The 118,497-nt window shown below is 40.1% G+C and overlaps 4 protein-coding genes across 4 annotated transcripts; all 4 read left to right on the top strand.

Moving 5' to 3' along the window:
- Positions 1-43,286: 43,286 nt before the first annotated feature.
- LOC124133877 (protein ANTAGONIST OF LIKE HETEROCHROMATIN PROTEIN 1-like) lies at positions 43,287-45,442 on the top strand. The gene is made up of 3 exons (XM_048396619.1): positions 43,287-43,402; positions 44,228-44,453; positions 45,332-45,442. The coding sequence occupies exons 1-3, from the start codon at positions 43,287-43,289 to the stop codon at positions 45,440-45,442; spliced, it is 453 nt and encodes a 150-aa protein (XP_048252576.1).
- An 8,109-nt stretch (positions 45,443-53,551) lies between these two features.
- Positions 53,552-59,592, top strand: LOC125380928. The gene is made up of 2 exons (XM_048396688.1): positions 53,552-53,713; positions 59,171-59,592. The coding sequence occupies exons 1-2, from the start codon at positions 53,569-53,571 to the stop codon at positions 59,377-59,379; spliced, it is 354 nt and encodes a 117-aa protein (XP_048252645.1). The 5' UTR covers positions 53,552-53,568; the 3' UTR covers positions 59,380-59,592.
- A 10,272-nt stretch (positions 59,593-69,864) lies between these two features.
- LOC124133895 lies at positions 69,865-76,830 on the top strand. The gene is made up of 3 exons (XM_046498481.2): positions 69,865-70,251; positions 73,514-73,684; positions 76,211-76,830. The coding sequence occupies exons 1-3, from the start codon at positions 69,942-69,944 to the stop codon at positions 76,420-76,422; spliced, it is 693 nt and encodes a 230-aa protein (XP_046354437.2). The 5' UTR covers positions 69,865-69,941; the 3' UTR covers positions 76,423-76,830.
- A 2,056-nt stretch (positions 76,831-78,886) lies between these two features.
- LOC124133850 (acid-sensing ion channel 1-like) lies at positions 78,887-96,945 on the top strand. Its single transcript, XM_046498433.2, has 8 exons — positions 78,887-79,100; positions 84,485-85,031; positions 88,610-88,711; positions 91,380-91,557; positions 92,148-92,207; positions 92,594-92,684; positions 93,968-94,074; positions 95,179-96,945. The coding sequence occupies exons 1-8, from the start codon at positions 78,973-78,975 to the stop codon at positions 95,382-95,384; spliced, it is 1,419 nt and encodes a 472-aa protein (XP_046354389.2). The 5' UTR covers positions 78,887-78,972; the 3' UTR covers positions 95,385-96,945.
- Positions 96,946-118,497: the final 21,552 nt, after the last annotated feature.

Here is a 118,497-nt window from a genome sequence, read left to right as displayed (position 1 = left end):
TAAGTACCAGACAAAATTGATTACCCTGAATAAAAATTCATTCACACGTTAAAAATGACATGCACAGGAAGACATGTATTTTTAGAAATTGTCATTGGGACTGGGGTGGGTGGGTCCTGAGAAAGACCCGGGTACCCACAGGACTCCCGGACCGGGGTTAGTCACATGATATATTGTTCAAATACAATAACAATAAACTCCTTTGTTACGTTACAAGTCTCTAAAGGTCGCATTTCTTCTGACTATGCATGCATTCCTTCTGACTTATATGTTTGCATGATGAGATTGGTTTATGATCCTAAATTGTTTTTCCCAGGGCGCTGGTTAAACAATTCACTTCTTTGATAGGCATTTAGAAGTTGGAGTACTAAGTAAGGATAAGAATTTATGGATGAACAACTTCTTTATTACAATTAAGAGCGACGTTTCGGCGTAGGTTCTAACACCGTTATCAAGTGATCACTTGCTTGACAACGGTGTTAGAACCTACACCAAAACGTCGCTCTTAATTGGAAATAAAGAAGTTGTTCATCCATAAATTCTTATCCTTACTTAAACAATTCACAATCAGTAATTTTGTACCCAATCTTAAGACCTACAGCGGGTACCTGGGTACAGCCGGTTAAAAGGGGGTCGGGTACCTGGGTGAGGTCGGATAAAAGGGGGTCGGGTACCTGGGTAAGGTCAGGTAATAGGGGGTCGGGTACCTGGGTAAGGTCAGGTAATAGGGGGTCGGGTACCTGGGTACGATCGGTTAAAAGGGGGTCGGGTACCTGGGTAAGGTCAGGTAATAGGGGTCAGGTACCTGGGTACGATCGGTTAAAAGGGGGTCGGGTACCTGGGTAAGGTCAGGTAATAGGGGGTGGGGTACCTGGGTAAGGTCAGGTAATAGGGGGTCGGGTACCTGGCTGAGGTCGGGTAAAGGGGGTTGAGTACCTGGCTGAGGTCAGGTAAAGGTGGTCGGGTACCTAGGTAACGTCGGGTAAAAGGGGTGGGGTACCTGGGTAAGGTCGGGTAAAGGGGGTGGGTACCTGGGTAAGGTCGGGTAAAGGGGGTCGGGTACCTGGGTAAGGTCGGGTAAAGGGGGTGGGTACCCGGGTGAGGTCGGGTAAAGGGGGTTGGGTACCTGGGTAATAAGAGCTGTGGGGGCAAATGGCTAAGCATGTACTCAGTTAATCCAGTCACATAGATTTTGGACTGCTTCTCAAATCAGATAGAACAATGTATTTCCACCTAAACTAAACTGTGAGTGATGAATCTGAGCCTCGATGTCTGATATCTTGTCTTCCTGCCTGACCCCTTGATGCCTTACACCTCACAGAGTGACACAACCATTCCGCAGTTACCATGGTTACAGGACATGAAGATCCACCCAGATGACACCAAGAAAAATTGTCAGAGCTGTGAATTTATTCTTTTGGGGGGGATAAAAATGGAAGAATTTCATCTCCGAACTTTCTACACCTTGTTTTAAACTTATAAAACAGCGGCTTCTCTTTGCCATTTAAAGATTATGAAATTGGCTCTTACTTGAAAAATCGTGGTACGGTTCCTGACACGTGATGTAGTTCTTAGAATTACGTAATTATTGGTTCATAAGATCTAACTCGGAATGTTAGAATCTTCCGTTTCCACTGATGAAATTTAACAAGAGACCAGGAGACGGTCTTCTTCATGATACTTTAATGTTGATAGTTTGGGGTTAAAGTCTTAGCATGGTGGGTGGGAAGAGGTATGTTGTTGAAGTTGTTTTTGTATGAAAAAAAAGGTTGTTTGGATTCAAATGTACTGTCTCTTCCTCAGGTGTAGAAGGAGATTTCAAAGTTAATGTGTGGAAAATATTTCTATGTCTGCCATTTTTATTAGGTATATTTTTCTTTGGTTACCATGGTAACAGCATGTAAACAAGAAGATATTTTGTGATACAAATACACCTTAACTGCTGTACGACGTGACAATCTCAAACTTCAAATGGAAACAGGGGCGAAAGGAAGAGATGACACAATTCAGTGAATTTTCTTTTCTCTCGTTCTTTTGGTATTGTGGAAAATGTGGTTGCTTTATCAAAACTGTTTAATACCTCTTGTCAAAATCTTAAGAAAACTAATGACATAATATACCGCATTCGACGTAATAAGCGCCCAGGACGCTCTCAAAATTAGAAATGGGGGCTCTTATTAGAATATTATTTTAGTGAAAAAAACAGTTAAAAGATAAATTTCGTGGTTTATGCTGACAGCCTGAAATGTTTATGTACGACAGATATATTTTTCCAGAATTTAATTGCCCATAATTAAGGGTGCATATAACACATGAGTGTGTATTATATGCGAATGAATAAGTCTTGTGTACATTGATCAATCGGAAGGGGTGCTAATTAGGATTGTTCACTAGCCAATATATTAGCAAATATCGCCGTGGGCGCTTATTACATCGAATATGGTAAGTCTGCACTCAGGTGACCTGCGAAGCTTACTGATTACGTTTTGTTTTCATTGTATGTGCATCAATGTCTTCAACGTAGAGGTGCCACTATACGCCTACCTCATGTATTGAAACTGCGATACTGAAATCAAGATACGGTTCTATCACAGTATTCCATTTGCACTGTTTTTGCGTATGAATCCTCACAGTCCATCTTGCGTAGCTGACAAGAGGTGGTTGCTGTCAACCCAATCTCATTAAAATCCGATCTTAGTTCTCGCTATCGCTAAACAAAGATCTGAGGACATCCCATTACGGGTCACGTCAGAATGACTTTTCATCCAACCAATCAAAGCATCGCTTCCCAGGTCATGAAAGTGACAGTCAGAATGTGTTTTTTCATCATGCAACCTCGAAAACGTTAACACGGGGTATTCTGAATGACAGTTACGGCCCGTACCACTGATTCCGTCAAAATTATCGTTTATCTCTCGCTTCCGTGGGTCAAACATTTGAACGGAGGACGCGTTGCACAGTACATGGGGAGTACTTTCATACAATTTCAACCATATATTAGACATTCCGGATGTTCATTTGTTCAGTTTTCAAAATTTCAATCGAGAACTGTGCCAACATATTTCAAGCGTATTCTGAAATGGAAGTCGCCAGATTGAAACGAGTACCGTAAAGCTCGAGAAAGCTGCTTTCTAATTGGCTGATGTTTGTCATTTCAGTGGTTGGTCAAAGGTCGCGAAAGGTCGTTCTGACGTGACCCGTAATGGGATGTCCTCAGATCTTTGTTTAGCGGCAGCGAGAACTCATCCTTTAATGAGATTGCTATCAACCAGTTTCTGTTAAATTCACTTGGTTAATTTAGACTTTGAATATTATGCAATCGTATTATGCATTTAGTTTCGTGCCAGGCTGCAAGGTAACCCAGCACAAGTTTGTTCAGGCTGGCTATTGTAAAACTTTGTAAATATTACTTTTTGAAAATCGATACAGAATTAAAAGATGACTCAATACATGGGTCGATGTAACGTGTATCATATTGTCAAGTGGTGAATTGTGACACCTCTGCTTAATAATGTGTTTGAAAGAAACATGTGGCCAAGTGGTTAGTGTGTTTGCCTGTCCTGCTTAATTCTCCTCATTTAACCCGGTAATGCATGTTCTTGGTGACCACTGGCATCAATGTATCTTAAACTTTGTTGCCAGAAGATACTGACTAATTTACTCCAAAATTTAGATTTTCTTAAAGTACAATATATGTGTCTTACACCTGTTTAAATACAGTCTGTAACTTGTTATTCCAAAGGGATTTTTTTTTTTTTTATTGCAACTCAGGATAAGATTGAAATTTATTTCATTATTTTCCATTTGGACATTTGTCAAATTGTTTCAAGAATAGTTTCAGGTTCATTCAAATATCCTTGGATTTAGTGTGGTGATGTTTTCTAGGCAACACCAAGGACGGAGTATGGTTAGGTCTCTTAGTTGGTCCAATTGAAATCTGAAATTTTATTGTTATGGAAAACCCGGAAAAAAACGGTTTTGAAAAAACATCAGACCATATGGCGAACAACTAGTCATTCTTGTGTTTGCAAGGTTTTTATTTGACATGATGAATGACATGAGCAAGTACATGACCTTTACCCCCTAAGAGAGTAAGTGTTGGTCCAAGACTTGCTCATGTTCAAGTACTAGAAAAACGCATCCTGAAGACCTCTTGCCATAAGAGCAACACATGCAAGTGTTGAGAGTCTGATTCTCCCTAAGGTGCACTTGTCATGCCTTGTCTTTTTCGCAGTATTTAATCTCAGAGAGGGTGTCTAGCTTTGGGAAGTGTGTTTGGTTGGTTTTTGCTTACAAAATAATGCGAATCGCATTACATTCACCTAAAGGCACTTAACCATAGACTCTTGAATCTAGTGGCTAAAACTTGTTTGCTGCATCATTTTCAGTAGAGCTTAGTGTTGCTGAGCTTGCTAGACTGAACAATATTTTACTAGACTCAGGCTTCAGACAAAGGACTGAAGCCGCAGGCTGTAAGGGCGTGGCATATAATTTTTCTCGATTGTAAATCAAGAGGATCTTTCCTTCTGGTTTTCATTCAGTGGTGATAGTGCAATGAGACTTGTAGAAGTAGTTTTGTAATAAAGGTTGGCCAATTTTCTGTTTCGCCAGGAAATATTCTGATGTTGGAACAGAGTTTGCCGGTTTTTAAAGTCACAATTTTATTGTTGCAATTCATTGTGTATATGTACATAATCTCTAGTTTCTGTTGTACATAGTTTGGTGTGTGGAACGCATGTCTGTGTATGGTCTGTTTATATGTCAAGATTGATCCGATAAACAGGATACACGTTATGGTTTTATTTTCAATTATAATGGCTGTAGATAATAGTTATCTGCATATCACGGGACAAGGTGGATGTAGACCAAATAGAGAAATGTAGTCTGATATTTTCATTATGAATCTGTTGTGTAAATTGATAGCAAACTACACGAGACTTAAAATCCCATTTCACCTCACCTGATAGAGAACTAAAGGGTATTGAGATATTATCCGAGGACAGACAAACTATGTTAGCACAGACTGGAAAAGTGCTAGGATTGTTTTTAGTCGCTGTGTGAAGCAAGGCCAATTCATGCTTTGTACTGAGCCCATTTGTTAATGTTACCGAATATATAATACCGTATTTACCATATAAGGAGACCTGTTCCAATAAGCGCCCCTTGCCCAACTTGTGCACCAATTGGTATGTATAGTATTTGTGAGCGCCCCCTACTATTAAAGTGTACACAGTTCAGTGTAGAAGGGGAATATTCTTTCCATATATACCATTGTATCAAAAAGGTTTTAGTTTCATCGACACTTGAACTAAGGTTGTTCACTGAAAACAAATGTGACCTGTGTGTATGGTTTTCGTAAGTGCATCCCTTCATCAATTTTGTATATGCCCAGGGTGCGTTTTACAGCGAATGTGGTAAGCAACACCAAAAATGAAATGGTTGTTTTACATGAAAATATCTTGAGAGTGGGAACATTGAGTATTTTTCCTTTCCAAGACTACTTTTGTTCATCCTTCCTTTTGACATTTGTTTCCCAAATCTGTAATGTAACTGATATCGTCTTTTGCCACAGAGTTGAACATTTATCTCTATTACTTAAAAATACACTTATTTTTAAGTTTTTTTATAATGTGAGAAAAGAATTTGGAATCGTCAGTTTATAACAGTGGTTGATCTTTGATCTGCAATGGTTGCTGTCTGTTGTGGACTGTAGTTGGAGTGAGGATGTGTTTTCAAGAATTGAGATGGGAGTTGCAGAGGTTTTGTCTTTGAATATTTATGCAATTTATATCAAAATACCATCTCTTCTAATCAAATAGGGGGCGGTGGGGTAGCCTTGTGGTTAAAGCGTTCCCTTGTCACGCCAAAGACCCGTGTTCGATTCCTGACATGGGTACAATGTGTGAAGCCCATTTCTTGTGTCCCCCGTTGTGTTATTGCTGGAATATTTCTAAAAGCGGCGTAAAACTATACTCACTCACTCACTCTCAAAAGATTAGAGCACAGGTTGTCCAGGCATCTAATTCACTTCCATTAACTGTGCAGAGCTGCTTCCATTGAGCATGGGGAAACTTATGATTGTGGATTCGAATCTCTGTTGACCTTGATTGTTTCCAGGTTTGTCAGCACCATACCCGTATTCGTGGGTTTCACCAAAGTGGTAAAAGTCTAAGACCTGTATCTCTTCGGGCTTTCCTCCCACATCAAGCTGACACGCTGCAGTATAACTGAAATACTGGTTAAAGAGGCACGAAACCAAACTCATTCACTCACACACCCTGAAAAGGTAATTTATTATTTTTTTCATTAAGCGTAACTTGATGAACTCTGGAAGACGGATGGGAATTCTATTTGTGAACCATGTAAGTGGTTCCGAGAATCAGGTGGTCACTCCTTAGTGTCTAGAGATTTTCAGGTTCTGCCTGTTTCAGTGATGCATTTCTTCATGAAGGTCAAAGAAGTATGCAGGTATTAATGAGAATCAGTTACTTTTAATGTTCAAAGTTATGCTTGCATGTATATTGTGCTAGATTATATATTTATACAGAAGCTATCCAGAATACTCAGTTGAGGGTAAACTGCAATTTCTATTTCTCTCAGAAACTGACACCAGAACACTTATAGCACCTTTCAAGTAATGCTCTTAGTGCTATGATTATCCTACGATGATCCGATGATGATCCTATGATGATCCTATGATGATCCGAGGATGATCCTAGCGCCCTCAGTTTAACATGGACTTGGTGGAGTTCTCTTGTGCTAAGTGGTCTTGGCGCTACCAATTCTGTAAGCCAATGTTAAACTAGTCGAGTCTTGACACTATGATTAGGTCTTGGACTTTGTTATAGATTTATATGGACCTATTTAATCCCTATTTTTTTATAATTATTTGCTTTTTGTAGATTCTGTTTCCATGGTAGCAACAGGACTGCATTTGTTTGAAAAATTATTGCCTGTTAAGAAAGTTTTTTTTTTTGTAGAAGTAGTTTGTCGAATAATCAATTTGCCAAATGGAATAAAGCTTTCTAGGATTCTAGCACTAGGACTGTGTAAGTCAATGTTAGTTTATGGGAGGTGAAGCACAGTGTGATCAAAGGTCCTTGGTCTTAAAACAACAAAAAGTATATGGACCCTTCTTCTTTTGAACAATTATTGAGGCTATTGATAACAAACAGTGGAACTGTACAACCAATCAGAAATAAGTTCGGGTCTTTTCTGTAGAAATTGTAATTTTTTCAAATCAGTTCAAATTGAATCTGACCAAAATTATTTTGAGTCTACACACCCAAAGCGATATCCTTGTATCAGCTAATCTTACAAGACTAAATATATTTTTCTAGACTTTGGCTTCAGAGGTTCTGTTTAAAGCAGTGTTAACCCAAACTTACGTATTCACTACAAGTATCGGTTAACGTGCCAACTAAGCTCACTACCCAATCCCTGAAGCGATCTTAGCGCTAATATGATCGTAACACCATACATTAACATTGACCTACAGCAGTCGTAATGCTGTTAAGATCTATTTGTGGAATGAGGTTGGGATCCCTTAGACAATACAATATTAAAAACATTGTCCAAAGAGTAGCCTGTACATACATAGTGTCACAGTGTCATTAATCTCCAATATTTATGTTATAAAGAGCAACAAGTTTCTTGTATTAGTAGGGGCACGGGTGGCCCAGTCGTCTAAGGCGCCGCGATTCGCTGTGCAGAGTTGCGTCCCTTGGGCACGCAAGAAACCTATGATTGTGGGTTCGAATCCCGGTTTGCCCCCAATTATGTTTCTAGGTTTGTCAGCACCGTACCCGTGCTCGTGGGTTTCACTGAAGTGGTAAACATCTGAGACCTGCATCACTTCCGGCTTTCCTCCCACATTAAACTGACACGCCGCGATATAACTGGAATACTGTTAAAAGCGGCATTAAACCCAACTCACTCACTCTTGTATTAGTTGTGGCCAGCAGGGTGCAGAAAGTGTCGTTGAAAGTATTGAGTCTGACAAAATGGCAGTCACTTGTTAAGAGAGTACAACAGTTTAACCAGAAATAGAATGAGTGCTGGCACATCCGCCAATTGGTGTGAAAATCACAAATGTGGAAGAGCATTGCCAAATCTGTGATTATAGGTTATTATCAATACATGACCGAAGATGCTGTCTTTTGTGTTATTGATTCAGTATTTGAACGAACCATTAATAACAAATTCATTACAGAGTGTTTCAAAAGTCTTCATTACTTGTGAAATGCATATTGTTCAGACGGCTAGTTTATATATTCTAGGAAAGTAATGTTTGGGAAAAGGTTGTTATGTTCTTAAGAGTTAATATGTGTACCTGCCATGATGGGGCGGTCGGGTAGCCTAGTGGTTAAAGCGTTCGCTCGTCACGCCGAAGACCCGGGTTTGATTCCCGACATGGGTACAATGTGTGAAGCCCATTTCTGGTATCCCCCACCGTGATATTGCTGGAATATTGCTAAAAGCGGCGTAAAACCATACTCACTCACTCACTCACCTGCTATGATAGGCCCGTGTTTCCTCTAATAAGCACCAGTCTCTAATTAATAGGTGCCTCCAATTAGCACTGATTAGGAAGCAGCAAGCAACACAATAAGCACTGTGTCTCTAAGTGCCAAGTTTGTCAGATTTAAATTACTTCTCCCTGGAATAAATAAAGGTTAAGAAATGAAAGATCTCAATTTATTTGACTCTCTCTTATGCAACACCCTTGTTGGAATGTTTAGCACAGGGTTTGGAGCCTTGTTCAAAGAATAAGTACCAGGACTTTGATTAGAGGAAATTATGTAACTGAATCTTAACGGTGTTACCCCCAACTCACCCTTGTGGGAGGGTACACAGATATGTAGTACTTGTGTCTGGTGAGTGTGCTACATACGGGATGAGTTACTGACTTGAGGTACTGGCTGACGGTAATGTTTTTCTTGATTGTCCATCAGTTGCTTTCATGATTTAGATTGGCTCCTGTCTAGGATCCAGTAGAATGCCTTGCTTCCTGGAATGTGTTGGTTATTACAATGTGTCTGTCTGTCCTTGGTACAACAGACTGGCATGGTACTACTGTACCACAGGGCTGAGCGGCCACCCACGCTGGGGTGGACTCAAACAGGGTTTGTAACTAATCCTGAAGAATAAATCATATATTGATACATCTGTCTTGTGTGTTCTGTCCAGGAAGTTCATGGATTAAGTTTCATGCCGAGTGAGCAGTCATCATGTTGTTACAGAGGCAGGGCTCCAGATAAACGGTGAACATGTTCTTGTGAAAATACACAAAATAAACCACAGTCACCCAATAACTTTTTAGCAAAACCTCAAAAGTATAACACAGTGCTGTCCGTCCGTCACGTTTCGTTTACCGGGCAGAACTCGAATACCATGAGAGATATCTTAACCAAACTTGACACATAGATAGGGATTTAAAAAAAAAATAATTTCGCGTTTCCATAGCAACAACTTTGACAGACTGAAAATGGTGGTAGTACTTGTTTCCGGAGCTGATCTTGAAACCATACACTATTTCTTGCCTTGCACACAACCTGACATGACATATTGGAGGGGGGTATTAGTGTGTTATGCTTGTTTACTGATAAAATGCATGCATCACATACATGAACTCAACTGCTGTGAATAATGCTCAAAAGTGGCATGTATTATTGGGCTATGTATTAAACTCAAGAGATACTATGGTTTACAGTGTCATACAAGGTCACGGTCAACTGCATGAGGTAATTCCTGCAATAATGGGCTGGTTGGTTGGTTTGTTGTTTAACGCGGAACTCAGCAATATTCCAGCTATATGACTGCGGTTTGTAAATAATCGAGTTTGGACCAGACAATCCAGTGATTAATATCATGAGCATCGATCCAAGCAATTGGGATACAATGACATACATCAACCAAGTCAGCAAGCCTGACCACCCGATCCCGTTAGTCGCCTTTTACGACAAGCATAGTCGCCTTTTACGGCAAGCATGGGTTGCTGAAGACCTATTCTACCCTGAAATCTTCACGGGTCTGCAATATTGGGAGAGGGTGGATGTGAACCTCATTTTTAACACACCTGACTGAAAGTCAAGGAAGCTGATGTCATGGCCTGCTTGTTTGGAGGCAGCTTTGACATCTGTAAACATATCAGAACCCACTGGACCAATGAAGCTGAAACAGCACATCTTGTTCCGACCAATGATGACACTCCAATATGTGTTCGAATCCGATTTTAAATATTGCTGTAAAAATGAAATTGTAAAGAAATTTGGTACACATGTAGTAACTAGTAGGGCTCAAAATGTATGTTCTGTTTTTCATGATATTTTAGATTTTGACCATTTGACCTCTGCACTTATAATAAAAACTGCCTTTACTCCTCCAATTTTGTTGACAATGATATGAAAGCAGACCCATGGTTTATCCTTCATAACGTAGGGAACTCATTATGCCACATTGAAATGTCATGTCAAGGTCATCCTCCAGGTCATGGGACCCGTGAAGATTCCGGGGTAGAAGAGGTCTTCAGCAACCCATACTTGTCGTAAGAGGCGACTATGATCGGGCGGTCAGGTTCGCTGACTTGGTTGATGCATGTCGTCGATTCCAATTGCGTGGATCGATGCTCATGATGTTAATCACTGGATTGTTGGTCCAGACTCGATTATTTACAGACCGCCGTCATATAGCTGGAATATTGCTGAGTGCGGCGTTAAACAACAAACCAACCTACCAACCAATCGCTGACTTGGTTGATGCATGTCATCGATCATAATTGCGTGGATCGATGCTCATGATGTCAATCACTGGATTGTCTAGTCCAGACTCGATTATTTACAGACCGCCGTCATATAGCTGGAATATTGCTGAGTGCGGCGTAAAAGAACAAACCAACTAACCAACCTCCCGGTCATGGCCTGAAACCGACTTTGTTTACTCCAAAACTCGAGTAGGATTTATTGTAGCTCATTGAAACTTGGTACATGCCATCATGGCTCACTGTACCTGTATGAACGTGGTCGGGGCCTATACCTTCTTCATGAAAACATGAATTTACAAAGTTGTCACCGTTTATTAGTAATGTCCTGGAAACGAACTCTACCAAATTGTTGTCGCTATCACATTGCTGTCATTTTGCTACAGTGTTTGCTACTGTTTGCCTTGCATTTTGCCTACACCCAAGGTATTTCTTTATTTCTACATTAGTTATTTTGTCTTTTTGTTTCTTTTATGATTTATTTAGCCTAGTAGATCTAATGTTTAATCTTCCAGAACATACTGCCGGCTACTGCCACCAAATATGTCCATTTGTCATTTTGTTCATTTAATCTGTTACTAACACAAAGCCATATTAACACATATACTATTGATTCGGACACTTACGTGTACAGTAAAAAAACATATTTTAATCACATTCTTCTAACATCATGAGTATAGCTTTATCAATCCATTCCTATAAGCTACCCATCTCTTTCTCTCCTTCCACCTTCTGTCACTCTCTACATCTCCTTCTCTCCCTCCCTGTCAGCGTCCTACTGGGAGATACATGACCATCCCTGAGCCTCTGACAGAGCTGCCCGCCCCTCCCAACTCATCTAAACCTCGACGATGACGACAACCCGACCCAGTCCCCAGTTCGAGTCTTCCTGTCACGTGTGTCTGGATTCTTGAGGAGAGTGTTCCGTGTCAAGATGGACGCTTAGAGGGACATCTTGCTATCTCTTGGACGTTGTGTCATATTATATTTCAATACATATAATCATAAATACAAAATGTTTGGCGACTTTTTGCATTTTTGGACCTTTCAGAGGTTTTTATATTTTTTGGTCCATTCGCACAATCTGTGCTTTAGGATTTTTTAAAAAGATGTACGCTGTTTCTTTTACACGTTTGAAAACGTGTTTCTTTTAGTAACGCATTTGGGCTTTTCGGACAATATTTAACTTCAGTTTTTACTTAAATCGATACTAATCAGTATTAACTATTAAAGTCTTTCTTGGCTTTCTAGCTCCTTTTGTTTTTGTGTTATACAAATACGACTTTAGTTTCTTATCAGACTTCTTGAACAACAGGGAGCACGGGTGGTCCCATCGTCTAAGGTGCCGCGATTCGCTGTGCAGAGTTGGGCACGCCAGGAACCTATGATTGTGGGTTCGAATCCCGGTTCACCCCGATTATGTTTCTAGGTATGTCAACACCATACCCGTGCTCGTGGGTTTCACCGAAGTGGTAAACGTCTGAGACCTGCATCACTCCGGGCTTTCCTCCTACATTAAGCTGACACGCCGTGATATAACGTTAAACCCAACTCACTCACTCTTGAACAACATGTGCAGGCATAACATGTATAATGTTTATACTATCATCTATGCTTCATGTAGCCTCAGGGGCGGTCGGGAGGCCTAGTGGTTAAAGCGTTCGCTCGTCACGCCGAAGACGCGGGTTCGATTCCCGACATGGGTACAGTGTGTGAACCCCATTTCTGGTGTCCCCCGCCGTGATATTGCTGGAATATTGCTAAAAGCGGCGTAAAACCATACTCACTCACTCACTCATGTAGCCTCATTACAACGGAGCCAGTGATGGATTCTAACGTTTCATCTCTTAACACAAATACAGAAAAAGATGTACTTGCACATATCAATCTTATATCCTTCTTCATAGACTTACAAATACTTACAACAGTTGTAGCGCTAAGATCAATTTGTGTTCCCAGTCCCTGGAGCCTCTACCAAACTCCTCTATATAACGGAGATCAGTTTGAAGTCGTATGACTCGAATTCACTCCCAGAATAGTTCTGTCCTAGTACCGATGACTATGTTTTGATAAAACTCGTACAGAAATGAGAAGAATGATTTAGAGACCATCCATACGGAGCCTCCTGTTCACATCTTCCCGAGGCAAGTGAGTTAACTGACTATAAAAGTCCAGTTTCCACCCTTGCCGAACTAGGCTGGTATTATGGAGTTACATTTTGGCTGGACTAACGAGTGTATGCATAGTCCAATCAAAATCGCGCACCGAAATCGAAATCCGGTTGGTAAACTGTCATGCAGATTTCGGTCAATTACAGGATTTGCACCGCCAACTCGTTGTCAGCAGATATTTTCCAAATCTTTTCATGTTTTTAATCAAGGTGCTCACGTGAATTGATGCATTTCGCGATGTAAGACCCGTTTTATCACAATATAGATCTTGATTATCGATCAGATCGTCCTGACTGGGCGCCACCATTTTGTGTGAAGCAAACGCAAGTGATACGAGAAGTGGAATCTCATTGGTCCATAGGAGAGGTTTAGAGGGGACATAACTGGTAATAGCCACTGGTGGCGCTACGATCGAGCCAGTAATTCCAGCCTAGTTCAGCAAGGATGGAAACTGGACTTTTAAAGTCAGTTAACTCTCTTGCCTCGGGAAGATGTCTGTTCATGGTACAAGACCAAGTGAGTGAGTTAGTTTTAACGCTGCTTTGAACAGTATTTCAGTCATATCCCGGCGTGTCCACAAATTGTGAGGGGAAAGTCCAAAGTGACGCAGGCCGTAGATGTTTACCATTTCGGTAAGCCCACGACCACGGGCATGGAGGTGACAGTACAAGGGACAAAATCAAGGTAAATTCAAAATTTGGACCAACGGTCATCAGGTCCAGGCACGGGTTAACATCCCTCTGGCCACCAGTTCTCCTGGCATTGCAGATATAAATTGACAGTAATCCTGTGGTCCTTGCCAAACTGCCCAATAATTTTAAGGGTTTTGCTATATGTTATATCATTATATAGACAAGTGGATTAATATGTTATTTTCTATCACTGCATAGCTGAACAGGAATATGCCAGAGATGTTGGTCCGGTGTCCTTAATTGCACTTGATGCTCTTTCAGAAATATTCAACCTATATCAGTACGGTGGATACTGATATATCCACCGATTTTGTAGTCTCTCTTTAAATATGCACAAGTGTGTGAGTGAGTTAATTCTCATCACCACTATTCCAGCTGTGTCAAAGCAGCCTTAAAAACTCGATATTGGACCAGGGAAACCAGTGTCTGACTGCATGAGCAACGCCCCATGACGTCGGAGCACGGTAGAGCGTGGCAGTTGACGTCTACCCAGCATTCTCCAAGTGGGTTTGTCACTCGGGTTCTATTTCCACACGATTCCATTTGAGTCGCCCCAAGTAGGTCGCAGAACTTTATCAAAACCTCCAAACATAAACACCAAACATCATATACAAAATCGCAATGAACTAACTTTCAATGCGATGTGCACATTCATGCACCGCGCCATTAACATGTCAGTAGCTGTATCCATCAAAAGCTACCCTAAATTGATGAACGTGACAATGGCGCTGGTCCATTTATGTAATATTGCCACAGTTTTGTTCAGAGAGATCATCCGCGTCAATAAAGGGACTGTTTTTAATCACTTAAATAAAGATATCTAAAGCATATCCTAGAGGTCACTTCCCTCGAGTGACAATAATTCATAAACACATGCTTATGGAATTGTGCAATGGACTTTGCTTTATATGTGATTTCTTATGATTATTTTTCTTTTGTCCACAGGTACAAGGTCGAAAGCTCTCCACTTGCAAGAGATGTATCACCGAGTAGCCATCATCAAGAGAATCTACCCAGCTGATTTGTATGGCGCCTGTCATGAACATGTACCAGAAAAATGTTGTAATAAAATCATACTGTGAAAGCTGAACTTTTGTGTGTTTCTATGTACCTCAGTTCAAAATGCGTTGGTGTAATTATCACTTGTATGAGTGAGTGAATTGGATCTAACCCGCTTTTGAAAGTGAGTCCGTTTGTCAGCATTATGTGGGAGGACATCCTTACGTGATGCAGTCATTGGCACTTACGGGTAGGGCACTGACACACCAAGAATCAATCGGGGGCGAATTTGGGATTCAGGCACCCCCAGGTTCACTGAGTGAGTGAGTGAGTGAGTGAGTTGGGTTTAACGCCGCTTTTAACAGTATTCCAGTTATATCACGGCGTGTCAGCTTATCGTGGGAGGAAAGCCCGAAGTGATGCAGGTCTCAGACGTTTACCACTTCGGTGAAACCCACGAGCACGGGTATGGTGCTGACAAACCTAGAAACATAATCGGGGCGAACAGGGATTCGAACCCACAACCCAGGTTCGCTGAGACATCTGGACGTGTTGTATCCTCATCCATAGAGGACACCCAACAATCGTTTCCGCCCCTTTGCCATGCTTTATACACGATGGAACAGTAGTGGTGTTGTAAGGTACCATTCTGTAACTGATGTTTCAGAACAGAACACGCTTGAGAGAAGGTGTAGGCAGATTGAGATGTAGGCAGACTGAGAAGTTACCAAATAGTTGAGTCTGGACCAGACAAACCAGTGATCGACATCGTGAGCATCGATCCACGCAATTGGGATACGATGACATGCAGTCAGCGATCCCGCGTTAGTCGCCTCTTACGACAAGCATAGTCGCCTTTTTGTTTGTTGTAGGCTTCATTATTTTAGAGGATGTAGCAAAATATAATGTTTTAATTATTGTGGACATTTTTTGTGGATAATTTTCCAACTGTGAGATATGGTTAAGATATTGCCGATGCGACGTTGTATTACAACTCAATCACATTGTTTTCAGATTATTAATTTTTTTTTAGGATTCGATGCATGGGGTTTCATTCGGAACAGACATAAATAGAAATTATCTTGGCATGATTAGTCAATACATGGGTATGGTAGCACGTTCATAATGTATGTTAGAACAACGAAACTTAATTTTTTATTCTGTGTGTCGTACAAAAAAGAAAATCAGTCACGTGATCGTATAAGACGGAAGGTCTGTGGTATTTACAGATTTTGTGTGTGTGAAATTTGCGACGCGTTCATAACACCTAACTTAAATGATACACACTGGTACAAATATAAAATGTAAAAGAAAGAACAGACAGATTCCCTTTTCTTATCTGTAATCGGTATGTGTCAAAAATCATCGCGGGAAACGACTAGTTGATAGAAGCGCCGGTATAATAATCGTCCGACACTTGAAGCAGCTGTAAAATTACTCAAACAGAATATTTGTTGTTTAACGCCGCACACAGCAATATTCCAGCTATATGACGGCGGTCTGTCAATAATCGAGTATGGACCAGACCATCCAGTGATTGAAAACATGAGCATCGATCCACGAAATTGGGATACGATGACATGCAGTCAGCGAGCTAGACCGCCCAATCCTGTTATTCACATTTTACAACAAGCATGGGTTGCTGAAGATCAAACGTAACCCGGATCTTCACAGGGTTACAGTACTTTACTAGTTGACGTATGGCAAAATTAGTAAAGAATTTCCTTTATTTTTGCGTATTCATGCGTCAACAAAGTCAGCGAGCCTGACCACCCGATCCCGTTTGTCACCTCTTTCGACAAGGATTGCTGAAGACCATTTCTAACCTTGATCTTCGCAGGTCACTAATGTAAGTTGGGTTTGTGTGTAAGTGAGTTGGATTTTAATACCGCTTTGAATAATATTCCAGTTATATCACAGCGTTTCAGCGGGAGGAAAGCCCAAAGTAATGCAGGTCTCGGACGTTTACCACTTTGGTGAAACCCACATGCGCGGGTATGGTGCTGACAAACCTACTAATTATATCGAGGCAAACCGGGATTCGAACCCACAATCATAGGTTTCTGGCGTGCCCCAGGGGTGAAACTCCTCAGACGATTGGGCAACCCGTGCCTCCTAGAGCCCAAAAATCGAACTATCAAATATAAGATGTAATACAAATTTACGACAGGTCACGTACTGCCCAGATTTATTTTAGGCTTTAATGTTTCTTTTTTATTGAAATAATGCCCCCCTAATGCTTGTTCATTTTTTTCTGGAGAGACACAATGCAAAAAACACTTTATAGTTTATTCATAATGTCAAAATATGTGTATTTTATATTTTTATTTATGACCCTCCCCTAGAGACTGTCAGATTTATTTATTCATTTATTTTTTGTGGGGTGGGGGGTGACCCGGCCCTGATTCCCAGATATAAATTATACCTTGATGCAAACCTGTTAGCACAGTGAATGATTTCGCTGTAAGCTGCTATAGAAAAGTGTGAATTTGACCAGGAATTAAACTGTGAAGTGCGCACAGTGTAACAGAATACACAAACTTCCTTCTTTCTTTCAATTGGAAATTAAGGTTAAATCACCTAGATTAAAATATATATCTATCTTAGGAAAAGTTAAATACTCTAAATAGAGACCAGCTTGCATCCTTCAACATCCGTCACACATACCTCCAGCAACTTTGGCCACAAGCTGGAATCTGCCTGTGACCCCTGAGGTCAAAGCCAGACAGTTCCATCTCATCACTGACACGACCTCCGTTCAATGGTTACCAGCAAGCACAGACCCTGTTCAGAGGGGAAGTGGTTTCTAGTCAGTCATAAGGGTGCCTCTAGATACTAGAAGCCCAGAGAATCCATGTAATGACCATAATGGAAGCACTGCTAATCCTCAACACTTGTCTCATCCTGATGTGGCAGAGATGGCCGACAGTCAAGTCACCTCTTGATTCCTTCAATTTGTGCAGAAAATACCAAGCCCTGGTCTACGTAGCAGTGACAATGTCAATGTCTGAATTTGGTTTCTTTGTAAATATCTATTTTACAATTATTGTTTGTAACATGGTGTTTTATATTTAAGGTTTAAAGGTAAAATAAGAAAAAAAATAATATATAAGTAATAAAAGGGTTGTTAAAGATATTGAAGGTTGGTGGCAGTATTCTAACGTTTGTTGTTTGAAGCGAATGTCAATTATATTGACATTTGGGTATGTTTATCTATTATCTCATATGAATTTAATTTATCTGAAAGGTTATGACGTCAGAGCTATGGCAAAGTTTATTGCTGGATCAAGAGTATTGTCTCATTCTTGAACCAGGATTAAACTTGTTGATCACCTGACCCTAGTTCTTAGCTTCTCATTGGCTAATTTCAAAACTAAGAAGTCCCCTTTGCACCAATCTAATCACCTCACAATCACATCACAGCGCATGAGGAAACAACAATGTGGCAATAGGATTAAACAGGCAATCCATGGTCATCTTGCGTGAGGCACCAGGTTTTATAACATGGATCAATTCCGCAAATAGGGCCATTTCCGAATTTCTGAATTTCTACGTTTCTTCATTTCTGAATGAAAACGATCACAACCCCACAGCGAGTCATGTTCAACCTTGGCGACTATAGCAGCTGTAACATTTGGAGCCCCCTGTGAGGAGTTATTCAGATAGACAGGATCTTCACCTGATGGTGACCGGAAGTTGATCTGATGGTGACCGGAAGTTGAGTTGTTTACATCCTGTGATCTGCCTTTCAGTGAGTTACAAGCCTTTGCCTTGTGACATATATATTTTGCCTACTTCAATCAGTGTGCTGTGATAATGCTACTTTGCTGAACACCATGAACACTGGATCAGTAGATTGTTTATACAATCAGGTGAACATTTTACAGCATTGAACTTTTCGTGTGCAGCAGGGATCCAGTCATCTTCCCGAGGCAAGGGCGTTAACTGACTATTAAAGTCCAGGTTCCTAGGCTGGTATTATGGAGTTGTATTTTAGCTGGCCGAACGAGTCTATGCATAGTCCAATCAAAATCTCGCAACGAAATCGAAATCCGGTTCGTAAACTGTCGTGCAGATTTCGGTCGATTGCAGGATTTGCAAAACATGTGCACCGCCAACTCATTGTCCACAGATATTTTCCAAACCTTTTCATGTTTTTAATGAAGGTGCTCACGTGAATTGATGCCTTTCGCGATGTAAGACCCGTTTTATCACACATAGATCTTGATTATCCCTCAGATCGTCATGATTGCGCGCCGCCATTTTGTTTGAAGTGCGATACGAGATACGAGAGGTGGACATGACGACGCGAGGAGAAGTCAGTTGGCACTGCTTGTCTTGTCTATATTCATTCATCCCATGTGACCTTTGGTCATTTACAAAAAGTAAAACGTTTCCAGAAAATACTGGTAATACTGCCTCAGCTTTTACAAAAGCCGATTATAAATCCTGGCTGGATTTGTTGAATGTCCTGATAAATTTGTTCTGTGATAATAATACTATTGTTCTGGGCCTTCCGTAATAATAGGGACGCACGTGTGGCCAAGGCGTCTGAGGCGCCGCAATGGGCGATCTTTTTGTTCCAAAGGGCAAAAACTCCCCTTTTGAAATGATATAAGCGACGGTCCACCTGTCGCTTCCGGTCTGGTTTTCGGATCTATGCACTGCGACAACTAGTAACATGTAGAGACGGAGCCAAGCTAAAGCGTTCTCCTGTTGCACCTTCATTGAAAAACAGTCGTTTACATCTGAATAGTTTTTAACTAGCATATATTTTGTAGTGATTATTAGTTTAGAATATCAACATTTGTTGAGTCTTCAACTAAAAGACGAGTTGTCACGATGAAAGATAGCTGGGCAGTCGTCATGAAAAACGGTATTTTCAACGTCAGAAAACGGCGAGGCATTCTGTCAGTCTGGACTAACATATCGCATCGATGAAACAATGCAAACTCATTTTATTTATCAGCCTTTGTGTTACTTCCCACGACAATTCCAAGCATTCAAACATTCAAATCTTAAATAGTTATCATACTACCATGGACTTCAATGTAATAAAATTGGAGATACGCCTATATTTGCAGCACACAGACATCTTTGACAGGTCTTTACCACTGATCTATTGTTAGTATACATCCGTGCCTTACAAATATTTGAAGAAGAAATATCAATCAGAATTAAACAACTGATTTTAAATGTTACTTTTATGTCAAAATTAAAGTTACATTTGACTTTTTAATTCTGACATTATTTTTTTAGAAAATAAATATGCCAAATGGAAATCTACCATGCGTCTATCAAGTTCCTCGGTTGCAATTAATATACATATCAGTCATTATACACTTTAAAATTAGAGATTTACCCACGTTTTTCTGCGCCTTACAAAATGTGTTCCCATTTTAAGTGGCAATCACAGGTGTTAATTCATTGATCCATCATATCTTACAGAATTCTGATACTCATGCTCTTAAAATAGTGGGGGGGGGGGGGGGGGGGGGGGGGCACGGCTGGCCCAGTCGTCTAAGGCGCCGCGATTCGCTGTGCAGAGTTGCGTAGCTTGGACACGCCAGAAACCTATGATTGTGGGTTCGAATCCCGGTTCGCCCCGATTATGTTTCTAGGTTTGTCAGCTCCATACCCGTGCTCGTGGGTTTCACCGAAGTGGTAAACGTCTGAGACCTGCATCACTGCGAGCTTTCCTCCCACATTAAGCTGACACGCCGCGATATAACTGGAATACTGTTAAAAGCGGCGTTAAACTAAACTCACTCACTCACTTAAAATACTGGTAAATTACAGTGCTTTGTCAAAACAAACAACAAATCATACTGACTACCCCATAAGACGTGTATGATACACAAATAGATGTATATCATAGTTGTATCTTTTTGTTTTAGTAAAAAATTTGTTATCATTATGTTGACAACCTGTACACTATACTGCTGTAGCTATGTATCCCGATTTTCAGTCAACAATGGTTCAAGACACCTGTATTATTAAGTCTATTTATTAGATATTATTATCTTATAGCAAATATGATTTTCGAAAGTTTATAATGAAATATTCTGATGACAAAAATGCAAATTTAACCCCACAATCATTCCATGTAGATGCATTTATTTATGTTATTTGTATTTGCATATAACAGATTATACTTATATATGTTACAGTCAGTGTCTATAATCAGGCAATATGTATTTTGAAAATTTTAGTCGATATGTATATTGACTGAATAGCTTGTCTTACATTTCAGTCAGTATACATATTACTGAAATGACTCCTTAATTTAATCAGTTTAATTTAGATCTATTTTTATCTTACGAAGATATAAGTAACTTATATAAGTAATTAAATATGTTCCAACAGTGAATTTATGGGTCCTTCAAACATGAAAGTATACCAGAGTCCTTTTAATGTTACTTATCTTGATTGACATAACATGCAGTTCTGTAACAGATAATGACTGCTAAAATCTGCATGTGTAATCTAATATTAATTCTAAGACGTTTGATACCAAATCCGACACACCTATAAGGGGTCGTTAGGGGATTACAACTGTTTGAAGGTGTCCAAATTGACGTCAGAGGCCTCTGTTAGGGTGCTACCGCACGTGCATGCGCGACACCATTGTGGTTATTTCTATACAGTTGGACAGCCAATGTAACCCTTTCAATGTTTCCAAAAGATTTGAAACGATTTGGTCACTGCAACGTGTTTCAAAAGACATGCACATCTACTTCTAAAACGGAAATTGGCGCGTTTCTCAAACACTCAAGGTAGAATCTTTTCAATTTGCTAACTTGGAAGTATTTTTGCTGGAGAGGTGAAAAACACATTTTTCTTAAATATTAAGCGATTTTAGTGCATGTTGACTTCTTGGAAAGCCCTTGAAATTCTAAGACGTTTGATACCAAATCCGACACACCTATAAGGGGTCGTTAGGGAATTACAACTGTTTGAAGGTGTCCAAATTGACGTCAGAGGCCTCTGTTAGGGTGGTACCGCAGGTGCTTGCGCGACACCATTGTTTTGTTTTTTTACACAGTTGGATAGCCAATGTAACCCTTTCAATGTTTCCAAAAGATTTGAAACGATTTGGTCACTGCAAAGTCTTTAAAAGACATGCACATCTATTCCTAAAACGAAAATTGGCGCGTTTCTCAAACACTCAAGGTAGAACCACGTCTTTTCCATTTGCTGGCTTGGAAGTCCTTTTGCTGGAGAGGTGAAAAAGACATTTTTCTCAAATATTAAGTGATTTTAGTGCATGATGGCTCGTTGGAGGTCGTTAGGGAAATACAACTGTTTGGAGGTGTCCAAATTGACGTCAGAGGCCTCTGTTAGGGTGCTACCGCACGTGCATGCGCGACACCATTGTGGTTATTTCTATACAGTTGGATAGCCAATGTAACCCTTTCAATGTTTCCAAAAGATTTGAAACGATTTGGTCACTGCAAAGTGTTTCAAAAGACATGCACATCTACTCCTAAAACGGAAATTGGCGCGTTTCTCAAACACTCAAGGTAGAATCTTTCAATTTGCTGACTTGAAAGTATTTTTGCTGGAGAGGTGAAAAACACATTTTTCTTAAATATTAAGCGATTTTAGTGCATGTTGACTTGTTGGAAAGCCCTTGACATTCTAAGACGTTTGATACCAAATCCGACACACCTATAAGGGGTCGTTAGGGAATTACAACTGTTTGAAGGTGTCCAAATTGACGTCAGAGGCCTCTGTTAGGGTGGTACCGCACGTGCATGTGCAACACCATTGTGGTTATTTTAACACAGTTGGATAGCCAATGTAACCCTTTCAATGTTTCCAAAAGATTTGAAAAGATTTGGTCACTGCAAAGTGTTTCAAAGACATGCACATTTACTCCTAAAACGGAAATTGGCGCGTTTCTCAAACACTCAAGGTAGAACCATGTATTTTCCATTTGCTGACTTAGAAGTCCTTTTGCTGGAGAGGTGAAAAGTATATATTTATAAATATTAAGCGATTTTAGTGCATGATGGCTCGTTGGAAAGCCCTTGAAATTGTAAGACGTTTGATACCAAATCCGACACACCTATAAGGGGTCGTTAGGGAAATACAACTGTTTGAAGGTGTCCAAATTGACGTCAGAGGCCTCTGTTAGGGTGCTACCGCACGTGCATGCGCGACACCATTGTGTTTTTGTTTTACACAGTTCGATAGCCAATGTAACCCTTTCAATGTTTCCAAAAGATTTGAAACGATTTGGTCACTGCAAAGTGTTTAAAAGACATGCACATCTATTCCTAAAACGAAAATTGGCGCGTTTCTCAAACACTCAAGGTAGAACGACGTCTTTTCCATTTGCTGGCTTGGAAGTCCTTTTGCTGGAGAGGTGAAAAAGACATTTTTCTCAAATATTAAGCGATTTTAGTGCATGATGGCTCGTTGGAAAGCCCTTGAAATTGTAAGACGTTTGATACCAAATCCGACACACCTATAAGGGGTCGTTAGGGAAATACAACCGTTTGAAGGTGTTCAAATTGACGTCAGAGGCCTCTGTTAGGGTGCTACCGCACGTGCATGCGCGACACCATTGTGGTTATTTTAACACAGTTGGATAGCCAATGTAACCCTTTCAATGTTTCCAAAAGATTTGAAACGATTTGGTCACTGCAAAGTGTTTCAAAGACATGCACATTTACTCCTAAAACGGAAATTGGCGCGTTTCTCAAACACTCAAGGTAGAACGATGTATTTTCCATTTGCTGACTTAGAAGTCCTTTTGCTGGAGAGGTGAAAAGTATATATTTATAAATATTTAGCGATTTTAGTGCATGATGGCACGTTGGAAAGCCCTTGAAATTGTAAGACGTTTGATACCAAATCCGACACACCTATAAGGGGTCGTTAGGGAAATACAACTGTTTGAAGGTGTCCAAATTGACGTCAGAGGCCTCTGTTAGGGTGCTACCGCACGTGCATGCGCGACACCATTGTGGTTATTTTAACACAGTTGGATAGCCAATGTAACCCTTTCAATGTTTCCAAAAGATTTGAAAAGATTTGGTCACTGCAAAGTGTTTCAAAAGACATGCACATTTACTCCTAAAACGGAAATTGGCGCGTTTCTCAAACACTCAAGGTAGAATCTTTTCAATTTGCTGACTTGGAAGTATTTTTGATGGAGAGGTGAAAAACACATTTTTCTTAAATATTAAGCGATTTTAGTGCATGTTGACTTGTTGGAAAGCCCTTGAAATTCTAAGACGTTTGATACCAAATCCGACACACCTTTAAGGGGTCGTTAGGGAAATACAACTGTTTGAAGGTGTCCAAATTGACGTCAGAGGCCTCTTTTTTGGTGCTACCGCACGTGCATGCGCGACACCATTGTGTTTTTGTTTTACACCGTTCGATAGCCAATGTAACCCGCAAAGTGTTTCAAAAGAAATGCACATTTACTCCTAAAACGGAAATTGACGCGTTTCTCAAACACTCAAGGTAGAACCACGTCTTTTCCATTTGCTGGCTTGGAAGTCCTTTTGCTGGAGAGGTGAAAAAGACATTTTTCTCAAATATTAAGCGATTTTAGTGCATGATGGCTCGTTGGAAAGCCCTTGAAATTGTAAGACGTTTGATACCAAATCCGACACACCTATAAGGGGTCGTTAGGGAAATACAACTGTTTGAAGGTGTCCAAATTGACGTCAGAGGCCTCTGTTAGGGTGGTACCGCAGGTGCTTGCGCGACACCATTGTTGTTGTTTTTTACACAGTTGGATAGCCAATGTAACCCTTTCATTGTTTCCAAAAGATTTGAAACGATTTGGTCACTGCAAAGTGTTTAAAAGACATGCACATCTATTCCTAAAACGAAAATTGGCGCGTTTCTCAAACACTCAAGGTAGAACGACGTCTTTTCCATTTGCTGGCTTGGAAGTCCTTTTGCTGGAGAGGTGAAAAAGACATTTTTCTCAAATATTAAGCGATTTTAGTGCATGATGGCTCGTTGGAAAGCCCTTGAAATTGTAAGACGTTTGATACCAAATCCGACACACCTATAAGGGGTCGTTAGGGAATTACAACTGTTTGAAGGTGTCCAAATTGACGTCAGAGGCCTCTGTTAGGGTGCTACCGCACGTGCATGCGCGACACCATTGTGGTTATTTCTATACAGTTGGATAGCCAATGTAACCCTTTCAATGTTTCCAAAAGATTTGAAACGATTTGGTCACTGCAAAGTGTTTCAAAAGACATGCACATCTACTCCTAAAACGGAAATTGGCGCGTTTCTCAAACACTCAAGGTAGAATCTTTTCAATTTGCTGACTTGAAAGTATTTTTGCTGGAGAGGTGAAAAACACATTTTTCTTAAATATTAAGCGATTTTAGTGCATGTTGACTTGTTGGAAAGCCCTTGACATTCTAAGACGTTTGATACCAAATCCGACACACCTATAAGTGGTCGTTAGGGAATTACAACTGTTTGAAGGTGTCCAAATTGACATCAGAGGTCTCTGTTAGGGTGCTACCGCACGTGCATGTGCAACACCATTGTGGTTATTTTAACACAGTTCAATAGCCAATGTAACCCTTTCAATGTTTCCAAAAGATTTGAAACGATTTGGTCACTGCAAAGTGATTAAAAGACATGCACATTTACTCCTAAAACGGAAATTGGCGCGTTTCTCAAACACTCAAGGTAGAACCATGTCTTTTCCATTTGCTGACTTAGAAGTCCTTTTGCTGGAGAGGTGAAAAATATATATTTATAAATATTAAGCAATTTTAGTGCATGACGGCTCGTTGGAAAGCCTTTGACATTCTAAGACGTTTGATACCAAATCCGACACACCTATAAGGGGTCGTTAGGGAAATACAACTGTTTGAAGGTGTCCAAATTGACGTCAGAGGCCTCTTTTTTGGTGCTACCGCACGTGAATGCGCGACACCATTGTGTTTTTGTTTTACACAGTTCGATAGCCAATGTAACCCTTTCAATGTTTCCAAAAGATTTGAAACGATTTGGTCACTGCAAAGTGTTTAAAAGACATGCACATCTATTCCTAAAACGAAAATTGGCGCGTTTCTCAAACACTCAAGGTAGAACGACGTCTTTTCCATTTGCTGGCTTGGAAGTCCTTTTGCTGGAGAGGTGAAAAAGACATTTTTCTCAAATATTAAGCGATTTTAGTGCATGATGGCTCGTTGGAAAGCCCTTGAAATTGTAAGACGTTTGATACCAAATCCGACACACCTATAAGGGGTCGTTAGGGAAATACAACCGTTTGAAGGTGTTCAAATTGACGTCAGAGGCCTCTGTTAGGGTGCTACCGCACGTGCATGCGCGACACCATTGTGGTTATTTTAACACAGTTGGATAGCCAATGTAACCCTTTCAATGTTTCCAAAAGATTTGAAACGATTTGGTCACTGCAAAGTGTTTCAAAGACATGCACATTTACTCCTAAAACGGAAATTGGCGCGTTTCTCAAACACTCAAGGTAGAACGATGTATTTTCCATTTGCTGACTTAGAAGTCCTTTTGCTGGAGAGGTGAAAAGTATATATTTATAAATATTTAGCGATTTTAGTGCATGATGGCACGTTGGAAAGCCCTTGAAATTGTAAGACGTTTGATACCAAATCCGACACACCTATAAGGGGTCGTTAGGGAAATACAACTGTTTGAAGGTGTCCAAATTGACGTCAGAGGCCTCTGTTAGGGTGCTACCGCACGTGCATGCGCGACACCATTGTGGTTATTTTAACACAGTTGGATAGCCAATGTAACCCTTTCAATGTTTCCAAAAGATTTGAAAAGATTTGGTCACTGCAAAGTGTTTCAAAAGACATGCACATTTACTCCTAAAACGGAAATTGGCGCGTTTCTCAAACACTCAAGGTAGAATCTTTTCAATTTGCTGACTTGGAAGTATTTTTGATGGAGAGGTGAAAAACACATTTTTCTTAAATATTAAGCGATTTTAGTGCATGTTGACTTGTTGGAAAGCCCTTGAAATTCTAAGACGTTTGATACCAAATCCGACACACCTTTAAGGGGTCGTTAGGGAAATACAACTGTTTGAAGGTGTCCAAATTGACGTCAGAGGCCTCTTTTTTGGTGCTACCGCACGTGCATGCGCGACACCATTGTGTTTTTGTTTTACACCGTTCGATAGCCAATGTAACCCGCAAAGTGTTTCAAAAGAAATGCACATTTACTCCTAAAACGGAAATTGACGCGTTTCTCAAACACTCAAGGTAGAACCACGTCTTTTCCATTTGCTGGCTTGGAAGTCCTTTTGCTGGAGAGGTGAAAAAGACATTTTTCTCAAATATTAAGCGATTTTAGTGCATGATGGCTCGTTGGAAAGCCCTTGAAATTGTAAGACGTTTGATACCAAATCCGACACACCTATAAGGGGTCGTTAGGGAATTACAACTGTTTGAAGGTGTCCAAATTGACGTCAGAGGCCTCTGTTAGGGTGGTACCGCAGGTGCTTGCGCGACACCATTGTTGTTGTTTTTTACACAGTTGGATAGCCAATGTAACCCTTTCATTGTTTCCAAAAGATTTGAAACGATTTGGTCACTGCAAAGTGTTTAAAAGACATGCACATCTATTCCTAAAACGAAAATTGGCGCGTTTCTCAAACACTCAAGGTAGAACGACGTCTTTTCCATTTGCTGGCTTGGAAGTCCTTTTGCTGGAGAGGTGAAAAAGACATTTTTCTCAAATATTAAGCGATTTTAGTGCATGATGGCTCGTTGGAAAGCCCTTGAAATTGTAAGACGTTTGATACCAAATCCGACACACCTATAAGGGGTCGTTAGGGAATTACAACTGTTTGAAGGTGTCCAAATTGACGTCAGAGGCCTCTGTTAGGGTGCTACCGCACGTGCATGCGCGACACCATTGTGGTTATTTCTATACAGTTGGATAGCCAATGTAACCCTTTCAATGTTTCCAAAAGATTTGAAACGATTTGGTCACTGCAAAGTGTTTCAAAAGACATGCACATCTACTCCTAAAACGGAAATTGGCGCGTTTCTCAAACACTCAAGGTAGAATCTTTTCAATTTGCTGACTTGAAAGTATTTTTGCTGGAGAGGTGAAAAACACATTTTTCTTAAATATTAAGCGATTTTAGTGCATGTTGACTTGTTGGAAAGCCCTTGACATTCTAAGACGTTTGATACCAAATCCGACACACCTATAAGTGGTCGTTAGGGAATTACAACTGTTTGAAGGTGTCCAAATTGACATCAGAGGTCTCTGTTAGGGTGCTACCGCACGTGCATGTGCAACACCATTGTGGTTATTTTAACACAGTTCAATAGCCAATGTAACCCTTTCAATGTTTCCAAAAGATTTGAAACGATTTGGTCACTGCAAAGTGATTAAAAGACATGCACATTTACTCCTAAAACGGAAATTGGCGCGTTTCTCAAACACTCAAGGTAGAACCATGTCTTTTCCATTTGCTGACTTAGAAGTCCTTTTGCTGGAGAGGTGAAAAATATATATTTATAAATATTAAGCAATTTTAGTGCATGACGGCTCGTTGGAAAGCCTTTGACATTCTAAGACGTTTGATACCAAATCCGACACACCTATAAGGGGTCGTTAGGGAAATACAACTGTTTGAAGGTGTCCAAATTGACGTCAGAGGCCTCTTTTTTGGTGCTACCGCACGTGAATGCGCGACACCATTGTGTTTTTGTTTTACACAGTTCGATAGCCAATGTAACCCTTTCAATGTTTCCAAAAGATTTGAAACGATTTGGTCACTGCAAAGTGTTTAAAAGACATGCACATTTATTCCTAAAACGAAAATTGGCGCGTTTCTCAAACACTCAAGGTAGAACGACGTCTTTTCCATTTGCTGGCTTGGAAGTCCTTTTGCTGGAGAGGTGAAAAAGACATTTTTCTCAAATATTAAGCGATTTTAGTGCATGATGGCTCGTTGGAAAGCCCTTGAAATTGTAAGACGTTTGATACCAAATCCGACACACCTATAAGGGGTCGTTAGGGAAATACAACTGTTTGAAGGTGTCCAAATTGACGTCAGAGGCCTTTGTTAGGGTGCTACCGCACGTGCATGCGCGACACCATTGTGGTTATTTCTATACAGTTGGACAGCCAATGTAACCCTTTCAATGTTTCCAAAAGATTTGAAACGATTTGGTCACTGCAAAGTGTTTCAAAAGACATGCACATCTACTCCTAAAACGGAAATTGGCGCGTTTCTCAAACACTCAAGGTAGACTCTTTTCAATTTGCTGACTTGAAAGTATTTTTGCTGGAGAGGTGAAAAACACATTTTTCTTAAATATTAAGCGATTTTAGTGCTTGTTGACTTGTTGGAAAGCCCCTGACATTCTAAGACGTTTGATACCAAATCCGACACACCTATAAGGGGTCGTTAGGGAAATACAACTGTTTGAAGGTGTCCAAATTGACGTCAGAGGCCTCTGTTAGGGTGGTACCGCACGTGCTTGCGCGACACCATTGTTGTTTTTTTTACACAGTTCAATAGCCAATGTAACCCTTTCAATGTTTCCAAAAGATTTGAAACGATTTGGTCACTGCAAAGTGTTTCAAACACATGCACATTTACTCCTAAAACGGAAATTGGCGCGTTTCTCAAACACTCAAGGTAAAACCATGTCTTTTCCATTTGCTGACTTGGAAGTCCTTTTGCTGGAGAGGTGAAAAGTATATATTTATAAATATTAAGCGATTTTAGTGCATGATGGCTCGTTGGAAAGCCCTTGAAATTCTAAGACGTTTGATACCAAATCCGACACACCTATAAGGGGTCGTTAGGGAAATACAACTGTTTGAAGGTGTCCAAATTGACGTCAGAGGCCTCTGTTAGGGTGCTACCGCACGTGCATGCGCGACACCATTGTGTTTTTGTTTTACACAGTTCGATAGCCAATGTAACCCTTTCAATGTTTCCAAAAGATTTGAAACGATTTGGTCACTGCAAAGTGTTTAAAAGACATGCACATCTATTCCTAAAACGAAAATTGGCGCGTTTCTCAAACACTCAAGGTAGAACGACGTCTTTTCCATTTGCTGGCTTGGAAGTCCTTTTGCTGGAGAGGTGAAAAAGACATTTTTCTCAAATATTAAGCGATTTTAGTGCATGATGGCTCGTTGGAAAGCCCTTGAAATTGTAAGACGTTTGATACCAAATCCGACACACCTATAAGGGGTCGTTAGGGAAATACAACTGTTTGAAGGTGTCCAAATTGACATCAGAGGCCTCTGTTAGGGTGCTACCGCACGTGCATGCGCGACACCATTGTGGTTATTTTAACACAGTTGAATAGCCAATGTAACCCTTTCAATGTTTCCAAAAGATTTGAAACGATTTGGTCACTGCAAAGTGTTTCAAAGACATGCACATTTACTCCTAAAACGGAAATTGGCGCGTTTCTCAAACACTCAAGGTAGAACCATGTCTTTTCCATTTGCTGACTTAGAAGTCCTTTTGCTGGAGAGGTGAAAAATATATATTTATAAATATTTAGCGATTTTAGTGCATGATGGCTCGTTGGAAAGCCCTTGAAATTGTAAGACGTTTGATACCAAATCCGACACACCTATAAGGGGTCGTTAGGGAAATACAACTGTTTGAAGGTGTCCAAATTGACGTCAGAGGCCTTTGTTAGGGTGCTACCGCACGTGCATGCGCGACACCATTGTGGTTATTTCTATACAGTTGGACAGCCAATGTAACCCTTTCAATGTTTCCAAAAGATTTGAAACGATTTGGTCACTGCAAAGTGTTTCAAAAGACATGCACATCTACTCCTAAAACGGAAATTGGCGCGTTTCTCAAACACTCAAGGTAGACTCTTTTCAATTTGCTGACTTGAAAGTATTTTTGCTGGAGAGGTGAAAAACACATTTTTCTTAAATATTAAGCGATTTTAGTGCATGTTGACTTGTTGGAAAGCCCCTGACATTCTAAGACGTTTGATACCAAATCCGACACACCTATAAGGGGTCGTTAGGGAAATACAACTGTTTGAAGGTGTCCAAATTGACATCAGAGGCCTCTGTTAGGGTGGTACCGCACGTGCTTGCGCGACACCATTGTTGTTTTTTTTACACAGTTCAATAGCCAATGTAACCCTTTCAATGTTTCCAAAAGATTTGAAACGATTTGGTCACTGCAAAGTGTTTCAAACACATGCACATTTACTCCTAAAACGGAAATTGGCGCGTTTCTCAAACACTCAAGGTAAAACCATGTCTTTTCCATTTGCTGACTTGGAAGTCCTTTTGCTGGAGAGGTGAAAAATATATATTTATAAATATTAAGCGATTTTAGTGCATGATGGCTCGTTGGAAAGCCCTTGACATTCTAAGACGTTTGATACCAAATCCGACACACCTATAAGGGGTCGTTAGGGAAATACAACTGTTTGAAGGTGTCCAAATTGACGTCAGAGGCCTCTGTTAGGGTGCTACCGCACGTGCATGCGCGACACCATTGTGTTTTTGTTTTACACAGTTCGATAGCCAATGTAACCCTTTCAATGTTTCCAAAAGATTTGAAACGATTTGGTCACTGCAAAGTGTTTAAAAGACATGCACATCTATTCCTAAAACGAAAATTGGCGCGTTTCTCAAACACTCAAGGTAGAACGACGTCTTTTCCATTTGCTGGCTTGGAAGTCCTTTTGCTGGAGAGGTGAAAAAGACATTTTTCTCAAATATTAAGCGATTTTAGTGCATGATGGCTCGTTGGAAAGCCCTTGAAATTGTAAGACGTTTGATACCAAATCCGACACACCTATAAGGGGTCGTTAGGGAAATACAACTGTTTGAAGGTGTCCAAATTGACATCAGAGGCCTCTGTTAGGGTGCTACCGCACGTGCATGCGCGACACCATTGTGGTTATTTTAACACAGTTGGATAGCCAATGTAACCCTTTCAATGTTTCCAAAAGATTTGAAACGATTTGGTCACTGCAAAGTGTTTCAAAGACATGCACATTTACTCCTAAAACGGAAATTGGCGCGTTTCTCAAACACTCAAGGTAGAACCATGTCTTTTCCATTTGCTGACTTAGAAGTCCTTTTGCTGGAGAGGTGAAAAATATATATTTATAAATATTAAGCGATTTTAGTGCATGATGGCTCGTTGGAAAGCCCTTGAAATTGTAAGACGTTTGATACCAAATCCGACACACCTATAAGGGGTCGTTAGGGAAATACAACTGTTTGAAGGTGTCCAAATTGACGTCAGAGGCCTCTGTTAGGGTGCTACCGCACGTGCATGCGCGACACCATTGTGGTTATTTTAACACAGTTGGATAGCCAATGTAACCCTTTCAATGTTTCCAAAAGATTTGAAAAGATTTGGTCACTGCAACGTGTTTCAAAAGACATGCACATTTACTCCTAAAACGGAAATTGGTGCGTTTCTCAAACACTCAAGGTAGAACCACGTCTTTTCCATTTGCTGGCTTGGAAGTCCTTTTGCTGGAGAGGTGAAAAAGACATTTTTCTTAAATATTAAGCGATTCTAGTGCATGATGGCTCGTTGGAAAGCCCTTGAAATTGTAAGACGTTTGATACCAAATCCGACACACCTATAAGGGGTCGTTAGGGAAATACAACTGTTTGAAGGTGTCCAAATTGACGTCAGAGGCCTCTGTTAGGGTGCTACCGCACGTGCATGCGCGACACCATTGTGTTTTTGTTTTACACAGTTCGATAGCCAATGTAACCCTTTCAATGTTTCCAAAAGATTTGAAACGATTTGGTCACTGCAAAGTGTTTAAAAGACATGCACATCTATTCCTAAAACGAAAATTGGCGCGTTTCTCAAACACTCAAGGTAGAACGACGTCTTTTCCATTTGCTGGCTTGGAAGTCCTTTTGCTGGAGAGGTGAAAAAAGACATTTTTCTCAAATATTAAGCGATTTTAGTGCATGATGGCTTGTTGGAAAGCCCTTGGAATTGTAAGACGTTTGATACCAAATCCGACACACCTATAAGGGGTCGTTAGGGAAATACAACCGTTTGAAGGTGTCCAAATTGACGTCAGAGGCCTCTGTTAGGGTGCTTCCGCACGTGCATGCGCGACACCATTGTGGTTATTTTAACACAGTTGGATAGCCAATGTAACCCTTTCAATGTTTCCAAAAGATTTGAAAAGATTTGGTCACTGCAAAGTGTTTCAAAAGACATGCACATTTACTCCTATAACGGAAATTGGCGCGTTTCTCAAACACTCAAGGTAGAATCTTTTCAATTTGCTGACTTGGAAGTATTTTTGCTGGAGAGGTGAAAAACACATTTTTCTTAAATATTAAGCGATTTTAGTGCATGTTGACTTGTTGGAAAGCCCTTGACATTCTAAGACGTTTGATACCAAATCCGACACACCTATAAGGGGTCGTTAGGGAAATACAACTGTTTGAAGGTGTCCAAATTGACGTCAGAGACCTCTGTTAGGGTGCTACCGCACGCGCATGTGCAACACCATTGTGGTTATTTTAACACAGTTCAATAGCCAATGTAACCCTTTCAATGTTTCCAAAAGACTTGAAACGATTTGGTCACTGCAAAGTGTTTCAAAGACATGCACATTTACTCCTAAAACGGAAATTGGCACGTTTCTCAAACACTCAAGGTAGAACCATGTATTTTCCATTTGCTGACTTAGAAGTCCTTTTGCTGGAGTGGTGAAAAATATATATTTATAAATATTTAGCGATTTTAGTGCATGATGGCTCGTTGGAAAGCCCTTGAAATTGTAAGACGTTTGATACCAAATCCGACACACCTATAAGGGGTCGTTAGGGAAATACAACTGTTTGAAGGTTTCCAAATAGACGTCAGAGGCCTCTGTTCGGGTGCTACCGCACGTGCATGCGCGACACCATTGTGGTTATTTCTATACAGTTGGACAGCCAATGTAACCCTTTCAATGTTTCTAAAAGATTTTAAAAGATTTGGTCACTGCAAAGTGTTTCAAAAGACATGCACATTTACTCCTAAAACGGAAATTGGCGCGTTTCTCAAACACTCAAGGTAGAACCATGTCTTTTCCATTTGCTGACTTGGAAGTCCTTTTGCTGGAGAGGTGAAAAATATATATTTATAAATATTAAGCAATTTTAGTGCATGGTGGCTCGTTGGAAAGCCCTTGAAATTCTAAGACGTTTGATACCAAATCCGACACACCTATAAGGGGTCGTTAGGGAAATACAACTGTTTGAAGGTGTCCAAATTGACGTCAGAGGCCTTTGTTAGGGTGCTACCGCACGTGCATGCGCGACACCATTGTGGTTATTTCTATACAGTTGGACAGCCAATGTAACCCTTTCAATGTTTCCAAAAGATTTGAAACGATTTGGTCACTGCAAAGTGTTTCAAAAGACATGCACATCTACTCCTAAAACGGAAATTGGCGCGTTTCTCAAACACTCAAGGTAGACTCTTTTCAATTTGCTGACTTGAAAGTATTTTTGCTGGAGAGGTGAAAAACACATTTTTCTTAAATATTAAGCGATTTTAGTGCTTGTTGACTTGTTGGAAAGCCCCTGACATTCTAAGACGTTTGATACCAAATCCGACACACCTATAAGGGGTCGTTAGGGAAATACAACTGTTTGAAGGTGTCCAAATTGACGTCAGAGGCCTCTGTTAGGGTGGTACCGCACGTGCTTGCGCGACACCATTGTTGTTTTTTTTACACAGTTCAATAGCCAATGTAACCCTTTCAATGTTTCCAAAAGATTTGAAACGATTTGGTCACTGCAAAGTGTTTCAAACACATGCACATTTACTCCTAAAACGGAAATTGGCGCGTTTCTCAAACACTCAAGGTAAAACCATGTCTTTTCCATTTGCTGACTTGGAAGTCCTTTTGCTGGAGAGGTGAAAAGTATATATTTATAAATATTAAGCGATTTTAGTGCATGATGGCTCGTTGGAAAGCCCTTGAAATTCTAAGACGTTTGATACCAAATCCGACACACCTATAAGGGGTCGTTAGGGAAATACAACTGTTTGAAGGTGTCCAAATTGACGTCAGAGGCCTCTGTTAGGGTGCTACCGCACGTGCATGCGCGACACCATTGTGTTTTTGTTTTACACAGTTCGATAGCCAATGTAACCCTTTCAATGTTTCCAAAAGATTTGAAACGATTTGGTCACTGCAAAGTGTTTAAAAGACATGCACATCTATTCCTAAAACGAAAATTGGCGCGTTTCTCAAACACTCAAGGTAGAACGACGTCTTTTCCATTTGCTGGCTTGGAAGTCCTTTTGCTGGAGAGGTGAAAAAGACATTTTTCTCAAATATTAAGCGATTTTAGTGCATGATGGCTCGTTGGAAAGCCCTTGAAATTGTAAGACGTTTGATACCAAATCCGACACACCTATAAGGGGTCGTTAGGGAAATACAACTGTTTGAAGGTGTCCAAATTGACATCAGAGGCCTCTGTTAGGGTGCTACCGCACGTGCATGCGCGACACCATTGTGGTTATTTTAACACAGTTGAATAGCCAATGTAACCCTTTCAATGTTTCCAAAAGATTTGAAACGATTTGGTCACTGCAAAGTGTTTCAAAGACATGCACATTTACTCCTAAAACGGAAATTGGCGCGTTTCTCAAACACTCAAGGTAGAACCATGTCTTTTCCATTTGCTGACTTAGAAGTCCTTTTGCTGGAGAGGTGAAAAATATATATTTATAAATATTTAGCGATTTTAGTGCATGATGGCTCGTTGGAAAGCCCTTGAAATTGTAAGACGTTTGATACCAAATCCGACACACCTATAAGGGGTCGTTAGGGAAATACAACTGTTTGAAGGTGTCCAAATTGACGTCAGAGGCCTTTGTTAGGGTGCTACCGCACGTGCATGCGCGACACCATTGTGGTTATTTCTATACAGTTGGACAGCCAATGTAACCCTTTCAATGTTTCCAAAAGATTTGAAACGATTTGGTCACTGCAAAGTGTTTCAAAAGACATGCACATCTACTCCTAAAACGGAAATTGGCGCGTTTCTCAAACACTCAAGGTAGACTCTTTTCAATTTGCTGACTTGAAAGTATTTTTGCTGGAGAGGTGAAAAACACATTTTTCTTAAATATTAAGCGATTTTAGTGCATGTTGACTTGTTGGAAAGCCCCTGACATTCTAAGACGTTTGATACCAAATCCGACACACCTATAAGGGGTCGTTAGGGAAATACAACTGTTTGAAGGTGTCCAAATTGACATCAGAGGCCTCTGTTAGGGTGGTACCGCACGTGCTTGCGCGACACCATTGTTGTTTTTTTTACACAGTTCAATAGCCAATGTAACCCTTTCAATGTTTCCAAAAGATTTGAAACGATTTGGTCACTGCAAAGTGTTTCAAACACATGCACATTTACTCCTAAAACGGAAATTGGCGCGTTTCTCAAACACTCAAGGTAAAACCATGTCTTTTCCATTTGCTGACTTGGAAGTCCTTTTGCTGGAGAGGTGAAAAATATATATTTATAAATATTAAGCGATTTTAGTGCATGATGGCTCGTTGGAAAGCCCTTGACATTCTAAGACGTTTGATACCAAATCCGACACACCTATAAGGGGTCGTTAGGGAAATACAACTGTTTGAAGGTGTCCAAATTGACGTCAGAGGCCTCTGTTAGGGTGCTACCGCACGTGCATGCGCGACACCATTGTGTTTTTGTTTTACACAGTTCGATAGCCAATGTAACCCTTTCAATGTTTCCAAAAGATTTGAAACGATTTGGTCACTGCAAAGTGTTTAAAAGACATGCACATCTATTCCTAAAACGAAAATTGGCGCGTTTCTCAAACACTCAAGGTAGAACGACGTCTTTTCCATTTGCTGGCTTGGAAGTCCTTTTGCTGGAGAGGTGAAAAAGACATTTTTCTCAAATATTAAGCGATTTTAGTGCATGATGGCTCGTTGGAAAGCCCTTGAAATTGTAAGACGTTTGATACCAAATCCGACACACCTATAAGGGGTCGTTAGGGAAATACAACTGTTTGAAGGTGTCCAAATTGACATCAGAGGCCTCTGTTAGGGTGCTACCGCACGTGCATGCGCGACACCATTGTGGTTATTTTAACACAGTTGGATAGCCAATGTAACCCTTTCAATGTTTCCAAAAGATTTGAAACGATTTGGTCACTGCAAAGTGTTTCAAAGACATGCACATTTACTCCTAAAACGGAAATTGGCGCGTTTCTCAAACACTCAAGGTAGAACCATGTCTTTTCCATTTGCTGACTTAGAAGTCATTTTGCTGGAGAGGTGAAAAATATATATTTATAAATATTAAGCGATTTTAGTGCATGATGGCTCGTTGGAAAGCCCTTGAAATTGTAAGACGTTTGATACCAAATCCGACACACCTATAAGGGGTCGTTAGGGAAATACAACTGTTTGAAGGTGTCCAAATTGACGTCAGAGGCCTCTGTTAGGGTGCTACCGCACGTGCATGCGCGACACCATTGTGGTTATTTTAACACAGTTGGATAGCCAATGTAACCCTTTCAATGTTTCCAAAAGATTTGAAAAGATTTGGTCACTGCAACGTGTTTCAAAAGACATGCACATTTACTCCTAAAACGGAAATTGGTGCGTTTCTCAAACACTCAAGGTAGAACCACGTCTTTTCCATTTGCTGGCTTGGAAGTCCTTTTGCTGGAGAGGTGAAAAAGACATTTTTCTTAAATATTAAGCGATTCTAGTGCATGATGGCTCGTTGGAAAGCCCTTGAAATTGTAAGACGTTTGATACCAAATCCGACACACCTATAAGGGGTCGTTAGGGAAATACAACTGTTTGAAGGTGTCCAAATTGACGTCAGAGGCCTCTGTTAGGGTGCTACCGCACGTGCATGCGCGACACCATTGTGTTTTTGTTTTACACAGTTCGATAGCCAATGTAACCCTTTCAATGTTTCCAAAAGATTTGAAACGATTTGGTCACTGCAAAGTGTTTAAAAGACATGCACATCTATTCCTAAAACGAAAATTGGCGCGTTTCTCAAACACTCAAGGTAGAACGACGTCTTTTCCATTTGCTGGCTTGGAAGTCCTTTTGCTGGAGAGGTGAAAAAAGACATTTTTCTCAAATATTAAGCGATTTTAGTGCATGATGGCTTGTTGGAAAGCCCTTGGAATTGTAAGACGTTTGATACCAAATCCGACACACCTATAAGGGGTCGTTAGGGAAATACAACCGTTTGAAGGTGTCCAAATTGACGTCAGAGGCCTCTGTTAGGGTGCTTCCGCACGTGCATGCGCGACACCATTGTGGTTATTTTAACACAGTTGGATAGCCAATGTAACCCTTTCAATGTTTCCAAAAGATTTGAAAAGATTTGGTCACTGCAAAGTGTTTCAAAAGACATGCACATTTACTCCTATAACGGAAATTGGCGCGTTTCTCAAACACTCAAGGTAGAATCTTTTCAATTTGCTGACTTGGAAGTATTTTTGCTGGAGAGGTGAAAAACACATTTTTCTTAAATATTAAGCGATTTTAGTGCATGTTGACTTGTTGGAAAGCCCTTGACATTCTAAGACGTTTGATACCAAATCCGACACACCTATAAGGGGTCGTTAGGGAAATACAACTGTTTGAAGGTGTCCAAATTGACGTCAGAGACCTCTGTTAGGGTGCTACCGCACGCGCATGTGCAACACCATTGTGGTTATTTTAACACAGTTCAATAGCCAATGTAACCCTTTCAATGTTTCCAAAAGACTTGAAACGATTTGGTCACTGCAAAGTGTTTCAAAGACATGCACATTTACTCCTAAAACGGAAATTGGCACGTTTCTCAAACACTCAAGGTAGAACCATGTATTTTCCATTTGCTGACTTAGAAGTCCTTTTGCTGGAGTGGTGAAAAATATATATTTATAAATATTTAGCGATTTTAGTGCATGATGGCTCGTTGGAAAGCCCTTGAAATTGTAAGACGTTTGATACCAAATCCGACACACCTATAAGGGGTCGTTAGGGAAATACAACTGTTTGAAGGTTTCCAAATAGACGTCAGAGGCCTCTGTTCGGGTGCTACCGCACGTGCATGCGCGACACCATTGTGGTTATTTCTATACAGTTGGACAGCCAATGTAACCCTTTCAATGTTTCTAAAAGATTTGAAAAGATTTGGTCACTGCAAAGTGTTTCAAAAGACATGCACATTTACTCCTAAAACGGAAATTGGCGCGTTTCTCAAACACTCAAGGTAGAACCATGTCTTTTCCATTTGCTGACTTGGAAGTCCTTTTGCTGGAGAGGTGAAAAATATATATTTATAAATATTAAGCAATTTTAGTGCATGGTGGCTCGTTGGAAAGCCCTTGAAATTCTAAGACGTTTGATACCAAATCCGACACACCTATAAGGGGTCGTTAGGGAAATACAACTGTTTGAAGGTGTCCAAATTGACATCAGAGGCCTCTGTTAGGGTGCTACCGCACGTGCATGCGCGACACCATTGTGGTTATTTTAACACAGTTGGATAGCCAATGTAACCCTTTCAATGTTTCCAAAAGATTTGAAAAGATTTGGTCACTGCAAAGTGTTTCAAAAGACATGCACATTTACTCCTAAAACGGAAATTGGCGCGTTTCTCAAACACTCAAGGTAGAATCTTTTTAATTTGCTGACTTGGAAGTATTTTTGCTGGAGAGGTGAAAAACACATTTTTCTTAAATATTAAGCGATTTTAGTGCATGTTGACTTGTTGGAAAGCCCTTGACATTCTAAGACGTTTGATACCAAATCCGACACACCTATAAGGGGTCGTTAGGGAAATACAACTGTTTGAAGGTGTCCAAATTGACGTCAGAGGCCTCTGTTTGGGTGCTACCGCACGCGCATGCGCGACACCATTGTGTTTTTGTTTTACACAGTTCGATAGCCAATGTAACCCTTTCAATGTTTCCAAAAGATTTGAAACGATTTGGTCACTGCAAAGTGTTTAAAAGACATGCACATCTATTCCTAAAACGAAAATTGGCGCGTTTCTCAAACACTCAAGGTAGAACGACGTCTTTTCCATTTGCTGGCTTGGAAGTCCTTTTGCTGGAGAGGTGAAAAAGACATTTTTCTCAAATATTAAGCGATTTTAGTGCATGATGGCTCGTTGGAAAGCCCTTGAAATTGTAAGACGTTTGATACCAAATCCGACACACCTATAAGGGGTCGTTAGGGAAATACAACTGTTTGAAGGTGTCCAAATTGACGTCAGAGGCCTCTGTTAGGGTGCTACCGCACGTGCATGCGCGACACCATTGTGGTTATTTCTATACAGTTGGACAGCCAATGTAACCCTTTCAATGTTTCCAAAAGATTTGAAACGATTTGGTCACAGCAAAGTGTTTAAAAAGACATGCACATTTACTCCTAAAACGAAAATTGGCGCGTTTCTCAAACACTCAAGGTAGAACCATATCTTTTCAATTTGCTTACTTGGAAGTATTTTTGCTGGAGAGGTGAAAAACACATTTTTCTTAGATATTAAGCGATTTTAGTGCATGATGGCTCGTTGGAAAGCCCTTGAAATTCTAAGACGTTTGATACCAAATCCGACACACCTATAAGGGGTTGTTAGGGAAATACAACTGTTTGAAGGTGTCCAAATTGACATCAGAGGCCTCTGTTAGGGTGCTACCGCACGTGCATGCGCGACACCATTGTGGTTATTTTTACACAGTTCAATAGCCAATGTAACCCTTTCAATGTTTCCAAAAGATCTGAAACGATTTGGTCACTGCAAAGTGTTTCAAAAGACATGCACATTTACTCCTAAAACGAAAATTGGCGCGTTTCTCAAACACTCAAGGTAGAACCATGTCTTTTCCATTTGCTGACTTGGAAGTCCTTTTGCTAGAGAGGTGAAAAATATATATTTATAAATATTAAGCGATTTTAGTGCATGATGGCTCGTTGGAAAGCCCTTGAAATTCTAAGACGTTTGATACCAAATCCGACACCCGACATGGGTACATGTGAAGCCCATTTCTGGTGTCTTCCATAGTGATATTGCCGGAATATTACCACAAGCGGCGTAAAACCATACTCACTCACTCACTCTTTGGTCGGGGACAGGCAGGATGTTGTGAGCTTGGACAGAGACCTCTACACTCGCAGCAGTGGCATCTGACTCCTTAGTACTGAAATTCAAGAATCAAAACAGATAGAGCCAGGGGGATTGGGGAAAGTTTCAAGGTGAATTGCTTGACACATTGTCTGTAAGCAGAGACCATATATATATATATTGTCTCTGCTGTAATATATAAAAATAATTAAAATTTACCACATAAATCTGCAAAGCTCATATTTCAATCTGTCAAAATATCCTGGCAATGTACTATTCTTACGTAATTTTCCTCTTCTTCCTTGCCTTGAAGGGGGTGCTTCCATCCACCAGAATTGGGTCAGGGAATTCATCAGTGGGCCCCGTCTCTTCATTCCCATGGTTACATGTGTAGTTCGCATGTCGATAGGCCAAAGCCTGTTGGGAATTTGTATGACTTGTAACTACGTTTCTATACCCATATTTAACAAAATGTTTACAAAATTAATAATATCTAAGAGATCGGACAACACTGTTGACAAATGTCCACTTAATTGTAGCGGAATTGAGATAATGGGACAAGTTCGATCTGCACTTACTGTGCAAATTCTAACCTTCGAACAGACGTAGGTTTCGAGGAAGATTGTGTTGACATTAAGCTGATCATGAGATCTGCCGAACGCCTTGATCCATCGCAAAGACTTTTCTCGCGACCGTTTTGGTTTGGTATATGAATCGAACAATACGCAACGGATATCTGGAGTAAGAGTTGCACAAACCGTGTGCCAGTGCTTCACCGGCATTGTCAGCCTGGTTCCCTGGGTACCAGACTGCGGCATTGTTGACCCCGGAAATAAGTCTGACAAATCTGCAACGAGCGCTCGGCCTTCTGAATGGCTCAAACTGACGCATGCGCCAATTTTGATTAACAGACTGGATCGGTCTATTGGCACCAATGACGACATATTGCAAGGGGCATGAGCCATGGTGTGTTTATTATAGAAATAGAACTCTCGGTAAATGTGAAAAAAAAGGAACCGATTTAATTAATAAAATAATATTAGATACTTGTGATATTTTCATTGTTTTGCCCCTGAAACCACCAGGTAAATACTTTTCATGATGAAAAAGTACGAGAAGAATAGGTTTACTTCGTTCGAACTTGCCCTTTAACATTCTAGCAATACCTGCCATTTTTCACAATATTCGTCACTCAAAAATTCGGTTGCATAAAATCAGCAGGCAACAAATAGAGAAAAGCGGGAAATTGGGCGTGGCTTATGTAACCCATAGTTGTATGACAGGTGACTTTCACTTTTGATAATAGTTTAACATTGAGACTTTTGAGCGAGTGAGTGAGTTAAAACTTTACGTCACATCGGCAATATTTCAGCCATATAGTGACGAGAACATTAATACAATTTAAACTTAGATGAATAAAATCCTGTCAACGACGGACAGTATAATAACTAGACTATCACAGTTTAGAAGAAAAACTAGTTGCGAACAATTAAAAGAATAACCTATGATTCGACAATACATTATAAAAACGGGCTATAGATCGTCAGCAACCAAAGTTAGGCCACCATACCGTGGGGACTTACGATACTTCTGCTACCTACACGGTTCCCCAGCAACATTTACACCATCGCTTCAGCTGCTGGTGATTGTAGTCAATTTTAGCCACCATTAAATATCAACAAATATTCTGCGATAAAAATGACTGTAGGTATAACAAACTGAATGATTGGGTCTTTAGATTCCCTCTCAGGAGGACAATAATTTTACGCTACTTCAACCCCCTTCGAGGGCACAGCCACAAACAATCTAGGCTAATAATAATACACTAAAACAATTTCGTAAAACAGTAACTGTGAACATCAAAATTTATCAATTAATTCTACTTCTCTTAAAAAAATTATTATTAAATGAGAACTTAGATTAAAAAGACCCATTATGGATGAAACTTTGAAATATTGATCCCTTGTAATTGCCAAATCAATACAGTCAAGCAGTATGTGCTTGACTGTGATTCTCTCATTACAAGGGATACAAAATGGAGGATCCTCACCTTTTAACAAATATTCATTTGTATATCTTGAATGGCCAATTCGACATTGTCGTCAAATGACCTCTTCAAATCTGGACTGACAACTCAAGTAGGTGTAACCGATAGTTGGCTTAATTTGATGTAATTTATTGATACCTACTTGGGTGTCCCACTTCTTTCGCATAATATCTCTGAAGTAACATCTGATCACAGGTTTATAATCACTGTGTGGTTGGTTGTTGGTTGGGTTGTTGTTTAACGCCGCAGCAATATTCCAGCTATATGACGGCGGTCTGTAAATAATCGAGTCTGGACCAGACAATCAGGTGATCAATATCATGAGCATCGATCCACGCAATTGGGATCGATGACATGCATCAACCAAGTCAGCGAGCCTGACCACCCGATCCCGTTAGTCACCTTTTACGGCAAGCATGGGTTGCTGTAGACCTATTCTACCCCGGAATCTTCACGGGTCTCGTTTGCTGAAGGAACTAGAAGGGGATTGTGATAAATTCCATGGATATTTCAGAATGGCGAAAGATATGTTCGATTACGTTTTTGAGAAAAATGAAGATGTCATCAAAAGACAAGACACACGACTCCGCAAGTCCATTTCACCTAGGGAGAGATTGGCAGTTACATTAAGGTCAGTAACGTTCATTTAGCGTTGGTTTAAAAAAGAACAAAATTCAAAATAATTGAATATAAACTTTAATTCTTAATATCACCCACTCTTCGGTGTATGGTACAAAATAAGATTTTAAAAATCTAAATAAAATACTATTTGTCAAATATTGTGAGCTATACTCTTTGTCAAATATTGTGAGCTATACTCTTTGTCAATTATTGTGAGCCATTCTGATTGTGAAATATTGTTACATATTCCATATTTGTGGATTTAAAATATCTAAATAAAATACTATTTGTCAAATAATGTGAGCTATACACTTTGTCAATTATTGTGAGCCATTCTGCTTGTGAAATATTGTTACATATTCCACATTTGTGGTTGGTATTCAAAAGTACCCTCTTGCTGTGGGTAGTATCTTTGATTGTGGACATATGAACCAAAAGTAGCTTCGTGGAACACCTGAGCAATTTTGATTTAGACCATGCTCTTGCTGGATTCTGAAAGTTGACTCAGTTGAGCAGCATATGACATCATAAATAGCTCGTCACTGTCGTGACCTTTGTTAAGGACACTGGTAAATATTTTATCCCGTTGTTCTTGCCTCTCCTGGTTTCTCTCACGGCTCTCCTTTAACATCGACACTATTTCAGATGACTCTTCATTGTTGGATTTTTGTTTCACTTGTTTCTTTTTGGGTGGTGCGGGTGAAGGAGAAACAGACCTTGATGAGCAGCTTGGGGAGGCAGACACAGACATGCTACGTTTCCTCCGCCTGAAATAGATAGAAATGATAGCTAATGCTTTTACATATCAAATGAAATATGTGCTTTTCATTTTCAGATATCTGGCCACAGGGGAATCTTTCACGTCTCTTTCCTACAACTATAGAATCGGAGCAACAACTATTGGTCTCATCGTGAAGGACGTCTGTGCTGCTATCAGGCAGACAATGCAGCCAGAGTTTATGAAGGTGCCATCAACATCTGATGATTGGAGAGAAGTAGCCAATGGGTTTAAGGAATCTTGGCAGTTCCCAAATTTCTGTGGAGCTGTCGATGGGAAACATGTAGTGATGAAAGCCCCAGCCAACTCGTGATCAGTGTTTTACAATTACAAAGGCACATTCTCCATCATCATCCTGGCTGCAGTTGATGCCAAGTACAGGTTCATCACAATTGATGTAGGATCATATGGTATGAACAATGATTCTGGTGTATTTCGCTCATCAAAATTTGGACAGGCACTCATAAGTGAATCTCTCTCGTTGCCGAGATGCGTGGATCGATGTTCATGATGTTAATCACTGGATTGTCTGGTCCAGACTCGATTATTTGAAGACCGCCGTCATATAGCTGGAATATATTGCTGGGTGCGGCGTTAAACAACAAACAAACGAACAAACAAACAAACACAAGACAGAGCACTCCCAGGAGCTGAGGAACTAGGAGAACTCCCCTACGTATTTATTGCTGATGAAGGTTTGCCCTTGCTGAAGAATCTCATGAGACCATATGGAGGTCGAGGAAGAACAGAAGAGGAGCGTATTTCTAACTATCGCCTCAGCCGTGCCAGGAGGATAGTCGAGAGCGCTTTTGGGATTCTGGCTACAAGATGGAGAGTGTTTCACACCCAAATAATGACGGAACCGAGCACAGCAAAGAAAATTGTAAAGGCAACGTGTGCTCTTCACAATTTCCTTCAAAGTGCTTATGGAACAACCAACGAAACACTCACGCCAGACCATGCACGAGATGGGTGTTCAACGCTAGCAGGGATGCCCAATTACACCAGACGAAACAGTAATGTTGCTGAACAAATCAGAGACACCTACAAGCATTACTTTAACAATCAAGGACAACTATCCTGGCAGACCGAACTTGTAAGGAAAGGCTTGTTTCCCACGAAAGATTAATGAACTTACATAAGTTTGACTTGTTCTTGCAGTGGGGATGTTTGTTCGTCGTCACTATGGAGATCATCTTGTTCCTGGACGTCAGCGTCTTCTTTGTCGCTTGGCATGTTGCTGTCAGTGCTGCAAAAGGAGGGGATTGTTGACTATGCTTATCTAATTTGCTTATCTAATTTGAAACAGTGATAGCTTTGTTTGACATGATTTTATTACTAGTAAAATAGTAAATAGCTTACCAATCATCCTCCATATAATCACCCAAGAACACAAGGGACTTAAACCAGGACCATGTTGGTTCCTTTATGTCTGCAGTGCCAGCACCACTTTTTCTGCTTTCTTTTAAGTCTGCAGTGCCAGCACCACTTTTTCTGCTTTCTTTTAATTCTTTTTTTTGCGCTTGTACGTGTCCTTTAAACTTCTCCAACGAGTTTGAGCTGAAACAAAGAAGAAAACATTTGTAATTTTTAGATAAAATATTGCATTTGAAGTTTATTATGCTGTATTTCTTTCTTACTTACCTTTAGAAGTGCTGACATTCAGAGAATTTGCCATTTACGTCCAAATATTATTGATGACATCAATGTCTCTTTAATCTTTCGACCTCTTGTCATACAGAGTTGGGTTTCTTTCGACGAGACTAATCAACTCGTCATTGTTGATGCCGGAACGTTTAGCTTCCTTTTTGCCTGCCACCCTGTGTGTTGATGCACAAAAACACAATAAAATACAGTAAAATCCATTAAATGTTTAAGATAAACATGCACAAGCGTGTGATTTGGTAGTTTACATTACATCATAAGAAAAACGTGTTGTTTTTTCATTGAGAAAAGTATAAAAATAACGGAGCAAATCACCTGTTTCATACAACACGAGCAGCCATGTGGTTGGAAAACCCCTTCCTTAAGTGCCAATTTATGACGTCATCCATGGATTTCCCTTGCGATTTGGAATGCGTTGCGTTAAAAATAGGAGCACCTCTTATCAAAATCGCATCGCATCGCAATCAATTTTAGCACGTGGTGTTTGACCTTAATGACAAAACCACTGCTTGCGTTTTTTCGATCGCATCGCACGACGCAACGCATTGAAATTCGGACGTAGTGTGCATCCCGCCTTAGTGTGCGCCGGGAAATTATGCCCGATTGTGTTTTGAATCATGTTCGTGGATTATATCCAAACATTCCTAATCGGGATTATATAGGACATAGGTGGTGGTTGTCCTCAAACCTATATCCAAGAACTATTGGACGATGTTGAACAGAAGGAATGCTCTGAGGAATCCTCGAGGTACCTTTTTTAAGACTGCTGTATTCGTTTGGACGAAACTGTTGATGATAATTCGGCCTAGTGTGCGCCGTGAAATTATGCTCGATTGTGTTTTGAACTGTGCATGTGCTCGTGGATTCAAATACATTGTATTCCGAATATGGATTATATGGAACATACGTGGTGATAAATAATTTAATATGCTAAATAAGTTGCAAGGTAAGACGTCTCCTGAAGTAAACATCGACTATTCATAACATGCATATTTCTTTTAACAAGCACTGTCTACATATTTAAAGTTCATCATTTTATTTGTAGAAATAGAATTACTTTATATTTTGTATCTGTGTAAACTGTTTTTGGCATGTCCAAAGATGATATATCTATGTATAAATATACTACATATTATCGACATTATGACTTTTATTTGTTTTATATAAGTTAATTTATAGTCGCTTTTACAATGACTAGACCTATCTTGTTTGTACTTTGGCGTATAAATGTTAAACATATATATCAAGCAAACTGTAATGAGGTTTCAGTAGCTAGATTTAGATATATTTTATTTGTCAATTGTTGTTGGGTCTGGCTCACAGGTGTTTCATGCGGATATGGCAATGTGTCAATGTAAATAAAAAAAGTTTCCATTTTGACATTTTCAACGAAACATTCTTCACAACATCCCTGCATAAAACAATCGTAAACTGTATATGGGTATGTGTTAATTGTGGTATTTTGGCAATTTCATTGCAAGTGATATCAGATCGTATGTAATAATTTTTTTATATCGTGTGACTTTTGTTACATTGACTGGTGAAGGGCAAATCTATCTGCCAAGATTTGGATGTGAATGTTGTCTCTTTCTATAGTTAATCAAGATTTTCGGTCACCGATAACCGTAGCAACGTCTGTCAAACAGTAAGATCTCTCAAAATACCGCGCTATTTGTAGTCCGGTTGGGACTTTTAGCGATCCATTTTTCCATAATTGTGGCATTTAGTGACCGTTAACATGAAACTTGGACTATATCAAAAACGAGATACCTTCATAAATGCATTGCGTATTTCAATGGGAAACTTTCATGACGTATTTTTATGAAGTGACGTTTCTTTTTCGGTTCAGTATGTTATCAATGTCAAGGTATTGAGTGACATTTTGAAGATAATAAGCTGAACGTTTAACACACAAAGATGATTGATGCTCACCTTTATCTTGAACAATCAAAATATCTTGAAACTTATCCTATTGAACATTGAACATATAACCTTTATTAATATACTTGATATCTTCATGCATGATCTCGAAATATTTACATTCACGTTAACATGGAAGTGACTGAGTGATGGTTATGACAAAGCAAACTGTTCACTATCTGCTGATGCCAAAGAAGTCCGGTCTGGTCGATAATGTAGCGTGGAAATGACAAACTTTAAATCGGGCCATTGCTATAGGTAAACGATGGGCATGCCAAGATAAACATACTTGTTTACTTTCCATTGCTGCCTTGGGTTTCATTTGCATATCGACAATGTCCCTCTGAAATTTGGATGGAGAAAGTTAAACATTTGTTTCACATCACTGTGCAATGATTAAAAACAAAATATATTGACGTGGCCTTACACTGTTGGAATAACGTCGTAGACATATATCAATCATTGGCGGACCGTCAGGGGCGTTTCCAAAAGCGCTACAAAGATGACCAGCACTGTGATGTCCCGGGGGGGGGGGGGGGGGGGGGGGGGGGGGTCGGGGGGTGCACAATTAAGATCAACTTATTGTCTTTGGTGGTAATTTATACAGAAATAAAGATTTTTTTCGAAATTAAAAGGGATACACCCCCCCAACCCCCCACCCCTCTGTATCCGCCTATGCCAGGTATATATACACCCTTCTTTCCTTCACTTTTATCAGTAGGCCTTTTCAGACGGCACCAATCACAAAACGTACGTTTCCTTTTCGACGTCCGGATCTCGAGGACAGACTTGTACAGAATTGGACTGATGTTCGTACTTGTCCAGACTCTGGGAATGCGCTGTTATTTGCTCTGCAAAAAGCGACTGCATGTCTGTATCCTTGAAACCGACGTCTGAAGAGTGTGTCATCAACCAGAGTTGGTTGGTTGGTTTGTTGTTTTACGCCGCACTAAGCAATATTGTAGCTATATGACGGCGCTCTGTGAAATATCGTGTCTGGACCAGACAATCCAGTGATTAATATGATGAGCATCGGGGATTGATGACATGGTTCAACCAAGTCAGCGAGCCTGATCACCCGATCCCGTTAGTCGCCATTAACGGCAAGCATGTGTTGCTGTAGACCTATTCTACCCCGGATCTTCAAGGATCCTTTGTATTAGTGAGTATGTTCACATACACTTTCTCTGAAAATACCTCTGGCCAGAATTATAATATGGTTGGGTCGATCTGAAAGTGTAATACAAAACAAATCAATTGTTGCTGTACTTTGTCTAAGCGCGCCTCAGCCAAACGAGTGTTCTGCCTTGGGTAGAATATATTTTTATAAATGCCTCATGACGAATTCTGTTCAGTCTTGAAAAACATCTGTTCATTGCCTAACAATGTTGTGCGAAAGAGACTGACAGTGAAGACATGTCATTAATCACATACAGACTGTTGTGTGCGTTTCCTTTAGTCCGAAAAAGATGCCCAACTCTGTGATTTTTTGCTATATATACACTCAACGTTTCTTTTCTTTTTTGTAAGTAGGTCTTTTCAGATTGCAACAATTATTAAACGTACATATTTTCCCCGGCGTCCGGATCTCGATGGCAGACTTGTACACAATTGACTGTTGTCCGTGCTTCGTCATGTGTGTGGGAATGCTCTGGCATTTGCTCTGCGAGATAGCGACTGTGTGTCTGTATTCTTTAAACCGATGTCTGATGTCACTGAGAAGATGGACAGGGACTCAGCCAGAGCACACTGTAGAGATGACAATGCAGGTTTGATTACCCTTGAGGGTGGGAAAAACATTGGTTAATTTCGGTACTTCATGGTTGCAAATTAAGTGCACATTCGAAAGAAATGTATTTAAGTACATTCTTTTGAATAAACTTCTTAGTAGATAATAGAGTTAGTGAATGTTGTTTTATGCAACAGTAAGAAATAGGTGAAATTGGGTTTAACGTCGCGTCCAAGATTATTGCACTTAATTAGCGACGTGCATGCACGTGTGTGTGGCTGCTTGTTCTAGTCCGGACTGATGCCGATTAATAGTGCTAGCTCACCGAGATACCATGCCGCAGTTTAACATGAATACACCACTCAGACACAGTATACTGCCTCCGAGCCTACCAGTCCTTGTTTTAGCCCTTTAATGACGAGCGCCAGAAAGGGTAACAAGAAGTACCATCTTTAAACGTCTTTTGGTATGACGCGGCCGGGGAACCTCGGACCTTCCGCTCTCCGGGCGGACGCTCTACCACTAGACCACGGAGGCGGTCCAGTAAGAAATAATACAGCGACAGCCTTGATCTCGGTACAATGTATTTCTAAAACATTGTTTTCCGGATGTTAATTTGAATATTTAATATGAATGGATGTTACTGCATGCTCAAAGAATCTGGAAATTTGTTAAACCATACAACTCCCCTTGAAACAGTCCATTTCGGATTACAAAAGGTTTCACTGTAAAATAAGCTGGCCTACAAATAAAATAACTGGACCAACCAAAGGAATGGTTGGTAAAATGAGTACAGAGAATGCCGTCGGGAAAAAACAAACATGACACACAGGCACGGGTGGTCCAGTCGTCTAAGGCGCCGCGATTCGCTGTGCAGACTTGTTTGTTTGTTTGTTTATTTATTTGTTGTTTAACGCCGCTCTCAGCAATATTCCAGCTATGTGACGGCGGTCTGTAAATAATCGAGACTGGACCAGACAATCCAGTGATTGACATCATGAGCTACGATCCACGCAATTGGGACCGATTACATGCATCAACCAAGTCAGCGAGCCTGACCACTCGACAAGCATAGTCGTCTTTTACAGCAAGCATGGGTTGCTGAAGACCTATTCTACCCCGGATCATCACGGGTCGTCTAACCTTGGATAGCCCGTCACAGTGACATTGATCGTATACACCGTATTAGTTCAAGGCCCCGTTCATGAATGACTACTAGTATTTGATTTTTAAGTTAACATTTGACTTTAGCAAAGTGTATTTACAAACATTCCCCATACTTAAAAAGGCGATATTCCTGATATTTCTAAACACGTGGCCACTTCCAAACAAAACACGATGACAGCAGTGTCTAAATATAAAAACCGCCAATTTTTGTTCAGTACGATGTAAACACTTCAGAGGAGGACGAACTGAGGCCACCACAACATGAACGATATATAATCGTTTATATGTTTTGCTTTCAAATCAGATACAAATTTATTTATAATTGGACTAGGTAAACATGTTTGATGAATGTTTGTTCTTTGTGTTAATAAGGACTATTTAAGATACTTTAGGCAAGAGATTGAGTGAGTGAGATTTTACGTATCGCTTTATAGTCTTTCAGTCTTTTCGGGGTGAGTTGTGCACCAAACTGACAGCAAAGTAACAAGATTTCTATTTAAGGACAAAAAGAAATAATAAACCAGGTTGTATCACACAGCTAGCAGCCAAACTTAGGCCGTGATACTGGGCACCCTGACTCCTCACGGTACCTCTGCTACCTGCACGGTCCCCGACAGGATCGGCACCATCCTGGAGATGACAAACAAGAAATATTCCCCAATTAACATTGTGGTAGATATAAACATATCCATTCCTTGTATGACGCTGCACTCCATCCTTGGCTCAATACTCCCTCTGTATAACAGCGGTCTGTAAATATTTCAATGTAAACCAGACAATTCATTGGTATTATGAACAAGGTGCCTGAACCCGCAATCATGGCTATCGTGGTAAGGTCATAATCAGAGCGGAGCTTCGATTCGAACCAACGTTCTTCAGTTCTGGAATGACTAATAGACTACAGCGAAGAGTATTAAGTCACATGTAACCCTCGTAACATAATGGAATAACTGTTTGTACTCTGTTGCTCAACTTATTAATTATCGGGTTATTCAGTCGCTTTATTCATGCAATGTTTTGACATATTCAACCAAGGTACTCCCCAGGAAGTGCAATGACAAACGATCAACAAACGATTGGAAAAGAAAACAGGGAGCTTTTAAATTCCTTTGTGGACATTTTAGAGGACATTGATCACAGGACATTATGGACGCCCAGCATGTTTTTCCTGTTGTCTATGTTATCTTAAAAAGATATTGAGTGACATCTCAAGACAATGCGTTGAAAAGTACCGAGAGGATTTTCGTTCAACATATCTGAAAAATTCAAAACTTCTTGAAGCTCAGTTTATTGGAATTTAACATATTACCTTCACATGTGTACATGATATCTTAATTTTTTAATACGTATATATACGGCAATTACGGCAAACATTATTGGACATATTTACATTCACTTTGGCTTGGAAGTGACCGAGTTATGGTTATAATAAAACAAGGATCAGTTAATTGATGATGTCAAGTAAGTATGGTATGATCGATAAAAGGAAGTTACTTATTTCTTGACTCCTTGTGTCATTGCTATTGTGAATGGTGGACATGCAAAGATAAACATCTGTGTTTAACTTCCGTTGTGGCATTGAATTTCTTTTGCACATCTACTACGTAGAGTCAGAAAAAGTTAAACATATGTTTCACATCATGTTTGTGTAATGTTTTCACAAATTCTTTTCAAGGTAAACAAACTTTTGTTGTGTGCACCCAGTAACAAATTCCGGTTTTAATATTAGGACCATGAATATCAAGATTATCCAGATGGATGCTAACACGTTTTCATAAATAAAGACCAAATCAAACCATTCATTTTTATGATGAAAAACAAAAATATTTTTACATGGCCCTACAATGTTTGACTAGGGAGACTGACGTCGTCGACATGTCTCAAACCACTGATAGACTGTCATAAGCGGTTCCTTTTATATTAGCTCTGCAATGATTTCCAGCTCTGTGATGTCCCGGTACATTTACACTCTTCTTTACTTCAGTTTTATCAGTGCGTCCTTCCAGACTGCACCAATCACTAAACGTACATTTCTTTTTCGAAATCCGGATCTCGATGGCAGACTTGTACACAATTGGACTGCTGTTCGTGCTTCGTCTAGGGTGTGGGAATGCGCTGGCATTTGCTCTGCAGATAGCGACTGCATGTCTGTAGCCTTTAAGCCGATGTCAGGAGAGTGTGTCATGTACCAGAGGATACTTTCAACCACGGATGCCTTTACCAACTTTGTGTCTGCAACTGTGTTTGGTACGTGCGTTTACCTTTTCCGCGAACACCTGGTCGCACCCACTCTTTTTTAAGTGATCCATTCATATAATTTTCACATCTGTCTTGCCTTTTACGCCCAATGGAATCTGTGGATAATCGATACTGGTTATACGATGGCGTTGACGTCAGATATGACTATGTCTAACTTCAATTACCAAAGTAAGACATGGCTCAGATTGCGGGGTCAGCAAGTTCGATTAACATGACTCAAATCCCAATTTGGCCTCGTGTTTTTTTCAAATCATATGATGTCTATTAAGCTTGCCGTTTCGACATACCATTGACCATGGAAAGCAAAGATGTGCTCTCTGAGATCGGGCACACATGTTTTTTACCAGGAATCGAACATGATCATTAATGAAAATATATGACGTCGACGCCAGTGACAAACTAGTCTCGGAAGCAACGAAGTAACTGAAGTGAGGGTTTACGCTAATGTCCTCGATGCTTTACGGCCCTTTTGAAAAGTGAAATTCATCCAGATATAACATAGGTCATTATAGAGAGAGCATAATACTCTTACTGAGATAATTGACCATCTCAAGTACAATAATCAAAATCGCTGTATCTCAATGTGTGCACAAATAGGTTACATGAAAATACACATGCTTGCACAATTCCAGGTGTCTGCCCCGTTGGATTCAGTGTTATGGGCAGGCGATGCATCAAAGTTGTCTCAGATAAATTGGACAGAGGCTCCGCCCGAGAACACTGTAGACATGATAATACAGATTTGATTACCCTTGAGAGTCAGGCAAAGACTGATGAATTTCGGGACTTTATGGAGGAGAATGGTAAGAAAACATTAAAACAAATTAACTAAAAACATACATGTCGACAAAATTGATGGTATGTTGTTTTGATGTTTTAATCCTTCAATTCTCTTCTGTTCTGTTCTGTTCTGTGATTTCATGCGCTCTCATTTTACCCCCTGGATGCCATCACGCATATGTCCCTCTTCATAAACATTGCTTCTTTGGACATTTTACTAAATCGCCATTCATTATTTTATTTTATACATGTTTTGAAATCTAAATATCAGATATTTACAGGAAGAATTCCATACCCAAAACAACATTATAGTGATCACGGATATATGTGATTTATTAAATCACCAGTGATCAATTAAATAATTACATTTGATGAGAAGACTACATGTAGTTCTCCTTTCATATATGGGCAGCATAATACAAATAACACTTACGCAATCTGGTGAAAGCTGGATCTGAGGACTAATTAAAGCCTCAGATAGGTCCGTCTATTTCTCTGTACCTATATTTCGTAAGTTGCATGATTTCACAATTTCCTATGATTTGTCATGAAACGAAAACTGTACCGTTTCTGTATTGATGCTTGTGCTGGAATACTTACTCGTGATCAAAACAATACAAAATGATATTGTCATGATCCATAGCAAGTTCGAGTTACAATTGCATAGTTTCTAGCATGGTGGAGTCATCCCCCTTTTTCTTTGTACGTGTATACGCCTCCCTATCGTCATTAGATGTCTCAGTGAAAACCCGATTTCCGTGAAGTTATTTTATGTATCGAATGTTTAGCATTATGCAAGGGCTTCCACATACGTTTGGTCTATCGTTATTGTCCAGGTAATCTAGGTCATCTTTTCACTCAACTTGGAACAAGTTGCAACATAATTTATTTAACCACCATTTCTACAAGATCCCAACAACAAAATACTAAAAGTCCTAAGCATTCCTAGTTTGGGAAATATGTCGAATTTGCATAATCCAAAATGACCAACAATTATCAATACATCTTCCATATTTGAGATGAGGTGAAATCTTTTGATGAAAAAAGTATGTTTTATTGTGAAATAGCCATACTGTGTTTCTATATTAATATTCACAATTATTGAACGTTGTCAACTATTGATAAATCTACAAAAAAATCAAGATGGTGGCCAATTTCAGGTTGGCCAACAAATGTGTGTTAAGATTGTTTAATCTTTTAAATCTAAAAGGTGTGCTAGGACTTATATGAATAATTATTACTTGGCACACAACCTCACGGAATTATAGTTAACACACTTAGATAAGAAACTCCACCAACAGAACCTCCTGGTGGCCAACGATTCCAAGGTGGCCGCCAAGAGATTGATTAGACATGGAATATCAATACACTGTTGTTCTCTGATGACATGTTTCAGTGATTTGAATTTCTACATTGGGGTGAACAGAACCAAAGAGGCATGTAGAATACTCAATCATTTGCATAAATCCAATATAACCACCAAATATCAATATTTATCTCTTAAATGACGTTTTGGCGACTTTTAAATCTCAATGTTAAATCTCAATTCATTTATTACCATGGCAATAAACACTAATACAAGTTTTGTTTTTATTCGTGTAAATACTAGTTAGAAAAAAGTATGGCTACATGAGGTCCTCTCAGAATTAACCCTAACCAGTTGTTTCACAAGAAGTCAATGAGTTATCTCCCTTGTAGTTTATCTGCTGAAATATAACCACCAAACACCAATACTTGAATATAAATCTGAAAAAAACTGTTTATTGGTACACCTTGCATCATTGCATTCCCCGCACACATAAGTGCAAGTGAGACCATATTTCCGTCAAGTGCACCTTCGTATGTTACAGTCTTTTTTGAAATTACAGCAGATGATGTCCGGGAGTGATGAAGGTGCTGCAGGATGTTTGTATTGTTAAGCACCATATAATCTATCATGTGCCATCCGCACTCAAATGGATTCATATTGAACCCTTACCACTCCATTATCTGGTAATAGACATGGGGGTTTGTGGTATCTTGCGGCTGCAGAGGATGGTGGCAGAATTTGTTGCTCTACAAGTGATAGATTCTTCGTCACCTTCCCAAAAAACCGTTTGTATCGTAAGCTATCCAGCCCCTCCTTCTAACATTCTCAATATAAAGACACTAGCGCATGTAAACCTACTTCAGTGATGACCAGTCATACCCAGTTTCTTCTGAAAATGTTAGCCTGATCACAGAACAAGGCATCATTCTTCAACGCTAGACACTTTCCAAGCCAAACAGACAAGGAGTGGTGTCACAGCCAACAATTGCATGTAAGAAGAGCACATCCTGCCGGATCCTGTTAATCCTTGAAGCTGGCTTGGGTTCCGGAGCCGGGAACATTTCCATTGTAACATGGTGAAGAAGGAGGATAAGCAAGTCTGTGTGAGAACTTCTTGTTTTGGATGGACTGTGCTGCACCCAGCTCTCTCCAGTTCGTCACCCAGACAGGCAATAAAGTGCTGTTTGTGTTTTGCTTTGTTCAAGTATTTTTCCTTCACCGATTGAATGACCGTTTCCCAGTGAAATAATCTTTCTCGCCAGAAAAGGCCCCTGTGTTGCATCTTTCGTTGATGGATCATTATTGTGGCCTTTAATGACAATGTCAGCAACAGCATATTTCTGCACAACATATAGATGGTATTAAGTTCAAATACGTGAAATAACCTAGAACCTCTTGGTCAGGGTAGCTGGTTATGCACTACTATCAAGAATGTACTGGACATTTCCAGGTTCTCGTTGTATTACTTCGATGGTTTTCCAGATAGCATCAGCAAGGGTTGCCTTACTGTCCTGCAGAGCAAAGAGGGTGATCCAAATAATGCTGGTGGGTGACTACAGAGTTCATACTTGAAAAGTGCTAGTAGATAGATCTTGTACTGTACTGGTGTGACAGTTTATTTTACAGGGCAAATGGTTATTTCATCGAAGAAGGAAGCATTTTTGTACAACGCAAAAAGCGCAAAAGCAGCACTTTATTGCTTCATGACAAACTGGATAGACCTGGGTGCAGTTCTGTACATACAAAACAGTCGAACATTAACTTGTGTCTTTGTATGGCGGATGTAAGGATGAAGGATTGGATAGCTTAAGGTACCATATTGTATTTTGTTAGAAGGTGACAAAGAATCTACCACACGCAGAGCCACAAACTCTGCCAACCTTTGTAGCCACAAGATACCACAACCCCGTGTATACTACCAGATACTTCAGTGGAAAGGGTTCAGTATGAATCCATTGGATTGAGAATGGCACATGATAGATGGATGTTCCTAACCAATACAGACAGATCACCCTGCAGCACCTTCAACACTCCTGGACATCATCTGCTGTAATACCAAATGCGACTGTAAAACAAGAAGAAGCACTTGCCAGAAATATTGTGTCATTTCAGTGTTGTGCTGATGATGACAAACCTGTTGAGACTTTCGAGTTATAATGACCCTGCAACATGTACATCTACAGCAGTCACCATGAAAATTTGGCCACTAATTCTTCACGTAAATATGTTCATAAATCACAAAATCATGTAACTGAATAAGCGGTGGATCAAACGTTTTCAGATTTATTTTCAAATATTGGTATTTGGTGGTCATATTGGACTTTCACAAATAAACTACAGTGACGATGACTCACCAGCTACTAGTGAAACAAATGGTTTTCGGTAAATTCTGTGAGGACCTCATGTGGTCATACTTGTTTTCCAACATGAATGAACACAAAACTTGTTATAATAAGTGGATACAGACAATAACAATCAATATTGATATTTAAACTCGCCAAATCATGTCATTTAAGAGATAAATATTGATATTTGGTGGTTATATTGGATTTATGCGAATAGTTGAGAATTCGATATGGATCCTTGGGGCTGTTTACCCCAATGTAGAAATTCAAGTCACTCTAACATGTCATCAGAGACCAACAGTGTATTGATCTTCCATGTCTAATCAATCTCTTGGCGGCCATCTTGGAAATTTTGGCCACCAGGGGGCTCTGTGGCGGAGTTTCTTATCTAAAAGTGTTAACTATTCTTCAGTGAGTTTGTGTGCCAAGTAATAATTATTCATATAAGTTCTAGCACACCGTTAAAGTTAAAAGATTCCAGTCTAAACTCACATAAAGGAAATTTGTCGATCATCTTGAAATTGGCGGCCATCTTGATTTTTTATTAATAGACGAAAACGTTCAGTAATTGTGAATATCTTTTTAGAAACACAATATGGCTATTTTCCAATAGACCACATGCCTTTTTCATCAAAAGATTTCACCTCATCTGAAATATGGAAGATATATTGATAATTGGTTGGTTGGTTGGTTGGTTTGTTGTTTAAAGCCGCACTCAGCAATATTCCAGCTATATGACGGCTGTCTGTAAAATAATCGAGTCTGAACCAGACAATCCAGTGATTGACATCATGGGCATACATGCAATTGGGATACGATGACATGCATCAACCAAGTCAGCAAGCCAGACCACCCGATCCCGTTAGTCGCCTTTTACGACAAGCATAGTCGCCTTTTACGGCGAGTATGGGTTGCTGAAGACTTATTCTACCCCGGAATCTTCACGGGTCATATTGATAATTGGTGGCCATTACGCAAATTAGACATATTAGATATATTTCCCAAACTAGGATTGCTCGGGACTTTAAGTATTTTGTTCTTGAGACCTTGTAGAAATTGGGGTGAAATATATTCTGTTGGAGTTTGTTCCAAGTAAAACCTTATTTTGACTTGGCTATTATGTTGTTCGGATATTAGATAGTATTTTGTCTGATTACAGTTTTCCTTTAACTGTCAAATTAAAACAAAAATCGATATCACAGTACATTTATCGCCGTCCAATTGAAAGTGGCAAAATTTGCTATTTGTTAACAAAAGACAAATTTATAATTCATGCCAATAACCGAGCCCAGACCAAGCAAAGCAATCGTGGATACAATTCGCATGTTAATAAACTTACAACACCAAAGCCAATTCAAACACGACTGGTTAACTTCATGTTAGATCAAGAACAATGTTCATTTTACGGTTGCAACTTTAGAAACACACATCCATTACATCACAATCAAATAGAATATCAGAAGCATGTACTTTGGGGTCCCAAATTATTTTTTGATCCACTCTATGGCTCTATATATCTGCATTTGAAAGAACAGATTCTATCTGACAGATTCTTACATTGTGTATTGACATTTAAACCATTTTAACATTTTTCTCTGTCTGATCTGCTTTTTTGGAATGAGAACTTACTTTTTCTAATGAGTAAAGAGTTGTTTACTTCCATTTTTATGAATCATGAAGCAGACTGGTTAGTCATCAAATTTTCATTTCTCACTATGCTCTTGTTTCAAGTCCTTCGTACACAAATTGACTTTTAATGGTCCTGTAAACCTTACTACTTTCTGCTTGGTTTGTTCTATAACTCTCACCTATTGTTATTATTCCAGGACATGCCAGTGTCAACTACTGGTGCGGAGCGTCACGAGTCACAGACGGATGGCAGTGGGTCAATGGAGTACCGATCTCATCCAACTCCTGGTGTCGCTACGAGGGAAACGGAACAAGATGTGGTGCTACCATCAACCCACCGAGCACCTGCTTAGACTACCGTAGTTGTAGTAGAACCATGAGCTTTGTGTGCGAACTTCAGTTTTGACTTTGAAGATGTTATGTCGAGAACAACTTGATGTTCGTCATACATACTGTCAGGTTACCAACTAGATATGTCAGTTAAGTTACTGTGAGTGAACATCTTTCAGTTTATTTGGTCAGGAAGAGTGCATGTCGCCTGATCTGTTGAAGCTGACATCTGGTTAATCTCATGAAATAGTCCGGATTAACAAATGTACTGGATTAAGGAGAATTAATGAAGCAGAATTTCGTAAGATCCTGAACTGAAATAAAGGTATCCTCAAACCCAACATATAACTACTTTATTATACTACGATATAATTATTTGAACATCCAAGTGGATTGCTTTTATTAAAAGGAAATGGTTTGTATTTTAAATAATTAATCTTCAAAATGACGATGTTTAAGTACATAACTGATATCCATGTTTCACAACAAGGGTAAACATCGAAAGAAAAAGTGACAAAACCCTTTCCATATTCAATAGAAATCTCTGCCAAAAGCAGAGTCGACCATATATCATGACCATGTGTTTATGAATCACTATCAAATAGTGATGATACCAGGTCTTCACGAGAAGATGAGCGTATCCTGTCCCAAGGGTTGCACCCGTAACAAATTAATCATATGCAAAAGCAAGACAATTGTTCAACTGAAACTTGCATGTTGTAACCTTGACAACTTCTGAGCAAGAGTCATAAGAGACACTCTTTGAAATCTTGGTAGAAAGAGCATGCTCGGTTGTATCTAAAAAACATGTGAAATGTAACAGACTGGAGCTGCTGGAATATTGTTCGACATGAAGGGAAAGTTGACTATTGAAACGTTGAAGTCATTCCTCCAATCATAAAGTCTTGTGGAGTGTGTTTTGACACTCTGAATCTTAATGCATAGATCTAAATATAAAACAGATGACGCGGTACAACTGAACTAAGGTGACCTGGATATATTCACATCCGCCACATGAACTTCATTTATACATATACATATAGCTTTTGAGTTTATCAGGTAAAATCATCTTTTATCATCCAAAACTGGCTTCCACAGGAGATATCGCTTGGATTAGATCAAGCGATATCTACACTGAAGATATCGCTGCAACGAAATTACATCACAATGCTTTGCAGACCGTTGTAACGTCACTGGTTACCATGATGTCACAATCAAATGACATCACTAATGGCTCTGAAGCTGTTAGCAGTACTCTTTACACTGAAGACACTGCTTATTACTGTCTACAAATTGAAAAAGTTGGAAGAATGATGTTGGATGATAAAGAAAATCTCACCCTCGTGTCTTTTGATATCAAATATATCAACACTCGTTGATAACAGTGGCAAAAATCCTCGGCAAGCCTCGGAATTTTTCCATTTCCATGGTGTTAAAACAAACTCAAACCCAAATTAAAAATGATGCAATAATTTCTGGCCCAGGCATGCCTAAAGCATGCCGAACGATCCACGCCATTGCAGTGTGATGGAATTCAATACACACAGTCTCACATTGTTACCAAACGTGAAACATTTTTCTTTCGATAAGTGCAGTTTTAGGCATAGAAATAGGATTACAAAAAGGCCATCCGAATGGCGCCAATGGCGTATGTCAGTGTTTGGGTAAGCGTTTTGGTAACCTAGAGTAAGTACATAACCGACCATAACTACCATACCGACAACCTGAAAGAGGTACTATTCTCAATTGTCTCGAGCCAAATTTAAAAAAACAAAAAACATGTGATGTAAGCCACCAGTAACCAAATCTAGGCCACCTCGCTGGGGATCATGGGAAGTTCCTGTGCCCCTGCTTCCTGCAAAATACTCCTGGAGGATTTACTTAATCATTTTAGCCACCGGTGGCTGTACACAATGTTAGCCAATATTAACAAATGTTCAGCAATAAGTTGGCTTAAACACTGGTTTATGATAGTAACATCGAATATGACAGGAAAGATGTGTCACACAGGGGGGAACCATTTTACGGACAGAGCATTCAATAAGTTTTGTTGATAAGAGCATCACACCAAAATTAAAAGCACCAATTAGTTATTCACAAACATATTTAAAATTTATGACACAGACCACTTTCTTTCAAGTAGCTTAGAATGAGATGCCGGCTCACAAAGGAAAACAGAGCTTTGAGATTTACTGTTTGATAATGTGAATCCCTTGTAATTGCAAAGTCACCACCTTCATCACTTTCATCCAAAGGGATACACTTAGGATGTTCGTCCCCATCTGTTTTAACCAGATATTCGTTGGTAAACCGACTCTGTTTTATACCGATTGTTGGTTTAAATTCGTAGAGTTTATTGATTCCTGCCTATATTGGTGGGATCATAATCAGAGCGGATCTTCGATTCGAAGCAACGTTCTCCAGTTCTGGAATGACTAATAGACTACAGCGAAGAGTGTTAAGTCACCTGTGACCCTCGTAGCATAAGGGAATAACTGTTTTCATTGAAAGGAGTACAAAATGTAATGTAATCTGTTGCTCAACTTATTAATTATCGGGTAATTCACGTGCCTTATTTAGGCAATGTTTTGACATATTCAACCAACAAATGATTGGAAATGAAAACAGGGAGCTTTTAAATTCTTTGCGGACATTCTATAGGACATTGATCGCAGGACATTATGGACGCCCAGAATGTTTTCCCTGTTGTCTATGTTATCTTAAAATGTCAAGATACTGAGTGAAATTTCAAGACAATGCGTTGAAAAGTACTGAGATATTTTTGGTTCAATATATCTGAAAAATTCAAAACGTCTAGAAGCTCAGTTTATTGGAATTTAACATATTACCTTCACATGTGTACATGATATCTTATATTTTCAATACGTATATATACGGCAATTACGGCAAGCATTATTTGACACTTTCGCTTGGAAGTGACCGAGTTATGGTTATAGTAAAAACACGGATCAGCTAATTGATGATGTCAAGTAAGTATGGTATGATTCATAAAAGGAAGTTACTTATTTCTTGACTCCTTGTGTCATTGCTATTGTTAATGGTGGACATGCAAAGGTAAACATCTATGTTTACTTCCGTTGCGGCATTAAATTTCATTTGCACATCTGCCACGTATCTCTGAATCTTGAGTCAGAGAAAGTTAAACATATGTTTCACATCATGTTTGTGTAATGTTTTCACAAATTCTTTTCAAGGTAAACAAACTTTTGTTGTGTGCATCCAGTAAAAGATTCCGGTTTTAATATTAGGACCATGACTATCAAGATTCTCCAGATGGATGCTAACACGTTTTCAGCCCACTGTAAAATATAGACCAAATCAAACCATTTATTTTTATGATGAAATATATTGAAATGACCCTACAATCTCTACAATGATTTCCAGCCCTGTGATGTCCCGGTACATTTAATCTCTACTTTACTTCAGTTTTATCGACCGCCTCCGTGGTCTTGTGGTAGAGCGTCCGCCCGGAGAGCGGAAGGTCCAGGGTTCGATCCCGGGCCGCGTCATACAAAAAGACGTTAAAAGATTGTACTTGTTGTTACCCTGTCTGGCGCTCGGCATTAAGGGGCTAAAACAAGGACTGGTCGGCTCGGAGTCAGTATACTGTGTCTGAGTGGGGTATTCATGTTAAACTGCGGCATGGTATCTCAGTGAGCTAGCACTATAAATCGGCATCAGTCCGGACTAGTACAAGCAGCCACACATACACGTGCATGCATGTCGCTATATAAGTGCAATAATCTTGGACGCGACGTTAAACCCAATTTCACCACCTTACTTCAGTTTTATCAGTGCGTCCTTTCAGACTGCACCAATCACTAAACGTACATTTCTTTTTTGAAATCCGGATCTGGATGCAGACTTTTACACAATTGGACTGCTGTTCGTGCTTCGTCAAGAGTGTGGGAATACGCTGGCATTCTTCTTCGCGAACACATGGAGGCACCCACTCATTTTAAGTGATCCAACGAGGTAACTGAAGTGAGGGTTTACGCTAATTTCCTCGATGCTTTACGGCCCTTTTGAAAAGTGAAATTCATCCTGATATAACATAGGTCATTATAGAGAGAGCATAATACTCTTACTGAGATAATTGACTATCTCAAGTACAATAATCAAAATCGCTGTATCTCAATGTGTGCACAAATATGTTACATGAAAATACACACGATTGCACAATTTCAGGTGTCTGCCCCGTTGCATACAGTGTTATGGGCAGGCGATGCATCAAAGTTGTCTCAGATAAATTGGACAGAGGCTCCGCCCGAGAACACTGTAGACATGATAATGCCGATTTGATTACCCTTGAGAGTCAGGCAAAGACAGATGAATTTCGGGACTTTATGGAGGAGAATGGTAAGAAAACATATAGAGCGCATTACAAAAAAAATTAATGAAATACATCCATGTCAATATAATATATGCTATGTTGTTTGGATGTTTTCATCCTTGTGGTCTTGTGAGTTTACCCCCTGGATGTCATCACACATATGTCCCTCTTCTTAAACATTGCCACTTTTAACATTTTACTAAATCACCTTTCACAGTGTTATATTGAAATCGAATATTTACTTGGAGAAATCCGTAACCAAAACAGCAATTAGTGATCAGGTATATATGTGATTAATCAAATCATCAGTGATAGTTCTGAAACGTCGACAGTAACTAGACTCGTTTAGCATGTTTTAAAAAAACACAAACGCCGAAATGTGAAACTTCCCGTCATATTGGATAGCGTTATAGTGTTAACTTAAAAAATCACCTTTGCGTGTGAAGGTTATTGAAGAGGTTATTGCATCGCTTATATTTCACATATTTCCCTCAATTACGCATTCATTTTAGTATAAAATGTCAATTTGCCTTTGTCACTCAAACAAATGGTCTAAATGAAATCAAGCGATATAAAGTATCTGTGAAAACAAACGCTGATCTCGGAAAACTCTACTTGTTGGATGGGTCTTCAGCAACCCATGCTTGCCTTAAAATGCGACTGTGCTTGTCGTAAGAGGCGACTAACGGGATCGGATGCATATGGTCAGGCTCGCTGACTTGGTTGATGCACGTCATCGATCCCAATTGCGTGGTTCAATGTGCATAATGTCAGTCACTGGATTGTCACTGGTCGAGACTCGATTATTATCAGACCGCTGTCATAGAGCTGGAATATTGCTGAAAGTGGCGTTAAACAATGTTTAAGAAGCAAAATTCAGATTTGACACGGTGTATCATTTTCTCCTAATTTGATACCCATTCGTCTATCCGTCTCAATGATTTGACACGGTGTATCATTTTCTCCTATTTTGATACCCATTCGTCTATCCGTCTCAATGATTTGACACGGTGTATCATTTTCTCCTAATTTGATACCCATTCGTCTATCCGTCTCAATGTTTTGAGGAAAAGCACGGGAAGAGTGACGTGGGATGCATTAGGGAATTCTAAAAACGAATTGCATTGATTTTACATGTCGAGATTCGTCATACTATGACCAATGTCGTCTTTCTTTTATGTCGCGAAAGACATAAAACAAGAACGAGTCAAACAAAAAGGTATCAAGTATTCTGTATGTCATTACATTTGACGAGATGACTAGTTCTCCATTGAAATATGACCAGCATAATTCAGATTGCACTGACACTATCAGGTCAATGCTTGAACTTAAGCCTTAAATATGCGGTCTAGTTCTCTATTAATATGATTTTACGACCATATCCTATTATTTTGTCATGATTACAAAAAAGTGTATGAAAATATTCCGTAACGATATTTGTGTTGAAACAGTTTGGTTTCTCATGATCATGAACAATACGATAATATATTGTCTTGATCCATAGCAAATTATGACTTACAAGAACCTAGTTTGAAGCAAAGCGGAGTTATGCTTCCCTTTTTGGGCCTGTCTGTGTGTACGTATCCTCTGTCGTCTTTAGATTAGATGTCATAGTGTAGACCCGTGAAGATCCTGGGTAGAATAGCTCTGACGCAACCCATGCTTACCATAAAAGGCGACTATATGCTTGTCGTAAGAGGCGACTAACGGGATCGGGTTGTCAGGTTCGCTGACTTGGCTGATGCATGTCATCGTATCCCAATTGCGTGGATTGATGCTCATGATGTCAGTCGTTGGATCATATGCCGTCATATAGGTGGAATATTGCTGAGTGCGGCGTTAAACAACAAACAAACAAAGATGTCAGAGTGAAAACTCAATTTCCGTGTTTAATTATAAGTTATTTTTAGTTTCAAATTAAAGAAATCTGGTCTCACAATACTTTTATTGGTGTACGATTAAAAGTGGCAAAATTTGCTTTTTCTTCCGCACAACACTTTGCGAGGCGATTTTTCAAACCAATGTTATATTTGCTAAAAATAACTTTTACACCTCAAAAATTTAAAATTCTACATCTCTGAGTCATATATTAGTGAGTGAGCTGGGTTTAACGCCGCTTTTAGCAGTATTCCAGTTAAATCGTGGCGTGTCAGCTTAATGTAGGAGGAAAGCCTGAAGTGATGAAGGCCTCTGACGTTAACCACTTCGGTGGTTATAGTTAGAGGTAGACGCAGTGCTGCGCGACCGCAATTAGCGCGCAAAGTTCACTTTTACTGCGTCAGAAAAATAACTCGGCGTCCAGGGGTTAATTTAGAACATCACATAATTTATTTAAGTAAAGTAAGGAAAGCACGGTAGCGTGCAAAGAACCGAGCGTGCAAAGAACCGAGCCCTGGCCAAGCAAAGCAATAGTGGATAATGAAAAAATGTTTAATTGCGGTTTTAAAATATAAACTAGATCATGAAAGAGATTGGTTCATCATAACATTTTCATTTCTCCTTTTGCTCTGGTTTAAATCAAGTTGATGTGTTGAGCGCAAATATACCTTTCACGGTCGCCCTAAAACTCAAATTCCATACGACAATAATTACTAATGAGCGACAAAACCATTTCCATAAGAAATATGTACCGCTACAACAAACAATCAGCCAGATTACTAGCCTTGCTCCAAGGCTGTACTGAAAGAGAAGTCCATCGATGTGTGGTAACTATATCCTAATTGGCAAATCTAGATATGTGGACAGTCTCTTTTAAGGAAATCTTGTTATTATTATTTACATAAACTTGAACATATGATTTTAACTAATAATTATTGTCTTCTTGTAGAAATGGATTGTTTCTGCATTATTAACATCCACGTAAATTTTAGGGGTAAGACATTAAGGCAACAAGTAGGCATCCCCATGGGCATGTGGTTCCCTTCTATCGGATCTGGGGCGGTCGGGTAGCCTAGTGGTTAAAGCGTTCGCTCGTCACGCCGAAAATCCGGGTTCGATTCCCGACATGGGTACAATGTGTGAAGCCCATTTCTGGTGTCCCCCGCCGTGATATTGCTGGAATATTGCTAAAAGCGGCGTAAAACCAAACTCACTCACTCACTATCGGATCTTTTCTTTATGCATATGAATCGGTATTTCTGCTCGGATTGGCAAAGTCAAAACTAGGTTATTTGGCCAATAAATTTAACTTAAACTTCAGGTATATCGACGATCTGATATCATTTAATAATAAAATAGTTGATTGCCGAATCATAAAATAACACCATGTCTCAAAAGAAATCATCTGATTCTTTAAAAACAAATAAACGTCATTTCGATTCAATATTATCTTATGAAGAAGCTTCATCTGTGATTGAAGATTCTTGGCCACAGTTCATTTTCATCGCATCTGTTGATGGCAATCCTTTAAGATTAAATCCTTTTGCTATCTCGAAAGGAATTGAAAATGTCCTGTGGAGAGGTAACCAATGTTACACGTCCTTGTTCTGTTTCCATCCTTGGCGAATATGCTCAATATGAGACAATAGTCTGTTATACAGCAGTTTGTTAACACCCAGGTTGTTGTTTTGGTGCATATGACACTGAATTCTAGAAGAGGTATTGTCAGAGACAGCGCTCTCTGCCTTTCTGACATGACAGAAGAAGAGATTGCTGCTGAATTGAAACATTATCCAAACCCATACTTATCTTTTCACGTTTTGTCTTGGGTGGACGCTGGTGTTCTTCTTCTTCTTCTTCGTCTTCTTCTCCTCTCCCTCCTCCAACGGGGTGGGCGCGTCAACCTTCATGGCATCCTCCCCCTTCCCCTCCTCCTGGGGTGATTGAAGTCGCTGACGTTTTGTCGGGGGATGGGTTGAGAGGGTTCCGTCCTGTTTTCTTTTGCCTAGACGTGCCGTTGTCCCCTTGGTTCTTCTTCTTCTTGGGTTTTTCAGCCAGAGTCGTCAACCAGACACACACATCGCTGAGCTGAGCGCGGTGGGGCCTTGAAACACTTTCTAGCGGCTGGGACCGTAACCTTCTTGTCTCCATGGACAGTGTTTGCATAACTCCTTTGTCGCTTGACCGATGCATCGTCCACATCCTAACTGCACCACGCACAAATTTGGGATGTGCTCCCCTGTGTCTTGCCTACATTCAAAATCATAGAAGACGTATTTGACGTTGTCTCGTCGGTTTTGGTTGTAGCATTCTTCCTCTTCCCCCTCCTCTTCATCGTGGGCTTCATGGAGGGGAGTCATGAAGCAGCGATGGTCTGGGGTCACGGGTTCTCGACACACTAAGCATGGACGTCCTACATCTGAGCACTCGTAGTGAGCCATGGGGGTCTCCAAGACGCGGACAAGCTGAAAACAGGTCGCGCACCTGTGAATCGATTGACAGCCGCTGGGTTTTCCCTCTGACGGTCACTGGAGATGTTGGGTGTAACAGTGTTGATTTGGGAACCATCGTTGACATGTCAAGCAAGGGATCCCGTGCTCTTCCTTGGGCCCGCAATAGCCAGAGTGGAGGCAGCGGTGGCAGCGGTATTGCTTGGTGCAGGGATGTTTTTCGGGATGTTCATAACGTTAGTCGCAGAGTTCGTAGTGATGGTTAGACGCATAAAAGGCTGGCATGGAAGTGATCGTAGTGGTGATCATGATGGAATAAATGCAGCACGGTGGCGTTAGGTGGAGCCTCATCACACTTGTACATCAGTCTCCGGTCCACCTCTTGACTAGACTTTCAGTTGATAGTTGATTTCGGCCAAGGCACCTTCCACGCATGCTAGGTCTTCCAGGCCCTGACTAATCGTATGAAGATCTTTGAATATCAAATCCTGTATGTAATCAGGAAAGGCTTTCATTCTAGCATCCAAATCTCCTGCAATAAACAAGTGTTTATTGGGATGGCCGGTAACTGTTGTGAGCAAGTATTCCCGTAACACTGACATACCATCAGTTTCACTTTTTATGTACTACTAGTATTGGAGAAAATATTCGGAGAAATGTTTTGAAATATACTTTGCTGTGCAACCCATGCTTGCTGTAAAAGGGTGACTATGCTTGTCGTAAAAGACGACTAACGGGATCGGTTGGTCAGGCTCGCAGACTTGGTTGATGCATGTCATCGATCCCAATTGCGTGGATCGATGCTCATGATGTCAATCACTAGATTGTCAGGTCAGACTCGATTATTTACAGACCGCCGTCATATAGCTTGACTATTGCTGAGTGCGGCGTTAAACAACAAACAAACAAACAAACAAATCCCAGTGATAAAACCCTAGTTCTATGGCTAAAGAACATTTGCCTTTGCAGCAGCTGCACTCTTCCACTCAATCCTGTTTCAAGACCTCAAAACCAATATCTACACACTTGACTGCTAATCAATTTTATATTTTTAACTTTTCTATGACTATTCTATTAATTTTAATGTAGGTCTGTGAGCATACATTCGTTGGTGAATATGGTCCATTTAACATAGACATGGACTGGATGTATGGAGCATAGCACAACCACTCCCGCCCTACACACACACCACCCCCCCCCCCCCACATCTTTAAAATTTATATAATCTGTCAAATCACTTCAGGCAATTCAGGTGTTCAAATTAATTATTGACAATGTGTATATTTTAGAATGCAAAGTTCATAGACAGTTCTATAAAAAATATAAGAGAAAACTTAACCAAACAAAAACAACACCATCCTCTTGAATAGCATTACGGTGCCGTTGTCTCTAGCAAATGTTGAGTGACATAGGTTGTTAATACTGCAACATTTCCATTTTGTGTGTGTCTTTATGGTGAATCCATCTGCTTCGTCATCAAGTCGGATACACGGTCCATTTCTCTAACGAAACTAGTGCACCGTCAACTTCTGAGAAGACCACAATCTGTAATTGAGGATATAATTAACCACTGCCATGGCTGTTGTTTGTCTAGCGTCCCTTCTTTCAAGTTTAATCAAAACCGCAATCAAAGGATAACTTATTATTGTACATTTAGTGAACAGATCAGGTCTGATGCCCTCAAACAAACATGTTTCTCCGTTGATTATGAAATATTGATTGTCAGGTTCATTAATGCCTTTGATTTGCAATTCCGAGCCCAGGTTGGTAGTCACGCGGCCGATCGGATGTCAACTTAGGGTGTTTATATGCTACATCATCTTTATACATTTCAATCAAAATTATTGATTAAAACGTTATTTCCGCCAGAAAACCCGTTCCTATAACTGTTGCACTGGCATTGTCCTTAGTTCGACATTTGCAAACAATTCCTTAAAAAGAAGCATTGCTTAAGAGATGACTTGGCAGCGGTTTATAGTTCTGTCAGTATTCTTGTGGGAATGGTCCCATGCCAAAAGTTCTGACGTTCAAATGGGGCATTGGAGCAGGAACAGACACATCAATCACCTGTATCATGACGTGTACAAGTTCCACAAGCTTGACCGACGTCTAAAGTGTGCAAACCAGTGTCTCACTACACGGTACTGTACGGGGTTCGCCTATGCTACAGGTATACAATCCTGTTACGTGTTTGTACACCGGGAATACGATGCCCTCGTCAATGGTAACAACTTCACCGGACTTCGGCATTATCGGAAACGCATAGGTAAGAAAACGCTGAGTCATGTTAAGGATGAATATTTGATGTTTGATAATGAAAATGCTGGATTATACTTTGTCCTCAGGTTTAACACTCACAAAAATCGATCAGTGCTGAATGTTCTTTAAAATAGTGTGTCATGGTTCCCCTAAATTGTTTAGCCCCACCTTTCAGATGCGACTAAATGGATTGGGTGGTCAGGCTCGCTGAATTGGTTAGTGATGAGAGGTGAAAATGTGCTTAACGTCGCGTCCAAGATTATTGCACTTATATAGTGACGTGCATGCACGTGTGTGTGTGTGTGTGTGTGTGTGTGTGTGTGTGTGTGTGTGTGTGTATGTGTTTGTGTGTGCGTGTGTGTTTGTACTAGTCCAGACTGATGCCCTTTTATAGTGCTAGCACACTGAGATTCCATGCCGCAGTTTAACACGAATACCCCACTCAGACACAGTATACTGACTCCGAGCCGACCAGTCCTTGTTTTAGCCCCTTAGTGCCGAGCGCCAGACAGGGTAACAACAAGTACCATCTTTTAACGTCTTTTGGTATGACGAGGCCGGGGAAAGAACCCCGGACCTTCCGCTATCCGAGCTGACGCTCTACAATTAGACCACGGAGGCGGTCGTATCCCAATTGTGTAGGTCGATGCTCATGATATCAATCACTGGATTGTCTCGTCCAGAATTGATTATTTACAGACCGGCGTCATATAGCTGGAATATTGCTGAGTGCGGCGTTAAACAAAACAACTAGAAAAAAATAATTTCTTTTGAGAAACGCTGACCGAAAAACTGTCTGGAACACAAATGTTTAGCTTTGACATCATATATTTATTTATATGAATTGACTTCAAAGGATTTGCTTCAGTGTATTCAAGCCAATACACTGAAGCATATGTAGGACATGCGATGCATCCTTTTAGGCAAGTAACTTTGTTCGAAATATGCCTATGTCTCACGCGGCTTGGGTTGTATTCTCCCCAGGAAGCTAAGAATGAAAATCGAGTGCACACTGACCCAAAAACCGAGGTAGTAATGTTGCGCTTTGGGCATGCTTTAGGGTGTTGATTGGCTCAGTACTAATACGAACATTATTACTTTTTATGTATCATCACCATCATCATCATCATCATCATCATCATCATGTTAGTATTATTATTGAAACGAACAAGGATGTATCGAACTAGTTTAACCCTCTTGGTGCCAGGGGACAATATATGGTCCCTCACTTTTCACACCCTCATAGTGCCACGGGACCATATGTTGTACCGTGAAAATGTCCCTTTTCAACTGTGAATTAAGATGTCAAACACTTAGTGCGCAAAATCAAAATTAAAACCATCATCAACCTAATAATCTAATCTTTAACATCGTGTAACTCATATTGTATACAGTGCTACGGATTGCGAAATACGGTGAGATTAGTAAAGTGGCTACCGCGCTTCTCGAACTTTTTCGGTCATGTTGAACTTAATGCGAATGACGGCGATTTGTTTATTATGCACCCATGTCACATACACGTTAATATTATAATACCCTGACTGCTCTACTATATATTTTCACATAGAATTCACGAAGGTAACGAATTCTCTACAACGAACTTACGATAAAAAACGTACAACTTTATGGATAACAACTTCTGGTTTATTGCATATAGCGACATGTCCGTGTTTATATACTTACACCATTATCGAGGACCCACTTGCACAAAGCGATCTTAGCGTTAAGATGATCGTAACGCCCATACTTTAACATAGGCTTACGATCGTTCTAGCGCTAAGGTCGCTTTGTGCAAGTACTGGAGTGTAACAACTATGTGAAGAGTGGTATATATGCATGATATGTTCTGATAAGCAGCAGATTAACATTGACAACAACAGGTAACGGATAATTGATAATTGGATGAAGCCAGTAACAGTAACAATAACAAATAGCAGACGGATAATCTTATAGATGATTCCTTTGAGGGGTTGCATGTTGGAGGGAGCGTTGCGGCCATTAGCGTGGAGGATGGAACTAAGGGATGGTGGGAGCTTGTGAAGACTGTATCGATACAAGTTTGGTGCTTACGTTATATGGCGTCAAAGTAACAAGATCCAAAACACTGTCTACAGGAAACCTACCCATTCTGATCACTACATTCACTTCAACACTCTAACCCAACCCCCTACCCCGTCACACACACACACACACACACACACACACACACACACACACACACACACACACACAAATACCAAAACAACAAGGTCTGACACCATCTCTCTGCACATTTACCAAAAGAGCCTAGAACACCTGCTCCAATAAGCTTGACCTTGAACTTAAACACGTGCAGCATGTGTTTTCGCCAATCTCAACCAATATCCCAACAAGTTCGTCGAGAGGACCATCTTAAAGTTGTACTTTTTGTTATTTACTCATCAACTTCTAGAATGCCAAAGAAACAGTTAATGAATTAACGGCTACAGCGAACTAAATTTTCTGTCCTTATATTCACTTGCATTTAGTCTATTTAAAGTGTAAATTCATGTTTCTTTACCATCACATCACGATGTGTGAGTTACCAATCTTTAAGTCAGTGATAATAACGTCGTATCATACATACTTATTAAATGGTTATGTGGAGTATTGTCAGAAATTATTTTTCTCTCTTCACAATATAATGAAATACGGAAGGCCTTTTGACGCCGCTTGTGTTATAACGAGGACACATATTAAGACAATCACCATCAATGACGATTTACATGTTATGTTTTAAGTAACTGAAACGATTTATCTCATCAATGACTTGAAGCAGAGAACGATTTTATAGCAATAATGCCTCTCATTGATATTACTCGGTGTTCGAAATAAAAATTTCTAAAAAAGTAGGGTCGATATAATTTTGAAGACATATTTTTTTTAATGATATCTTGTAAGAACTGACGGTCGGGTGAAATAGAAAAATGAAGTACAGTTTATCATATCAATAACAAATCATAAGTGTTACATGTACTTCACTCGATGTTTAATATGTTAATCACTGGCTCACCTGGTTCAGAATCGATTAATTAGAGACCGCCATCATATAGCTGAAATATTGCTGAGTACGGCGTTAAACAACAAACAAACAAATCCATCGCCACATAGACCAACTTTGATTTTTTTATTTTCGAAAAGACTCGACACGGTCAACAAATACTGTGTCTAAAATTTTAAATTTTATTTTACATTTGTGATATTACGGTCGTTAACGTAGTTAAACGTACACTTGGTGTGTATGTGCACAGTGAACTGCCCCCAGGACTACACGCTGTCGGAGGATGAGGAAGTGTGTCTCAAGGTGTACACCACCTCAACATCCCACGATCAGGCCAACTACCAGTGCTGGAGGGACGGCGGACACCTCTACCTCATGGACAGCGACTACAAGAAGGACACGCTCCAGAAGCACTTCACAAGTAAACGACTTTTCGTTTCATTGTACAGTAAACTACGGTTATAACGAACTCAAAGGGACTACTATTTTTAGTTCGTTATAACCGTAGTTCGTTATAAGCATATATACAGCATAACTACAGCAAATAGTCGGGGCTAAAAAGTAAGTTCGTTATATCCGTCAGTTCGTTATAAGCGTGTTCGTTATAACCGTAGTTTACTGTATATAATAATCCGATAACTTCTTTGAGAGGCATTTAGAAGTTGGAGTACTAAGTAAGAATAAGATATATGGATGAACAACTTCTTTGTTACAGTTAGGAGCGACGTTTCGGTGTAGGTTCACTTGCTTGATAACAATGTTAGAAACTCCACTGAAAAGTCGCTCCTAATTGTAATAAAGAAGTTGTAAATCCATATATGTTTTCCTTAGAAAATAATCCGAATATGAAACTTGAATGTTTTTCGTAATTTATGTGGCTGTGTTCTCACTACCATTTGGATTGGTGATGATGGCGACGACGACAGCGACAGCGACGACGACGGACTGCAATTATTTAGAGTCAAACAACAGCTTTCATAGAGACAAACATGCTTGTATTTATAAACAGGTAATGGGTCAGATAGTTTGGTATCAACACCGCTTTAAAACATATTTACGTTACATTACAGCGTGTCAGCTTGGTGTGGGAGGAAGTTCCAAAGTGATTCCGATCTTAAAAGTACTGTCGGAAATGCTAGAAAAATGCTTTTTCTGGCTTCATGTAATAAATACAAGTCATAGCGCTATGAAAACAGCATATATCAAAAGTAACGCAAATTGACCTAATGTAGCCTATCCTAACTGACATTGCGATTACCCTTAAAATGTACTTTTACAGGAAAAATGATGGTAAACTTAAACAATATTCGTGTGTTGTCATGCATGTATGAAACGGCCTATAACCTGAGGTAATTACCTAACATCTGTCCCGAGGTGGTGACCTCACACCGTCCCGTGCATTCTCACAGATGCAAATGTCACCTGAGTTGGGGGTGGTCTCAAAATATTTTCTGTTATTGTACTTAATTTACATGTGCGTTGATGGGGTAGCAATTTAGGATATGTACTGCATTATATTTGCTTGGAAACATGATGGAATGGTAAAAGCTTTACTAGTTTCTTATTCAGCCGAATTTACTCCATGATGGTCTGAAGTCGACCATGTCATATGTTCCTGTATACGCAGCCTTCGGACTACTCGTGGTTTGCGCGACATTTTCTGATTCCCGGACGTTATATAAACTGACGTTATTCATGACAATGACAATGGCACTGATGTTGTTTAAAATGGGCAGTAACTGACGTTCCAACCAGTCTATGAATACATCACCTTCTATCATTTCCTTATGAAAATAACAAGTTTTCCTTTTCGCCTCGAAAACTAGCACACATCCATCAATAAGCCCCAGATCACATGTTGTGGCGTGCAAAACAGTGATACAATTAACTTCACCTGATGGTACCATGGGCGCTTTGTAGTCAGTGGAATGATTCATCATGATCTGGAAGCCCTGACTGCGATGAATGGTGCGTAGACAATGTGACCTCATCGACAGGATGGAATATTTTCCCCTGAAAACGACTCGGTCATCGCCACGCGCGGTGTATTAAAATCGGCAATATTTAGTGCAGTCCGGGAAACAATTCTCGAAGTGAACTAAGATGTATGAGGATCCTGCAGTGATGTATGAGGGGGCGATAGGTAATCCTGATGCCATCACACTGTCTAACGACTTGGTGAGTAGCAGAATTACAGACATACAGATGTTCAACCTTATTCCAAGGGCTGGACCCGTGAAGATCCGGGGTAGAATAGGTCTTCAGCAACCCATGCTTGCCGTAAAAGGTGACTTTGCTTGTCGTAAGAGGCAACTGACGGGATCGGGTGGTCAGGCTCGCTGACTTGGTTGATACACGTCATTGTATCCCAATTGCGTGGATCAATGCTCATGATGTCAATCACTGGATTGTCTGGTACAGACTCGATTATTTACAGACCGCCGTCATATAGCTGGATTATTGCGGCGTTAAACAAAAAACAGACAAACAAACAAAACAAACTTAGAACAAAATGCGAATACATATGAGTGTAAATCAAACTTTGTTCAATGTATAACCGGTTTTATACTGGCAATGAAATAAACCAATCCCAACAACTTGCTGACAAACATCACAAAGGGATTTCAAGCATTTTACACTGTGTATATCGTACATTGCTACAGTTTAATGTTACCAGCACTGTCGTTTCATCTTTTCTTCTTCCTTGTTTTACTGAAATTATGTCTGCTACTGTTTAGCAAGGATTTATTGAGGGAAGGGTAGCAAACTGATTGAGGCATGAACTCGTCACGCCATGGGAACACGAATCCCCACATTAGTACAATGTGAGAAGTTATATTGTTACTGATATTCCTGAATTATTGTTCACAGCGTACAGCTCTACTCACTCGATTAACGATTCTTTTTGTATCTCTCATTAACACCATTAAAGTATTCCATTTTACAGATTCGATCTACGGAGATTACTTTCTCGGAGCTACACAGAAGGTGGTAAATGGCACAGCCAAGTTTCAGTGGGACAATGGGAGGGCGTTATTGTGGAGCCAAAGCGAAGCGTTCACCGCCAATGACGCCTGCATTGTCACCCGGCCAGCCTCCTTCCTGCTGAGGGCGTCGACATGCGACGTTCTGGCCATGTTTGTGTGTGAAATCTCCTGAATGTGGAACTAGGATGACGTCAATACATAAAGTGACGTGGTGGCGTCTAGGCATAGCTGCTGATGAAAAAAATGTTATATTACACTTGTGTGTTGTAATATTAATGGATAAATATCGGCATTATCTTAATTATTTTCAATTTGGTAAAAGCAGTTTGGTTAGGCTAAGGTTGCATATAGTAAATAATGGGGACACATAGAGTTCAGCACGGAATGTACACCGCATGTGTGGCTGCTTCGTCGCTGCTCCGCCTTTGGATTTCAATGGAGACAGAACCTCGATCTGGACCTCGGATCGTTCTTCACCACTCGTCCCTTTCCGTAACCTGCAAGAAGACTCGTCCCCCATTCGTCATCACTCGCCCCTTTCCGTAACCTGCAAGAAGACTCGTCCCCCATTCGTCACCACTCGCCCCTTTCCGTAACCTGCAAGAAGACTCGTCCCCCTATCGATGAATGATATGTGCGAAAATACGACAAACCAATCAGAATGCGCGTATGCTTTCAAGTTCTTCGTCAAAAAATCCCTCAGAAATAATTTTTGATTTTACATCTGAAAATATACCCAAGACACAGTTCAATGTGTTCAATCATACTGTATAGTTCCGCATATCCCGATGTGCTTTAAATTGTATTTGAAATATATATAATATAGCTGGAAATATATATGAACCATTACGCAACGAGTTGACAATTGTTTTAGGTATGCCCGTTTGCGCTAAGACGGAACCCGGTCGCAAAAATGACCATGAGAGGGGCACGAGTCGGCTTGTCCCGGAATAACACGAGTTGGTCACGAATGGACCTCGGATAAGTACAAAGAGTCCTCTACCTAACGGGTGTGACCCGAGCTCTGTTGATTGCGATCATGTTTCCGAAATATGATTTGAATTTTTGTGGTTGATATAGATTATTTAAAAGAAATTATAAACGCAAACAGTTACAACACCACACAAATGTAGTGAGTGAGTATGGTTTTACGCCGCGTTTAGCAATATTCCAGCAATATCACGACGGGGGACACCAGAAATGGGCTTCGCACATTGTACCCATGTCGGGAATCGAACCCGGGTCTCCGGCGTGACGAGCGAACGCTTTAACTACTTGGCTACCCGACCGCCCCCACACAAATGTAGCCTCAAGTGCGTTGATGATGGTCGTGGTATTCTTGTGTCCACGAATGTTTCGTGTACACTTATTTCACAACCGGTGTAAAATATTTATTTATCATCCAAAACTGGCTCCCACAGGAGATATCGCTTGAATGAGATCAAGCGATATCTACACTGTAGATATCGCTGCAATGAAATTACATCACAATGCTTTGAAGACCATTGTGACGTCACAGGTTACCATGACGTCACAATCAAATGACATCACTAATGGCTCTGCTACTGAAACTGTTAGAACTACTTTTTACACTGAAGACACTGCTAATTATTGTCTACAAATTGAAAAAGTTGGAAGAATGATGTTGGATGATAAATAAAATCTCACCCTCGTGTCTTTTGATATCAAATATATCAACACTCGTTGATAAAAGTGGCAAAAATCCTCGGCAAGCCTCGGAATTTTTCCACTTTTATCAACTCGTTTTGATATATTTGATATCAAAAGACACGAGGGTGAGATTCTCTATGTATACAACAGTTGTTCAAATACTTCTTGATCAGAAACCACTTAATTTACATTTTACACCTGTGACCAATTAATAGTCATGAACAAAAGAGTTCAAAGGTCTTGAATATTCATATGCAAGTATGGTACAGTAATGTACGAAGGACCTGGCCGGTAGTGAACAAGGATCTTCAATAGTGGTTAACAAGGATCGTGAAGAATAGTGAACAAGGACGAAAACAATAGCTTACATGGGTCCTGAACAATAGCTTACATGGGTCCTGAACAATTATAGTTTAGTATTGTTTTTTCCCCCTCAAATTTCAGGCCACACACACAAGCAAGCAAAGTACGCCATTTCAAATTAATTTGAGCCTCGTTAAAATACATTCGTCGCCATAATAGCACACTTGGCACGGATTGTCTCAATACAGACGAGTTAATTGCACAGACTAGTCACGTTAATTACTTATGTTAATTGCCATCAACATCTCCCTATGGTAATTACACATCACGTGCTTACATCAAGGCCCTAACTGTGTCGAGACAGTAGCGTCCCGTGTGAAATCAAGGATGTAATTATCTAACAGCAACGTTGGGATTCTTGCGCATTATTAACCTATGATATATTCCTAAATACTGTTTCGTGTCAAAGGGCGCTGATTCGTGAAATGTACGTACGTTACCCCGTTACACAGCAGATATGATAATGCTTGATGAGCTTGTGGCAACAAATTTAAATTCCTCATGGTCCGATATGTAAGAGTTTTTATCACAAGGCTTATGACAGGAAATCCTATTGATCTGTTATGGCATTTAATCATATGACATTTACATGTCGTTCTATCCATGAGTAACACAGACACTTTTCGTGTTGAATAATGTCATCGCAGATGAGTCCATCAGATACACGAGGCCTATCGTCAAAATCAAAATGGCCGCCAAGAAGCAAGGCGATGGGAAGAGCCACGTTGTTGGGCATGTTTTTAAGGATTATGCTCAGAGAGCTACAGTGCATGGAATCCCGCAAACTGTTGGAGCTACTAAGTACTGCGGGCAAAGGTGAGGGACTGATTTGGACATTCAGCATGGAGAACGTGTATATAATGTGCCATGTTGAAATTCATGATTATCAAAAGAGCTGCTATAATCTTAACAGCCATGAACGGGGTTAAATCTCATTATTGATTCTAGAATACACAACAGCAAGGCTTGTTTGTCCCGCGTGCAGAGGTTAGTTACTTTGATTTTGACATTCAGCTTACAAAGGAATATATATGTTCATGTCCATAGCCTGAGTACAGCAACTAAGAACTGTACTTTTACTTGTCGGAACGAGGTGAGGTGAAATGGGGTTAAACGTCGCGTCCAAGATTATTGCGCTTATATAGCGACGTGCATGTACATGTGTGTTTGTGTGGCTGCTTGTACTCGTCCGGACTGATGCCGATTTATAGTGCTAGCTCACTGAGATACCATGCCGCAGTTTAACATGAATACCCCACTCAGACACAGTAAACTGACTCCGAGCCGACCAGTCCTTGTATTAGCCCCTTAATGCCGAGCGCCAGACAGGGTAACAACAAGTACCATCTTTTAACGTCTTTTGGTATGACGCGGTCGGGGATCGAACCCCGGACCTTCCGCTCTCCGGGCGGACGCTCTACCGGTAGACCACGGAGGCGGTCTAGTCGGAACGAAGTAGCCAGAAGTATTATCTAATTCAATTCATGACACGCATGCATCATCGTCCTGCGAGCGGAGGTGAGGTCATCAGATTTGGACATTTAGTTTGAGATGGTCAGTAAGTGATTCTACCCGTTTTATAGCAAAAGTCCCGCAACACCAAGGCTAGGGTGAGTGAATGAGTGAGTTGGGTTTAACGCCGCTTCTAACAGTATTATATGTACAGTTATATCACGGCGTGTCAGCTTAATGTGAGAGGAAAGCCCGAAGAGATGCAGGTCTCAGACGTTTAACACTTCTGTGAAACCCACGAGCACGGGTATAGTGCTGACAAACCTAGAAACATAATCGGGGCGAACCGGGATTCGAACCCACAATCATAGGTTTCTGGCGTGCCCAAGGGACACAGCGAATCGCGGCGCCTTAGACGACTGGGCCACCCGTGCCCCCTCAAGGCTTGGGTTCACACATTGCACACATGGGGGAATCAAACCTGGGCCTTCGATGTGGTGAATACTTTAACCTCTTGCCTACCCCACCGCTAGGACATTTACTTAGAATAACCAAGACATTTGTATGGTTTAATCTGAACAATTATTTAAAAAATAAACGACGAGTGGGAGTTGTTCATCGTAAATAAAACACTGCAGGGAGAATAGAACATGATCGGCACAGCAAATTTTAATAATGATAGAAATAAATAGAATCCGACCTCGGAAATGTCGGACAAGTCCATTTTACGAACAGGTGGGCGAAGATTGGTATTTCCCGCATATCTCACAATACTCACGTCGATTATCTGTACCCTTTTCTCCTAATACCTATTGTCATATCTCTCCCACCTTTGGATGCAATTGTGAGGGCACTGCGTTTATCTGCGTTGCCGAGCTACGTCTATGGGGAACAACTTACCAGACACTTCCCTCTCGAAAATAACATCGTCCAATATATGGCGTCATCGAATCACCAGTTTCGAATCACCAGAAATTATGTTTTATCGTGAAATATACAATGCTTCTTTCTTCATTGTTCTTTGCGATTTATCGCGTAGCTATTTGTAATAAACTGTTGGATGAAATAAGGCCTAAATGTAGAGAGCGTATTAAGACACCCGTCGTACTAAGTTATCGGGACAGATGTGTTCACATCAGGACAGTCCGAGTGAAGAATGTGATCTTACATTTCAAGGTAAATACATACAATCTAACAACTCATTCCATGTTGTTTTTTATTTATTGATTATGATCACACATTATGGTATCTATTATTATTTCGTAGTCATGTTAATTTTGTCCAAACAATAACAGTGAGGCATTGCGTGAATACATGGTAAAATGGGGGAGTTGGGCGTATGCGAATACGTATGGGGGATTTTTCTAATTCCAATGACCATGTCTTATGGTGTGTCGCTTTTAGCAGCATTACATCCATATCATGGCGGGGAAAAAACAGTAATGATTTTTGAAGATCTTTGAGTCAAAAGAATCAACAAATCTTTATAGGACAAAATAGCCTTTATTCCAAGACACGTGAATACATTGATGTGATTGGAACAAGAGCATCTGTGGGTAATGGGCTTATTACCATTTACCCAATTACATGGAATCGAAGGCGTATTTCGCTATGACGCTATCGACATTATCTTCAAATGTTGTTGTATCGACAAACCTGCCAAAATGCTGCAGAAGTTATAATTCAAATTCACATTTTTGGGCGGTCGGGTAGTCTAGTGGTTAAAGCGTTCACTCGTCACGCAGAAGACCCGGGTTCGATTCCCGACATGGGTACAATGTGTGAAGCCCATTTCTGGTGTCCCCCGCCGTGATATTGCTGGAATATTGCTAAAAGCGGCGTAAAACCATGCTCACTTACTCACTCACTATAATTCAAATTGAAAGCAGGAAAGTTATTTCAATTTTAAAACAATAATATTGGAATATTTAGTTAAATTACCACCCAGGCAATACAAACAAGAGGTATTTACAATACAGATTACAGATTATAATGTTCACGTTGCAACACAAAAGAATTATTATTATTGATCTTGAGTCTCTGGTGAGGATACGAGGTGAGGTGAGGTGAGGTGAGGTGAGGTGAGGTGAGGTGAGGTGAAATGAGGTTTAACGTTGCGTCCAAGATTATTGAACTTATATAGCGACGTGCATGTGTGTGTGTGTGTGTGTGTGTGTGTGTGTGTGTGTGTGTGCTTGTTCTAGTCTGGACTAATGCAGCCCACTGAGATACCATTCCGCAGTTTAACATGAATACCCCACTCAGACACAGTATATTGACTCCGAGCCGAACAGTCCTTGTTTCAGCCCCTAAATGCCAAACGCGAGGCAGGGCAACAACAAGTTTCATCTTTTAACATCTTTGGTATGACGCGTCCGGAGATCGAAACCCTGACCTTCCGCTATCCGGGCGGACGCTCTACCACCAGACCACGGAGGCGGTCGTGAGGATACAAACTGATTCAAACTCAGTTTATGTCTGAATAGTTTTAGATGGAAGTTGACAGCACATTTATATCAACGACATATTAAACGAGGTATGCAGAGGGGTTAACTAACGCTTAGTCTCTGAAAGTTTGACAGACACAAACAACTCCATTTAAATTGAGAAGGGGCCCCAGTGAGAGGGAAGAACCTGGGAAAAATCTAGACTTACTTCATTTAGGGCTATAGTATTACACTAAGGGCTAGGGGAAGGGGAAATAATATGGTTCGGGGACTGTGAGACAGACTCGCAGAGGGGTCACCAGTGTCCAAGTTATCTAAACGTGGCAATACGCTGTGCCGAGTTCCGTCCCTTTGACGTTCAGAATCAGAAGATCGTTGGCGCGAATCACAGATTCGCCCTCATACTGAGTTTGGGGTTCGTCAGCACCGTGCCTATGCTCGGGGGTTTAATCTCCATGTATGTTTCCTTGCATACAATTATATGAAAAATGTTTTATAATATAATTCACAACAGTTTTTATTTCAATTCATCGCAGTTTGTGTTATAACAATATGTCACAGTTTATATTACAATTCACCGCAGTTATTACAATTTATCTTTACAATTTGTTTTACGGCGTTGTTACAATTTAGGTAGAAACAAATGTCCAGGACCTGCATTACTGTATTCAACCGATATCAAGCTGGTTCGCCGTGATATCACTGAAATACTGTTCAAACTGTTACCGATAAAAACCCAATCACCCACGCACACATACAGAGAGGGGAACTCTGCGTGCAGCACTTCAGTCTCGATGTAGAATAGGGCCCCGTGACTATCGAACCAGGCTATTAACATTAAAACCCAACAAGGCAGTCAAATGTACAACCCATCAAGGCAATTAAATGTACAACCCAACGAGGCAATTAAATGTACAATCCAACAAGGCAATTAAATGTACAATCCAACAAGGCAGTCAAATGTACAACCCATCAAGGCAATTAAATGTACAACCCAACGAGGCAATTAAATGTACAATCCAACAAGGCAATTAAATGTAAAATCCAACAAGGCAGTCAAAAGTACAACCCATCAAGGCAATTAAATGTACAACCCAACGAGGCAATTAAATGTACAATCCAACAAGGCAATTAAATGTACAATCCAACAAGTTAATTAAATGTACAATCAAACAAGGCAATTAAATGTACAATCAAACAAGGCAATTAAATGTACAATCCAACAAGGCAATTAAATGTACAATCCAACAAGGCAATTAAATGTATTATCCAACAAGGCAAATTAATGTTCAAACCAACAAGGCAGTTAAATGTACAATCCAACAAGGCAATTAAATGTACAATCTAACAAGGCAAGTAAATGTATTATCCAACAAGGCAATTAAATGTACAATCCAACAAGGCAATTCAATGTACAATCCAACAAGGCAATTAAATGTACAATCCAACAAGGCAATTAAATGTACAATCCAACAAGGCAATTAAATGTACAATCCAACAAGGCAATTAAATGTACAACCAAACAAGGCAATTAAATGTACAATCCAACAAGGCAATTAAATGTATTATCCAACAAGGCAATTAAATGTACAATCCAACAAGGCAATTAAATGTACAATCCAACAAGGCAATTAAATGTACAATCCAACAAGGCAAATTAATGTACAAACCAACAAGGCAGTTAAATTTACAATCCAACAAGGCAATTAAATGTACAACCCAACAAGGCAATTAAATGTACAATCCAACAAGGCAATTAAATGTATTATCCAACAAGGCAATTAAATGTACAATCCAACAAGGCAATTAAATGTACAATCCAACAAGGCAATTAAATGTACAATCCAACAAGGCAATTAAATGTACAAACCAACAAGGCAATTAAATGTACAATCCAACAAGGCAATTAAATGTACTGACATCTGACAACATGAGGACTATTACAGCTATATGATGGCGTCTGTAAATAATCGAGTCTGGACCAGACAATCCAGTGATTGACAACATGAGCATCGATTACAGAATTGGGATACGGCATGCATCAACAAAGTAAGCGAACCTGAGTACCCGATCCCGTTAGTCGTCTCTTACCACAAGCATCGGTTGCTAAATACTAATTTTATTCCGGAGATTTACGGGGTAGTTGACAGACTGGGTGGGTTTGGGGCCTCTTTAAACACAATTATAGCAGTTTCACGACGGGGGATACCACGAGTTGGCTGCACACATTCTACCCTAAAGACTAAGTGATGATGTCCTGTACGTTTTAAAAATTTATTCTATGTTATCTTTTGAATTCAGGTTCATTTGGTTGGTTCTGCTTCTGGGCCTGGCCATATCTCTGAGTATTGTCGTCAGTGTGCAAATGACAGACTACTACAGGTATCCCACTGTCATCAACATGGCGGAACATCCGTTCGAGGAGGCGGACTTCCCTGCCGTTACATTTTGCGACCCTCCTCCACTCAGTCCATTTTCCTTCTTAGACAACGACGACGACGACGACAACGACGCCGTCACGGTCTTCAACCTCTTGCGAACGGGACCACTTGCGGCACATGGATGTCTGCACATGCGTGGTTCAGATGAAGCGCAAAAGGGCCAATGTTTGCTAACTCACAGCCAGGACAACGTGCGGATGAAGCTGATAAAATGTGGTTGGAACAAGCTGCAGTCCAAAGGAGTATGCGATGAGCTTATCTTCCCCACCACAACCACTGAAGGATCGTGTTTAACCTTAAATTCGTCGCGAAACGGTTCCAGCAGCGTCGGACAGGCCTTGACGTTTCATGTAATCATCGAACTTACCAGTACTGTTTCCAGCATTGGCCAGAGGGATGGCATTCAGGTAACTAACTAACTAACTGCCTTGAGTGAGTGAGTATGGTTTTACGCCGCTTTTAGCAATATTCCAGCAATATCACGGCGGGGGACACCAGAAATGGGCTTCACACATTGTACCCATGTCGGGAATCGAACCCGGGTCTTCGGCGTGACGAGCGAACGCTTTAACCACTTGGCTACCCGACCGCCCCCTAACTGCCTTGAACATATACAGGGGACATCCGATAAACTGATGTTTTAAATCTAAATCATCTTAATATTTAAATAATTTAGCTGGGCATGCGACAGTGTAATAATAGTGATCATGGATATTTTAAATAAGGGTTCACCTTTTGAATTCTCTGTCTTTATCAGCCGGGGTCAAATGAATCTATCAGATAGCGGGATATTGATGATTTCGATACAAGGGGTATTATGTTTAGGCCATGTCTGTGGAACAATTAAACCCCAAGAATAATGTCGTACTCGTTAAACTCTTTGGGTTAAACATACGAGCACGGGTATTGTGCCGACAGACCAAGGATCATAGTCGAGGCGTTACGCGGACCCTGGCACTTGAAGGAGTGTTAGTCTACATAGGCCACTGAGCTGTCCGCACTGACTCGCCTCGCATCATGTTAGGTAGAAATCAATCTTAAGTAATATAAACATATATTGTTTTTTCAACTTTTCAAATATTTTAAGTTGGTACTTTCTCAACAACGAGCCATACACCGAAAACAATTGTAAAATGTTTAATGTTCAAACCAATTCAATTAACATCAGATCTTAGTGCTCGCTACCGTTACGGCAGAACGACCTTTCGCGATCTTTGACCGACCAATGAAATGACAAACAAGAAGTCGACTTTAGCCAATCCGAAAGCTAATGTTATAAACTGTCTTGAAATGTAATAACACTGCGGTAAAAGGTTATACTGTGGTGAATTGGAATAAAAACTGAGGTAAGGCAGTTTTCTCGAGCTTTACGGCGACTTCAATTCAAGACAACGCTTTGAGGTTTCGCGATTCAAAATTTAAAAATTCTGGAATGTCTAATAGACTGCCGAGATTGTATGGCAGTACTTCCATGAACTATGGAATGTCTCTTCCGTTTCAAATGTTTATCCCTTTGAGGCGCGAGATAGACGATGATTTTAACGGAATCAGTCGTACAGCCCGTGTAACTGTCGTTTGGAATACCCCGTGTGAACCTTTTCGAACTCGCATGGTTAGAAAACACATTCCGACGGTCACTTTCCCGATCTGGTAAGCGACACTCTGATTGGTCCGATGAAAGGTCTTTCTGACGTGGGATGTCCTCAGATCTTTGTTTAGAGGTACCGGGAACTAAGATCTGATTTTAATGAGATTGTGTTCAAACTACATTATCCACAACTTTGATAACACTTAGCTGGGTCTAAAGTTCAATTTCTTGAATTTTCTTAATTTAGAAACACGTTGAAAAGCACAAAACATCAATATACCTGATAACATCGCCCATGTTTATTGACAATCAGACCATCACTTGCAACCGTTAGACGACCTCGGGTCAACTCGGCTTGTTTCTCCATCTGACAAAGGGCCGATGGAGCTGATTTCCGACGGTGTATTGTTATAAGTACTAGTGTCGTGATCTATTGTAGTGCATGTTAAGCCATAGAGAGAGTGGGAGAGCGAATCTTCCCTTACACCGTAATAAACACAAGTCCAGTCATAAGAGAACGGCCTGTAAATACCCAATCTTTTGACTGGCATAATGTTGATAGCATATTACCAACCTCGTCGGGGGTCATATAAACTGCTATTTCTCGATTTTTTCCTAAATTCAATTTTGCAATAAACTGAATAGTCCTTTATTAATCCCGTGAAGATCCGGGGTAGAATAGGTCTTCAAAATCCCATTCTTGCCGTAAAAGGCGACTATGCTTGTTGTAAGAGGCGACTAATGGGATCGGGTGGTCAGGCTCGCTGACTTGGTTGATGCATGTCATCGATCCCAATTGCGTGGATCGATGCTCATGATATCAATCACTGGATTGTCTGGTCCAGACTCGATTATTTACAGACCGCCGACATATAGCTGGAATATTGCTGAGTGCGGCGTTAAACAACAAACCAACCAACCAACCAAGTCCTTAATTAAAAGATTTCAGAGACATTCCTCTTTACTGGACTGACTTAATATGTGGATTAGCTTAATAGCGTAATATCTCCACCATGAATCAGCTGGGTTATATCCAACTGACGAGTTGCCGATACATACTGTTATCACAATATCAGTCACATCCAGTGTGTTGACGTCGGCCATTATATGCATTAGAAGTGTGGCCACTTGTATACATAATGTATGTATGAATGTGATCGTTATGGTAATGCTGATTATTCCTTGATCACTCTTATTAAATACATATCATATGCCCTATAAGCTCAGCTGATGTATTTTCTATCGTCCATAAGTGTACTTTTCATAACTATCCTGTTTAGTTTTATCCGCGTTATCGTCTCTCAGTTGATTTGTTTTGATTTAAAATAATATTAACGTTTAAGGAGAATGCTATCTCTGACAAACGAATTCGCTTCAGACACAAAAATAGCCACAATCAAATGCTAAATAAAGACTTCAAGTTGTTTGGTTTTTTTTTCAACGACGGATGTCCGGGAGGGAATAGGTCATTCAGTACCCATGCTCGTCAGAATAAGTCATGCGCATAAATATATGCTTCAACTAAATACAATTCACAAACATGTTATATAGACTTTGCATAATTACTGTCAATATCTATGTCTATCATTAACACACACCCATAACATTCATTTTTACACTGGACACATTTTTCCCACAAACGGAACATTTAGTATGATAATTGTTTCGTTTTTCGTCCGGATAAGCTGGAATATAGCCAAAAATGGCGCAAAAACGGACTTACTCACTCACTTGTCCGGATAAAAGGGGGCACTATCGTAATAATTTAATTCTAAAGATCTAATAGAATTGTTTACTAGCGTGATGTTGACCATGAACAGCCTTTCTGAGGTGAGGTGAAATTGGGTTTAACGTCGCGTCCAAGATTATTGCACTTATATAGCGACGTGCATGCACGTGTATGTGTGTGTGTGGCTGCTTGTACTAGTCCGGACTGATGCCGATTTATAGTGCTAGCTCACTGAGATACCATGCCGCTGTTTAACATGAATACCCAACTCAGACACAGTATACTGACTCCGAGCCGACCCGTCCTTGTTTTAGCCCCTTAATGCCGAGCGCCAGACAGGGTAACAACAAGTACCATCTTTTAACGTCTTTTTGTATGACGCGGCCCGGGATCGAACCCTGGACCTTCCGATCTCCGGGCGGACGCTCTACCACAAGACCACGGAGGCGGTCACAGCCTTTCTGAAACTGTACACTGAGATTATATGAGATTGCAATGGACACTGATCTGTTGATCGGGCTAAAAATAGTTCTTATTTGTGGAACATGTTCTAATGTGATGTCTGCCTCTCGACATTGTAGTACTATGATATAATGAAAATGAACTGAAATGAACTGCTGATTCTTGGTAGAAAGGATAAACAGCATCATATTAATTATTATTTTTAGATTGCCCTTCATCCAAACAACGAATATCCCTTCCCTGACGTCAAGGAGGCACACTTTATTCCAGCGAACTCCAGTTGCATCGTGAAGTTTGAAAAAACTACGGTAAACTCATTCTTTTTTTAAGTGTATTGCAACATTGTATTGATTCCTGTTTAATGCCGCACGCAGCAATATTCCAGCTTTATGACGGCAATCGAGCGATTTACCGCACGCAGCAATATTCCGGCTTTATGACGGCGATTGAGCGATTTTCCGCACGCATCAATATTCAAGCTTTATGACGGCGATTGAGCGATTTACCACACGCAGCACTATTCCAGCTTTATGACGGCGATTGAGCGATTTGCCGTACGCAGCAATATTCCAGCTCTATGACGGCGATTGAGCGATTTGCCGCCCGCAGCAATATTCCAGCTTTACGACGGCGTCCTGTAAATGATCGAGTCTGGACCAGACAAGTCAGCAAGCCTGACCACCCGATCCCGTTAGTCGCCTTTTATTAGAGACCCAGCTTGTAATAGAGGAAATATCGATACGTTTTACAGTTCCTAGTGGTGATCAATCGGCAGCAATTTTTTTATGAATCGATATGTAGGCTATCGATGTATTCATGCGCGTTTTTTGTCTGAAAAGGCTTAATATATTTAAAATGGGTTTCTGTAGCAGAAAAGAAACCTCCTTTTAACGAATCAGAATCAGGATGTCTTCAGTGTCATGATAGAATATAGTTCAAAGGGATAGAATTATCTATCTGTAATATGATAATGTGCCGAACGACCGGCATTATCAATCACATTCGTCACCACTCGCCCCTTTCCCTAACCTACAAGAAGACTCTTCCCCCTATCGATGAATGTTATGTGCGAAAATACGACAAACCAATCAAAATGCGCGTATGCTTTCAAGTTCTTCGTCAAAAAATCCCTCAGAAATAATTTTCGATTTTACATATGTCTTGCATCTAAAAATATACCCAAGACACAGTTAAATGTGTTCAATCATACTGTATAATTCCGCCTATCCCGATGTGCTTTAAATTGCATTTAAAATATATGATATATGGGGAAATATATATGAACCATTAGGCAACGAGTTGACAATTGTTTTAGGTATGCCCGTTTGCCCTAAGACGGAACCCGGTCGCAAAAATGGCCATGAGAGGGGCACGAGTCGCTATTCGGCTTGTCCCGGAATAACACGAGTTGGTCACGAATGTATCACTCACGAACGTAAACAAACATGGCGTTTGACGTCCGGCACGGCTCTGACGACTCGTGTGATTGAGGGGGCGCTTCACGTGACAGCTGATGAAATACTGGTGGATGATGTTCTTCGTGTTGCAGTTGATGGTGGACCTCGGATAATGGCCCGAGAAATAGCGTTACCGTATACATGTTTGTATATGAAAAGGACTGAACACAGTTCAAGTTATGACAACCCATTGAGAACTCTACAGAGAATGTACGAGCCTTGATGTCGTTGAGCGGTTGAAGCGTTTGCTCACAATTGACACATTGAAGATCGTATTCCCCATACTATATCCGATAATTGTACTATTTGAAGCTCGCTGTTGGTGTCAACAGCCGTTATATAGCTCGGTTGTAGCTAAAAGAAGCATTAATAAGTCTGACTGCAATAAATTAAAAATATTGTTTACAGTGTATGCGTTCTGAGATATTACTATCTGAATGATATTTTTATGAGGGGGCACGGGTGGCCCAGTCGTCTAAGGCGCCGCAAGTTGCGTGCAGAGTTGCGTTCCTTCGGCACGCCAGAAACCTATTACTGTGGGTTCGAATCCCGGTTCGCCCCGATTATATTTCTAGGTTTGTCAGCACCATACCCGTGTTCGTGGGCAATCTTATTAAAATCAGACCTAATTTCTCGCTACCGCTAAACAAAGATCTGAGGACATCCCATTACAGGTCACGTCAGACTTTGGCGCAAACTTTGACCGACTAATAGAATGACCAATCAGAAGGCAGCTTTCTCGTGCTTTACGGCACTAATTTCAAATTGGCGACTACGCTTCGAAACATATTTTGACAAATTCTCGATTACAAATTTGAAACCTGAACAAATGAACATTCTAGAATGGCTTATCGATGTTCTAGATTGTATGGATTCAGTCGTTAACTATCGTTGGAAATACCCCGTGTTAAAGTTTTCAAGGTTGTATGATAAGAAATCACATTCCGACTGTTACTTTCATGATCTGGTAAGCGACGCTGTCATTGGTCGGATGAAAGGTCGTTCTGGCGTGACCCCTTATGGGATGTCTTCAGATCTTTGTTTAGCGGTAGCGAGAACTAAGGTCTGATTTTAATGAGATTGGTTCGTGGGTTTCACCGAACTGGTAAACGTCTGAGCCTGCTTCACTTCGGGCTTTCCTCCCACATTAAGCTGACACGCCATGATATAACTGGAATAATGTTAAAAGCGGCGTTATACCCAACTCACTCACTCACCATTTTTATGAAGGTTTGAGGGAAGGAGGTCGATGACGTACCTTTTTCTTCTTGAAGTTAAACTTGTAAATTTTCTGGAAAAGAGTCATCATAAGTTTTAAGAAGCCACACTGAGATTTATGACTTCTCTATTTCCAAAGATCTTAAGCCAATCCTAAATTTAGTACGTAGATAATTATAGACAGCGAATCTGAATGAATTATTGTTTTGTGTGATATCGTTGTTTCATTTTAACACGATTGTAATTTGATTTGGAGAAATAGATTGATTCCATCAATGAAATTATATATGCTCCTCTATAGAGACACTCCCTGGGACCGCCGTATAAGGACATGCTTGGGGGCAGGTGCTTGCCTGACCAGCAGGCTGACCAGTGGTCCATGTACCGGTACCCGCACTACAGCCAGAAGGCGTGCCAGCGAGAGTGTCTCGTCAACTACACGTCGGCCCAGTGTGGCTGCAGATTCTACTTGGATAGAGGTTTGTTTGTTTGTTTGTTTGTTTGTTTGTTTTACGCCGCACTCAGCAATATTTCAACTATATGACGGCGGTCTGTAAGTAATCGGGTGTGGGCCAGACAATCCAGTGATTTACATCATGAGCCTCGATCCAAGTAATTGGGATACGATGACATGCGTCAACCAAGTCAGCGAGCCTGACCACCCGATCTCGTTAGTCGCCTCTTAGGACAAGTACGGGTTGCTGAAGACCTATTCAAACCCAGATCTTCACGGGGCATTAACTATTCCGGTACTTTGGGGGGAGGACAGCGATTGTGCAGTTGAAATTTTGCATTCATTTTCAGTATCAGTATCGGAGTCATAGCTTCGGACAAAACGGTTGCTTACAGAATAGTAGCTGAACAATTAGGATCCGACTTTTCTACGGATAGACCACAAATGCACCAATCGCCAATGTTAATAGATGGACGTTGAAATTAGAGTTTGTCTTTGTTATCAATCAATCAGAAACGCTGATAATCCATCAACGTTCAGGACTACAAAGCATACATGGAACAAGCATGTGTTATGATAACTTGTGTATAATTGTCTCCTTGTCTAATAACGCAGGATGCGAGGATCTGTGCTCAGCTAGTCAGACATCGCACTGCTTGGAAAACAGCGGACAGGGTGAGTACTTAACTACAGTATCTTAGTACGATTCACGGGGCTTACTGTTATAACATATAAATTTACATGTTTTCTACAGCTTATCATGAAGTACAACCATTGACAATAAATACAAAATGTATGATGTAAATTTGTGAAATGAAAGTGGAAGGCCTGGATCTTTTTCCATATGGTGCAATGGGGGCGGTCGGATGGCCTAGTGGTTAAAGCGTTCGCTCTCCACGGGTTCAATTCCCGACATGGGTACAATGTGTGAAGCCCATTTCTGGTGTCCGCCGCCGTGATATTGCTGGGATATTGCTAAAAGCGGCGTAAAACCATACTCACTCACTCACTCACTCACATGGTTCGTTGATGTCTGTCCATATTGTCTATTGGTGTTTCAGATTTCTATGGTAACGAGAGCTCTCGGTGTGACTGTCCGTCACGGTGTACACGTGTGGAGTACGAGACATATGTATCGTGTGCCCCACTAACGTAATTAGCTTTTTATCATAATTTAACACACGAAAAGTGGTGTCTTTTTTAAAAGTGCTAATACCTTACATGTTTACTGATGTCTTTGACATAAAGTTAAGAATTTGTAAACGATATTCAATAGCTCTTGGAGCTTGCCAAGAGAAGATATCAAACTCTTGGTCCATGAACGTTGTCACAATGTAGACACGTGCTGCACGAAGCAATTCTACTCCCATGTGTTGTTTCAAACTGATTCATCACACGAATGTCGAGGTTCTGATATAACGAAGATGTGTAATAGTTCCGAAAGGACCTGGCAGTTATCACATTTCCGTGGAATTCCGTCGGGTCCGATGATGCGTTTGTTTGTTTGTTTGTTTGCTTGTTTGTCTGTTTATTGTTTAACGCTGCACTCAGCAATATTCCAGCTATATGACGGCGGTCTGTACATAATCGATCCTGGACCAAAAAATCCAGTGATTGACATCATGAGCATCGATCCACGCCGTTGGGATACGATGACATGCACGAACCATGTCAGCGAGCCTGACCACCCGATCCTCCCGATATCAGTAGCGTAGGGAATATGTAGCATAGGGACGACAAACAGTACAAGCTTAAAGGGCAAGTTCACACGGAAATTAACCTATTTTTCTTGTACTTTTTCCACATTAAAAGTGTTAACCTAGAAGTGTCATAGACAAAAATATAAAAATATCACAATTAATTAACATATTTTTCGCATTAAAACGATTTATATTTTTCACATTTACCAAGTGTTCTATTTCCACAACAAAAACACCATGGCTTATGCCCCTTGCAATATGACGTCATTGGTGCCAATTGATAAACATTATGACGTCATCATGCTTTGTTAGAGCCGCTTCACGTGGTGTAGGTCTAGGTGTGTGATTCTAGCGTCTCAGATGCCAGCCAGCATAGTGTTATGCTGAGTCACCACTGCGCCGGAGTGTGTCGTAGGCCATGTTGTTTTACCGCAAACTGGTACTTGATATCTTTTGCGTTGAGAATAGACAGGGACCCAGTTGAATTGGCACCAATTACGTCATAATCTAAGGGGGATAACTCAGGCCTGTTTAGCTCGAAAAACGAAGGCCTCATAACGGCATAGCATTTTCACACTATTGTGAGCTTCCTACTTTCACTGTGAAAAAAATGAGCGTATATTTTCAAACAGAGATACTAATTAATTCTAAAATTGCGTTTTGTTTAGAAAAAGAAAGAAAGTGATTTTTGCGTGTACACTTCCCCTTTAATGGTGTCAATATTACTATTAACAGTTCAATCCACGCCTCTGCTCCCATGGTGCATCTGACCTTCCTACAGTCGGGCCCGCTGAAGCTGGAGATCGAGCAGATACCTGTATACTCTGTGGAGACCATACTGGGTGAGAACCATCTTCGACACACAGGGGAATTGCTTTATGGTAGACATGTGGAGAACATTTCCAAATTTGGCGCATCAATGACAAAAATTATGTCCGATGCAATTCTCTATGTGACTTGTACCATATGTTCCCGAATCTTTTCAGTTGAACAATTGACTTGCCCGTGCATGTGTTTGTGACGATGGGACAGAGTGCGTTTACCTTTTCGCGAACACCTGGTATCATTACTATTTGATAGTGATTCGTAAAACACATGCTCATGATATAGTCGGAATCGTAGAATCGACTCTGCTTTATGCAGATATTTCTACTGGATATGGAAAGGGTTTTGTCGCTAATTTATCATACACGGCAATGTTAGGTGTTTCATAAAAAAAATGAAATATGGTTTCTTATAATTATCACCTAAAGCAATTAACATTTTTAATAGGATCTTTAACATGGTGAGTTGGGTTTAACGCCGCTATAACAGTACAAATGTTACACAACTGTGTGTCACTGTAAATCGGGCGGTCGGGTGGCCTAGTGGTTACAGCGTTCGCTCGTCACGCTGAAGACCCGGGTTCAATTTCCGACATGGGTACAATGTGTGAAGTCTATTTGTGGTGTCCCCCACTGTTATTGTGGGCGACCAAAAGTGACACGGGTGAGCGATTACCACTTATGGTGCTGGAAAGAATCATAAGCAGAGTTCCGTCCCTTAGGTTTGTCAGCACCATAGGCGAGGCGAACGCCAAAGACCTATATTACTTCAGTCTTTCCTCCCACATCAAGCTGACACGCCGTGACATAACTGGAATATGTCTTCAGCAACCCATGCTTGCCGTAGAAGGCGACTATGCTTGTCGTAAGAGGCGACTAACGGGATCGGGTGGTCAGGCTCGCTGATTTGGTTGATGCATGTCATCGTATCCCAATTGCGTAGATCGATGCTCATGATATCAATCACTGGATTGTCTGGTCCAGACTCTATTATTTACAGACCGCCGTCATATAGCTGAAATATTGCTGAGTGCGGCGTTAAACAAATCAAACAAACATAATATAATTGGGATAGTGTTCAAAGCGGCGTTAAACCACGCTCACACACATATCTATTTGCAGCAAACATCGGAGGCCAGATCGGGCTGTTCATGGGCTTTAGCATCGTCTCCATGGTAGAGATCCTGGAGGTCGTCATCATCATGGTGATGACCTTGATCACGCCCAAGGTCACACAAAAGGGAGGAAAGGAAGACGGAGAAGAGGAAATCTTAGGGGATGAAGAGAAGCCCGAAGCACATCCTGAATATGATGACCACAAAGTATGAATAGCACGTGGGTGATAAACATATGCTACAGTTGTCATGATGACGGTCAAATCAAGACTGTATACCTGTAAGAGGCTGTCAAGGAAAGAACGATGAACGACATCTACACACATGAATGTGTATTCATACGTCACTTAGACATATATAATCAGAGAGAAATATCTGTAGTTGACAAAACAGTATTTGCAACTGTTGCCATTGCCCTCAATGCAGCTCATTTGCTTGATAAAGCAAGGAAAACGATGGTTATATATTCGTTTTATGAACTAACTCTTTTATTATTCGCTATTTACCTTTGTAATAATTAACCTTGTGGGACAGGTCACGTGATGAAAGTATCCCTGGGTGCATTATAAGCATGTTAAAAACTGTCTTCATTCCTGTTAGCTAGTGTATGATTGTAGGTTCGAATCCCGGTTCGCCCCAATTATGTTTCTTGGTTTGTCAGCACCATTCCTGTGCTCGTGGGTTTCACCGAAGTGGTAAACGTCTGAGACCTGCATCATTTCGGGCTTTCCTCCCACATTAAGCTGACACGCCGTGATATAACTGGAATACTGTTAAAAGCGGCGTTAAACCCAACTCACTCACTCACTATTAGCTAGTGAGGGATGTAAGCGTTACTCGTTAAGTCTACTGCAACAGTCTTCGAGTATGGACTTCATCCTTAAAACAGATGGGGCAGGTTTTACATTTTCAACCAAATCGAAGAGGAGTGTTTTAACCATCTTATAAACCGTCTGAATGCAAGAAATACCAGAAAGAATAAGAACACATCGGGATACCTTCTTGTGTAACAATACAGTAGTCGTGGTATAATACGAATTTAATGACAGCGGGCGAGAGAAAACCACGTGCAGCATGCAGACAATTGAAGTCATGACGTGTATTAGATTGAACACCCTTTTATCACCCGCCCCGGTGGTTTTGTGGGGAAACATTGCGTTGCAATACTAAACATAATATGTTAGGTTGCAGGATTCATTTCAAGGAATTTTCATGCCGAAACAATTATCAACCGTAGATGCATATTAAAAGGTGGTTTCTACAATTTAAATGTAAAACCTAGGTCTTACGATTCAACTGTAAAACCTAGGTCTTACAATTCAACTGTAAAAGCTAGGTCTTACATTTCAACTGTAAAACCTAGGTCTTACAATTCAACTGTAAAACCTAGGTCTTCCAATTCAACTGTAAAATCTAGGTCTTACATTTCAACTGTAAAACCTCACGGTCTACACTTGAAAAGTAGTACCTCTCATAAGATTACTAGAGATAGCAAGATACCTACAATACTGCAGGCGAAAGTGGCTGTAGGCTTATGAATCGATTACCCTTAAACAAAGGTGGGTGTATGTGGCGACACAAACTATCGTTAATCAGTCGCATTCTTATTACCGTCTTCAATGATGGAACTCTTATGCAATATCCTTTGAACGATTTACTGCACATGTATGAATACTTTTTATTTAGTTCTCCAATGCAGTATTACTGTATAGTTGCAATGGAGATTGTATCAATAATACGCCCTATGATATAAAACATTGTATGAAACCCTTCACTGTGATGTCGTTGATTTGTCCATCCTACCGGATGTGGTTTTGTCGGTAGCAGATGACTGCATCAATTTTTGACAACATACAAAAACATGTTTCTCATCACCAACCAACCCTTAACATCGTCCTGACGTTTTTTCGCGTTTTGTTTTTCATGCTTAATTCGGTTCTGGTTCCGGTTCCGCGTTTTTAGAGTTATTTTCCATTCCGAAGTTGCACTTTTTGATGTAGATAGTCAACGCCGCTTTGAACGGTATTACAAGTATTAAATTGCATGCCAGCTCAATGTGAGAGAAAAGTCCGATGTGATGCAGGTCTCAGACGTTTGCCACTTTAGTAAAACCCACGATCACCCACGATCACGACTGATGGTGCAAGATCACAGCATAACAATTCATAGTTCTACTGTGCCAGTGTTAAATTTTCACAAAAAGATGCTGCCAGACTGGCCACTCCAATGGTTAGCATTGACAGTTTGCACTTGATATGATAATAGAATCTGAATGAATGAAAAAACATTTTATTCTAACATAACATTTGACTCTATTATCTACTATTAAACCTATCTATCTATCTATGAATGAATGAAAAAACATTTTATTCTAACATAACATTTGACTCTATTATCTACTATTAAACCTATCTATCTATCTATCTATGAATGAATGAAAAAACATTTTATTTTAACATAACATTTGACTCTATTATCTACTATAAAACCATACTTGTACACCTACATACAAATAACCAGCTATATCGCGGAATAAAATAGTTCCCCAAAAAGAGAGATGACATGTGAGTGAGTATTGATTTTAGCAATATTCCAGCAATATCACGGCGTGGGACACCAGAAATGGACTTCACACATTGTATCCATGTGGGAAATCGAACCCGAGTCTTCAGCGTGACAAGCGAACACTTTAACCACTAGGCTACCCCACCGCCACGGTCTGTTAAGAACTACCCCAGTAAGTCAGTCACAATGACAGTACATGTTAATCGCCAGCTATACCCTATAAAATCACAGATATAAACTCTTTCAGTTTCATGACATCAGTTCCGGCTTGGAAAATGCATGCTCAGTGTAGAACAACTTTAAAACAGAAAGTCCTGTGCCTAACAACTTACGGGTGAATGATATCACATCAAGTTTGGGAACATTCTGTACGACTCTTATTACATTTTTAAACAAGAGGCCCACAAAGCCTGTATAGCTGGATATTTACGCAATCACGAGTGAGTGAGTGAGTTGGGTTAAACGCCGCTTTTAACAGTATTCCAGTTATATCGCGGCGTGTCAGATTAATGTGGGAGGAGAGCCCGAAGTGATGCAGGTCTCAGACGTTTACCACTTCGGTGAAACCCACGAGCACGGGTATGGTGCTGACAAACCTAGAAACATAATCGGGATTAGAACCCACAATCATAGGTTTCTGGCGTGCCCAAGGGACGGAGCTCTGCACAGCGAGTCGCGGCGCCTTAGACGACTGGGCCACCCGTGCCCCCTACGCAACCATGACAAAATAAACATTTGCATTGTACATGTATATAATACTGCAAATATTTCGTAATTTTGACTCTGTCAGCATTTAAAAGGGGTGGATGGAAAATCTGACAGCATGAACGTGTACTTTTCTAGAAACAAATGTAGAATAAAGATCTGAACCGTTTACATGTTATGATACAGGATCTAAGTTTCCAGAGGCAAGGCTGGACCCAAGGGCGAATCCTATTGGCATAAATGTATTACTCTCTTCATAACAAACAAATGTGTACAATGTATCTGTTTATCATAGGATGGGGATAATATCGGTTTGCATGTTATGGTAAAGGTTCTAACTTGTTGATTGTTGGTTTGTTGTTTAACGCTGCACTCAGCAATATTCCAGCTATATGACAGCGGTCTGTAAATAATCGAGTCTGGACCAGACAATCCAGTGATTGATATCATGAGCATAGATCCACGCAATTGGGATCGATGATATGCTTCAACGAGCCTGACCACCCGATCCTGTTAGTCGCCTCTTACGACAAGCATAGTCGCCTTTTACGACAAGAATGGGTTGCTGAAGACCTATTCTAGCCCAGATCTTCACGGGTCGGGTTCTAAACTCCTTTAGGAGTGCCGTACAGATGAACAGAAGGGCCAGTCCTGGTAGAATATGTGTATTTGTTTTTAGGAGTGCCGGACAGATGAACAGTAGGGCCAGTCCTGGTAGCATATGTGTATGCGTCTTGTTATACTAAGCAATTACATGTATATGGTAATAGGGTGGGGATCTCAACTGTTTTCACCAAAGAACTTAATCCCCAGGGGTGTATGATTAGAAATCACATTCCGACTGTCACTTTCATAATCTGGTAAGCGACGCTCTGATTGGTCGGATGAAAGGTCGTTCTGACGTGACCCCTAATGGGATGTCTTCAGATCTTTGTTTAGCGGTAACGAGAACTAAGGTCTGATTTTAATGGGATTGCATCAGTTTCAACAAATTCAGAAGGAAGGGGAACGTGACACATGGAAACTTGTAACAGTATGCATCAAATGTTTACCATTTCCTCGGGCCTCTGAGGCCTGAGCAAACCTTCATACCAAGGAACATTCGTCACCACTCGCCCCTTTCCGTAACCTGCAAGAAGACTCGTCCCCCTATCGATGAATGTTATGTGCGAAAATACGACAAACCAATCAGAATGCGCGTATGATTTCAAGTTCTTCGTCAAAGAATCCCTCAGAAATAATTTCTGTTTTTACGTATGTCTTGCATCTAAAAATATACCCAAAACACAGTTAAATGTGTTCAATCATACTGCATAATTCCGCATGTCCTGATGTGCTTTTAATTACGTCAGAAATATAAACGATATATGGGGAAATATATGTGAACCATTGCGCAACGAGTTGACAATTGTTTTATGTATGCCCGTTTGCGCTAAGACGGAACCCGGTTGCAAAAATGGCCACGATAGGGGCACGAGTCGGTATTCGGCTTGTCCCGGAATAATACGAGTTGGTCACGAATGACCAAGGAAGGGTTCAGGAACTTGCGCCAGATGCATGTTGACATGAAAACCTAGTTGCACCAGATAAAATAAAGTTGTACTCTTGTCCCATAAATTCATCAAAGATGAAACATTGATGAATAAACTGAATAAGTACATCTCAGATGTCTGATGACATAAGATATTTCCATAACTATTGCTGTAAAACGTAATAGGATGTGCACATAATCTTAAAGTTCCCACAGTTGGAGGATGCCAAGCCCAAGAGTGAGTGAGTGAGTTGGGTTTAACGCCGCTTTTAACAGTATTCCAGTTATATCACGGCGTGTCAGCTTAATGTGGGAGGAAAGCCCGAAGTGATGCAGGTCTCAGACGTTTACCACTTCGGTGAAACCCACGAGCACGGGTATGGTGCTGACAAACCTAGAAACATAATCGGGATGAACCAGGATTAGAACCCAGAATCATAGGTTTCTGGCGTGTCCAGGGGACGCAGTGAATCGCGGCGCCTTAGACGACTGGGACACCCGTGCCCCCGCCAAGCCCAAGAAATAACACAGGGATTGGTGAAGCAGTATGTTACATTAAACTTCGTGTTCAAAGATTGTTGTTAAGGGAAATAGTAAGTGATAGTCAGTCACAAATTTGAACTTTTTTTAACATGCATTTGGTGCAAGCTTTAAGCCCTAATAATTTTTAGTCAATCCATGAAATAAATGGACAGATTTTTCAGTTAATTTGTAAAATATTTAGACATTAAATAAGTGGCCTGAGTGAATCACATTTTACATATTGACTGTAACATATACACGCCTACAAAAGAGTTGGTCTATCTCACATGGAACAGCTTCCCAACCAAAAAAATGATTCTGTACCGACCAACGTCGTAAGGAAATATGGGTGTATTCCGTCTGATTTAGTAAACATACACATGTAAACACTTACTGTTGACAAATCCGCTTTACAAGATAACAGTGATTAATCAATCAACAAATTTTTGGTTAATCCTTTGATGGGTGGGTTTTTTTTAACTCAGGTGATCATTCCTCTCCTGCCACGCTGTACCGGCCCTGTATAATCACCCCACTTCAAGCCTGGATTTAGATTGAAAAATTACCCAAGACACAAGAAAGGCCAAATGGCAATCTGTCAGGTAATCTGAGCGATGCTACCACTAATTATCACTGCAATACATTCATTAACTGAGCATCAAGTGAATGACGACAAACAGACAGATGAAGGGTTATACCAGAAAACATGGATGACAACAAGGGAGTAGCAATTGTATATCGGGTGGTCAGGTTCGCTGACTTGGTTGATGCATGTCATCGTATCCCAATTGCGTGGATCGATGCTCATGATATCAATCACTGGACTGTCTGGTCCAAACTCGATTATTTACAGACCGCCGTCATATAGCTGAAATATTGCTAAATGCAGCGTTAAACAACAAACAAACAAACAAACAGACAAGCAAATCAATCATATGTAACACTCTTTTAATAATTTCTCAAAAGAGGTGGTGGGTTAGCCTAGTGGTTAAAGCGTTTGCTTGTCACACCGAAGACCCGGGTTCGATTCCTCACATGTGAACAATGTGTGAAGCCCATTTCTGGTGTCCCCCGCCGTGATATTGCTGGAATATTGCTAAAAGCGGCGTAAAACCCTACTCACTCACTCACTCAAATGTCACCATTGGGTTTCCATCCATTCTTGTGTACCTTTAATGTTGTACAGACACATCTGATAAGCATGTCTGAGAAGAAATTCAATGTTTCCTCTATGATGTTTTCATAATTTGTGAAAAGTTGAAAGTTCAAATCAGTCTTGTTTTTTATATGCATGTATTATTTGGACATGTTGAAACCAGGTATGCCATCCATACTTTCACAAATCCACATATCACTGATCTACGGAAGCCTTTTAGGACCATACTGATCATTTGATTTTGGCCTTGTCTGCGTGTTATTTTTGTTGTTACTATTATTAGTTACATGGTCCTGTGTTTAACGCCGCACTCAGCATTATTCCAGCTGTATGACGGCAGTCTGAATGTAATCAAGTCTAGATCAGACAATCCAGTGATTGACAACATGAGCATCGATCCACGCAATTGGGATACAATGACATGCATCAACCAAGTCAGCGAGCCTGACCACCCGATCCCGTTAGTCGCCTCTTACAACAAGCATAGTCGCCTTTTAAGGCAAGCATGGGTTGCTGAAGACCTATTCTACCCCGGATCTTCACGGGCCGCCGTTACGATGAAAGTTTACACAAGGCACTAGATGATTACGTCTGGATTTGGCCGTTTAAGTGAGTGAGTGACTTGGGTTATGTCCACTTTTGAAACTATTTCAGCCATATAACTGCGAGGGATACCTAGAATGGGCTTCACACATTGGACCAATATGGGAAATCGAACCCTGGCCTTCGGCATGACGAGCCAACACTTTTCCCACTTGGCTATAGCGCACCGTCCCAGTCACTCTACAGCTGACTTCTTCGTTGACTATTTACATAAACACATGTCAAATCAAATTTGAAGAGTTGTATATTTCATGCAGGTGTTCGCCAGATTTGTCACGTGATGCGAGTCAAACCAATCAGGACTCACTTCCGCTGCACGAGTTTTTCATGCGCGTTAATTCCAGACGCCATTATAGAAGCAGAAGTGGCGAACATGAAACGGAGAATGTCAAATGTATTTCAAGAAGGTGAGAAATCTTTTCAAATTGAAATGAAAATTAGCTGAGACACATAATAACTTGTTATTAATGTGTAAATGAACTTTTTGAAAGTGTATTTTGATGTAGCTTATGAAGGCTATTCTCGGAGAAAGAACGTTTTTCAAAGTGATTTCCTTGTCCTGGGGGGGGATTTTTCGGGAGACCACGAAAATGACTATAAGGTAAGTGCGGGAATATATATAATTAAACAATCTGTTTGTAGACATATACTGACATGTTGACAAATTTCTCACTAGTGACATTTCTTGTTAGTTTTAATGCGTGAGTGAATGCATAAAGCATGGCCACAATACTCACGAGTGTGTTTACAAGGACGGGTTTACCCCTGGATGCCACAGGGACATATATGTCCCTCCTCTACAACCCTCACTTTGAAGTCGAATAAAATTCAAAATACATCATGCACACTAATACACTTCACAGTTTTGAATAAGGTGGGAAATTCCCTGTTCTGTGATATCATCCACTGGCATTTTAGGCCAAACAACAGTACTCAAAATGACCTCTGAAAATAGGTACTTTGTAAATGTCGCCATTTTTTACACATTACTAAATCACCACTCGCCGCGTTATTTACAGCATGTTTTGAAATCTATATTTCGGATATTTACTCTGAGAAATGAATTTCAAAAATAGCACATTAGTGATCACGGGTATCTGTTCTTTATGAAATCAGCAATGATTATTCCAAAACGTCTCCGATAACCCTAGAATCGTTTCGAATGTTTTGGAAAATACGCAAACAGGAACGCCCAAGTGAACTTTCCGCCATACTGGATAGTGCTTACAAAATCACGTTTCAGGTACACCGACTATGAGACGCCTGTAACATCACGTATATTTCAAACTTACCTGCGATACACACATCCTTGAATACATTTTAGAATCGAATGAACAATAGTCTTTGCCACCAATACGAAGTGGCTGGATGAAATCAAGCAAAGTAAGTTAGGTGTGAAAACGAACGCTGTGCTCGAAAAACTGCACTTGTTTGAAATGTAAACAAAGCAAAATACAGATTTTACACAGTGTAGCATTTTCTCCTATTTGGAGCTATCCATTCGTCTATTCGTTCAATATATTGGCTAAACATTTTCAGAATATGCATGGGAAGAGAATCGTAGGAAGAATTAGGGAATTTAAAAAAGATACATTGAGAATTTCTGCTGAAAATATCAAATCATTGCAAAGTTACAGTCCTGTGTGACGCCATGGCTGACGCAAAATCACGCACAACGACAACGGTATTTATAGGAATTTCTGACTATTTCGGTTTGTTTCAATGAAAATTATAACAACAAATAGACAGTACATAGATTGTCAGAATGTTTCTTATTACTTACATGTCACATTTATGTATATACGATCCCTGAATCAACGAAAGTCCCCTCGTACAATTCCGCGTACTGTTGACAGTGAACACGCCATTTTGTAAAAGTCGGTCACAGGTAGTGATTTGTCAATGTTCAAAATGATATCATACGTAAATATAGGCCACAACATGTATGAACGAACCTTTGATAATCTCCTGTTTGTTTGAACATTGTTTACATAACAATTGATAGGTTTTTAGTGTCGCATACGATATTTCTTTCCTTTGGACAAGTGTTACAAGATGAAGTGTAAATGTAACTGCAGCATGTACGTATTTCTTGGGATGTGCAATAGTCAGTATTATAAGTTCATATTAGCAAGGTCCATGAATAGCCGTTTCATTTTGTTATAACTAAAACTGAATATATTACTTTGAAAATATTTTCACAACATGGATAATATTTTTTCGGTAAAATATATGCACACATTTCTGAAAGAATTGTCTTGGTCTTGGAATTGTTTTTTATGTCGTTTGATACACAGAACAGTGATATCTAACGATTCGCCAGGTGCGCGTTAGTCACAAACAATTTTCGAATTATTAAACTGTTTACCTAATTTCTCAAGGAATTGTAAAATGCATAAAACAAAATCCATGGCAGGTACCCCGTTGGTTCAACCTCATACGATTATCCTGATAATTCTATACCAATAGAGCTTTCTTCGCATCTTTTATTATGTAATTCTGAGACGAGATGAAAAGAAATAATAACAATAATGAACAAATATATGTCCAATATTGAATGTAATTTTGGTTGTTTTAAAATATTCTTTTGGATATTTCATTACGTAAATTGATGACAAACAGGTGCGTGTCTTGTCAAATTAAGATACACGATAAACTATCTAATTGTTAACATATTCAAGACATTATTTACTAGGTGAAAGCAGTAATTTTATGTTGTGTCGAAAAAGCGTCAAATTCCCTTTTACACATCGAGATTTTCCATACCATGAACGAAAATTATGGGAGACATATATTAATCAAAATACCAGTGTGGTCTTTCTCCGACGTTATCAAAGACATAAAACCAGCCATGACGTCGAAAGGAATGGTGTTATTTTTGGTGCAACATTAGTCAAATTACACTTACACAATCAGGAGAATGTTGGAATCTAAGGACTAAGTTATAGGTTAGATGGGGTCATCCATTTTATCTATTACCTCTTTTTTATGAAGTACGATTTTATTATTTCTTATGGGTTTTTTTAATAACTAAAAGTATACAGTTTCAATGTGGATATTTGCGTTGGAATAGTTTGGTTCCTCGTGAACGAAACACCACGAAATTATATTGTCCTTACCCACAGCTAATTCTCACCAATTGACCTGAGTTACAATAAACTAGTGCTAAGCATAGCGGAGTTGTGCCCCCTTTTCTTTGTATACGTGTAACCACAGGAGTCCGTATCTAAAAATAGACACCCTCATGCATATTGATGACCATCTCCACACGCGAGCTCGCGTGTGGAGATGGTCATGAATATGCATGAGGGTGTCTATTTTCAGATACTGACTCCTGTAGTGTAACCTCCCTGTCGCATTTTGACGTCATAGAGAAAAATCATGTTTCCCGCTTACGGCATGCTATTTTTGGCATTGAATGTATGTCGTTATACATACGCACATAACTCCATTTGATATATAGTTATGTCGTTCAGATATTAGGCAGTATTTTGTTCGCTGACAGTTTCCGTAAAACTTCGAAATAAAAAAAATCGTCGCACAGTACTTTTATCGGTGTACGATGAAAAGGGGAGAAATTTACTGTTTTTCAACGCAGAATAAATTCTCGGACAACACTTAGAAGCGTATTTTTTTAAAACCGCAGTTAAATTTACACTATCAAATAAGAAATTGAATTCCTCCACCTCTGTGTAATTCTATAGCCAGATGTATATCCAGTGCCGCGTGAGCGCAATTCTCGCACAACCTTCACTTTTCCGATCTTAGGAAAATGTACGTCAGAAAAAACCCAAATCGGCATCCAGAGGGTTAATGTCGATCTCAATTGCGTGGATCGATGCTCATGATGTCAATCACTGGATTGTCTGCTCCAGGCATGATTATTTACAGACCGCCGTCATATAGCTGGAATATTGCTGAGTGCGACGTTAAACAAACAAACAAACAAACAAAAACAATAACATCCAATCACTGAGGGACTCAGTATCACAGCTTTGGAAGTGTTCTACTGATCACCTACTGTCCGTCAGGTTTGCAACCTGAAGATAGCTCCATCATTTTGCTCCCTCCACTCAACAAAGCAGAATTAAAGCTGAAACGTGTCAGCAGGGTTAGAAACTAACAGTTTTTGTCCACTAGTCCTTATAATCATACCATATAGCAAAACACTTAAAATGGGCCAATTTCTACTGGTCCTTACGATACCTTTACTATTGGGCAGTTTGGTAAGGACTACAGGACTAGTGCCAATTTCTAACCCTGGTTAGCTGTGGCCCTTGGATCATCGCACGCATTACGTTGTGACAGTGCTCTGCCAACTAAACAGCCTATTTCTGAGTGGTGTGGTAACTAGGTTCTGTGCGGAGAATGCTCTTTCACAATCAGACGTGTGAACTGGATGTGACAACACCAATGAAGCAAGCTTCAACATATTTGGAAAGTCCGTGAATGGTACTGCTGACACATTTTGAAAGGATTCAAATTATTTTACATTCTAGGGGACGCAGCGGTAATGAGTGTTTGAATGATTGAAACGTATATTTCTATTCGGGTAAGAAATGCTGTCAAAGGTTGGAGCATCACGGCCCAATGGTTGAAGTTTCTTAGAATATAATTACCAACAGTAAAAACATATAATATTATCAACATACCCCCGACCTAAAAAGTCCGTCCGTACGAGTACATTCTTTTGTACGACCTGTTGCTTGAAAACTTCTACATAGATTATTTTTAAACGTGGTGAACCCTTTTTGTATCTATAGGAGAGGTGAAGTACGGAGTTTGATTTCAATATTTGTTTTTTCTGAAAAGATCCTGCTTTATTTACTGAAACATTTGTGCGAACTATAACTTGAAAACTTACCCGTGAAGATCCGGGGTAGAATAGGCGACTATGCTTGTCGTAAGAGGCGTAAACAGGATCGGGTGTCAGGCTCGCTGACTTGGTTAATGCATGTCATCGTATCCAATTGCGTGGATCGATGCTCATTATGTCAATCACTGGATTGTCTGGTCCAGACTCGATTATTTACAGACCGCCGTCATATAGCTGGAATATTGCTGAGTGCGGCGTTAAACAACAAACGAACAAACTCACTGACTTGGTTGATGCATGTCATCGGTCCCAATTGCGTGGATCGATGCTCATGATATCAATCACTGGATTGTCTGGTCCCGACTCCATTATTTTCATATATATAGATGGAATATTGCAGAGTGCGGCGTTAAACAACAAATAAACAAACAAAACTTTGAGATGCCATTCCACATTGTGGGCTAGCTAGGTGACTCCTCATTATTTCGATCTAAACGTTATGTTTGTCATAGCAAACATCCTTCCTCATTATGCCACTAAAAACTCGATAAATACTCGAATGTCACGGTCACTTCGATTAAAGTAAGGTCATTTTACCCTATTAGTTTATATATACTTATAGACGACCAAGGTGCCTGGACATGGGTTACGCACTACAGCTGTCCGTGGTCACGTGGGCTCCATTCTGAGAAAGCCATGTGGTGCTGGACTTCCCTGTGAAGAATGTGGTCAGTAGATATAGGGGTGTATTTTGCTGGTCAGAATGTTCCGAGTAGCGGGGAAAGTATAACCTTCCGCATTCATGGTGAAGTGTAAGAATGAGTTGCGGGTGCTGTCCACACCCAATGATACCCCAGTTACCGTAGAAAGGCAGTTGTAGTGTCAGCCGAGGTCGTCTGGAAGTCTGATCTAAGTGTACATATGATGAGGAATAGCTCTTGGCGTCTTGGTTTTGGTAAAGGTGGCTAAATACAATTTTATTTTGCAAGGGTTCTGTCTAGGGTTTTTACCAGACTGTAACATTGTGTCATATACACAAGGCTTTTGGTTGGTTGGTTTGTTGTTTAACGCAGCACTCAGCAGTATTCCAGCTAGATGACGGCGGTCTGTAAATTAACAAGTCTGGACCAGACAATGTAGTGATTGATATCATGAGCATCGATCCACGCAATTGGGATCGATGACATGCATCAACCAAGTCAGCGAGCCTGACCACCCGATACCGTTAGTCGCCTTTTACGGTAAGCATGCGTTGCTGAAGACCTATTCTACCCCGGAATCTTCACGGGTATACACAAGGCATACACATACATATTGAGATTGGACGCGGATAATTTACACCGCGATCTCTGTGTGGCGCAAAAACGTTATCCTGTTTGAATATTAAATAAGTCCAAATTGTAGATTGCATGCTCCCCACTGTGGTCGGTGGATGCAGCCATGCTTGGAGTTGAACTCGCAACCGACTGACAAACAAGTGATGACAGCCGTGACTCCGAATACTCTCCTTGTTTAATTATTTTCTTTGTTTGTCAATTTGAATTTTTGTTTCATTGCAACTATTTCATTTTGAACTTCATAGAACGTGTCTGATAAGCAACAAGCGTGAAAGCTTTACTTTTAGCACAAATAACACTATTATTTTCCTGAATAATTTAAAACTGTAGTAGGGTTAATTGCATTTATGAGATCAAATGACTCACTGTTTTTAAATTTATTGTGAAAAACAGGGTTGAGTAGATCGATGTTGAGTTGCCCCACATATCGATAACCATAGGGTCCCTGTTCCACAAAATGATCTTAGCACTTCGACGATCATGTTTGATATGAACACCGAGGACTTCTTGTGTTTAATGCCCTTACAGGCCCCATAGCTTCCTCATTCTGTAATGTACTTATTCAGTTCGGCACCTACATTTATCATCCAAAACTGGCTCCCACAGGAGATATCGCTTGGATTAGATCAAGCGATATCTACTCTGTAGGCAAGCCTCGGAATTTTTCAATCTGTGTCGGGTTGCAGTTGTTTTATAAGTCAAGACTAGGGGTAGTTTTTTCAATGAAACCTTTTGAGTTTGTTTTGCATTCATTTCATTAAATACATTGTTAGGTAGAATAATAACACGTAAAAGGCGACTATGCTTGTAACAACAAGGGAGTAGCAATTGTATTATCCGGGATCGAGTGGTCAGGTTCGCTGACTTGGTTGATGCATGTCATCGATTCCAATTGCGTTGATCGATGCTCATGCTATCAATCACTGGATTGTCTGGTCCAGACTCGATTATTTACAGACCGCCGTCATATAGCTGGAATATTGCTGAGTGCGGCGTTAAACAGCAAACCAACCAACCTTCATTATGAAGGAAAAGGGCTTCTATATGTCCATGGATATACTTTTTTTTCTCTTTTTTTGTTTAACGCCACACTCAGCAATATTCCACCTCCATGGATATATAAGGGAAAGGAAGAAACATCCGCGATTAAAGGGTGAATTCGAAATATTGACAGCCCCATTTGCCATGCTTGATGTGTCCGCGGGGGAAAGGCTAGTCTCTTATTACTATACCTGAAACAAAAAAGATACTTAGGCAAGACTAGATTTCTTCAGTTTCGGGAAATGAAGAGATTCTTTGGGGTTTAAAATAGCTTCTATTATTATCATAAGTATTGTTATAATATTAAAGGATAAATTAACTAAATCTTAAAACATTTTCATTTAAGAGATCTGGGTGCCGTTGTACAAAACAACCTTAGCACTACGACTGTCGTAAGTCTATGTTGAGGTATGGGAGTTACGATCACCTTAGCGCTAACATCGCTTTATTTAAGGGCACTCTGGTCGTAAGCTTTCGTCGATGTAACCCCGGGAAATAGGTACAGAACATTAGGGCCATGCAGTAAGAGTTCCATTAACAGTAACCAGGGTATTCCTAAAGTTGGTTTTGATTGCCAACCATACCATGACGTTGCGCCGCCTCCAAAAAGGTCTCGTATACACGTTTGAAAGGCCTGACGTCGACGTCTATACTGTTATGGGACTGCAGCCTGGCGGTCATGACGTTAATATGGTCGCCAGCAGGTCAGTCCTGTCGCTCGGACTGTCATCGGTTGACGTGTCTTCCATGACGCCCCATGGAATGAATTTCTTTATTCCTTCAGAATTTACTCGAAGATTTACGATATCTCTGATATTTATCAGAGCAAATGCGTAGTGCTAGTATTTAAATTAATAGGTACACTATAAACCCAAGGTATAATTATAAGTATATATCCATCATCACCTATGTGAGAGCTATTACAACAGATGTAAAGAAGGCGTAATTTAATACATTAAACAAAGAAGATTTATTCACAGAACATTAATGCCACATGCTTCCCAAGTATGCTGGTTCATAATTCCAGATAATATTTGAATTAATCCCCAGAATAGAGTAGGCATATCATTATGAACATAACTTTCATCATCCTGCCGCTCTGAGTCTTCGGATGACTGTCATTAGGTTGATGTGCCTTCCGTAACGCCCTATGATGTAGGCTGTACTCCGTTCATTCGTTCGATCGTTCGTTTGTTGTTTAACGCGCACTCAGCAATTTTCCAGCTATATGACGGCGGTCTGTAAATAATCGTGTCTGGACCAGAGAATCCAGTGATTGATATCATGAGCATCGACCCACGCCGATGTAGGCTGTAAAAGTTGCTGTTAAGAAGCGGTCTCCGCCGTATCTGTCTATCCGAGTAGTTTTAAACTATCTATTGTATAATATTATGATAGGCCAACATAAGTCCGTTTTTGTAATGTGATTAGTTGCAGGTAAGCACAATCAAATGCTGTCATATGACATGCGACAGTCTTGAATAAACGGCCGGTCAAGTGGCAGGCTCGTCTCCCTGGGTCGTATTACAGGAAGTTGTCCCACCCAGCACCATCCCCAACCCGACCCGTGAAGATCCGGGGTAGAATAGGTCTTCAGGAACACATGCTTGTCGTAAAAGGCGACTATGCTTGTCCTCGTCTGCGAGTATTTTTTGTTACTAATATTAGTTACAATTCTAGTCCTGTGGTCCGAGATTCAAAGCACCGCACTGTTTGTTTTTTTAGGTTTTCTTACTGTTAAAATTCTAAAATATAGATTTTGAGCATTTGTGTTGCCAGGTTTGCACACAACATAAGGAACATATGTTAAATAATACATATGCATAGAAATGTCAACAATGCCCATGTTTGGGCATATATTAATATTCATGCAAAACCATATTTGCAACCGGTTTCAGTTTGGTCTGTTTACGAACAATAAATCGTTATGTATTTAGGCTTAAATACATATTTAACGTGGGTAATAAATAAAATACCACACTCATTCCTGTTAGATACCATTTTTACGAAACTCGTGAACTTTCTATGGTATCTGTCCTCGGTTTCGCTCGTTTCGTAAAAATGGTATCTAACGTTAGTGAGTGTAATATTCTCATAGGTTTCAAGTTTCCCCAAGGGACTTTAACTCTTCACAGCAATTTGCGGCGCCTCGGACGACTTGGAAACCCGTGCACATATGAGGTTTCGAAGTCTAGTAAGGATGTTTTGGTACCTGACAACGCATTGAGACAATGTGTGCGTTTTGTAATACCCAAAAACTTTAAAGTTTGTTTGTTGTTTAACGCCGCACTCAGCAATATTCCAGCTATATGACATGGGTCTGTAAATAATCGAGTCTGGACCAGACATACACAGTCGGATGCACGTCGGAAAGCTCTGAATGTGCATGCGCACCACATGCCTGTTCATTTTAGCATAGTTTGACAGCACATGTACCCCTTCCGATTTTAGGGGTTCAGGTCTGTGTAAAGCCCTGTGTAGTTACGAAATCGAAATTTAACATTTTTCAAAAGACACCCAATACACGTCGGTTTGGGGGCTATCAGACTTGGTTGCGAGATGAAATAGACTTTATTACTTGCCCGTGAAGAGATCACCTGTTTAATAAACATACAGCTGTATCACATTGTGTAATACCAAAACGCGTGCTTATGTACACTCGGAACACGTTTCACGAACAAATATTGAAAGCTGCCAACATCCCTTGGCTTATTCAACGACATTGCGTGTGGAGTTGATAGATCACTGAGAGGAGCTTATGCACACTCGATGACTCCAGAATCCTTGTTGCTAGGCTGACGTCACATGGCATTGTTTCGCCGATGGATCTTGCAACAAAATTCCACAAATTACGTCATCGGGTATTGTGACGTGATTGTAAACTTTGAGGTGCAAGGCCCGTTCCACAAAGCGATCGTACGGTAGCGCAACGACAGTCGTTAGTCTAAGTTAAAGTATGTGAGTTGCGATAGTCTTAGCCCTACGATAATTTTGTGAATTCTAAAGGTGGACCGTTGTATGGTATTAAATTCATACATTTCAACTTGTGACGTGTTTGAAGTATTATTCTGTAAACTCAATTGGACTACGCCGTGGATCGTGTAGGTGTCAGCCTATTCATACTCAACAGTATAATTCAAAAAACGTTATAAATGGTAAGTAATTAATAAAATACTAAACTCGCTCCCGTGTAAAACCAATTTTATGAAAGTCGTCGTCAGATACCACAACTATTCACTCGTTTCATAAAATTGGTATTACAAGGGAGCGAGTTTAGTATTCTATATTTATTATGAAATATTGATCGATTGTTACGTACGATGCCTCGATGGAAGGCTCCATTAATTCTTTGACTTCCAATACACGACCAACATACATATAAGGAGGGATTAGGGAATACAGCCGTTTGAAGATGTCTTAACTGGCGTCAGATCACACTCTTGTGGGGTTACCGAATGCGCATGCGCACCAAGAGGGGTGTTCATTTCAGCAAAGTTAGAAAGCCCATGTACCCCTCTCCAGGGTTGTAAAAGAATTCAAGCAATCAGGTCTGAGGAAAGGGCTCTTAAAGGCCTGTGTATTTACGCAAAATCGAAATGTAACACGTTTCCAAGTAAAGCTCTCGTCTTTTTTATAATAAACCTTCAATATTCCCTGCAAAACACGTTACATCAGAAGTAGAACTGGGTATCTGTACCTGGTAAATGCTCTAGATAAGGATCATAGGCCAGGCCGTATCTCTAACTGCTCTACATGAGAACAACAGGCGCCAGGGCTTGTGGGAAAGAGAGCCATTTAACGGTGTCTAAACTGATGTTAGAGCCCTCTTTCGTGGGGTCACCGAACGCGCATGTGCACCCTAGGGAAAGTCGTTACAGCAGAGTTTAACAACTCTTGTACTCCTTAATAATAGATTTGAATAGAACATTGACACAAATACACTTGATCAGAGTTGGTCAGGACCGACCGATTCCATTTTTCGCAAGGTTGTTCCAGAGACCATATACCGGTATATGGTCTCTGGTTGATCGTTTGTTTGTTTGTTGTTTAAAGGGGCACTGATCTAAACCAATCCCCCGGGACTGGTTGTTGCCTTTGTTATTGTTTTTCCCCTTTGAGTACCCGGATGATACGCAAGGCAACTAAGCGTGACAAGAGACTGGGCTACTCTCTGCAAGGACAGCAAAATAAACTTGGGACAATATTTGTTTTACCCATTTTTGAACACTGATTGGTTAACCGTGATCTATAAAGATTTCGACAAAGGGCGCATGTTAATTAATTTCTTCAGCCTAAACAAACAGACAAAAAGAACGGCGGAGCTCATCGGTTGTCGTCATTTGGAAATACTCCAGATGGTTATAGTTTAATAATAATATAAAAAGTATCCATGCAGTGAAAGCATTTTCGGATTTCGGATTGCGTCGATAATACGATTACTACACCCTTCTTGCCATCCACGTTTTCTGGTGTAAACCCTATACTTGTGTATTTGTCGTCATTCACTTGATGCTCAGTAAATGAATTTATTACAAGTATAATTAGTGGTAGCACCACTCCGAATACCTGGCGAAGGTTCCCATTTGGCATTTATTGTGTCTTGGGTAATAATTATACCCCCGTTTACGAAGTAAATCGGGGGTATTTAGCGTTCCGTTCGTTCGTCCGTCCTTCCGTCCGAGCTTTTGTACGGCCCATAACTTTTTAACCATGCACCCTAGCTTCACCAATCTTGCTACACACATTTACCACAATGAGTACTTGTGCCTTTTGCTAGTTTGAAGATTCTTAATTTTTTTATATTTGCCGTTTCCATAGAATCATGGTGAAACATAAACTTTGGGTAGAGTTTTTGTATGATCCATGTTTACAATATTATGTATCCTAGCTTCAGCAAACTTACTACTGTACATTAACCACTATGATTGTTTTTTTTATCTTTTATAACATTCTGAAAGTTTTCTCTATTGCTGTTTTCATGGAAACATGATGGAATTTAGAAATTTTGATGACTGGTTTTGTATAGCTAATATATTTTCCAAAATTGTTTCCACTCATGTAGATCATCATAACTATCTCTGCTTTGTGTTAGTTTGAATTTATGAATTCTTTACCATATCTGTTAAAGGCTAGATGGAAATTATTAATTTATCGATTTTCTTATATGATATTGTTCCATTTTTCATGTGTTTTTATATCAATAATTTTTGGTCCTTTTGATAATTCTTCTTATGTAACTCCTCAAAAGTTCTTATTCGAAGGTGTTCATGGTGATCACCTTCCTCGTAGTGAACACTGGTAACATGGGAGATTTTTTTGGGGGGGGGGGGGGGGGGGGGGGGAGAATTGTCACTGGAACTCAATCTTACTTTTTAAAACATTGAAGTTAAAATCAGTTAGAAATATGTAATATTTCATTAATTAACAAACTATTTACTATTTCTTGTTGACCAGCGGGGATAACGGGGGTATGTGAGCTTTGCTCACTTCTTTCTTGTTCAATCTAAATCCAGGTTTGAAGTGAGGTGAAATGTGTGTTATGTAATATGCACGTGGCAGCCCAGCAAGAGATGAATGATCAGTTGATTTACTTTTTTTGTAAATCAGCGGATCGTTCGTAGTCATCAAAGGATTAAAGAAAATACATTAATTGATTAATCACTGTTATCTTGCACGGTGGATATCTCAAAAGTAAGTGTTTACATGTCTTGGTTCATTAAAACAAAGGGAATACACTCATATCATGGCGTGAAGTGCCGATGTAAAAACAACATACTTTGTTCAAAGGGTTAACCGATAATACGTTGATTAATTGCTCATTGTTATCTAACTCAATGGTTTAGTTAGGAACCATGGACTTATAAAAATAGTTGTCATGTGGGTTTTCTCAGCCGACCTTTGAGACTTGACACCTATGTGAAACAATCTAAGTGATCAGTTGAGAAACGAACACGGGTCATAATATCCCGAAACGATATATATATTTTAAAATATTTGATTGTTACAGAGACACGTGACATCGAATACGTTTCTCTGTACAGCTGCAGACGTTTGGGATATTGTTCCTTTGTGTGGATATTCACGGATACATTCCTCGAACAAGGAAGCTGCCTAAAATTATACACATAAATTTGGTAGGTTGTAATTATAACATTCACATTTTGTTTTCCTTCATTTGCAGTAGCATTGGACAGATTCATTCTTGTTTCTCTACGTCTTGGTTGGGAAATTCGATGCACGATAGAGGTTGTTTTCAAGTCTTTTCCTTTGCTTCCTTTGTATATTACAGTCAATTTGTAAAATGTGATTCTCTCAGGCAATGTATAAAATGTGTAAATATTTCAGTCATTTTGACTGAAAAATCTGTCCATTTCTTTAACAGATTGACCAAAATTGATTAAGACGGATCAATAGGGCCTAAAAACATCACAATAGATTATTATGTAGGATTAGAAGCCAAACAATATAGAAATGTACTTTTCATCTAACATTTTCAGTCTCTTGGTGATGATATGAAATACATAAAAATGTTTGGAATTCGTTGTCATAATAATACAGATGGACATATTTTTCAGTCAATTTGTAAAATAACTGAATATTCAGGCTTTTAATAAATTTCCTAGGTGAAAATTTTGCACATTTTGACTGTAAAAATATAAACACGATAAAATAAGCAATGCTCAGGAGAAATATTTACTTTGTGTTGCAAGTCAAAATAGTGTAAACGAAAAACACACAATTACCAAGCAAGTGACTTATCAAAACTTCGTCACCATTACCGATGCTACCCATTAAGATACCTACATTTCCTTATTATTTCCAAAACTGTATTTCATTTTGTTGTTCAATGTGACCATACGCCCTTATACTATCAATAAAAGTGACAAATGCGCATAGGAATTGCGCAGCACAGGTAGTCTAGGTTTCTGCTATATCATCCCGGTACTCACAGGAAAAAACAATAACAAAGGCAACAACCAGTCCCGGGGAATTGCTTTAGATCAGTGCCCCTTTAACGCGGAACTCTTCCAACTAGCCTATATGATGGCGGTCAGTAAATAATCGGGTCTGGACCAGACAATCCAGTGATTGATATCATGAGCATTGATCCACATAATTGGGATACGATGACATTCATCAACCAAGTCAGCGAGCCTGACCACCCGTTAGTCAGTCGCCTCTTACGACAAGCATGGGTTACTGAAGACCTATTCTAATCCGGATCTTCACAGGTCTTTTTCGCAAGGTAAAAAAAAATCACTTTATGAACCATAAACACTAATTTAAAAATACAGACACAAAATAGTTTCATGATTTTAATCATATGTATATCTTGATTCAATATCACAGGTAACGTTTGTACACTGACATTTACATCCTGAAGAACAGTAACAGTTTAATCAAATCTTTGACACAAAATAACCATGCAGCACTTTAACCGCTCCATCTTACAGTGAACATCATCTAATGACACTACAGTGAGTCAAACATTTCCTTCCTTCAAATATTTATATCACGGTTTTTTCAACATACAAAAACAACAATATAAATACATAATTCATGAAAAAATAATTAATAACAAAATGCAGATTATGGTCACTCAAGACCTTTCCCTACTCATTAAGATAAATTGAACATAAGCACTGAATATAGTCTAGCAGGTCTTATTTTACCATAGGCTTGCTTCAATAACCATGTGGCCTCAATCATTTCAGATACTTGTTTACAAGTCACAATTTAAATTTGGCTTCATTTACTCTGATGATTGTTTAAAACCAAATATGTTTCCAATTTCTGCTATTCCTCTTGGAGCAAGAAGCCTGTCGACATGGTAGAACGTAATGAATAATGTATATAAAATACACATTCCGTATTCGACGTAATAAGCGCCCCGCTCTAATAAGCGCCCACAGCGATATCTGCGGATATATTGGCTTGTGAACAATCCCAATTAGCACCCTTACGATTGATCCATGTACACAAGACTTATTTATTCGTGTATAATACGCATTCGTGTGTTATGTGCACCCTCAATTATGGGCAATTAAATTCTTGAAAAATGTATCTGTTGTGTATATAATACGCACAGACTTTTCTTTTGTATCATTTCTGGCTGTCAGCATAAACCACGAAATTTACGATCTTTCAACCCTTTCACCAAAATTATATTCTAATAAGAGTCCCCTATTTCTAATTTTGAGAGCGCCCTGGGCGCTTATTATGTCGAATACGGTATATTTAGTATGAAACAACAATACCCCATGAGGTTTATACATGTAGATCACAGTGCCATGACAAATATATATATATATATAGATACATGACATACATCTTGTCCTGACACAAAACAGCTAGTCAAACAATATCATTTAGGCAATTGCACACTAAATCAAATGGATCTTAATGAGCATTTTCAGGGTACCCAACAGTAGGAACCTTTTTTAGTCCACTAATCCTTGTGATGATAACACATAGCGAAACCCCTCCAAATGGCAAATTTCTACTGGTCCTTATAGTCCCTTAACTATATACTGGGCAGTTGGGCAGGGACTGCAGGACGAGTGCAATTTCTAATGCTGGATACCATTGACATGATAAGTGCGGCAAAATGACAGATTTTCGACATTTTCATGATTTCTTACATAAAAAACTAATAAGGCGATGTTTTATGGAATCCTTGCCATCTGAACTGATATGGTACTATGCTATTTTATACACATATTGACCATACTCAAATTTTGTAAAAAACTGTGTGGTATATTTTGAAGTTCCCTGGACTATAAAATGATGTGACTGCAGAACGTTTTTTTTTATTTGTTGTTTAACGCTGCACTCCAATATTCCAGCTGTATGATTGTGGTCTGTAAATATAATCGTGTCTGGACCAGACAACCCAGGGACTGACATCATGCACGTTGATCTACATGCTTCAACCAAGTGAGTGAGCTTGATCCCATTAGTCAACTCTTACGACTAGCACAATTCTAACCTGGATCTTCACAGGGATGTCATTCCAAAAACAATGCAATTGTGACCCATTAATAATTAAC

Source organism: Haliotis rufescens, unplaced genomic scaffold, assembly GCF_023055435.1.
Source record: "Haliotis rufescens isolate VD_foot unplaced genomic scaffold, xgHalRufe1.0.p SCAF_16, whole genome shotgun sequence".
NCBI lineage: Eukaryota > Metazoa > Mollusca > Gastropoda > Lepetellida > Haliotidae > Haliotis > Haliotis rufescens.
Note: the sequence above shows the minus strand (reverse complement) of the source record. Positions and strands in the feature narration are given on the sequence as shown.

Bases quoted from the DNA above. Each gene is read 5' to 3' on its own strand.
- LOC125380928 (XM_048396688.1), top strand. From the start codon at position 53,569: ATGGGCAGGCGATGCATCAAAGTTGTCTCAGATAAATTGGACAGAGGC. The intron at 53,714-59,170 runs GTAAGAAAACAT...TTATTATTCCAG, and splicing joins GGACTTTATGGAGGAGAATG to GACATGCCAGTGTCAACTAC.
- LOC124133850 (XM_046498433.2), top strand. From the start codon at position 78,973: ATGGCCGCCAAGAAGCAAGGCGATGGGAAGAGCCACGTTGTTGGGCAT. The intron at 91,558-92,147 runs GTTTGTTTGTTT...CTAATAACGCAG, and splicing joins CAGATTCTACTTGGATAGAG to GATGCGAGGATCTGTGCTCA. The intron at 92,685-93,967 runs GTAATTAGCTTT...TACTATTAACAG, and splicing joins GTATCGTGTGCCCCACTAAC to TTCAATCCACGCCTCTGCTC.
- LOC124133895 (XM_046498481.2), top strand. From the start codon at position 69,942: ATGACTTGGCAGCGGTTTATAGTTCTGTCAGTATTCTTGTGGGAATGG. The intron at 70,252-73,513 runs GTAAGAAAACGC...GTATGTGCACAG, and splicing joins GCATTATCGGAAACGCATAG to TGAACTGCCCCCAGGACTAC. The intron at 73,685-76,210 runs GTAAACGACTTT...TCCATTTTACAG, and splicing joins GCTCCAGAAGCACTTCACAA to ATTCGATCTACGGAGATTAC.
- LOC124133877 (XM_048396619.1), top strand. From the start codon at position 43,287: ATGGCGAAAGATATGTTCGATTACGTTTTTGAGAAAAATGAAGATGTC. The intron at 43,403-44,227 runs GTCAGTAACGTT...TTTCATTTTCAG, and splicing joins AGATTGGCAGTTACATTAAG to ATATCTGGCCACAGGGGAAT. The intron at 44,454-45,331 runs GTAGTGATGAAA...TTGTTCTTGCAG, and splicing joins GAGCTGTCGATGGGAAACAT to TGGGGATGTTTGTTCGTCGT.